The sequence below is a fragment of the Colius striatus genome, chromosome 22 (genome assembly GCF_028858725.1).
Source record: "Colius striatus isolate bColStr4 chromosome 22, bColStr4.1.hap1, whole genome shotgun sequence".
NCBI classification, from domain to species: Eukaryota; Metazoa; Chordata; class Aves; order Coliiformes; family Coliidae; genus Colius; species Colius striatus.
The window spans coordinates 8,688,471-8,825,894 of NC_084780.1; the positions used below are offsets into that span (position 1 = coordinate 8,688,471).

Below are 137,424 nucleotides of genomic sequence, written 5' to 3' on the forward strand. Positions count from 1 at the left end.
CAGACCTGCATGAGGAGCAGTGCAGCCACCACCTCACTGATGGGGGTTGGGGGTGGGTTTTTTTGCAGTTTCATGCACTGGGATGTGCACATGGACAACACCAGAGGTGGGACCAAAGGTTCAGCTGTGACAAACAAGGTGTCACTACCATGGGGTGATGGGAACTCTGCAAGATAACTCAAGTTGCCATGGCTACAGATGGAAAAAAAAAAAAAAGGGCTAGGGGTTAACTGGGGCCAGTGTCACATGAAGCACAACATCCCACCTCATTTACTGCACACCTGAGACAGTGAAAGGCGAGTGGCAGCTGCCACAAATCTCTCCTGAGTCCCCACCCAGCCCCAACGTTGTGGGTTAAACATCCCAAACAGAAGTTGTGCACTGGCCTGAAGGGTGGAGCTTGTCTCAGAAGGAGCCTGTCAGCCCTGTCACCTGCTATTTATTACTTATTGGTGCACCCCAAATTTTGAGGCTCTCTATAAGCTCTTTCTGAGCTTTCATGCTTTGACTATTGCAGAGGGGTTCTGAGTCAGGCACGTCTCAATTTGACTGTGTTTGCATCTGGGAGGCCAAGCAGGTTGCTTCAGCTGGACCAGAGGGCTGGAGCTGATCCAGACTCTGAGGGACTAACCAGTGATGCAGCATATCTGGCAGTTCAAGAGTCCCCAGAACATGATCACATTCAGGACTTGGTAAAAAAAAAAGGGAGAAATGAAGCCTGGAATGAAAAAAAAAACCAACAGAAAAAGGTTCTTCTCCAAGGAGAGCTGTGAAGAACAGATTTGGGAGCTCCATGGAGCTGCTTTGGGATGCTGCTGTTTCCGTCACCTGCAGTGCTGGACGGCAGGGAGCACATCCTGCCCGTCTGTGACTGTGCCTGGGCTGGTCCTGTCTCCTGAGAGAAACAGCACAGGATCAATAAGAGGAGTTGGAGAGGGCTGCTGGGCAGATACTCTCGGCTTTCAAAGTATTCTGTCCCTCTTTTTGACAGTCCAGACCCGAGGAATGCAAAGGGGTCATGTGGGAAGGGATGTAAGGGGCAGAGGCTCCTGTCCCGTGCAGTCACTGGGCAAAGAAATGGCATTTAACTATTAATCTCTTCATAATACATCTGTTCAAAGTCTGTATTTAAAGAAGTCTTAAAAGTTTGTACCTTATTTACAATATATTCTTACTGCCTTGGTTTTTCTGAGGGGGAGGAACAGTATTAGAAGTTGTCTTAGAGGCTTAGAAACCAGTCCCTGTCATTTCTTAGGAGAGCTGATCCTCAGCACTCCTTTCCCCTTTAAAGGAGTAAAAGGAGGCAGAGCAGGAGCTGCTGGGTGGTTTTTGGTTTTTTTTTAAGAAGAAAATAGTTGGCAGGAACATGAGCAAAGCTGAAAGCACTTCATGGGCTTTGTTTTGTAACGTTAAATGGTTTGTTTTCTATATTATACAAAGAAATCACTCAAAACCAAGGTCTCCCATTCTGGAGGGGGGAAAAAAAAGGCTACAGTGAGACTAATGTGACTAATCAGAATTGGCAAAGTAATATAATCCCCACCATATCCTGAAAAATGACAATATTGATGCTTCTCTTTGGAAAAAAATAAATACAAAAGCTCAACAACTACTTGAGATTTGCTTGGGAAATCATTCCAGGCTGGGAAGAGAAATCAGCTCCTGCATAAACACACTTCTGCAGACTAATTGTGATTTTGTTAATCACTTGGACTTCAGAGCTAACAGTGCTTCTCCAAGGACTGCTGCTACAGAAGTGCAAAATACTTATCTGAACTGTTAAACTGTTGTCTCCTGTTAAACTGTTGTCTCCTGGGTTGTCTCTGTCTGCAGGAAACAACTGACCAAAAGTTAGAAAAAAATGCATCTTGGCTGTTTTGAGGAGAACCCAGCTGGGGCAGGAACCTCCTCTTGTCCTTCTTTTGTATGAGTACTTTTAAAAGATAATAGCTTAAAACTACTTATTCTTAGAACCATCTGGAAGCCTCAGCTGAGACCCAGTGCTGTATGAGCAAAGACAGTTTATCCCTGGCCAAAATAACTTAGAGTCCCAGTTTGAAGGCTGGGAGGGGGCAGAGCTACAGCTGAGGCCGGTCCTGCCCCCGCTCCCCAGCAGCACCTCACACCAGGGTCGGTTTGTTCCTGTGACCTGATGAAACTTCTCTCAATTCCATCATTTTTCTGCAATAAAAATAAAAAAGCAGTCCAGGAATTTTTTCAGATAAGAACAAATAATTTGTGGCACCGAGTTCTGAACAGGCTGGGAGCGTGTTGGCAGCTGGGGCTGGAGGAGGAGCTGCAGGCAGGCGTGGGGCTGGCGCTGTGCGTGTCTGGCAGCTCCCGGGCGCCCGTGGGTGCTGCGCCGGGCTGGGAGGGGGACTGATCCGTATGAATCACAGCACATTTCCCAATCTCTCGCTGTGCTTATGAAAGCAGCCACTCCAGGCAGGGGCTGGCAGACACGGGGAGGTGGATCCAGAGGTGTTTCTAAGGGCCGAGGCTCCCTGCACACAGGCAGCAGCGTCACCGTTCTGCATCCTGTAAAGCAGAGGGCAAAGGGAGGAGGAGGTGTCTGTTCTCTGCCCAGTGGCACAGGAATGCTAAGCAAGCTGTTGAGGAAAGTGAGGGGCCCAACACTGAACACAGCACTCGAGTGCAGCCTCCCCAGGGCCCAGCACAGAGCGACAATCTGCTCCTGCTGCCACCCCACTGCTGATCCAAGCCAGGATGCCCTTGGTCTTCTTGGCCACCTGGGCACACTGCAGGCCCATGTTCAGCTGCTGTTGACCAACCTCCCAGGTCCTTTTCCTCTGAGCAGCTTTCCAGCCCCTCTGCCCCAGCCTGTAGCATTGCCTAGAAATGGTGTCAAAGGCTTTGCTAAAGTTCAGACACACACACACAGCTTTCCCCTCATCCACAAAGCAGGTCACACATCATAGAAGGAGGTCAGGTTGGTCAGGCAGGACCTGCCCTTCATAAACCATGCTGGCTGGGCATGATCACCTGCTTGTCCTGTATGTGCTGTGTGATGGCACTCAGGAAGAGCTGCTCCATGACCTTCCTGGTACTGAGGTCAGGCTGACAGGGTTGTAGTTCCACAAATCCTCCTTCCAGCCCTTCTTTGTAGATGGTCATGTTCCAATCCACTGGGATGTCCCTGGTGCACTGGGACTGCTGATAAATGATGGAAAGTGGCTTAGTGAGGACCTCCCTGGCTCCCTCAGTACCCTCAGGTGGATCCCATCCAGCCCCACAGATCTGTGTGTCTGAGTGAGCAGCAAGTCACTAGCCATTTATTTCCCCATGGACTACAGAGGCTTCATTCTGCACCCTGTCCCCGTTTTCCAGCTCAGGGGTTGGGTACCTGGAGAACACCAGAGGCAAAGGCGGTGTTAAGTACCTCAGCCTTTTCCTCATCCTTTTTCACTGTGCTTACCCCCACATTCAATAAAGGATGGACACCTCAGCCCTCCTTTGGTTGCTAATATATTCATTAAAACATTTTTAAACTGTGTTTTACAGCAGGAGCCAGATTAAGTTCTAGTTGGGCTTTGGCCCTTCTAATTTTCTCTCTGCATAGCCTCACCACATCCTCAGAGTGCTCCCAAGTGGCCCGTCCCATCTCCCAGAGGTCACAGACGCTCCTTTTCCCAGCCAAAGCTGTGCTCAGCCAGGCTGCTCAGCTGTCCCTCGTTTTGGGCACATGGTGACGGCCGACTCCTGTGCCTTTAAGATTTCCTTCATGAAGAATGTCAGTCGCTGGCTGTTTTTCGCAGCAGCAGCAGCAGCGTGTGCAGACCGATGTGAGCAGACCGATGTGAGCAGACCGATGTGAGCAGACTGATGTGGGCAGACCGAGATCCATCTCGAGCAGAGGGGCTCTCATGTTTAACCTACTTATACTACAGAAACAGAAGGAAAACAAACCCCACAGCATTAACTCCTGGTTTGTGATAAACCAACCCTAAGCTGCTGTAGCTGAAGCAATACATTTTCTGGCTAAATATCTAAATTGGCCATTCACACACATCCTTTACCGTGGGAAAATAGTTGCTTTCCATAGTGCCACGGGCTTTACGGGAGAAATAAACTGCTGCAGTTTGGAAAGCAGAGGCTCAAATATGTTTATTTCATACTAAACATTCTGTAATTGTGCTTTATGAGACAGCGAGTCAGCTCCCTGTGTGACCCCAAACCGCTGGGATTTACAGCAGCTCCCAGCGGCCCCCGGCACCGCTCCGGCGTTTATCCGCTGGGCACGGCCCCGGCTGCCCCGCAGCTGCCAGGGGGAAGGTGGGGGTCAGATCTTTCAGCAGCAAAGCACAGGTTACCTGGAGCCGTTCGCCAGCGGCTGGGGCCAGTTGTGCTGCCGGCCAGAGCCGTCGCGGGCTGCGGGGCTGGGCCGCGGCGCTGCCGTCACCGCCGGCTCCCCCGGGACGCCGTGTTCCCGGCTTATGCAACGCGGGCACCGGGTGCCCCCGGCCCCAGCGACCCCCCTCCAGCGTCCCAGTGAAACGGGAAACCTTGAAAAAGCAGAAGGGTGGCTGTAATTAGGATTAATCTATTTTTAGCACGCTGTCTGCTGCCCTGTCCGTGCTCCAGCTGAGATGTTCAGTTCTATCTAGATGGACTCTTTATGCTGCTGCAACGCAGGACTGACACAGACGTCTCAGCTTGCAGTTTGTTGGGGGTTTGTGTTTGTGTCACTTGGGAATGGTGGGTTTTTTTCTTTCTCCCCCTCCCCAGCTGGAAAATCCAGCTCTGAGGTAACCCAAAGTATTACTAAATGCTGACGGAACACAAAGGTTTCTGCATTAAAAAACACAGTTGTACAACTTCTACTATCGTTATTATTCATTTTACTAAGTAGTTTGGGAACCCAGCCATAGGTCAGGAATGTGCTGTACCCTGGGCTGCGCAAACAGCACAGAATTGCCTCTCCCGAGCTCTCCCAACACCAGGCACTGAGACCAGTATGACCGTTGCTAAATAGCATCAGGACAGGACGTGAAAGACACCTCTGAGCGTCCAGCTGAGCACCTCACAGTGGCTGAGCCCCTCGTTATCATACCTTTAACCTTTTAGAGTGTATTTGTAAAAGGAACTTCAAGTCAGATTAGCAGTGAGTCGGGAAAACACCGTGAGACACAGTTGGAGTGGGATCAATAGATTCCTCCGTCCCACTGACCCCTCCCCCGCTCATGTTTGGCTTTGGCAAATGTTCCTGGAGGGGTGAGGGGCCGGGGAGGTGCATGGGCAGCCCCCCACAGGCTGTGCTGCCCCCGGGCAGGGGATCCATACCTTCACATCCCAGCTCTGAAGGGTTCCTCGGGACAGCCGTGCTCTGCAGTGGCGGGGCCAGGAAAAGGCTCCTCGGCAAAAGGCTGCTCTCCAGAAAACAGCAGTTGCAGGGGCAGCTTCTGCCTCACGTGCAGGGGCAGGCAGTATTCCCCTCCACACCCCCGCCAGTGTATTTTAGTGACTCATGAAGCTTCAAAGTGCTGAGCGTGGAGAACAGCTATTTCTGTGCTCCCACTGCAATCCCTGCTCCTGCCTGTGCTGCCAGTGCCCCTCAGCCCTGCACTGCACCCCCGCCGCCTCTATTCTTAGCAACTAATAGCTGAAATAATGACTTTTGTCTCCACGCTGTTGGCTCCTTCGGTTTGGAACTAAGCAGACGCTGCGGCTCAGGAGCACGGCTGCCCCCGCTCCCTCTGCCTGTGGTCTGGGCAGCTGTGCCCAGCGCTGAGGGGATGCCGAGTACCTCCAACCCACCTTCAAGACAGGGCACAAGCTCAGCTTTGAAGCAGCTGGTGTGTTTGAGTGCTGCCACTGCTTTGAAAAGGATCTCGGCTCTCCCAGCTGGGATTTTCCGAGGCTTCACAGCTCTAGGGCAGCGTGAGGTGAGGGGTTGGACTCCGGGATCTTAAAGATCTTTTCCAACCACAACGCTGCTGTGACTCACAGGGTCAATCCCAGGACTCCAGGCTTTCAAAGGGAGGGCCAGGGTGTCACCTGCCGGCTGCATTCAGGGTCTGCTTTATTGCCTGTGACTACCCAAAGCCAACACATCCCCACGGCTCCTGGGGAGGAAGCCCTCTGGCTTTGCAGCCTTTTGATCTCCACACCAGTTGTTCCACCCTGTTCCACTCAATCACCCCCAAAGAGGACTATGAAACATCCCCACCGCCAGCTTTGTGCACAGCCACATCTGCCCAAGCAGGGGCACAGAATCAACCTCACCACTGTTTCAGAAGGGTTTTTAGGGTTACTTGTGTGCCTACCTGTTCTTCCTCCTCCTGGCAGGGATCCCTGGGAGGATGACACACACAAGTGCTGCCTGTTTCCCTGGCATTCACTAACAAACCTTGTCTGGAAAACAAGAAACCTCTCAGAAAAAAAACCCCTCAACCTAAATGTTTCCAATCCTTATTTCTGCTTTCCTTTGAAAACTGACAGAAAGTGCCTCTTCCAACGAGTTCCCACCAATTTCCTCTAAAAGCCACTCCTCCTTCAGCTGGTGGATATGTCTCACTAATTGACTGGAGGCTCAGTGACTATAATTAAACAAGAGGCACAACCTGAGTAAAATCTGGGAGCAAAGAACTCCTGAGTTTCCCTGTCAGCTTCGACTCCACATACAATGTAAGTCAAACTGTTTAACCTTTATCTAATTCAGCCTTCCCATATGCAAAATTACATTAATTGTAAATAAGCAAACACTAAAAGCTTGCCAGTTCCTGTCACTGCCCTCCTCATTTGCAGTCAGTGCAGACAACAGTTTTACTATAGCCAGGAGTTAAGTGAGGGGGTTTTTTAAGGGTGATTCTCTATTACACCATGCAGAATAAAAGAATATGTTAAAAATTACCCCCCCTCTGGTTGGTGAGAGTTTGGGGAAACAGTCCTGGCAGGTGGGCTAAGAGGCAACTGTTCCTGCTGCTGTTCCTGGAGTGGAGCTGGCTGGGAATTCTGCGCCCAAAGAGGTTTCTGCTGGAACACATCATCTTGCTGAGTGTTTTGTGGGTGAGAGGGAGCTGACAGAGGACAAAGCTATCCCACATCAGCATTGGAAAAACCTAGCTTTGCATTTAAAAGCAGCTCTCAGGGCTTGGGGTTGGTAAACTGAAGGACATTGTGCTGTCTTACTTCTACATTCCCCTGCCCCTGCCTCTTTGCTCCTTCTGTCCCTTACAGAGTGATGTGTGAGACAGCAGCCTGTGGATGCTGAGGGCAGGGCTTACAGAGCTGCAGCTGCACACATTCGCTAGTCTTGGGCAGGAATTTGTTAGGCATCATGGAGGCCTTTGGATTACTTGATCTCAGCGTTTTGGTTGAACAGGAACATGCCCTGCTTTTAACAATGGCAGCTTCCTGCAGTGGGAGGAAGGTGTGGCCGGTGGCATTCCAACTGCAACAGCAGCCAGGAGCTGGCAGCGTGGGCAGTGCCAGGGATGGCCAGCCTGAGTCAGTCACCCACGACATCAACAATGATGTGCACAAGGTTTTTGTAAACCTCAGGCTATGCAGATGGTTGTAGCAGGCAGCAGAAAACAGCAGGGGAGATAGCAGAGGCCTGAGGATGCACCTATATGTACAGCCTGGCAGGTAGCAGTGCCAAAGCCACAGCACTGAACTGCTCTGAACTGATCCTGCCGTGGTGCTGAGGGATGCCAGTTCACAGCAGACTGGGGAGGGGGTCTGCTCTCCTACCCCTAACACCCAGCCCGAGCCATTCCAGCTGTGAGTCATGGTACCTCATCCAGTGTAGCACTACCAAAACTCGTTTCTCTTTCAAATCCTCACTGGATTTGAACCCTGGCACGTTGCCATTAGGTCACCCCTTGTTTTGGACTGCAGGGTGAGACCCAGCTCCCGCCTCCCCCACAGCTGGGGATTTACCAAGGCTGCTTTCCAGCACGGGACTTTGCTCCTCAGAGTTCTTAAAATGCCAAAGTTCTGCCACCTGCTTTTAGACAGAGTCTGGAGAAAATAAAACACAAAAGCAAACAACCCAAAATCCCCCAGGACCAAAACACATACCTGCGCTCCGCTTAAGCCAGAGAAGCAGCCCAGATTTCTGCCACGGCATCACGGCCTCTGTACCCTCACGCTGGCTCATGAAAATGCCAAGGCCTGCCCAACATTTAACTGCCTCAACTGGGTGGGAAGGCGACACTATTTTTTTCAGCCTCATTGAAGGGCTGAAGCTTTCCTTTGTGCCACGTTTTCTTAGCTACACACTTGAGTGTTTCCCAGTGCAGGGCAGCTTTGAGTCTTGTGAGCCCGAGAGCTACCACGAAGTAAAGGTGAAGCAAAGGTAAAATGTAAAGGTAAAAATGTTCAGGTCATTTTTAAATGAAAGTAAGCCATGAAATAAAAGCTGCCTTTCCCCCGAGAGCAACCCAAAAGATACCATCTGAAATCACTCAAAGCCCCAATCTGCTTCCCTAACACAGCAGCAGGCCCAGGAACTCGCCGTACGCTGAGAGCACCAGACAGCTGCCCCACGGCTGCAGCTCCGACCCCTCGTCTCACCCCTGTGCCACGCAGCGGGGGGCAGAGCTCTGCCAGGGCTCACAGCTGCAGGGGACCCGCTGCACCCCACGGGCACGGCACAACAGCCCCTCTGAGCCTGCGGGCTGGAGCTTCTGAGACAGCTCAGGGGTAACTGAAACCAGCACTGACAGCTTCCCATCACACACAGCACTGGCCTACTTTAGCAGCGATGGGTATCACTGCTGGGTGACTCATTCAGGTAGCCATCGCGCTCCCACAAGATTACCTTCATTAACTGAAGCAGTTAATGACTGCAGCTTTGGCCACAGAGCATCTGTGTAAGGCCTGAAGTCCCCTGGGTTTGATTGCATAAGAAACCATGTCTGGTGGCATTTAGTTGATCGAGCACTACTTCTGGTCACACGGAGATTTTATTTCCCCTTGCATCAGCTACAACAGACCTTTAACATGTTTTGTGCTGGTTTCTGACTGTTTAATTCATGGGGGTCATCCCCCGCACCCCGTGCTGAGCCTGTGCTGCTCTCCCCATCCACAGCTCGGTGCAGCTGCTTCTTTTTCGGTGGCTGGGGATTTTTTCTCTTGTAGGATTGTATCTGGGAAGCTGGGAGCTTGCAACTGAGCTTGCAATTCCTCTCATTTGTGTCTGTGCGTAGCAGGTGTCATTTTCAGTGTAGTACAGACAAATCCCAAAATAGCGCAGGCTCTTCAGACGCTGCGAGGAGAAAATATAGTGGTTACTTCAGCTTTGGTTGTAGTGAAAAACCCAAAGCTCGCAGCCAGCTCTGAAGTCCGGAGTTAAAATGGCAGATGCAGTGGTGTAGCAGTGATCCCTCTCTGGAGTCTGTGTTTTTCAGATGGACTGCTGGCTCTGTCTCTCACTCACTCCTTTGTACGTGCAGCCTGACGCATGAACTCCCTGCATAGTGCTGGCTCTCCATTAGCTTCTCTTTGATTCCCAGTTGCTCTATCTACCACTGATCCTCCTCCACATTTTCTGGGTTTGAGGCTGTAAGACGGGAAAGCACCGCTTCCCTGCCTGGGGCTGAAGGCAGCTGAGGCACCGGAGGTACTGCAAGGGACAGTCCTGGGGGGCAGAGGCAAGGAGAGAGTGCTCGTCTGCAAAATGCTTCTGGCCTGGTGAAGCCTGCTGTGCTGAGATACGTAGCTGTCTGTGGATTTGCTCTGACAGGGATTGTTGGCTTCTGGTGACTCCAGGAACGCAGTTATTAGTTCCCCTGCCCACGCTGAGCATTTCGAGCCTGTGTGCGATAACACTTATTAATACTGTTCAGATTAAGAGGAGCCTATATCTTTCTCACTCTTTCAGTACCTTATCTTACACCCTGGCTGAACCACAGGCAGATCAATGTCTTGCGGTCAGCACAGCAGGGTCGTGTGGGTCCAGCCTCATGCTTTTACAGCCAGAATACCCACGCTGGTTCACAGGAGCAGTTCCTTTTACGTTGCCTTGTGCTTCAGGGTAACTGCCAGCAGAGCATTTGCAAGACGTAGGCCTAAAATACTTTCTTTTAGGCAGTCAAGCAGTGGTTCCTGTCACCGAAACAGTTAATCAAAGTGCACTAACTCTGGACTGGAACGTGTGTGTGTTTGTTTTTTAGAGCCAAGAAGATTTGCTTTGGTTTTTTAAAGCAGAAACCACCACAAAGTTGGCTGTGGTTTCAGCTGCACTCGTTCGAGATTTGTACTGCTGACTACCAATCCTAAAAGAGTTAAACCTAGTAACTATGACTCAGAAGCAGAGAAGGAGATGCGAGGCTGAGAGCTTTAGAGGAAGCACAGAAACAGAGGTGAGGAACATAATAATTACCAAAAAAAGGTGCAGAGTCCAGGAGCGACGTTCCCCTCGGTTTGCCTGGCCCTGGCACCGCTGGCACGGGCTCCCTGGAAAGCTGCAGTTCCGCTCTTATAACACAGGGAGCAGGCTGGAGAATTTAGAGCTGCGTCACAGAGCTCAGCGAGAGAGTGAGAGAGCAAGCTCCGTCGATAGGTCTACCAGCAACAGCCCTGCTGCAGCAAGAGGGGAGAGAGGCAGCAAGAGAGGCAGAGAGGGCTCCGGAAAGAGAAGTAACACCAACATCGGGGACTGGGCTCCTGCCACCATCCAGTGTCATTTAGAGATGGTCTTTGGGCTCGGTTGGCGTAGGAGGCTTCGCCCATTGACGATGCTGGAGACCCGGCGCGCTTAATCCCGCGGGGAGGGAGAGTGGGCAGACACCGCAAGGGTTAACGGAAAGGAACATTCTGGAACCTTCTCTTCTGCGGCGTTCCACGGCGAGCGGAGGGCTGGGCACTGCGCAGATGGAGCACGGGCACGGCTCCTCCGTCCGGTTCGTCTCTCCCACGTACGTACCCTTTGATCAGGATGGGGCTCGAGCTGCATTTGCGTGTTTTGGTGATTTGCAGGGTGTCCCTTTCCCCCGGCGCCCCCGGGCTCGGATCCCAAAGCGCCTGTGTTGTTATTTGGGCTGGGCAGGATTGCTGTGTTCTGCGTCAGAGCTGTTTTCTCAATGGAGTGACGGCACAGGTTGTACTAATGTCACTCCTGCCGGCATTGCTGTGCTGCAGAGGAGGGTAGTAGTCGTGGGGGAGAGATGACAACTTTGCACAGGCTGCTGTTTTCGTGTTGTGTTTGGGCTTTTATCCTCCCTCCCCCCCCGGCTCTCTGGAGGCTGGCACGTTGGCGAGGCTTTGGCGCAGGGGTTAACAGGCGCTCTGTGCTTCAGAGCTCCGAGGTTTGTCACTGCGTAGCTGGGAAAGTGGCGAGCGGTGACGCAGTGATCATTGCAGGGCACGGCCGACAGCTTTTAAAAGCACTGGGGACAGGTAGTCGGTGCCTTCCAGACGCTTCCACACCAGCTGAAAGGGGTTAAGGATGAGTCGAGATGGGAAGCTAGCATTTAGGGATTAAATGTCATCATTTTGGCGTTGGAAAGTTGTTTACCTTGCTCTCTCCGTGTCTCCATGCTGGCAGCCGTCCAGCTCACATGTGATAGTCTTCCCTGTACTGCTGCATCATTAACTAAGTGGCAGAGCCGGCTCCCCATTGGCCGGGGAGGGCTCTCGGCCCAAAGCCGCCGCCCGATTGGTGGAGGAGGTGATGGCAGGTGAAAAGCCCTCTCGGATTGGCTGAGCGCTGGGTGTCAAATCTCAACGTTGATTTCACTCGCTGCAAAGTGCCCAAAGCTCCCTGTGCCCACAGCACCCTGTGCCCAAAGCTCCCCGTGCCCACTGCCCCCCGTGCCCACTGCCCCCTGTGCCCAAAGCTCCCCGTGCCCACTGCTCCCCGTGCCCACTGCTCCCCGTGCCCACTGCTCCCCGTGCCCAAAGCTCCCCGTGCCCACTGCCCCCCGTGCCCAAAGCTCCCCGTGCCCACTGCCCCCTGTGCCCAAAGCTCCCCGTGCCCACTGCCCCCCGTGCCCACTGCTCCCCGCTCGCTGTTTCCTGTATCCAAAGCTCCCTGTGCCCAAAGCTCACTGCTTGCTGCTCCCTGTGCCCGCTGCTCCCTGCACCCACAGCTCGCTGCTCTGTGTGCCCACTGCTCGCTGCTCACTGTGTCCCAAGCCCACTGCTCCCTGCTTGCTGCTCCCTCTGCCCACTGCTTACTGCCCACTGCTCCCCGCTGTCCGTCAGTCTGGGCCGGGCCGGTGGGCAGGCAGCAGCCAGCCCCGGTGTGCGGTGGGCGCGGGGTCCCGTGCCCCTGGGTGCCCCACGCCAGCGCCCTGCAGCTTTCGCTTCGCGGCGCCGCTGTGGCGATGACGTGTCAGAGCTGCAAACCACGGGGAAGGGGAAAGGACGGAGGTTGGGGCTTTTCTCCTCGCTTTCTTCCTTCTCTCTTATAAAGTGGGTTAAGCCTTAACAGGGCTGCAAACTGCTTGGGGCAGGGATTGCACCTGGAAATTATGCTGTGGGAATAATAAAGAAGTGAAAAATGCTCTTGCCCAAACTCAGCTTTTGTTTGCCTAAGTGTGAGTTTGCCACAGCCTCGGTTACATCAGGGAGAGCTGAAGACAGCCCTAAGTGATGGGTCTGTAAAGGTTTGCAAAAGCAATAGCGGCGTTAGAAGGCAGGGACTGGGAAGGACTGGGTAAGGATGAAGGATGAAGACCGAGGACAGAAAGCAGCTCCAGAGAGCAGATGAGGAAACGAAGGGGAGAGTGTTTTTCTCTCTTAACCACTGACTATACTATTTTTTCACCTCTCTTCTTTAAGTGACCAACTACGAAGATGGCAACTCTGCCTGCAAGTGCTGAGGACACAACCAGCTTTGAGCTTGGTCCTTCTGGCCGAGGAAGTCTCCTGATATGCAGTGGAGTGGTAACTTTGCTTTCTCATATGACAGGGAACATTATTCCATAGCCTTTCATCATATTGTCATTTAAACAAGTTTAAGGATGTGGTAGCCTAAGCATTTAATATATATTACTCACTCACTGACATCTCGAGCGGCGGGTCTGGTTGTTTAGCAACAACCGCTGGGTTCAGAGCTGGCTCAGACGTACTGTGCCCATCGTCTCCATCACTTCAGCAGTCGCCCATCCTTCTGCACGGCAGTCTGAGAGAGAGGGAGAGAGAAGGGCTGTATTTACACCCACCCCGGTCAGAGTTGGGTTGTTGGTTGCAAAGGCCGCAGGCGCTGCGGCTTTACCCCGACTGCGTTCCCCCCGCAGAGGGGAGGACGCTGCTCCCGATGGCAGTGCCGCGCTAGAACAGGGAGGGGAGAAGAAAACAGGCTCCCCATGATTTTTCCTCTTTCCCATCTCCACCTTTCTTGCCTCCCCTCCTTTTCTGCCAGATTCCATAGGGAATTTCAGACTCTTACTGCAGTCGTCACAACCCCTCCTGACTCACTGAGCCTCCGCTGGCTGTAGCTGGTTCCCTTGGAGCATCCTTGCCTCCTGCAGCGCCAGTTCCGCAGAGCAGGGGAACAACAGCAATAGCAGCAACAACAGTGGTCCCTGCAGCAAGATGGACAGGCAGAAACGCAGACATGGGAATGGTACGAGGCAGCCGTGGAGGTAATTCCGTACAGGCAGGAGCCGGACTGAGAAGCGAGTGTCGGTTGCGTGGAAGACGGGTGGGTTGAGTCTGTTCTCCTGGTGCTGTCTGAACGGACAACCCTTTGCATTTTTCCCCATCTCAGCTGTGGGGTGGAGGACCACAGTATTCTGCAAAGCCAGTGTTTGTAGTGGTGTTTCGCAGTCCTTGGGAAGGAGGTGCAAGGAGCAGCCCATTATACTCGCTTAGGCACTTGCCGACGTTTTGGGTGCCCGTGTTCAGCGTCGCGATGCGTTTGGTTTGATTCCTCTCTCGGCCATCTTTTTGCCGCAGTTTAGTTGCGACTAAACGCAGGGAGGGTAAGGAGACGGGAGATAAAAGAGGAGTTAACTCAATGTTGAACTTCGTCTGTAAATGGCACGACTCAGGAACCGAGGTTCCTGTCAGCAGGTAACTCTGTGGGACTGGCAAGAAACACGGCTGAGCGGGGGACACGGCCCATTTCCGCAGGACGGTGGCGATTTTGCGCATAGGGGTGGTGTCAGTGCCGTGTGTTCGTTGGACGTGGCTGTACCTGCTCCAGAAGGGGTTTCTGTTGGGAAAGCTGTGGTTTCTTCCTCTCTCTGACACTCCTGTGTGTGACATTGTGCCAGCTGATTCATTTTTCCGTGTTTTGGTTTCCTTCCTCGGTGAAGCGGGGCTCCCTCGCTCGCAGCCTCGGTGTGGCACCGTGACGCAGTGTTTGTTAGTGCCTTGGGTCTGGTGGCAAAACACCGGCCGTCGTGTGGGGAGTTGGGGCTGTTCAAGGGCCTCAGAAATCAGTAAAGGAGTTAAGGACAAACACTGAGGAGCTAAATGTAAAGGCGTGACCGTGCCGTGGCTCTGTGCTGTGGAAGGCAGGCTCTGCCCGGCGAGCCAGCCATGATCTCCCCCTGCACTTGCGCTGCTGACGGTCATGTTACATCTGTGACGCAGCCCAATTTGCTCTTGGTTCCTGTCGGTGCTTTAGGGAGGTGAGCTGATGAGGGCACAAGCTTGAATACGGTTAGAAGCATTAATTTAATGTTGATGTTACATTGGTGACCATACCTGACGTGGCAGGGACAGACGCATCCACCTATTTCAGCACCCGAAGGCGTGAGAACGAGGACGACAGCACCCTTGGCCATTTTGTGGCTCGCAGAGTAGGCTCTAAGCCTGCAGCACTGGTGCTGCTGCTGCTGTTAATTTCCATGTTGCACAAATAGAGTGTTGGGCTCTGTGGCAGGAGCGTTCCCGATGCTGGGAGAAGCTTCAAGTCTACGAGCAAATGTTTTTCTTCTCTTATTTGGGAAAATTCATTAACATGTCCAAATGCCAAGTGTTCTGCCCTCATTCCTCTTGCAAATCACTTCCAGACCTATGCAGAAAATTCACTACTCCCATGTATTTTTTTTCTAAAACTGGTTCACAGTGTTTTCCTTACAGTTCAATAAGGGTGTGGATGGGGAGAGGGTGAGATTTAAGTCAGTTCAGTACCTGTATCACAGATGCTATGGACAGAGATGCAGGCAAGAGATACGAGTCGCCTATACCCTCTGTCAATCTTTATATAGACAGTCCCAGGCCTAGGTTGCGAAGATGCCCTTGTTATGGAACAAGCAGGGATACTCCAGTGTGTTCTCATCCACCCAAAAGTTCTGGTGCAGAAGCAGCAGTAGGAAAGGCCAACACGGGAATCTCACAAAATGGTTTCAGCAGCAGTCAGAGATGCCAGTGCTGTTTATACTGGCACAGCTCCGAGAGAGGTACCGTGAGCTGCCTGCTGCAAGGTCATTCCCCTGACTCATTGTCAGCGACCAGTTGGTTCAGGAACTCTTAATCCTCATTTCTTGCAACTGTGGCAGTGCTGGAGTCCTAAAACTGCAGTAGCGGGCCACCGAGTCCAAAACTGTAGGTGCACGTCCTGCATCTCTGAAGCATCTTAAGCCCCACATCTACAATTTGTTTCTTGAGCTATACCCTAAAACTTTGCACTAGTTCCCTGATCCTCTTTTCCGCCCCAAGACTTCCCCTGGACTGCTGGGAGTCAGAAGTGGTACCTATGTAAGGACGGGGCATCAACTTACAGAGTGTTCCAGAACAAGACCAAAAGGGTATTTGCATTTCTGGCCCTGGAGTCGTTACCAGATGGACTCTACAGGCTGCTTCAACTTCACCAGCATCTGGCAAGCTACTGCTGCTTTCCTTTTCAAGTACCTTAGCTCAATAGCTGTCTTGTTCCCTCACAGGTTTCCACATTTTTCTCCAGTGTTTCTATCTGTCCATGTCACTATTATTTTCACTTGACTTAGGGCAACATCAGCCATGGATACATTATGGCTGGCTCTAGTCTTCTCAGCTTCAGAGGCAGCAGTGGAATAGTTAATACCTGAAGGAGCTTGAGCAAAACAACTAATTTTGCCCCCATCTTTACAATAACAAAGTTCAATTTGAGCGTGTGTTACCTGTCTCCTTTTGAACAGAGAGGAACATGGGGGCCAGTGCAGGCCCAGCACAGACAGGAGTGGAACCTTGCTTCTCACTGCGTTGCCAGCCCACCTTCCCAAGTCTCCAGCCCCGGTGGCCCCCTGGCCCTGCCTGAAGTCACCCTTAGCCCTCAGTATCGCTGTTCTCTAGTTCCCAAAGGGATAGGACCTGGCTGCTGATGCTGATGCCAATGACAACTCTTCGCCTACAGTGAGGCATATGCGATAGCTTGTCTGCTAAAAACTGAGCCAACACAGCGTGATTCAGACCTTAAGCTTTCCAAGGAAGAGAGCTATTTCTGAGTTAAGCACATCTTCTTCAGCTCCCCACACAAACACTCTTTATCCAGTGCAAATGATGCATAGTACGTGTCCAACAGCAGCCACTGGCTTTGTATTTGGACATACAGCCCAAATGCTGCTCAAACACTGACAATGGCTCTGAAGCAGAGTGAAGTTTCAGTGACAGAATGAAGGCAGTTCTAGGAATGAGTGCAAACCAAACAGCTCCCGTGCCCAAGGGGAGTTTGGTCAATGCTATGCTCCATTTTTTTTTTTGCCAGATCCTTCTGCTGCAGGTAGAGTTGAGACGTGGCAGGGTACTGAAAGCAGTACATTTACATTGTGATGCCTGGGTACAGAAGTTAGGAGCTGATAATTACTTTTCTCATTTCAGCTGCTTTGGTGGGAACTTTTCTTAGCTATGGCCAACTTTTATGAGTTTTCATTGCTGCATCTTCCTACTGTGCTTCCATGACCTAGGTCACGTACCTGCAATGCTTTTCTTCCCCTGGGTAAGTTTACCCAGTTTCACCTCATTGTCCCTTGTGAAATCTGAATCTATCGTAGGATTCAGTAATTCAGCAGTTCCTGTGCCCTCCAAACAGGCTGTGGTTTTGATTAAGAATCCTCATGAAAGCAAAAGTGAAGAAGACCGTGATTGCTGGCAAGTGTCCCAGCAATTCCTGATGAGCAGATGGCAATCGCAAGATTAAAAGCCTCAGCCCTAACAGTGGTCACTCCTAGAATGGTCACCATGCTAAAACTGCTCCCACCAGTCCAGAATAGCTTTGAGGCAAGCAATAGCAAGTGTTACATTTCACTTCACGCTCTGAAACAAAGTTCTTGGGATTTAAACAACCCAACAGGTCTTGTGGAAAGCCCCCATCATCTGAGTGATGTTGTGCTGTTATGAACCACGTCCAGGTTTCTCTGAAGCCTGTAATCTGCAAGTTAAAGGTCTCTTGCACTCCTCTTTGCTAGACCCAAGCACCACAGAAAATGTGGCTCAGTATGGCAGAACCATCAGCTGAAGGCTGCTGTGGCCCACTGTGCCCAGGTCAGTGCCAGTGCTGAACTCTCTTGCCCTCAGAAGGAGCTTTGCTCCATCTGAAGCACCAGCACCTCTTTGCTAGTGCTGGCTGCCAGAGCAGGGCTCAGCACTGTTCCAGAGGATCCTGGCTGGCATCAAACCCAAGCTGGGAACCAGCTCTATGAGAACTCACTCAAAGCAGCAGGAATTAAACACACACTGGTGTGCCTGCAGGGAGGCCACCCTGCAAGGAGGAAAGGCTCAGATGCACCTCCCAGACCTCATCACAAGCCGAATTTCAGCCACTGCAGACACCACCTAATGCCTGCTCTGCCCTAATTATACGGAAAAGCTGCTCTTTCCTGTGTTAAACAAATGAGTAAACAAAAACCTGGCCTCCTCCTCCTTCCCAAACCCTTGAACCATTGGACCATTTAAAAAACTGGGTTAGAATGACAGGCAGCTCGTTGACAGCTCAGCAGTTAGACAAATGTTAGTGAGTGCTCTGACAGATTACCCATAACAAGGACTGAAATTAGTGACTCAACTGTCAAGCAGGGCTGGCTGTCCCATTGCTCAGACAGAGACAAATGGGAGAAAGGGCTCTACAGGCCTTTACCCACAGCATGCCACAGTCCAGAGCTGAGTCTGTCTTTTAGGGTTTGGGGTACAGAGAGCACACGGGTTGCAAGGCTCAAAGTGCTTGGCTTTTAATTTCATGATTTGTACTGCAATTGTAAGGCCACAATAGTAGGACTAAAGGAACAGGCTACATCTGACTTGGGGATGCCATCTGGGGTTTTTATTCTGGTCCTAATCAAAATAAAATCTCCACACATTCACAAGAAGTACATGATTTTGCTGCCTGTAACAGCAGTAGCACCTCTAGAGCCATCTTCTAGGCACAAGCAGCAGCTTCCCTAAGCAATGCAGCTGCTACCCTGCCTTTCCTCAGCCTAGGTCAGTGCTGCTGCTACACAGAAAGCACTGCACTCTCATGGCTGGCTCAGGCTGCAAGTTAGGGCACATTTGTCCATACCTGACCCACGCAACGCCACACAGTAACAGAACTGCACAACAAACAGATGCAGTTACATGCTCCCCCGGGCTGAGGAAGCTTTTTTGAAACCTTAGAAGTTCACTCATTTCAATTCCCCTTACAGGTCATCACTTGCACTGTCACACCCCTCTGTCCTGCACCTGGCCTTGCTCTGACTCACTCCTTGACTGTGAGGATGATGCATCAGGCTCAGACTTTCTGCTTGTAAAATGGGAATACGGGCTCCTAGGCAGACGAGAGTCTGATGAACCAAGAGTTTCACTTTGTGATTTGAAAACAGAGGAAAGAAATTTATGATGCACCCAGGGTGATGCAAAGAGCTGTTCTGCTTACCAGGGAAGCCCCTGAAGTGCCTTAGTTTATAAGCTGCACATTGTGAAAAATCAGGTCTGTGAGATCCAGGCTTGCTTTGTTCCTGCAGACTAAAGGTCTCAGGCTAGGGAGGAAGCTCCCTTCCACGGGGGAGACAGGGATCACCTCCCTTTTTGCCTTTATCTTATGTAACATGTATAAAGCAGTATGAAGCCCATGGAAGGCTTTGAGATGTTCCACTGAAAGAAGCCACAGAACAGTACTGCTATGAAACACACCTGAAAAGGAAAGAAAAAAGACAAATGATGCTCTTGTACCTTTCCTACTACTACTGCTTGAAAACTCCAGAGGCTTTTGACAAAGCTGACTGAGAGCATTTGCTTGTCTCCACACTTGTGTGTGTTCCATATGTGCACATTCAACACACATCCAGCAAATGTTTGAGACAAGCACTGATTTATGGTTCTGCATGTGTGCATATTAATAACTGAGCACCTTGAACTGCTCTTTGTCTCCTCCCCTCTGCACGCTGCCTGCCCAAGCACGCCAGTAGGTTTGGAAAGAACAGCATACATTGTCCAGATGTACCCTTCATAAGAGGTGTACCTGCAGCTTGGCAGAAAGGCCTGACACCTCCTGGCTGCTTGGAGTGAAGGGGGCTTGTTAAGGCTACAGGACAGTCTTCAGGTAGCCCAGAGAAGGGGCAACAGCATCTTAATTACACTGAAGCGAAACCTAGTTTTATCAATATATGAATAATAAATGAGCCATCCAACTGCTGTGTGGTATTTCTGGAAAGGTTAGTCTCCTTTGGAGAGGGGAAGGGAAGGCATGCAGCAGCGTTCAGACCCAGTTCAGACTCTGAGTCTCACACTTCTACAGAAGCTCTTAGCAGCACAAACAGAAGTGACATTTCCACCAACTGTTATTGAAAACCCTAATAAAGATCTTTTTACTGTTAAGGGACACGTTTGCCACTGAGGCACGGAAAAAAAAAACGAAAGCAACTCTCACTTTGAGCCTGGTTCTGAAAGATGCTGCTGTGGTACTTGATCTGTGCTGCACCTGACCTCTTGTCAGCAGTAGCTCTCAGTCCAGCTTTTCAGTAGTACATCTTACACTGATAATACAGGGTGTCTCAAATAACTGTCCCAGCAAGACAGACACTGGGGAGGGAACCTGCTTTCCACTTGTCTTTCACCCTGTTGCCCCAGATAATGGATTTAGAAACTACAGTAAATACCGAGACACAGTAATCTAGTACAGCTCTTTCCCCTTCCTCCACTCCCCTTTCTTGGAAGGACATGCTCTTTTTCTCTGAGCTTCTCCTCTGTTGCCTGTGGGTGTGCATTAGGATATGTAGGCACTGAAGCAGATTCTTGGATCTGGTCACAAAACTAATGCAAAGAGTTGCCAAAAGCTCAGAGCATCAATAAGTGAGAAACTCCCAACTCCACTTCTGCTGCATTGTATTCCACTTTACATCAGCTTCTGCATCAGCATGGGTTAGACATGGTGGCCAGGGTCTGACAGTTCCTGAATTATGCATGTGTGCAGTCATTCACAGGCTCCAAGACATCCCATCTATTCCTGCTGTACTGACACATAAACTGCAGGTTAAGTACCACAGCTGCACCACACCACAGCCTTGCTCAGACCCATCCCCTTTCCAATAGCCACCAGCCACTCATTTTCACACTCTCCTACCTCCTCAGCAACTTCCTTTGAATCCTTTACAGTTCCATTTGCCAACGCTCCCTGTTTAGGCTTCATTCTGACCCAAACTCAAAGCAGTTTCCATGCAATTCATTTTCATTGTCCCTACAGAATTTAGCACTGCAAAATCTGCAACTCCTTGCTCATTAAAAGCTTGTAACTTACAGGCCGTTACTTACATGCTGACAAAGGAAGTTCCATCATGAGAGTCACATTTCCCTTCCCTGTCATAAAAAGCACCTGATCTGTCCTGTCCTCTCTGGTGATGCCGAGATCAGTAGGTGATGGAAAGGCAGAACACTCCCTACCCTTGGACAGCCTGAGGTTTACAGCCTGCTTCTGGTTCTATCCACAATGGCATGAAAAAAGCATTCCCGAACAACACAAACATCCCTCCCCCCTCAGCACCATACTCTACACTGCAAAGCACAGATCTTTTTTACTACTTACTGGTAAGAGCTTCAGTGTGTTCCACCTGGCTGAGAAAGGAAACGACAGTCACTGCCAGAGCAGTGGGTTCCTTCATCATGTATTTCATTTCTCCTACACCAGCCTCAGCTATTCACAACATGCCAAAAGAAGAGGTGTGTGAATAAAGTAACTAACCCAAAGTCAACTGTCTTACTTTCTGATAAATTTAGACCAAAAAATTTTTCTCTAGGTACAGTGGAGATGAAGGATTTTCTCCCTCAGTCTGCAGCCATGCACAAGATGTGTCTTCCTCTGGAAGCTGGTTTCACATGGTGGCTTAGATTTTCCCACTTTGTATCTAGCACCATTTGAAATCAGTGTTCTAGGAGCAAGAATTACAGCGTGGGAGGAGATCAAGCAGCTGCTAACTTCACCAATGGCCTCTGCTCCTTTCAACAGCACTTTTTCCCATGGTTATTTTTTTTTTTTGCCAGCCATCCACTTGATAACATCATCTGATTTCTAGACACTGATACAACCACTGTATATACCCTCTCAAGCTAGGGCCACAACAGGAACAGATTCCTTCAACTGTATTTCTACTTAATAAACAATGGATATTGAGTTAAAGTTGTCCAGAGTAAAGTGATCCGAAAGCTGCATGAAAACCAAAGTATTACTCCTTGCATCTTGACAGGCAGAGCACAATTCCTTTATCATACAATCACTAGGACCCTAATATTTAATTTACTAACTTAGAGCAAATGTATTTCCACTCTGGGCTTGGGGGCTCCAGCACCATAGAATGATCATTGTCCCAGAGACTTGCTCTGCAAACACAGAAATTGTCTCCAACAGCTTGCAGTTACATACCAAAGTGCCTTCAGCAATCGTGATGATGTCACACTGGTACACGCAGAATCCACTCCTGTTTCTAGAATTATTTTGTAAGTTCATTGCTGGTAACTTCTGGTCATGTTTCAGTAGACGTCTACACCCTTGCATCCAAATCACGGCAATGAAGCTGAACTATCTTTGCTTGACCTCACCATTGTCAAACATTATTATACACAGAAAAGACGATTACTGTGGATGAAGAGTTTGATCAGACCACTGAACAGCTTTCATCTACGAGAGGACTCTTCTCTGGGCCAGGAAAATGTCTCTTACACAGGCTGACCGATTTCTCTTGGTGTTCAGAGTCTCAGTTTTTGTCTAGCACCATTTGAAATCGGTTATGATGTAGGGGGAAAAGCAACAGTAATGGAAAACTTCATTCCCCCAGCCCCCCAAGTCTTTACAAATAAATACCAAAAGCATGACCTTGCTTCACAAACACGTGTGGTATGCTTTCCTGTTCTCTGACCTGAAGTTACACCTACTGGCCGAACATCCTGCACAAAAGGAGGACAGTCAGCACCAGGAGAGATGCTTAAAGAGAAAGCAAAGCATCTGTTCAAACATCTAACTAGGATTCTTCAGCTAAAGCAAGCCAGGGCCCCCGTGTCAGCGCACAGCCACCTAACCTTCTGACCATTATACTCCATGTGCTTTTTGTTTGCCTTAACCTGTTATTTACTCCATTTTTTTTCCTTTTTAAATAAAATTATGTGCTACTTGGTATCAGGCTCTGTCTCAGGTAGACAGATTACATGTTTCCCTGATGGACAGTATCTAATTGCTGCAAGTCTCTTCATTTCAGTGCCCACCTCCCCTTCAGCACAGCGTCCCAACCGTGCTGGGAAGCACTGACCTGACTCAGTGTAACCCTGAGAGGCTGACCAATCCCTTCACATTACTCAGCAGAGCATCAAACTGCACCTGTGCTGTTCCTCCCGCCGTGAGCACATCCCTTGTTTTACCAGGAGATGGCAACAATGCATTTTTATTACATGCAGCCTTTTTCCTCGGCACAAAGTTCCTGTGCTCCTGGTTCTTCATTATCAGCTGCAGATAGATTCTAAAATGAAGTCGCTTACGTGGGACTGAGCTCGAGAAAAATGGGGCAGGATTCATGACGATTAAGACAAATTAATCTGTTTAAATCAAACTGCCTAGTAGCTGCTTATCTCATCAATGCCCACTGCAGTCCCAATGCTTCATAGTCTGCACACTGTCATCATTTGCAGTCTACACTATCTGACCATCACAAACAAACTTAAAAAGACATGCCAGTTATTTTTCTACTCCACACCTGAAAGGCTTCATTCTGTAAGGCAGCCGACCCCACACATTTCCTTGCAAAGAAAATTAAGTACATTTTCAGTGTAAACCTCATACAATTAAAATAATGACATTCTACTTTGTGTGTTACTTAAACACCCAAGCTATATTCCTTAAAGATGACATCTGTCACACACTGGACAAAAGTGCCAGAGCACTCTCTGGGCTGTGCTCTTTACTTAGTGGTGCATGATAATCTACCTCTTCTCCATCGAGTTTTTGCCAAGTCTTTCAGGAGTGAACACTGTAAGGTTTTGGAGGTTCTGGGAAATACTCTACGATTGCAAAAGAAAACCAGAAGGCTGCTCAGCAAATTAAACAACATGATCTATGCTACCACTAAGTAATTCTGTGCACAAACTCCAAACTTCAGTCTCCACAGTTACCACCTAATGCAAGTTTGGCACATGAAAGATCCTCTTAAGAATGGGAAAACAGCTGCTTACCACATGATGAATGAAAGACAAACACTTAATGCTAAACAATTTAACATTTTTATTTGTGATATTACAAGGCATCTCTATTCTTTACATCGGGGAAAAAAGGTGTCAAAACAAGGCCATTTTTTACCATTATTTCACGTCAGCAGTAGGTGCATTTCAGTGTATCTTAAAACATAATCAAGCTAGCTAGTGACCAGCACACTCAATTCCCAGGATATTATCATAGTTTACAAACAATTACCAAACTAGGTATCAGCCAGGCAATGAACAGCAAGTCATTCTGTGCAGCCAAAACCCCTTTTTAATAACTAGAGACTACTATGAACTCCGACAATACAACTGCTGGGATTGTCCCCAAAAGACCTACAAAGCCCTAAATAGTTCCACGTTAGTCTGTTCCTGCCAGTGGAGAGCAGTGCCAATCTGCCTCAGACAAGCAATGCTCTAAATGCTGCCTCAGCCATCTGAAGTGAGGCAATTTGGTTTTTCTGGGAAAATTGGTTCTTAAAAGCTGTCTGTATGTTGACAGCAAACTCAGACATTCACAAAGCCAAAACCCTGTCCTAATTAAGCTTTTGGTTTAAATAAGGAATTAGAAGTAGTGCATTTAAATAACAGCTATCAATGCACCGAGACTCAATTCATGGCAAACGCTGTGATGGGAGTTCCTGGAGTCACAGTCTTGACTAAAACACTTCACAAAGCAAGCAGCTCCCTAAAGAGAGACCACATCCACCACCACTGCCAGCACAGGCATTCCTTCACTCCCCCAACTGAGCTGGTCTGGGGTTCCTTCAGCAGGAAGAGAGAAGGGAAAGGTAACAGGCATCTGACGTGAAACCCAGCATCACAGAGCTAGACTTCACACTACAGTCTGTAGACAGAGATTTGAAATGCTGTATGTGGAATATATGATTGCAAGTTACAAACAAACAAGGAAGCTAGATCCATACAGTGCCCTTTCTATCCTGAAAACCAACAAAATCATCTCCAATGCTGACAGCAAGGCTCAATAAAATTCAAGTGTCCTATGGAACATAAACTACGCTCCTGGTAGATGGCAACCACTGATTTCTCAGTAGTTCCTGTGATTAGATACCTTCTGTCAACAGGCTAGCAAATTCAAAAGGCAGGCAATACCTTTGCTATAGAAACCTTCATTTTTCCTTTCCAACAACTCTACTGTAGTCTTTCTGGGACTATATCAGAGAGACAAAAATACATATATATGGCTTTCTTCCCTCTTAAAGGCGACGGAAAAACTATAAAACTCTGATTTAAAGGCACACTTTAATTCATTAGAGATACAGAAAATTGACTTTGGCAAACAAAGAGGTAGTGCATATAAGATCTCAACTGCGACAGTTTCAAAAAGACACAGCCTTAAACAGCACCAGTCTCATGAGGAAGGTAATAATACATTTCAGAATACAAGACACAGCATCATCATTTACACTGCCTCAACTGCAGAAAGGAACACAAAGCACATTTGGGTTTTAGTGAGCAGAACTAACCTTGGACAGGCTTCTGTAACAAAAGGGGTAGCACTGAAGGCAGCAGGCAGCAGCAGCTGGTGCTATGACAGGGGTAAGTCCAGCGCTCCTGCCGACACAGACGCCCGTGTGCTACAGATACGTGTCTTTTAAGACCATTTCACATACACAGAAAAGATAACATGAGCAGCCCATGAGGAAAAGCAGATGGATGGATAGATGCTTTTTACCCTACTAGCAATCTCCTACTACACAGTTCATCAGTAGTGTAAGACATAGTACAAGGTACTCATCTACAGAAACTCAGTTCAAGTGCAGTACTTTTCCACTTCTGACAGGTATGTTCAACTGCAAATTCCCTCCCGCCCCCAAAAAAGGTCACTCATTTTTTACAGATCTTATATTCAGCAGTACATGGAGTGCTGTCGCGTTTCCTACAAACAAAAAACAAGTCAAATCAGAGATTTTGCATTTAAATAGTCTTTACATTTATTCTGAAAGCACATCCTTAGTTTTATCGTTAAATCATTCACGAAACTAAATCATTATTTGTCCTCTTCTTTCTAAGCAACTGCTAGGTAGACAGATCTTTGCTTCATTTCACCCACTAGACTGTTACAAACTGCCCAAGGAGTAGAAGAGCATTTGATCCAAATGATCAATCTCCAGTGATGAACAGAACATGCCTGAGTATTATAAAAAACTGAAAACAGAGCAGTTACAGGATTCCTAACTAATTATGAGACTACATCTGGGACACTCCTTTAAAACACATCGGGTTGCTTAGCAAATATCTTATAACCAGAAACTGAATAGCACTTTGTGAGAATTTTGATTTTGTAGTCTGCCAACAGCAAATTTACAATACTTACACATGAGGATTAAAATGCAGAATCACATCTATATGTGTGTGTTTTCAAGTTCCTTAAAAGCTCCTGTTTTGCTTTTAAGACAAAACACCCCACGCCAAACCTCTGCACTACCACTCCATGACTCTAAAGAGTTCTAGACACTGTAAGAAGAACTCAGGGGTTAATGATGTGCACACATATCACACCAATATCTCCTCTTACCATTGGTCATGTGCAAAAGGTAGGACTGGAAATAAGAACTCTATTCCTTCGTTTTTCCCCTCTCCAGAAATAAGCCCAACTAACCCAGAAAACTAATCCTATCTCAATTAGAATCATATTACTTGAGAGGTTAACGCTGATCTTCCTTAATCCATACATTATTTTGGAAGAAACTCCAAGCTTAGTTTTCATACCTGCCATCTCAAACTTATGAAACATACCCAGAAGTCATTTGTTCTTTAGAAGTAAATAAAATCCAGACTATGGATTTGAAAAGACCTTTGCATTAAGTTAGAGATAAAACATTTCAACCATTACCTTTTCAGAATTTGCACAACGGAGAGAAAGTGACACAAGTGAAGATCCTAGTTCACAAAAGACCTTGTTAAGGTAAAAATAACAAAATACTGGCAAAAAAAAGAAGGCCCAACTAAGTTGTCCTGTCTTAAAGCTGTTCTGTTGTAACAAAGTTCGAAGAATCAGTTTTTTGAAAGAGCTGACTTGACCCTACACAAATGCAGGAGCAATCACAATACCATCAAATGCATCTAGCCACTGGACTAAGCACTATAAAATACAGAAGAAATGGGTTCCAAACAAGCAACTGTATTTTGACCCTACAGAACTCAGTGTTTGAAAAAGAAATTATCTTTCCATAAAAAGGTTTAGAAAGAAGACCTTGTTTGCACTTCAATTATTTTTTCTTCTAGAAAGCTGAAAACACAGACAGATGAGTGACTGAGACACACGTAACCTGGTTTTCTCTGACGGGATGCCGACTACTTCTATAATTCCAGTGTCCATGTAATGCAGCAAAGCCAGTTTCCAGCTCCATCAGTCCCCTGTTAACACCCTACACTACTGGAATCCACCTCACATTTCTGAAACGGGTGCAAACATACTCCTGTAGTATCTGTCTTACAGGAAAACGTTCACTCCTTAAGGCTGCTTGACACTAGACACGTGATACCCGAGATGAGACACACAACCAGTGGAAGCTGTTGTTTACCACACTGCATGGTAATCCCTCCTGTAACATACCCTGTTCTCCCCAAACGAATGAATGGCTACTATAATAACCATTTGCTGAGGTTCACAGCTAGCTAGGTTCCACACTTCTCCCAAAATTCTAAGTGAAACACAACAAAGAAGAGACACTCAAGCTTCATTACAAAAGTCTAAATTAAGCAGAAAGTGTATACCTTTTTAAGATTCAATTAATTCATTTGTGCAGTTTCTTCCATCTCAGCTGGAACATTAGTTTTTAAAACACATGTTTCCTTGCAACTCTCATCAACTGTATATGAGCTGAACAGCAGAAGGGGAGAAAGGTCTAATTGAATATTCTATAAAACCGGCAGATTAAACACACAAGAAGGAGAGGACAAGAGTTTTGCTGTACAACCCAGCAGGTATGAGGCACGGGAAGCACAAGAGTTCACAAAGGCTCAGCTACATAAGGAACTCAGAAAGCTGAACAGAGACATCTAGGCTTTAATAAAAGGAGATTAGACCAGGGTTTTCCGAGAAGATAGATGTTTAATAGTCAGATGTTCACAGCGAGGAAGCTTAAGGGAAGCGCCAGGCACAGTAAGAGTTCCTGTTGTAAAAGTCTCAGGAATATAATGTTTGTTGCTTTATGATGTTGCTTTAGATGCCTCCTCCTTTCTACACCCTGACAAGCCTCTCCACAGATGAAGGCAGATAGTGTAGCTCCCATATACTCTTACTTGGACCATTCATATTATCCAAGTCAGGGATGAAAAGCAATTGCTCAGCAGCACTGAATTACATAGCAGCACACAGGTACACAGTCAGGCTGCCTACAGGGCCACTCCAGCCCTTGTAACGGTACTGTCCTGCCTGTATGGAAGATACTAAGGCTAAAGCCCCAGTGGAAGACGCTACGTTCAGGGCTCTCCCAAGTAGCAGCATGCATATTCACTACAAATATGAACTGTGGGACTATTTCCTCTGCTTTGCTGTATTTGCAGCATCCCCTGCCTCACTTCACATACCCTTGAATAAAATCTGCTGGAATCTAAGTCAGCTTTGCTGAGATGCTTATCGTAACATTTTATGGGTACCACTGAACTTGCCCTGAGTTTTCAGAATTGTGCATGTTATAAACTATTTCTCCAGCAAAACAGACTTTTGTCAAGAAGAAAAAGACATCACTGCCAGAAGCAATGCACAGAGGCATTTAAATCTCCTGCCACCCTTCCATGAGAATGCGCACAGAACAATGAGCTGTTTTGAAGGCAAAGTCCTAAAGGCCCTATCTGTCTTATTAAAAAAAAACTAAAGAACACTACTACTTATGCATCTAATATTTTACAGTTCATTTGGCATGTCTTTAACACAAGGACACCAATCATTTCTGCTGCAGGAGAAAGAACTGAAGTGGATCCACACATTAAACATTCTAGTAGCAAAGGTGACTATTTGCTTTATCAAACAGCAGAGAAGCACCAGTTCAGGCCAGATTCTATTTTGCCTTTTCCTTTTAACTAAGTCCATATTATTTTAGTCAAGGTGCTTCTCGTCCAAAACACAGTGTTTCTCCAGTTACACTCCACTACCACTGGTACATCCTAAGAAGAAAGGAAGCTCCTCAGTTCACTTCCAAGGCTTCCAGTTCACATAAACTACTCTGGCTCTGAAAGCCCGTGAGGCTTACTGATGCCAGAGGGTAACCAAGCCATAAAATAACATGAGCCCACAAAAGCCAATACTACCATTGGCTTTAAGAAGTAAACTGGCATGTTTTAGAGCAGATGCAAACAGTACTTTCCAAGGAGACTGTACCTATGCTAAACACAAGCTTAAGAAAAGAGGTTTCTCTCACTTGAAATTAGTGCAAGTGTTAATTAGCAGCTTATCTGAATAGCAGATACAAAAACAAGTCAAATACATTGTTAGGCACTTTAGCATCCTACAAGCTGCTGTGATAAGCTCACATACAATCATCAGGCATTTGAAAAAGAAAGGGCAGATAAAGCTCAAGAAACTTACACACACGTTAGCACTGCTTTTGCTCAGTCACTTAGAAATACGCAATAATGACAATAAAAAGAAAGCTTACTCACCCATTCTGTGAAAAGAATTTCTTATAGACCCAGAAGGCTGCCAGGAACACCACAATTGCCACAATCACTTCAGGGAAAATTAGAAGAAAAAGTCTCAGAATTATAAAGAATTTCTCAGCTCACAAAAAAGCCTCAAAGACTTTTAGCAAATACAGCACTATCTTCATCCCCAGTCCTCCACAACCCCTCCCTCTTCTCAAAAACCCTTAAAATTTGCATGGCTTATTTTAAAAAACCATGTATTTGATGCTTTACTCCAGACTCTTCCAGATAATTCAGCTCAAGAACTGCAGCCACCAACTGAACTTGCAAAACCCCACCCACTCAGTGACATTAAAACTGATAGGTCAACATCCCAATGTTGCTTTTAAAGTCAGGCTTATAAGAAGGTGATAGGCTTACACAAGTGGGTAAGAAATGTAAGGCCAGAAGATGGACTAAGTACTTCCTTATAAAGCACTAAGTGTTTATGAGAGTGACTAAGTTTTGGAAGACTGCCTTTGAAATCTGATGCCTCACACACACGAAAAAATCCACACTTTCAATTAATCTATAATTGCTAAATTAACTTTTCTTGAACTATGCACCTCTAGGAGCAGACAAGCACTTTCAAAATAACCAAGGCCATGGTATATTACTGCAGTCACAGGTGATGACCACAATATCAATTCCACGTAAAAACTACAGTCCACATTGCATCTTGTTCAGGTTTTATACTTACCACAGATGATGGCTGTAATATATGCACCTAAAAACAGAGCAAGTCAGTATCACAAAAGGAACACAGGTACTTCTTATTTGAACATTATTATGAAATTATTCAAAGTTATTCTAAAAAGACCAAGCCCTTCTGCCAACACAATCCCTGCAGCAGGCCAATTTATGTCCTCATATTTATTTCTCCTAAAATATTCATTTTTTTTGGAATGGATTTTACCAAAGCCTATTTTTCTTAGGCCAAAATAAAGAAGGAAGCTAACTCCTGAAAACAAAAGAATGCCCCCAAGAAGTAAAGCTTATGTTACATGCATTTGCACTGTAATTCTTGCAGCTCATACTTACTTAATTGGCAAGTTGGCACTCCAGGATTCCATTTGTTTTCTCCAATATACTGAATACGAGGTTCACCATGTAACGTGTAGCCTGAGTAACATTCAATTGTAATAAAATCCCCAACAGAATAGGAAGGCTTTTGTCCCTCAATTACTCTACCATAATTTATGTCTGGAGTGAAACCAGAACCTTTAGGCTCACCTGGAAAGAGAGAGGGAAGGGAAGGTAAGGAAATAAAGAGCTAGTATAGGATGCAGATCCAAGAATTTGCCATCACAAGGTCCCTACATTCATGTAAGTATCAGAAACTCAGTCAGTCCTTAAGGATTTTACACGCAAAATGAGGTCAGAATAAAGTCTGCTGTCATCAAAGGAACAATCTTCACACAACACTCCCAGAACAGATCTTTCACACAGACTTTTGAACTTTACCAGTTTCCATTAACAAAACTGAGACTGAACAAGGACTCTGACTCTGCCGAAAACTTTCTCCAGTTACTGGAACTCCAGCACATGGCCCTCAGACCCCTACTAACAGACCCTCTCAGCGCCCTGCTGACAGACCTCCGACTTTCAGGGTCTACATGTTACTGCATCACACATTTGGAACTTATCACTCTGCCCTTGACTTTACCAAGTAATGAGTTTTACTCACATTCACAGTCTTGCAAAGAACTCCATGTATTCAAGCCTTGACAAGTGATTGTCATCTCTCCAGCACCACCAGGAAAAGTACAGTAAGCATTGCACTTTATCTGAACAGATGCTCCTCTTTCATACACAGATTTTGCTGGAATCACCACTCCATGTGTGATCTTTGGGGCACCACATACATCTTCATTAACTAACACATGAATTTTAAAGTAGGTTTAGTGATAATAAACTTCAAATATTTCATAATTCATTAACTCCACAAATATACAATTCCTTTAGAGGAGAAAAGTAGATCAGCAAATCTGAACGGTTTAACTTCACCACAACTTTAAGTGTGACTGTTTCCTTTTAAAGACTTAAAAGAAACATCGCTGTTGGTATCCATTAAGGTAACACCTCACGATGTGGTAGCTAAGAAATTCATACTTGTTGGTTAATTATTTTAGTTAGCTCCAGAACAATTTCCAGGTGCCTTATCAGACTCACTCATTATGGAGCACCCAAACACTCTCTTTGCAGAAGTGATTCTTATTCTTGAGAGCTCATTACTAGAATATGCATATAAAAAAATCTCTCACTGTACTCTACAACAATCCCTCATCCTCTAGCACAAAGAGAAAGAAGAAAGGTCACAGAAAGACTTCCGCAATGTCCCCAGCCCTGCAATTCAGTGCTGATTTGATAACTTGTCTGATCAAAATCTAATGACATACTACATGCCTCACAAGATTATCTGGAAAGTTAAGAACCAAAGAGCTGCAGAAGAAAACAGGTAATGATTTGGATTACTTTACAGGAACACTCTAGGCTTCCTCTTTGAGTGTAAGTAGTTCTTTCTATCAGAATTCAGGAACACGTCCTCTCCTGTATTTACACATGAAATTACTAGAACAAACACCATGATGCTACTATGATGTAGTAACATCACAGTATGTCCCTGTCACAACTTCCACACGCATGTCTAACACCTCACTCTCTTCTGAAAACTCTTTGGAGCCAAGTCACTCCAAAGTCAACAGGTAAAACAGATGCCCATAGCTGAACTTCATGTCAACCTCCTCAGCTTCCCATTTCCAACCACAGTGTCACGACTTAAAATTTTAGATAAATTTTAGATATTTTAGATAAAACAGACTTACAACATTCTCAAGACACAAGGAAAGTTGGGACTCTTACTCAGGGACTTACTTTTTTCACAAGTTGGTTTTGGAGGAGACCAGGTGTCATTTTCTCCACAGGTAATTATCTCTGATCCCATCATGACATAGCCTGGATCACACTCAAACATGACTGAGTCTCTGTAGGTATAAGAAGGCCCAAATCCAGATACTTTTTTGCCATTTGCAACTTTTGGGTTATCGCATCTGACCACTGAAACAAGCAAAAGAAAAAACAGCTTGGAAATATTTGTTAATGGTATCTTTGCAACAGACACATCATCCTTTTACTACTACTAACTTTCCTTATCTAATGCCTCAAACTGTTTTGGAGGGGCTTTGTAAAAAGATTATTCTCCTGAAGGTGGAGAAGACCCGTGGTTTAAGCTACTAACAGGACATAGTTAAATAAGAAATTGTAATAACTAATATAATCATGTTCCACTGCCAAGACATGCTCCTGTACAGTGGCAGAATTTCAGACAACAGGCATACTCATTAGGGTTCAAAGGACAACATGCAAGCATCCAGTATTCCTCCCTACACCTGCAAAGCAAGACCTTGTGCTTGACGGTCTTTGCATTTATTTCTACATTTGCATTGTAGCTCTGTTTTTATCTTTTACTATTCATAATCTAGCTTCCACATTCAAGTGCTCTACACAACTTTTCTTCAGATACTCAGGCTTTTGATTCCTTCACCTTGTCCTTGTCACTTCAACCAATAGCATGCTCATACACACATTGTTAAGATTTAACTTAGATTTGAGCCATATTCTGTGACATAATCAATGTCCACAACACAGTTGATTTGATCTCCACTAAAATGATATCAAGTTTAGTACCAGAGGATCTGTTTGTTCTTCCCTATAGTGAAGTGCATTCCTGCCTCCCCACTTCTTCTAAAAAGGGACAGATATTGAAGCTCTGGAGTCACACAGGCTATAATATAAAGTAGTATATTAAAAAAATCCCAACAACCTCTACATTGTGGAGGTGGCCCACTCCAAACTCCTTCTGACTGTGTGTTGTACGTGCAGAAAATAGTAGCTGAGCCGATGAGCGAGAAGGGATCCGCGCCTTTTGGTACCTCATCACACTCGTAGGTTACTGTGCTCTGGTAAGCGTAGCTGGCTGCTTCAGTGTAGTGCCCGTTGGCTATGCTTGGAGGTGGCTCACAAGGAATTCCTACAAACCAACCACACAAATCAGTTGACAGAATTCTGCTGTTACTTTGCTCATCTCAGAAACAGCAAGCCTTGATTTTCAACAGCCAATTATTACAGTCGCTCTCAATTTCAAGGAGAAGTTGACTTTAATTAATGATTAACTGGTATTTTTCAGTGGTCATTCCTCAGGCACAACCCCAGTAGTTCCAAAAGAAATAAAAATCAGCCCTATTTTCCCATCAGTTCTCACATTGGAAAGCACAGCTGCTTTTAAAATAACTACCACCACCTGAATAAACCCAACCACAGGAGCAGTTTACTTACTTTCACAGAAAGGAAGATCTCTATTCCAGCCAACACCTTTACTCTGAATCACACAGGAAATTGTATCAGTTCCATGTAATCTGAATCTAGACAGGTGAAAGTTTTTAAAGAGGTGAAACTTGAGAAATCTCTCATTTCTCCAACAAACAGACAGGAACTGTGTTCTATGACTACGGGGACGTGACACACCAAAAGCTTTTGTTGTAGTGAGAATGGTGTCTTAGCTTTTCCTAACTTACTTTCTTAACAGTCTCAACTTTGAAAGCACAAGAGAAACAAAGAAGACCTACCTAAAGGAACTGGTGGATGCATCACCCCTTTAAGATGTGTACTCTCTAACGCTAATGCCCTGAAGTTACTAATACCAAAGAAATAAGTTGTTAAAATGAAAGGCAGGAAAAAACAGTCGTGAGAGGTTTCTGCTTTTAACCTAATTTGCTATGCACAAACATGTGGGTTATTATTAACTATAATAACAAAAGGTAATGAATATATATATTTATTCCCCCGGCCACAGGAGCATTAAAAGAAGTTGTGAGAGGTAACACACTGCAGATTAAGTTAAAAAGCTTAATCCTTGGTTGATGCAACTAGCAACTAAAACCAGAGAAACAAATCAAATTTAGCTGTAAATTCATTTGTTCTAGGCAGAATTCAGGGGTCATTTCAAGCCAGAAGGGGAATCTGCACAAGAAAATATGAGCATGGTACGAATCTGGTGTAAAAAGGACAAAAATAAGGGATTAATTAACATCACTAAAATACTCACCCTCCTTCACAAGAAAAAGTAGCACTGGAACCAACTTTAAGATCTGTCACTTTAACAAACCCATGTTGTAATTCTCCTGGATGGTTACATTTTCTCTCTATGGTGATGAGGAAAGGAAATACGAACAATGTCTACATCCTTGTAGTTAAACAGAAAGACTCTCTGGCATATACTGATCTTACTGCCAGTAGAATTTTTCAGACTTCACTGAAAATACTACAAAATACTAATTCCCACTTGAGAAAACAACTAAAACTGTTAAATACCAAAGGGAACAAGCAAAAGAACTCACACACGTTACCTGTACAGAACTGCTCTACGGGTGACCACTGTAAGTCCTCCCCACACGTACGGCTCGAGGATTTCCCAGGGATGCCGATGTATCCCGGCCGGCAGACGTACGACACCGTGGTCCCCACAGGGAAGCTCGTCATTGTGTTGAAGCTCTCCGTGAGCTCTGCATACTGCAGCCTCTCTGGAGGCATACACGTGTCTGTCAGAGTAAGAGGGGAAAAGGCAATGCACAGGCCTGTCAACACCAAGATATGAGCTGAAGAACAATGACATAGAAGCCAGACTAATTCAGTAGGTTTTAAGGAGACAGAGAGGTGACATTCTTAAGAGCAAGAGCCATCTGTATATTGAACTAGTTTTCCATTTTTAAAATCTATATTTTAATTGCCAACTGTATGCTAGCACAGGCTATTTATTCGTTTGTTTCCTCCAGTTCTTTCTTAGCACTCTGCCCAGACAATGCATTTTCTTCCAGTTCATTCTTGTGTCTGTTTGCCTTACTCTTGCAGTTAAATACACGACTGAATTCACAACATACTCACCTGCAACAAAACGCCTATTTAGCTTGCTACAGGAAAAACAAACAAACCCGCCACACTTGCACAGTAATTTCCTCTCCCAAAACAAAAGGGCCAGGCAGATCATAAAGCAGGGTTTAAAACCCGCTGCACAATCCAGCACAGACCTGGGGACATTTTGAGGTGTGGTTAATGCTGGAGATGTAAGAGTCCTCCATGCCAGTGGGCTCAGAAAAACACACATTCAAGACATCGCAGACACTGGCATCAGACAGACCCAATCTCTGCAAGACCTGGACACCAGAGAGGCTTTCACCTCTTTGAAGTTATCTATTCATTTCCAACCCATTTACAGCTTAGAGATTTAACAAATAATGAAGAAATTTCAACCCCAACCTCGGGGTCAGAGCCAGTATCCGTTACCACCAAAGCCTGTTTCTGCAACACCCCCTTTCCCTCATCCCGCGTCGCCCCAAGCCCCACCGCAGCCGCCCGCAGAGCTCCCCGTGTCCGCCACCGCCTCAAGAAACCTCCTCCTCCCTCCCCACCGCCTCCCGGAGCGGCCGGGCAGCCCCCGCCAGCCGCCCCTCAGCCCAGCAGGGCCCTCATGGACAGGGCAGGGGAGGACGAGCTCCTCCCTCCTCCCGGTTGCCCTCGGGAACGGGAGGCCGCGAGGACTCGGCGCGCCCGCCGCAGCCCCTCGGTTCGCCCCCCGGCCAGGCCACTCCTCCCCGTCACGGCGGGCCGGGAGCGCCCGTTCCTCACCCTCAGCCCGCGCTGCAGCGAGCCACGACAGCAGCAGCGGCAGGAGAAGGCGGCGGCCCGGGCCGCGGGCGGGCGGGCGGCGCGGCGGCCCCATGACTGCGGCGGCTCCGGCGACAGCAGCCGCTCCGCGCCCCTCGCTCGGGCAGCGGCGGAGACGCAGCGCAGGGCCGGAGCGCATGCGCGCCCGCCTCTTCCCCCCGCCGCCGGGCCGCGGCCCTGGGCGCTGCTCGGGAGGGGCGGAGCGGGGCGGCCGGAGCCCTGCGCGGCCCGTCACAGCGCCCGGGCCCGGCCGCCGCCCTTCCCGCCCAGCGCCCGGAGGAAGCGCGGCCGCGGGGCCTTGCCCGGGAAGCGTTCCCAGAGGGCTGCCCGCGGCCCAGGCACAGAAAACGCTTCAAAGCCAGGTGCTCTGCTTTGAACCCAACAAAGGCTGATGAAAAACAAAGACCAGGGCAGGGTGAACATCCCTTGGACAGAAAAACCGTGTTACCGAGTAAAAAAACCCAAAAGACATAACTCGAGCTGGACACAAAAGGAGAGACGAGCTAAAGCGAGTGTAGTCCCACATTCGGGTTTTATTAGGTGAAGCATTCATCGTGTTACTGGAAGAAAACAGCAGTGTGTGCAGGTGCTGCAGGTTACAGTTACTGTTAGTCTTTGGTTTCACACATGGGGACTTCCACTCGGGAATGCTGTCATGGATCTCACATAACAGGGCTGGCCAGCACAGAAAGGAAACGTTCCTCTTGAGCTGGCAGCAGTACACGGGGGTCCCTGTGAAACAGTCCATCTGTACTATATGCAGGTTTTAACTTTGTTAGATTCTCACAGCAACTGAGGGAAGCAGAAGGAGTGTAAATGTTGGTTGCACAGCAAAGTGCCCTTTTTGCCACAGAGTTTCAGTCCGAACGAGAGCAACGCTTCCCCGCAGCCATGCTCTGCGCTGAACAAAGACGGGTCAGCGGCAGCACGGATGCCCGGCCTAGGAAAAAATGACATCCTGGTGTTAAAAACTAGATGTTTCCTGTTTTCATGCTGATATCTAGAGATTACATCATAACTCTGAGAAGGGGGAGAGAACTTCTGGGAAATGCATTGTTTCAAAGAGGGAATTGCTTTCTAAAAAACAAGAAGAAAAGGCTGTTGTTTACAGCTGCCATGTCAAAGCTGTGTATGACCACACTGCCACTGAGGCAGAGATCGTTATTTGCCATAGACAGAAAGCAGATTCACCTGTAACTAAAAATAGCACTGCAGTCACAGTAAAGGCAAGCATAAAACTGCAAAGGCCCAGTTCGTTGTGCTTATGCTTGTGTTGTTAAGGTAGTTTTTTAGAGAGGAAGACCCCCCATAATCCTTACCAAACAAAAGCAAGTTTACATCAGAAGCAAGGCATAGCCTGAAAGTCTGACTCATGCACATTGTCTATTCAGATTGTGGAAAAGGAAATGCACACACTGAGGGTGGTGTCGGAAAGGAAAGTAAAAAGTTTTGTTACGTATGTTTAAACCAGTCTCTTTTATTCAGCAAAAGCCAGCATCTTACCAGCAGAGACAGGAGATACAACCATTTCTACCATATCAGAACAACTGCAGTTTGCAGTCATAAGTGATATTTTACGTTGAGGAATGTAAATCCATACCTCGTATGAAAGGCATGAACATTTCTGTTCTGTGGTCTGGTTCAGAGGGGTTTGGTAACTGTCGTTTTCATGTGTAAGATAATACCTAAGTGAAAAAGAAGAAAACAACAAACTGTGTTGGTTTGCAAAAGAACACTCAGGTTGGCTTTGTCTTAGGAAGAAAGTCCTGAAATAACACACCCACACCATTGATTCCAGGCTGCTGTGCCTTGTACAGTTCATAAGCATGAGGTGAAGACAGAGTTACAACTCCCAGGCACACTCTGGTAAATGTTCCAATAGTAAAAATGTATAAAATTTGGGACTTGGCAACAAAGAACATAAATGAACCTCCAGAAGACCACCTTACCCTTCCTTCTGCTTAGAAATAATTTTCCAGGCAATGCCTGTCACCAGGAGAATCAGGACTCCTGCAGCTGCAACTCCTGAAAGAGAGGGTGTCATTCTCCCTGTGTGTTTTAACACCCAACAGCACAAAAGATATAACAAGGGATAATCTTCAAAGCAAGCGGAGGGAAATGGTGCTACTGAGGCCACTGTGTGAAGCTAGAGAGCTAGCCACAAAAATGTTTGAAAGCTGCTTACCCAGGCCTACTGAGCCAGGCTTGTGGGACACTGAAGGGAAGAGAAAAAGAAACTTCAGCAAGGGATTCTAACAAAACATGGTGTTTCTGAGCTGTAGGGAATGGCTGTAGCAATAAGGGTTCTGCTGCTAAGGCCTGCAATACAGGATCTCATTAACAACACCTCATTTCATACTTTTTTTCTAATGCAGAAAGACATTTGCATGTTTAAAATGCATTTGCAGGTTTCTGTTTGGTCTTTGCCTCGCTCCTATTTCACTCACTCAGTTTACAGGCTGGTACAGGAGGATCCCAGCTGAAGTCTTCTTGGCACTGAATCTGTCTGATGCCTTCCAGTGTGTAACCATCGTCACATTCGAGAGTGATGTTAGTCCCAGAGCGATAGGTGTTTCCTTTTATGGCTTTCTTAACACCTTGAACTTCTGGGAATACACATCTGATCTCTGGAATTAGAAGTAATAAGAAAAAAAAAAGGGCTTTTAATGAGAAAGTACATAAAATATGAGAAATGCAACTGTGGATTATTTAAGACAACGTTCTTGAATTCTTTCTGAATGTGACCAGGAAATAATTATTGTTCTACAGGGAAATTCCTGGCTTTGTTAGAGCAAGTGTCTAACTCCCACGTGTGATTATTTGTACATGTACTCCCAACTGATATGGCAGGTGGAGAACTGTGTGCAGTAGGGGTACCTTTGGAGAAGCCTGACAGAGATTTATTCTGATGCTGGGCTAGCAAAACTTTTGGAGAAGAAAGGTATAGCAGGGCAGAATTCTGTGGGAGCTTTAGAACATTACCTAGCTATGAAATAAATGTAGTTCCCAAGCAAAATAAGGAATGGAATTCAGTGTTAGCTGCAGAAGATTCTACTGCTTAGGTTTTGGCCCGTGTGTCTCTCTGAAGATAGAGGCAAAATGTGTGTCAGAATGGCTGCACGTCTCCTCAGCCCAGTTCTGGTTCTGCCACCACAAAATCCAGACAACATGAGCAAATAAACTCAAACACACCTTTGCACAAAGGAGGCGGCTGGCTCCAGGTTCCTGACCCTGTGCAGTTGATGAAAGCATTCCCAACAAGTGAATAGCCAGGATTGCATCCATAGGATACAGATGATCCATAGGAAAAAGTGTCAGAGATATTGCCTTTGAGCTTCCCATTGTTGATGTTGGGAGGAGGGAGACACTTCACAACTAGAAAGCGAGGGAGAGACAAACAGCAGTGTTGAGATGAGGATCCTGATGGATTGACAGAGAGTAGCTAAGGCACTGTAGCCTCACAGCACTGAATCCAAAGCACAGAGCCAGCCCTGCCCAACCCTCTGCACTCACTGCACTCCAAATCATCTGTAAAGCATAAGGCATCACGTGTCATTTTTAAGACATTCCTACTGAGAAAATGGGGCACTAGATACAGCTGCCATGAGACTGGGAAGAGTTAGGATAAGCATCAGTACACATTGAAAGCATTTAGAAAGCTGAGAGAAGATTCAGTGGGAGAGCACAAACACACCTTTGCACCGAGGAAGGGGACGGCTCCACACTCCTTGTGTGGTGCAATGGACAGACTTGTTCCCAGTGAGGGAGAAGCCACGTTTGCAGCGGTAGTGCACAAGTGTTCCAACATCAAAAGTGCCTGACAAGTGACTCCTGGGTTCCCCATTAGCAATGCTTGGAGGAGTCAGGCACTTCACTACTGACAGACGAGAGGGAGAAGGTGAGAAGGTGACATTATGTTGTAAAAAAAAAAAGTGGTAACGAGAGTAAGAAGTGCAATTACCCTTCTTCCCTGGCAAAAGCAGGACAGGTTGGGAGGAGGAATTAGCGTTCAGTAAACTTTGCCTCTGCTCACAATAGACCTACCTGGCTTTGCCGTGGTACCAGGACGATGATAGTGTTCTGCCACTCCATCTAGATGCAGCATTAAGAGTTTAAAATACACATTTGGTTGAGTAAATACAAAGCACAAATTTACCTTTGTTTTCCATCACTCTGCCTCTACATTTCCAGCAAAAGTCCCACTCCTCTCTGATAGCATCCTGCCCTGAAGCCACCAAATTTCTCACTTTCAGGAAATGAAGATGATGAGGGTTATGGATCGCACCAAGCAGGGAGAGAAAAGTGCAGATCATGCTTATACTTACAGCAATACCCCAAACCTGGCTCATTTGCTGTGTGAGGAGAGGCGTAAATAAAAGGAATCATTTCTGGTTTCTCCTTAGGGTAGTTGGAGGAAACGGGAAAGTGAAGTCCAGTTTGGCTGCAGGGAGTGGGTAGGAGCAGTTGGGGAGGAATCTGCAGTGCTACCAAGTCAGAGTGCTGACACTTACCCTTCTCACAGAGCGGTACAGGCGGATCCCACCTTCTGTCAGCTTGGCACTGGGCTGTGCGATGGCCCCGCAGGGTGAAGCCTTTCTGGCACTTGAAGCTGACAGTGTCTTTGTATGTGTAGCGATTCTTGGGACGAGGTACTCTCCCATTTTTGATCTCTGGTACTGGGCACACCACCTCTGGAAAGTAAATTCATTATCTCAAAGAGGGAGCCATGCAGATGCACATACAAAGTCCATCCTTAAGGTGCCACTGCTCAGAGGGATTTCACATGTAGTCCCTGGAGACTCACACAAGAATAATTTCAAGAACTGAGGGCTTTTTAGTTCCTTTAGGTACCCCAGGGCTACCACATCACTGGATATATAAACATATACTTGTGCCTATAAACAGAATACTGCAAATGCATTCCAATAAATGTACCAAACACTATAGAAATCCATAAGTGCTGTTAGGCATTCCTCCAGCTGTTCTGCTACACCAAGATCATGTCTTCCAAAGCAATTCCACCTGAAGGAAAGACTAGTTGCAATGATCAATCCCTGCAAAACAGCCTTATGGTTTGGATAACAGCACAGTGTCTGAAAGATCCTCCAAATCTGGAAGTTTTTTAGCAGAAACCAAGCAAGGAAGCAAAATAATGCTAGAGGAATATTATGCTTTAAAAGCCTAATTGCTCAAGGCTCTGTTTATTTTGGGATAGATCAAGTGGTGACCTACTTTGACAAATGGGAACAAAACCACTCCATGCAACATCTGGTCCAAAAATCTCACATCGCCTGTGGGACTGTCCAACCAGCCGATGCCTGGAGTTACACAGAGAGAAACACCCGTCAGCACCAGCTCACTCGCCTTGGGTTTTGCACTCCCACTCGGACGCTACCCCCAGAGGTTCCCTTCGGCAGGCTCTGGATTCTGGCTGGTCACCTAGGTGGTTGTGTTGGTTTGACAAATGGGAATGAAGGACACCAAATTGCTTTTTCCCACATCCAAGAGGAACAGCAATGATCCCAAATTACTCTGGGTTGAGTCGGTCAGGTACTAAAGCAGGACTCGGAGCCTAGTGATTTCCAAGCCACTGGAACCTCCTTGCTTCTCCTGCTGGGTGGCCATCTGAGAAGGCAGACTGAAACTCAAGTTTGCAAAGTAACCTAGTGAGCAGGCAGGGAAAATGAGAGACACTTCTCTATTTCCTGAGCAGGCATTATGGCATAACAGAAACCAAAATACAGATTCTGGCTTGCAGTGGGAGAACAGCCACGCAGAGAAATGGGCTCTGAGCCTTTGCTGTAAATTGACCAACACTGAGCTCAGAAACGCAGTCAGCAAAGGCAGTGTGGGACTCACCCTTCTTCACACATGTAGCTCAGGGTTGACCCAAAAAGGAGATCTGTCAGAACAACTCTGCCATTCTTTGGTGTTTCTGGGTATTTACATTGCTTCCCTGGGAAAGAACAAGGCTGAGTTTAAACTCCTCTCTTGCAGCTTTGTAGTGCACTATGAGAAGGCATCTTAAGGATCTGTCCACATTCAGAGGCCAATAAAGATGTGATTTTCAAAAGGACCAGTAGCTGCCCAACCTATGTGACTAGTGAAGCCATGTATAAACCATTTCTTAAAACAATTGCTCTAAGAAACCCACAAATGTAACTGAGACCATTTTCCACAACCAACACCAAACAGATTGAGCTATTCACTTTTGCAGAACTCTATCACTTCAGACCACGTCTGGTTTGTGAGGCATGTCAGATTTGGGGGTACTCTGGGGTGTCTCGTGTATCCTGGCTGGCAGCGGTATCGCACAGTGGCCCCAACAGGAAACTCTGACAGGTTTCTGTATTCCTTGGTGAGCTCAGCAAAGGTTAAGTTGGGAGGTGTCCCGCAGCCACCTGTCAGGGAAGAAAGCACAGGGAGAAAGTGGGACATCAGCTACACAAAGTTGGGGATGCATAGATAAAAGTTTACAAGTAAACCCGAAAACAAAAAGGAAGGGCTGAAGGATTCAAAGCTTTGGAAAGAGTAAGAGAAAAGGATGAGTGCTGCAGGCTTGCTGTGGCAGAAGTTCCCAGACTCTCCATAACTCCCATCTTGGAAGCACAGTGTACCTGCACACCGAGGAGGAGGGAGGCTCCAGTTTCCCGAGTCCATGCAGTAAATTGATGCCTCTCCCAGGAGGCTGTAGCCAGGGTCACAGCTGTAATTTACAACCATCCCAGCAGTGAAAACTTCCAAGTGCTGGCTGCTGTGATTTCCTTTGTCAATGTTTGGAGGTGAAGGACATTGCAGCACTAAAGAGAGAGGACACAACAAAGTGAAAAAGAGAAGGTAGCGTGCAGGGAGGACGCGTGCACGGAGCCACCGGTGTGAACGCAGCTCCCACGTGAGCTGGGAGCACGGTTAGCCCGTGGGTGTCTCTGGACGTGCAGTTCCCCACACCATTCCTGCGGGCTGGCAGCTCTGCCCGCCCCGGGATGAGCCGAGCATGGGACCAGACACTCGGGCAGCGCCGAGGCACGGGAAGCCACGGGTCACACCTGCACAGCGTGGCAACGGGTGGCTCCAGCTGCCCGAGGCCGTGCACCGCACCAAGGGGTCTCCGAGCAGCGAGAAGCCGGGCTGGCAGCTGTAGCTCACGGACATGCCGCTGGTGAAGTTTGCGCCGGGCTCCGCGCTGTGCGTGGCGTGGGCGATGGCGGGAGGCGGAGGGCACGGCAGCGCTGCGGGGCAGAGCACAGAGCGGCGTCTCAGTGACTTTGCCTGGTGCAGGGGCACGCGGAGCACAGCGAGAGACTGTCGCGCCTGAAGTGACGCAAGTGAGGCAGGAGCACCACCTCAGAGCCCCTCCAGCACACGGTGGCCCTAAGCATCCTCTGGCAAGCCCCAGGTGCCTGCACTCACCTGGCTCGCAGCTGGGCACCGCGGGCACCCAGCGGCCGTCGGGCTGGCACCTGGCTCCACCGCTGCCCTGCAGCACGTAGCCCGGCCGGCACTGGAAGGTGACGTTGGCCCCGGGATGGTACACAGCGCTCTGCCCTTCAGCCACCGCTCCGTTCTGGATGTTGGGGCTCATGCAAGTGATCACTGAAAGTGAAAGTAGCAGAGCATGGGCTGGGGAAGCGTCTGCCAGAGCTGGCGGTTCCCACCTTGTTTTTCCAAGGTCAAAATTCCAGCAAGGCCGTGTGCCCACGGTGGTCTCCCTTTTCGCCAAGGACAACAGCATTCACAGCTCACCTTCACATCGGGGGTAAGGGATGCTCCAGGTTCCAGATGTCAGACAGGAAACTGTTGTTTTCCCAGTGAGGATGTAGCCGGGGTCACAGCTGTATTTCACTGACACACCAGGGATGAAAGCTTCCACATCCTTGCTCTCGTGGTGGCCATTCTTGATCTTTGGAGGAGGAGGACACTGTGGCACTACAAGGAGGGGAAAAACTCATAAGCGAAGGGCTGGTACCACAAACATGCACTGTAGGGTGAGACAGCTTTTTAACTTCTTTCCCATTATCTTTTCCCCAGAATCTAGGGCTGTCAGCATTTTAATTGTTTCCAACCTACCTTCACTTTTCTTCCAGCTTTCACATTTTTCAAGCTTTTGACATCAAGAATTATAATTTCTCTATTTAGACATTAGGAATGGTTAGTTTCCATCTGTGGCCCTAACAGCTTGCTGTGGCCTTTCTCTGGTCATGAACAAGGTCAGACACCAGCCTGTCTTGCTGTCTCTTTGTGGATTCACTTAAAGAGATGAAAGCCCTCCATAACAAGGGTCTGAATGGGGATTATGAAGGTGGGATGACAGATACCTGTGTGTTTTTCCTTTCCAGTTCTGGAGAGCAGCTCCTTTACCTCCAGGGGGAGGCAGTTACATGCTGCCAGGTGTGCTCACACGGGTTCAGAAGGAACCAGTTACCACCCACCACCTCATTTACACTTACTCTTTTCACAGACTGGGACAGGAGGGTCCCACTTGCCCCCAAACTGGCACTGAGACTCTTGAGAGCCCTTCAAGGTGTAACCAAAATCGCATTCGAAGATGACGACGTCCGTGGGTCGGTACTGGCTCTCCAGCCCTGTCATTCTTCCGTTCTCAATCTCTGGTCTCTGGCAGCCGGTCGCTGGAAGTGAAGAGCATGAGGCACTGCTGAGGATGTGAAGCGCATCTTGGGTGTGGAGGGGCACTGACCAAGGGCAGTACCTGCTGCTGAGCCCTGGCATCACTCTCATGTCAACATTATTGACTCTTATTCCTGCACAAAATACCATTATTCAGCTGCTCTAAGTCTGTCCTTACTGGGGGACAGAAAGGGAAATTCACAGCACCAGATAGAGCTCCTGCTGCCTGTGGGACCTTCGGTCTCTGCCTGTCCCTGAAGACTTGGTCTGCAGTGACTAGACCAAGAGCCAAGACGGAAGAAAGAGCCCAGAGAAAGATAGAGAAGCATCTGACACAAACTCACCCTCACAGCGCGGCCGGGGCCGGCTCCAGGTGCCCACGGCGGTGCAGGACACGGAGGCGTTGCCGACCAGGGAGTAGCCGTCCATGCAGCTGTACTGCACAGCCGAGCCTGGGCCGTGGGTGTCCGAGGGCTGTGCGCTGTGCTGCCCGTTGGCGATGCTTGGCGGGGGAGGACACGTCACCTCTGCCGAGGACAGGGAAAGGCAGGGCAAGGAAAAGCAGTGAAAAATCTCACCTTCACAAACCAAAGCAGGAACACAACTGAGTCCTAAGGATTCTGTGATTCCTATCAGTGAGTGCAGCCCCCACAGTCATTCCTTCTGCCACTCACAGCCGTCTCTGGGTGGGAGGGCCCTACCTGTGCAGCGCGGCGGCGCTCCGTTCCACGCGCCCCGCGTCCCGTCTGCTGCCGTGCAGGTGATGGAGGGCTCTCCAGCCAGCGAGTAGCCGGGCTCACAGCTGTAGGTCACCACATCCTCGTAGGAGAAGGTGTCCATGGCGTGTCCACTGTGTGTGCCGTGGGGGATGTCGGGAGGCGGGTCACAGATGATACCTGTGGGCACGTACAAGGGCCTTTAGCATTGGTGCTGCAGCAGTGCCGGGGGCTGCAGGACACACACACACTTCTCAGGAGGAGAACTGATGGGGATGAATCCATCTCAGCAGTGATGTTCTCTGGTACAATGATCCAAATTACCCAGAGACAGACTTTGTATGGAAAAAAATCACACGTGGGAAGGAAAATCTGCACCCTCCTGCGAGTTCCCTCTTTGCTGCCCATGTCTGGAGGTGATGGGACAATTCTTACCTTCCTTTTCATAACCATCGCTGACACACGTAGGGAGAGACTGACCACACCATCCCTACACATGGCAGTGAGAAATACCCCAGAAATAGGGAGTTTAAAATGTTAATGGTTTTCCCAGCTTGAATCAGGATAAATAAAAGACCTTCAGAAACATTTCCACAAGCATCCGAATCAGAGCAAAAGTAAAAGAAAAATGGAAGTTTTACACATATGGTGACCTGAGAAATCTTTTGCAATAATCTTTGTCTTGAAAGTTGTGTCATTTTCTCTTGCAAGTCATCTCCAAAGACCTTTTGGTGTGAGCTACTTACGCTGGCAGACAGGAGCTTCTCCACTCCACGAGACACGTGTGCCAGAGACCTCGCATGTTCTCTGAACGCCTCCAACCAACTTGTACCTGGAGGCACGCAGAAGGATTTGTTAATTCACAATAAGAGACTGGAGATTTCCTTACAACCCTTGTAAGTGGCAGCCAAGACTTCTGACTTGGGAACGAGGCTCCTTCACGTAAAGCTGAAAACCTGCTCCACTCTCCCTTGGCAGCTGAATTCAGGTAGTCACGAGACTCACCCTTTGTCACAAGTGTAATTAAGTTTGGACCCGAAGAGAAGGTCTGTCAGGACAACAGCTCTGCCGTTCTCCGGGTCCTCTGGGTTAGCGCATTGTTTCCCTGGAAGGGAACACCAGGAGCTGCTCACCCACATCCCAGCCCGGGATGCTCACACAGAAAGCAGACTGCATAAAGAAACCCACAACATGCCAAAAATGGGGAAATCCAGCCTGGCCTGACACTTTGGGTCTTCAGCACTTGCGGGACTTACTTCTACAGAACTCCAGTGCCTCAGACCACGTCTGGTTCCTGAGGCACGTGAGGGCTGGTGGCCTCCCCGGGTGCTGGGTGAAGCCGGGCCGGCACACGTACTGCACCCTGCTCCCCACGGGAACGGTGCTCTGGTTGCTGTACGGCTCCCTCGGCTCAGCAAACGCCAGGCTGGGAGGTGCACTGCAGCCAGCTGCCAAGAAAGATAAGCCAGCCCAGTTGTTGAAGGAGTCAAGAAAAAGCAGACTTGGGAGAGCAGGGGGAAGGTTAATGTTCAGAGAGGTATTTGAACACTTGCCCTGCTCGCAGACTGGCACGGGCGGCTCCCAGGTGTTATTTGGTTGGCATTGTACCACTCTGTGGCCACGCAGAACGTAGCCTGGCTCACACTGAAAGGCAACGGTGTCATTGTGTGTGTAGGTAGTCCTTGGAGACACTATCCTCCCGTTCTGGACCTGCGGGACAGGACATCTGGCCTCTGGAAAAGAAGAGCAGGTCTTCAAAACAGGCACAGACACAGTCTGCAGAGCTGTGCAGCTGCAAAACTGCTTGAAGTTGCCATCCCTTTTAACACACAACCCTGAGAATATTCTTCCCATAGCTGATGTACTGTCTGCATCCAGTGATGGCAAACACTGAGGGAGAGACCAAGCCGGAAGGTGAGGCTGGGGGTGCTACTGGTACTGCTGGGGGTACAGCAGGTTGGGTGGCCCTCCAGCCTCCTCCCCTCTGCCTGCCCTCAGCTATGCAAATCCTGCCCTGGCAGGTGCTGGGGGAAGGAGTGGGATCCCTCCCCTGCAGTGCCATACTGGGGGATCCCTCCCCTGCATCCCTCCCCTGCAGTGCCATACCGGGGATCCCTCCCCTGCAGTGCCGTACCGGGGATCCCTCCCCTGCAGTGCCGTGCGGGGATCCCTCCCCTGCAGTGCCGTACCTCCGCAGCGCGGCGGGGCGCCGCTCCAGACGCCGCTCAGCCCGTCGTGGCTGGTGCAGTGGATGGAGGGCTCTCCGTGCAGCGGGTACCCCACGTTGCAGCTGTACGTCACGGACGTGCCGTAGTGGAATTCATCCAGCAGCACACCCGTGTGCTTCCCATTGGGAATGTCTGGAGGGGGCTCACAAGGGATCCCTGCAGAGGCACAGGACGAGGCTTCTGAATTCAGCAGCGCCAAAATATTTGAAACTCCTCAGTCTGTGGGGCATAAACACTTGTCCTAGAGATGGAGTAACTAGGGAACTGGATTCCATCTCCCTGGCCAGCAGTTTCTGTGACAGAAAGCAAACCAGCAAGACAAGTCTCTGTGAAGGAAACACCTGCAAGCTTTATCTGTTATACTGTTAAATTAAAAAGCAAATGTTCACCTGCTGTGTAAAATCCCTGGTGTTCAGCTGCACACAGCGCAGAGGCTCGCACTAAGCTTTGTGTCACCTTAGGTCAATACATACCTGGGGAATCTGTAAAACGCTTTAAAATCCCAGATTGTACCCTTAAATGTTTCTTTCTTCATATGAACCTGTCACCTCTCTAGCAGCACCATGTAATCATCAGGGAAACACTCAGGTGCAGTGGCTGAGGTGCAGCACAGCAGCTCTTTGGGTACACAGCAGTGATCCGTGCTCAGAGTGAGACAGAGCACCTACAGTTTGGGACTTCGGGATTCCCCTTCTGGCCCTCCCACAGTGCTCTGCCTCTCCTTAGGGCTGAGCCTGGGTCCCTCTGTGTCTAACAGTAACTTAAGATGAAGACAATATTCCTCTCTTGCAAGGGGCTTGTGATAGCAGCCAGAGACAGGATACCGAAGCACTGCTGGAAAAGCTCCAGCTGAGACATTGCTTTCTACAGCCCATTAAGTTTTGAGATTTTCCACCTTTTCCCAAACATTTTCTTCTGACATTAAAACCTTCTGACATTTTTCATGCCTGCAGAGCAGAGGAATTCTCTGTGAAAGCTTTAGTTGGAAAGATTTGGCAGTCTCTGCTGGAAACTATTTACCAAACCCATGCAAAGTGTAAACTACTCACGCTGACAAACGGGAACGTTCCCACTCCATGCGACAATGCCACCAGAAATCTCACATCTTCTGCTGGCTTGTCCAATTAGCCTGTGCCTGGTGTTAAAACGATGGTGCCATCAGCCCTGCTGGCAGCAAAGCTGTGGCCCCAGAGAAGTTCCCTTCCTGGCTCTGCCTGGCCAATTCCACTGCATACAAACGTGATAGTGAACACCTTGTGTGTTCATAGGTACAGAACTCTGTGCAATGCCTTCTGTATAGAATCCATTTATTGGGAGAGAAGAAGTAGGAGATAAAAAGGGAGACTCACCTAACACAGCTCTGCTGTTTCAAGGAGTGGCCAAAACCAGGACTTACCCTTCTTCACAGCTGTAGAGCACTGTTGACCCAAACAGCAGATCTGTTAGGGAAGTAATTTTCCCATTCACAGGTTCACCAGGATGACCACATTGTTTCCCTGGGAGGGAGGAAAAAACCCTTCATTTTAGGCTTCTGTCAGTCTATACCACAGTACATCAGATGCAACTATTGCCCCAGTAACCTGTCAACCTTCCCAGTTACCCCCAAAACAGGTTTCAAATAGGATAAAATTACATGGCTTTACTAGTCACATACTATTTGAACAGCAGAGTAAGGTTTTGGCAGCATGGACAGAACCTAGCACCTATTCCTTCTGGAACAACGGACACCAAATCAAGGAGCTATTCACTTTTACAGAACTCTAGTGCTTCTGACCACACTCCACTCCCAAGGCAAGTAATAACAGGTGATAGTTCTGGGTGTCTGGCATATCCAGGTCGGCAAGTGTATTGCACAGTCTTCCCAACAGAAAAATCAATCTCATTTTTATGCTCCTCATTTAGCTCAGCAAAGTGCAACCTTGGGGGAGCACCACAACCACCTATTGAGAGAGAAAACAGACATGAGAATTAGGCAGGGCAGGCACGCTGGCTGCGAGCACAGAAAGGCCACTGTTAGAGGAAAAGTGATTGGTTTGGTGGCTGCAAAACTGTTAATTTTGATTAATACAGCATCATTAAACAACTGCAACATCTTTTCCCACAGGATTCCAGAGGATCCAGTTCTTTGTCCCAGGATACACTTAAATCTTCCACTCACAGGGTTTGACCACATTTTTCTTAACACCAGACATGAAATAGCTGTGTGCCCCAAGGCAGCTATGTCAGGATTTACCTGAAGGTCCAGAGCTGTTTGAGAGCTCCTGGGGATGGAACAGTTGTTTGCAGACAGGAACAGGAGGGTACCAGCTGCCATCCTCCTGGCAGAGGACAGTGGCACTGCCTTGCAGGCTGTAACCATCGTGACACTGAAATGTCACCATTTGCCCAGGTGCAGAGATCAGTCTTTGACCACTGACTTGCCTTCCATTCTCTACAGTTGGATTGATGCAGATGGTGCCTGGAAATGACGTTGGGCCAAAGGGATGTGCAAAAAGAGTAGGAACAGAACAAAAACACCCACAAGCTGTTAGTATTGCCACAACAAAATCAACATGACATCTGCACAAAGCTGCCCAGCCCCGCCTGCTCAACAGAGGGCTTGAAACGGATCTATACCGTGCAACACTTGATGGGGGATTACCCTTCTCCGAGGACCTGGTTGCATTGGTCTCCCCTGTGCTCAGAGCCACACTACGAGGAGTGTGGAGACAGACCCCAGACCCACCTTCACACTGAGGGCCGAAATGGCTCCAGTCCCCGGATGCTCTACAAAACACAACAGCATCTCCTACCAGGTAGTAGCCAGGGTTGCAGGTGTATGTTACAGACATGCCCATGGTAAAAAAAGCCTTGCCCTGCCCATTGTGATTCCCATTGGAGATCTCTGGGGGCATGGGGCACGGTCGCACTGCAAGAGGGAGACACAAAGTCTTCTGTCAGCAAGAGGCCAGTGTGCAGGGGAAGGGAGTGGGTGCAATGCTGCGCTGGTGGGGTGCAGCCCGTGGCAGGAACGGCTCTGCCTGCACACGCTATCCCTGCCTGGCAGCAGCAGCCGTGGGCAGGGCTGCCCTCAGGGAAGCAGCACTCACCCCTCTGGCAGAGGAGCACCAGCGGGTCCCAGGTGCCCCCAGGCTGGCACCGAGCCTCGGAGGGGCCGTCTGTGGCGTACCCAGCGTCACAGTCAAAGTGAAGGGTCTCTCCAGCCTCATAGGTGCTCTGTGGGTCATAGACCTTCCCATTGTGCACCTTGGGTGTTTTACATCCGATTGCTACAAGGAATATGGACAGCATCCTTTAATCTTCAGTGCATGGGACAGATCCTGCACACACAGCCCCCTCCCCTTGTCATCACTGCTGTAATCCCATGTGCACCGTTCCTGCAACCAGAATATCCAGAATCCCTCCTGCCAGCCCCAACCCAGGCCATGGAGCATCCACTCACCTTGGCAGCGGGGCAGGGGTCTGCTCCACAGCCCAGCCTCTGTGCAGTAGGTGGAGAGGTTCCCGCTCAGCTCGTAGCCAACCCTGCAGCTGTAGGACACGGTTGCTCCCCGGGGAAACTTGTCCAAAGCCTGCCCACTGTGCAGCCCATTGGGAATGTTTGGTGGCTGAGGACACATCACCTCTGGAGAGGGAGGGGAAAAGCCCATGAGAACATGTAGGAGAGGCAATGCCTGAGAGACAGCCCAACTGAAACCTCCTGCATGTCAGGCTTGGAGGGAAGGTGGAAGGCAGGGGTCTCCCACCCCAGGTACTGCTGGGTCTGTCCTGACAGACAGATTTGAGTGCCTCAAAAGACATTCCTGGACAAAGGCGAAGTTGATCCATAACTGTCCAGCTTGTCTTCTGCCTGAAGGCTGTGTCTCACCCCATGCCTGGTCCCCAGCAGTGCACCGGCTGGGTCTCCATGGCTGTGCTGCCTCTGGGGACCCCTTTGCATTTGGTCACACATTAGGTGATGTGCCAGCTCCTGGATGAGCACTGTGGGGTCACCAGCACTCAGACACAGCATGAGAGGTACGGCCTGTGAGGCACGGGGATAGAAATACCAACCTAGCTCCCGAGGCTCACATGTAAGCTTAGTGTTCACACAGTGTAACATTGAATAGTTCATTAGAGGGGACCTTGATTCCTCACTAAAGGTCTCGGTGGCAATGGTTGGGGTCTCCCCTGTGCTCAGAGCCACACTATGAGGGATGAGGAGACAGACCCCAGACCCACCTTCACAGCGAGGGCCAGGCTGGCTCCAGTTCCCAGACACTCTGCAAAACACAGCGCGGTTTCCAACCAGGCGGTACCCGGGGTCACAGGTGTATGTTACAGACATGCCCATGGTAAAACCTGCCTTGCCCTGCCCATTGTGATTCCCATTGGAGATCTCTGGGGGCATGGGGCACGGTCGCACTGCAAGAGGGAGACACAAAGTCTTCTGTCAGCAAGAGGCCAGTGTGCAGGGGAAGGGAGTGGGTGCAATGTTGAGCTGGTGGGGTGCAGCCCGTGGCAGGAACGGCTCTGCCTGCACACGCTGTCCCTGCCTGGCAGCAGCAGCCGTGGGCAGGGCTGCCCTCAGGGAAGCAGCACTCACCCCTCTGGCAGAGGAGCACCAGCGGGTCCCAGGTGCCCCCAGGCTGGCACCGAGCCTCGGAGGGGCCGTCTGTGGCGTACCCAGCGTCACAGTCAAAGTGAAGGGTCTCTCCAGCCTCATAGGTGCTCTGTGGGTCATAGACCTTCCCATTGTGCACCTTGGGTGTTTTACATCCGATTGCTGCAAGGAATATGGACAGCATCCTTTAATCTTCAGTGCATGGGACAGATCCTGCACACACAGCCCTTCTCTCTCTCATCACTTCTATAGGCCTGTCTGCACTGTTCCTAGCAGACATGCAGCATCCTTCCTGCCAGTCATGGAGCATCCACCCACCTCTGCAGCGGGGCAGGGGTCTGCTCCACAGCCCGGTGTCTGTGCAGTTGATGGACACGTTCCCACTCAGCTCGTAGCCATCCCTGCAGCTGTAGGACACGGTTGCTCCCCGGGGAAACTTGCCCAAGGACTGTCCACTGTGCAGCCCATTGGGAATGTTTGGTGCCTGAGGACACATCACCTCTGGAAAGGGAAAAGAAATGATGCTGTGGGTCAGCTGTGTGCGTCCCGTGTGCTGCTAGGACTGCTGGGATAATGTCAGAGGAATGTCCTGAATTCTACTCAGTCTTCGTTCTATTTGCTGGACCAAAGCAGCAGTTAACAAAAGGTACAGCAGCACTATGATAACAACTGCACTGCAGCTGGAGGAAATTGCTGTCGTTCAGAACTCCCAGGCAGAAGATGCACATGGACATGGAAGCAGCAAGAGCAGAGAGAAATTGTGGTTAATTCCCGTTCCAGAAGGAAGATGAAAACATCCCACTTCTGACCAGAAGCAGAGTCAGAGAAATCCCCGGGGTCAGCAGATGCCCTGCCATCCCCACAGCTGCCCACAGCTCCTGAGTGTGCAGGGGAGGTTACAGCCCCTGCTGCACAGCCGCTCAGCCCCAGGGTTAACTTCCCCCCATGCCCCTCAGAGCCCAGAACAGGCCAACCTGCAGCCATTCCCCTAATCCCATCCCAGCTCGCTGTTTCTGCCTGAGAGCCGAGCTGGCAGCACCGTGGCTTCAGGAGAGAAGCGAGGAGCACAGCTGCATCCTGGCTTTGCTTTCCCACCCGGTTTGAGAGGACACAAGAGGGAGCTTTCCCTTCGCACCGTGCTCTGACACTTACCCTTCTTGCACACTGGCAGAGGTGGGTGCCATCTGAAGTTGGCTTGGCAGGTGCTGCTGGGGGAGCCCTGCAGGGTGTATCCTGACTGACACACAAAGCTCACCACGCTCCCAGCCACGTAGGAATAGGGGCTGGCAAGTACGCTCTTCCCGTATCGGATGTGTGGGCGCGGGCAGTGGGCAGCTGGAAAAGGCAGAGACAGAAAACGTTGTTTAAGTACACAGCTCTCAAGCTGTTCCTGCCTCTGCTAGTTGCCATGTGGATGGCGTCCGTGCAGCCTGTTGATCCCTGAGTGATGGGACCTGGCAGAGACTGCTCCTTACAATGGATCCCAGCACACCAGAGCTGCTGGTGTGCTTCCAGTGGTACCTTGGCATCAAACCCCCAGAGACAGAGGCAGACATGCAGAGAGGCAGGCAGATGTTCAAAACCAAAACTACAGGGAAGCAGCTTTGTGTTCACTGGGCAAATATTTGTAGTAGCTGTGGGAATGGAGAAAGAAGATAAAAGAAATGCCTCTCACTGCAATTATCTTTTGGGGCACAGCTCAGCCCTTCTCAGCTGTTCAGTGATGGAGCTGAGTTTCTGCAGGTTTGGTCTGTCCTGCCTGCCAGGGCTTTCAGGCTGAACGTGCCAAACCACAGAGCCTTGTTTACCATTTTTCTCTCCTGCCTCATCCCAATGCATTTCTCTTTATCACAGCAAGTTTCAACTTGACAGAGCTCAAACAGGATTATTGGAACAAGCTCCTTGTCTCACTGCTGTATCCAAAACCAACTTTACTTCGGCAGAAGCTGGGCAGGTTGTGAAAGACTCTCCATAGCCTCCCATAGCAAGCTTATAGCTCCCTCTCCCCAGGCCACTGAAGGGCATGGCGTGGCCCTGGTGCTACCCCAGACAGTCTTTTTCATGAGCAGAGGAGCTCAGAGGCTCAGTGATGCTCAGGGTCTGGCAATGCCAAGGTCCACCCGGGACCAGCGCAGCGCTCCTATGCGCCTCTGCAGGGAAAGCAAGAGGAACAGCGAGGAGAGGAGCAGCGAGGAGGAAGATGAGGACCATTGGAGGAAGGCCCCAGAGGCACAGAGCCGATGATGCCCCTTACCTTGAGCCCCAGCTGCGGTGCCCAGGAGCAAGGCGGAGCTGCCCAGGAGGCAGAGGGCGAAGGTGAGCAGCATCCTCCGGTCCCGGCGCAGACTGCGGCTCCGGGGGGCTGCGGGGAGATAAGGACACGCCGCTTCCCCCACAGCCCCCCACATGCAGAAGGACCCGCAGCTGTGGGGCTTCCCAGGGCCACGGGACAGGAACCTGTGGGCTCCCCACCCCCGAGGAGGCTGCAGGGCCCGCACGCTGCTCCTGCTGCTGTTTTTGGCAGGGGAGGACAGGCCCCTGGGACCCACTGTGCCGTTAGCCCATCTGTGCCCTCCAGGGAGAGCATCCTTGGTTTAGGGGAAGGGGCTTGGACCCTGCCTCAGGTCCCCAGGAGGGGAGCAGCCCTTCCCAGGAACCAGCCCTCTCCAGGAGGCACAGCCATGCCAACCTCCAGCTCCTCCCCTGACCTAGTGGAGGATGCTCTCTAGGCCTAAAATAATCAGAAAGACGTTTTATTTAAGTCCTTTTATCCCTTTTATTGATAGAGAGCTTCCAATGTTTACACATCAATATTTATAGTTCAGAATTACACTTGACTGGTTACACTCAGGTTATAAGGTAAAACTATGTACAACTTGGTTAGAAACAGTAGGTAAGTCCTCTTCAGTACCCAAGAGCTATGTCACAGCTCCTTCCGTTGGGTTGGGGGGAGATTATTTCAAGCTGATCCCCAAATCAGGTGTTAAATCATTTGGAAAAAGCACTCCTGGACTACTCAGTGGGAACAATTGTGCTGGGATCAAAATAACAAAACAGATCACAGCACTAAGCCTTGAGGCTTTACATTTGCGTTTGTTCATCCAGTCACACACGTGGTTTACGGTAAGAGATACATGAAAATAACCAGCAGCCTGCAAGTGCTTGTTCTGCAAGCCTGGCTTCCGAAAACAGCATCTCGTGGTGCCCCAGAAACAGCTGAACAGGACAGTGCTGTGCTGGGGAGGGAGAACTTGGTGGCTCTGTTTGGATCAAGGCTAACGATGGCAAGGGCTGTTTGCGGCTTTCCTGGTCATTAGAGGAACGTTCCTGTTAAGGGGAAGGCACTGGCCAAAATGCAGAAACAAAAAGTATGCAGTAGACACATTTTGGATAGTTCCTGTTCCCAATTGTGCATCGTGAGAAGCTCCCAGGTGGGTGATCTACCTCTGCATCAGACAAAACCCCCAACCTCAAAACCTTGCTTTACCACCAGCTAAAGGTCCCAATGTGTCAAGCTGGATTCAAGATGAATGAGTTAAATCCCATCACAGTTTTGTTTCCCTTATAAACAGGATTCTCAATAAACTTTCCAGTCTTCATTTTACCAGGTGCTACACATCTCTTCAGCTTATAAGTGATCATCTAGTGAGGCCGAGTTGAAAGCAGGAAAGGACACCAACACCGCAACGTGGACTTTCAATCAGCCCAAGAAATCAAAGGCACCTTTGCCTGTGTCTTTGGTTTAGACAAGGTGAGTGAGATCCCTCATCTGAGCTGTCCTCGTAGCACTGCCAAAGCCTAACTGGAGTTGAGAACAGCACACTTCCTCACCCACCTCTACCCACCCCCACAAACCATCCTGAACACGACAGCAGAGCAAGAGGCCAACACTCTGCTCTTCCTCCCCAGCATCACAGCAGCCCCGAGGTGCCCTGGGTGGGAGCCAGTGTGGTTGAGGTGCACAGCACCACCTGGAAAAGTCTTTCAGTGCAAGTTCTGAGATCAATTCCCTGTATTGGAGTTGCCCCAAGAGGTAGCATTTGAGCACAAAGTGAAAAGGTTCACACACAGCAACTTTCTGATCTTTGGTGGCATCTGCCAAGACACCTGCACTGGCCCAACACCACCTGCCCCTGAGCACCCACTCAGCTCAGCTCCTTTCAGGGCTTCCAGCCCCCCAAAAGCTGTGGCCCTTGGACAGAAGCGTTGAGTCACTGCAGAGACAGGAAGGGTGTTTCCTCCTGACAGTCACAGAAAAGCCTCAGTGTGATACAAACACAGTGCCAGGGCAGAGACCTTCAGCTGAAGTTTAATTTCAGCACATGCAGGAAGACTCAGAATAGCAGTTTTTTGTAATCAGCCATTCACAGGCTCTTCTTTCCGGTAAAATCACTGACCTGTAAGGACTGCTATTTGCACAAGGGCTCAGACTCACCCTGAAGTAACAGCTACAGACATGGTTTTATATGAACACTTCCAGTGCTTTCAGTACTCACAGGTAATACCCAACTTGTGCATCCTGTTTGTATCAAACTGTTTGTAAGTAGGTGTCATCATGTGAAGACATTCACCATTAATCCTCTCAGCAGCAGCATTTTCCACCTCAGGACACTTGAGAAACCCCTGAATTCTGGTCAGGACCAGGCAGAACGTGACCTCAGTGGGGCTGAGACACCGAACATGTGGCAGTAGCCAAAGCACAGGATTCTCCTGAGCCGACTCTGTTGCAGCAGGAAGCTCTTCAGCATCATTGCAACGTAACATGGGGATAAAGGCACTTGATTGCTGAACAGCATTCTTGGCTGGGTGGCAGAGAACTTCCCATCCCATCCCATCCCATCCCATCCCATCCCATCCCATTCCATCCCATCCCATCCCATCCCACGAGCTGCTGTGCCCAAAGCACATCTGTGCTTGGACAGCAGCAAAGAGCTGCTCTTTTGGCTCTGTCACCTGAGGGCTCCGGGCTGCTGTTCAAGGCAAATTTCACAGGAGGGAAAAGCAAAGCACTTGGATCAGTGTGATCAAGTCCAACACATGTCCAGGTGTGTCTCCACTGTGCCTGTTCCCTAATCTAGACATTCATAATCAGCATGGCCAGGAGAAGGGGAAAGATTCCTAAAAGACAAATAAGAAACATATTCAACTATTGTTTCCCTCCTTGGTCCCCTTTACCTTTCATCCTCCTTTTCACAGCATGATCCTAAAGCAACAATATAAATGTGTCATCAGGCTGTGAGAGGCTTTTAAGCCTATTTCAAGCAGAACACACAGGAGAAAATAACATGAGGACAGGCAAGGGGATGGTACAGGAGACCATGGGTGTGTGTTACTTACCAACACTGGTCATGTCTGCTCCACCTGGAAGGGAAGAGACCCAAAACGTGAAACTCAGCACCAGCTCAGCTCTGTAATTCATCAGACTACACAACATACAGTATCTCAAATCAGAGCCAATGAACATGGAAGACAACTCAGGCAACACACAGACAGCCCAGCTCCACAGACATTTGTCTGTTAAAACACAGATGTGTTTACCAGGATACATTTCCACTAGCCTGAGAGTGTGTGCCACAGCCCAATCACACTCTTTTGGCACTTATTTTAACTGAAGCTGTTTCAGGAAGCATTGAAGGCTTATTCCTTAGCAGAATTGTCTGATTTGGGGATTCAACAGAGGAAGGAAGAAACATGTACTTTGAAGACAGAGAGAAGCCAGCAAGACAGACACAGGAGACAGTCACCTCTGCATTCAGGAGTAGGCTTGCTCCAGACTCCGTGGTATTGATCATTTCCTTCACAGTGAATAGAGGCTGCTGTAGCAAGGGTGAAGCCATCCTTGCACTTATAAACCACGACAGAGCCGCTGACAAATCCTGTGCCCCCTGTGCCATTGTGCATCCCATTGGCAATGCTGGGGGGCTGTGCACAGAAAACATCAGAGGGCTGTTCTGCAGGAAGGACATCAGCCAATTAACCACAACTCCAGGATCTCACTCCATGAAATAAGCTGCTGAAGTGCCTAATCAGGCCAGAAGAACCATTTCAGCCATTTCTAGCTTCATACAGCACTACACAGACTTCACAACACCCAATTTCACCATTATACCAAATTGAGTGGAGAGTTCTAACATCCAATTATCTTCAACTTCCCCTGGTAACTAGATAAAGAAAACTTTCCTCCCATGACTGCTTTCTTTCCTATCATTTCTTCTCTTCCCTCACTCCTTCCACTCTGTCAGCATAACTTCTGAATTGTACGAGAACGTTGCACCTGAGGCCTCTCAGCATCAGTTAGTACTGAAATCCTGCATTTTACAGTTGATTGAATTCAGAAGCACAAGAGCAGCCCAAGCCCAGCAACGAAGCAGCTACACCCACACAATCCCAGTTATTATCTCAATGGCTCTGTACAGATCTTCTCTGTCTTACTTTCGCAGTGTGGAGATGCAATATCCCAACCAACTCCATCTCCTGATACCACACATTTGGCAGAAGGTGACCCCTTCAGTTCATACCTAAAGAAAGAGAGGAAGTTTAGAATGTCCCCGAAGACAACCCAGAAAGGGTTCTTTCCCCAACCTCCTCACCAATGCATGGAAGCAAGTTACTAACCAGAAGCTGCCCCTGCTGTGAAATGGGATCTGGCCACATGAAAGCCACTAAATAAGGGCACTAATATGAGCTGAATTCTTGCCACATGCTCATCTCACTGAAGACAAAATATATGGTTTCACTGGAGACTTGCACTGGGAAACCAGGGACAGGGGTAGATGTTACTGCCTGCAATCTGTCGTCTGAGCCCTGAGTTGGTCCCTTTTCAGCAGTGATCCACTCACCCACGATGGCAGGTGAATGTCACATCTGTCTCGAACAGGAAATCGTCTGCGATCACGTCCCCGTTCTCTATTGTGGGAGGAGTACATTGCTGTCCTAGAGCAAAAGGATGGGCATCACTTCAAACCCAGAGATGGCCCTGACCCACACTTCACAGTAACATCTTGAGCGTGTTCAGATCACTCCCAGCATCAGCCACATCAGGAGAGGAACAGAGATACTCACGGATGCAGAAGTCTGGGTCTGCAGACCAAGTTTTATCACTCTCACAAGTGACAACAGAAGACTTTCCCCTTGCTGCACTGTAGCCTGGTTTACATTGATACTTGAGCTGGGTCCCAGCAGGTGAGCTGTCACCCACAGCCCTTGTCGGCTCAGCAAAAGGGAAGCTTGGAGCAGGACCACAGTGCACTAACAGTTGGGAGACAAAAGCAAGGCTGGTTACAGACGAGCACCCAAAAGGGCTGCAATGACAACAGTGGAGCATACAACAGTTCAACCTGTTTGATTGGCAGTGTCTTGGGTACAGTTTGCATCCAATCCATTTAGCAAACAGCAGCATTTATCACAGTCTGCTTAACTGGAGATAAGATGGAGATTGGGAAGAATCTCTGCCTCAGAGATGCTCCTTCACTGACCACCAGCCCAACCTGCAGGACCAACCCAACTCAGCCAGACATCCCCACGAGGTCTGGAAGCTGGTGAAGTGAGTCTGTCAGCTTTAGAAGGCAATTTTCTGTCACTTCAGTGCACTTTTGCATCATATCACAGATAAACAGCTTCAGGCCTAAACATATAACTGCCAGGCTGAGGACCCATCAGCACAGCTCAGCAAGGGCACAGCTACCAGTGCATGGAATATGGAAGCTGATCTGCTCAACAGCTCTTAGACCTACTTCATTGCAAGTACTCAAGGAAACAAACCTGTTTGTACTCACCTGGGTCACACGTTGGCAGAGGTGGCTTCCAGGTATTGTCTGCTTCACAAGTAACCACACTACTACCGTTCAACACATAGCCAGGATTACACTCAAACAGCACTGTGTCTTTATATGTGTGCTGAGTGCCAAACCCAGATGACCTTCTCCCATTTTTCACTACTGGATTTTCACAGCTGACCACTGAAAGTGAAGACAGACAATAAGAATGTTTATTAAGAGGAGGACAAGCCCTGCAGTAACACCAGAGGCATTATGTGAGAAGCTTACAGAGACACCTGCCATCCTTTCACTTAGAGACACAGGTCCCTTGTGGGGTGCAAGTACTCCACGAGCAGAGGGGTTATTGAGGAACTGCACATACGAGAGTCATTTTTCACTGGCAGGAAGCCCTGGACATGGGCAGAGAGAGGGAGGCTTTCTGGGGGCCAAAGAATCCATTAAACCAAGCCGTGCCTCTGGCCACAACTTGGGAGACCACTGCATTAAGCTTTCTGGGAATCCTTTTAGACAAACCAACCTTCTCATGTTTGGCAGCCTCATCAGGAAAGTACAGATTGGGAGAGAGATGAGAAACAACACCAGAAGAATAAGGAATAACGAGAGAAAGAAAGCATTTACCTTTGCATTCAGGGGCTGGGCTGCTCCACACTCCCTCGAGCTTATCGCTCATTGTACAGTGAATTGTAGTATCTCCAATAAGAGAAAATCCTCTGTTACAGCTGTAAGTTACAGCCATGCCAAAGGTGAACTGTTTGTTCCCATTGATGGGCTGCCCATTCTTGATTGCAGGAGGTGGGAGACAGCGAATAACTGCATGGGAAAGCAACAGCAAGAAAATGCAAGAACATTTCCATCAAACATGAAATTGAGGTCTAGCTATTGAAAAACCCCAACAAACAACAAACACTACAGACAAGGCCTTTTGGAGGCAAAAAGCATGGTCTCACCAAGCAGGCTGGGACCCTCACCCCAGGCTTATGGCATTTCCTTCATTGTGCTATCAAGGACAAGGCCAGAATACCTATTGGAGCAGCAAACCTTCTAAACTATCAGCAGCTGATGATACAGAGCTGCTGCCAACATCCACACATCCTCCTTCGTGTTTCATTTGCACTCCCAGCTTCCCTGAGAGTGCTTATTTGGGGGGATAAAGGAGCCAGTCTCATTAATGGCCAATATGGTTTGCATTATGTGCCAAGTAGCCACCTGTCCTTCCCCAAACTAGCAGATCTGTGATGAAAGCCTTGAGGAGGAGAGACACATAAAACATTTCAGATCTGCTTACTGTCACAGTATGGAATGTGGCTCCAAGAAACTTCATTGTTGTCTTCAAGCCGACATTGTGCAGATGCCTCCCCAATCAATCGATACCTGGGACAAGAAAAGGTTCAACCTCTTTGAGACAAGTGAGAAAAAATCCCAAACTTAGGAAGACAGAGAGTTGTACAATTTCTAATGGTGTTCTCTGGGATTCCTAAGGGAAAATCAACCAGGGCTCCTATCAAATACAATGTTCTCAATGCCTGAAAAAACCTGGTTTTGATGCAGTTACAGGACACCTAATAGTGGCAGTGGGTAGATACAAACCCACAGGCCCACGGGCACAGCAGCATCCCCAAACAGTGTGGGTTCAGCCCAGGGTAGCCAAAAGGCAACCTGCAAAGATCATCCCTCGTGTCCAGATCGTCTGGTTTGGTGGCAAGAGCAGGAGAGATCCTGACGCCATCGCTCAGAATCAGCCCTGCCATGCCTGTGCCTGCCAAGGAAACAGCCCCCAGCTGTTAACAGCCCTTTAGCCTCCCTCCCACCTCAGCTCCATCGCCCCACCAGCAGCCTGAGCTCACCCAGTGTCACACGTGTACGTTATCGTCGTCCCCAACATGAGTCCAGTGCTGTAGTTAAAGCTGCCATTGTTGAGGTCTGGGGGACTGCACGACTTTCCTGGAAGGGCAAGTGATCAGCATTAGCTCTATTTTACAGTGGAATGCAGGTGACAGTGCTGTTCAGTGTTGCAGACCAGTGCACTGTGTATCAGGCACTTCCCCTGTGAGCAAGTAGCAGCACTTCCAGAAAAGATACCAGAGCCACATTAACTTGTGAGGAACTGAAAGTTAAAGCACTAATTAAGAGTAAATAAAAGCACAAATAATGCTAATATAAAGTGCAAAGGTTTATATGGCTACTGAGAAAGAAAAGTGGTAGAGAACCCACTGGGTACAGGATCTTGGTCTTGGTGAAAGGAAATACCCTGTTTCTGTGAGGATCTATTACAGCATTTACGCTACTTCACCAGGTGGTAACGCAGTCAAGGAGGACAGAGACCATCTCCCTGAGATTATCATTTCTAAATGGAGAGGGCAACCCCAGGCAGGTGCTAAAAACAGCCACTCTGGAAGGAAGCATCCTCCTGGGCTGTGCTGAACTGTGAGTAGGGCCTGGGGTGCACCAGGGGACACAGCCCCCACCCCTGGTCCCAGGAGCCCGTGAGGGGGAAACCTACTGATGCAGAAGTCGGGATCCGCTGACCAGGTGGAGGTGGGCAGGCAGGTGACCACGGGGGACTTGTCCCTGGCCATCGTGTACCCCGGGCGGCAGCTGTACCTCAGCTCGGTCCCCACGGCGTAGGATTGCTCTGGAGACAAGGGGCCCTCTGCAAAGACAAACCTCGGCGGCTGCTGGCAGTCACCTGCAGGCAGGGGGGGATGGCAACCGGGCTGGTGAGTGAAGGTTTGCCTCAGCCCTTCCCCAACGCAGCCGCATCCTCCCACGGCCCAGGCCGCCCTTTCCCGCAGCCCCATCCCCCCGCTGCCCCTCTCCTCCTCCCGCAGCCCCATCCTCCCGCAGCCCCATCCCCCCGCAGCTCCTCTCCTCCCCCCGCAGCCCCATCCCCCCGCAGCTCCTCTCCTCCCCCCGCAGCCCCATCCCCCCGCAGCTCCTCTCCTCCCCCCGCAGCCCCATCCCCCCGCTGCCCCTCTCCTCCTCCCGCAGCCCCATCCTCCCGCAGCCCCATCCCCCCGCAGCTCCTCTCCTCCCTCTGCAGCCCCATCCCCCCGCAGCTCCGCTCACCGCAGGCGCCGGGCAGCACCAGCATCACCAGCAGCAGCAGCAGCAGCAGCCCCATCACCCAGCCCGGCCCCATGGCAGCTCCTGCGCCAGCCCCGGGGCTGCTCCGCCCCCGCCTCTCGTCACCGCCGCAGCCCGGCAGAGGCTGGTTTGGGGTTTATTCCGGCGAGTTCAGGGTAACGGCGCCTCCAGCTCCGCCGGCACCCGCCGCGACCCCCGGCGCGACATCGCGCTCCCGCGGCCGCCCCCGCGGCGATGAAACGGTGGCGCCGAAAAGCCGAGAAGCGGCGAAATACGGCGACACGGAAAAGTATTTCCCGAGAGGTGCGGCAGCAGGGGAGCGGCAGCGCTCACCGTCAGCAACGCCGTCAGCGCGGGGGAGTGTCGCCCTGGACACGCGCGTTGTTCCTGCTCCGTCCAGCCCGTGGCTCTGCCCGTGGTCCTCAACTCGGGGGCAGCCTCGGGCACTTGTGCCGCTGCCACTCCGGGCTGCACCGTGCCTACATCTGTCCATTGCACCTCTCCCTCTGCTTCAGCTGGGTGAGGTTTAGGGCACACTGGGGGGACCCCTGGCACAGCCCCCGCTGCCCCCAGCCCTGTGCTCAGGGGGACGTTCAAAGGGGGGCAGTGGGGGGATGGCAGACAGGACACAGTGCAGCTCAAGCACTCAGGTGGCTGTTGCCTCTCCCTCTCCTCAAAGCAATGTCAGGATCACGCTCCTGAGCACAAGCCCATGGGAATGTGCTGCATCTAGAGCTAGTAACAAATACAAGAGCAGTTCCTGTGTGGGCCCTTTTCTGTCCTGCCCACAGCACTGCCTGGCCCCTGCCAGAAAACCACCAGCTCGCAGCAAACACCAGTAAAGGAGACAGACCAATGCTACAGCTTCTGCATCGTCACTATTAATTTTGTCCCTATGTCAAAACAAAACAAGGAACACTAAGGCAGCGAACAGCAAGGAGGGAGGAGCCAGCTTAATCCTCTACACTCCTTGCTGGAGCTGCAGCCTGGCTTTTGGCTGCAGAATATGATTCTGAGCGATACTTGTGGTCAGTCAAGAGAAGGCTATACCTGGAGAGGAACAGATCCCTTCCTGGGGACTGCCAGGGCTGGACACGGCTCCACACCAGCAGCAGCACCTCACGTCACCGCGGTTCCAGGGAACGCTGGGCACAGGCTGCTACAGACAACAGCAGCAATTCCCATCTGAGCACCCGGCAAAGAATGAGACTGCAAAAACCATTTAAAGTGCTCTGTGGAGAGGTTTGATTAGCAAATATAACCCCCCCAGCCTAGACCCCTAAGCCAGGACACCAGTGTTTGATTATTTTATGTTCCTTTTATTTACAAAACGGTTTTACTGTAACTCCTGCAACGTTCCCACTTGTACCTGCACACTCGGAAAGGAACCTCAGTACAGAAGTACTTAAAAAATACAAGTAAATCCTGCAAGGTTGTGCAAAGAGGCTGTTTACTGTGACATTATTTTCCTAGTGGAAGGAAACATTTACTAAATTTTTAAATCCTCACAAAAATGGGTTTTTTCATGCTAAAGCAAACTCAAAAGTAGGCATGAAACCAACATGGAGCTGGATCTGAAGTGTGTTTGCCTTTCCTGCTTCTTTACAAAGGAATTCTTGACTGAGAAGTCAAACACTTGACTTCAGGTTGCCTCACTGCACTTAGAACTTCAACCCCTGACCACATCAGGAGTTGGTGTATCGACTCCTCTCTTCTCTGACAGCTTCATGCTGCTAAGGATGCTGCAGCCATCAACACCTATCCTGCAACAGGGAATAACAGCGGTTAATTGGGGTTGGTGGCTGCGTGCTGCAGCCCCTTGGCTCTGGGAGGAACGGCCTTTGCAGCCTCTGCTCTGTGGCTCCCGGCCATGGTGACCCGATGGGCGTTTCGGGTGCCCCCCGTGCAGGTCCCTACCGTTGGGGCTGGCACAGGTGCCGGTGTGTGGGGGTCACACAGATGGGGCAGAGGTGGCAGATGGGGCTGTGCTGGGGGATGAGGTGAGCCAGGGCCCCCTCTGCAGCCAGGGGGCACACGGGGCAGCTTGCCACATCGCTGTGCACCAGGGAGAGGTGCAGCCGGTCAGCACAGGGCAGGCAGACGGGGCCCTGCGGGCTGAGAGACAATAGTGAGACTCAACAGGTTCATGTCAAAAACCGCTCCTTGCTCCTCTGAGGAACTGCATCAGAGCCACCCAAGGAACCTGTACAAGCCTTGTCCAAATAAACCTCCCCCCAGCGACACTTCTCTTTGCTCCAAGCAGCCCCAGGCAGTTACCCTGACATGGAGCTATTAGCAAGCAGAACCAACTGTCACTTCTTTTAAATGCTTAAGTCCCCCTTTGAGCCGTTTCCTGCCCTGGCCACACCGCACTCACCCCTCGTCCTGCTGGTGGGTCTCCCCCAGCTGCTCCCTGGGCACAGTGGGGTGGCCTTGGTGCTGGGCAAAGTGGGCACGCAGCCAGTTCTCACAGATGGGACAGACGTGGTGGCTGCTGCGGAGGAGCGCCATTGAAGATGTGCATTGGGGGAATAAACAAGGAAATGCAGAACACTTATTTTCTGTTTGAATACATACAGTTCTACTCTGAAATGATTTTTATCCAAGCCCACTGTGGCATCTGTGTATTTTTAAGTGGAAGACAGACCTTTTGTGGTCCGTGGGCTGCTCTGCCTCGCTCTGCTCCGGAGCAGCTTCTCCTGTGCCCTCACCCCTTGGCACCTCCGCAGCTTTGGCAGAACTGAACAGAGAGAGAGAGAATATAACCGGTCTGCAATTGAACCCACAATGCTCCCAGAACAGCTACTGCCCTATGGGATCATATTTTCTAACTAGAAAATATTCTCTGCTGCTAAAGCTGGACTTAAAGGAACCAAAGGACATCAAAATGCACAAATCTGCTCTATTTGTGTGTAGCTGCTTCTCCCCCACCAGAAGTGCCCCCTTGTTCCCTGTTGTGCTTTGCAGGGACCCGTGCAGAGGCAGCAGCAGCAAGGGCCTGTGGGTCATGGTACCTGGTGCCCACCGGGTGTCCGTCGTCGCCGCTGGCGCTGGGCACGCGGTAGGAGCGCGGCGTGCCGGGGCGGGCGCGCAGGCAGCGCTGGCAGGCGGCACACGGCCCCGCCGCGGCGTGCAGCCGCTCCGTGCAGCACCCACACACGTGGCAGCTCGTCCCGTGGCTGCGGAGGAGAGAGAAGGGGGGAGTCCCTCCCGCTGTGCCCCGAGGGCTGGCGGCAAACACCAGCCCCTGGCCTGAAGCAGCCTGTGGGCGCGTTCATCGCAGGGGCGCTGGCGTTGGCGTCAGACGCTGCGTAATCAGGTGCCCTACCAATGTCATCAGGCACAGTCGTAGCTACAAATAGCACCCGTGGGATCCACAGCTACAGCTGGAAGAGTGACACAAGCTTCTGGGCAGCTGAACAAGCAAACGTACCCAAAATAGGACTGCCAGGGCACAGGCTGCTTCTTGCCATCCCTCATCACGGGGGGCATCAGCAGATCCTTCCCCTTCTTCTCGGGCTCTTGTAAGTGGGTACTGTAAGACCTGAAGAGTCAGAAAGGAGAAAACTCACGGAATAAAAAGCAACTCAGCAACATGGAGAGAGAAAATGAACCATGCCAGTGTATACTGAAGGGAAATTCTACCACTCAGCTTAAAGGGAAACAGTCACCCTCAGGGAAACTCGGGATTTATGGGGAGCAGCTTAGGCTTACTTACTGTTTTTTATGGTCTTTCCATCTCATGATGATCCCAGCTAGAAGGGCTACTGGGAAAGCTAACAAACAAAGCAGCAAAAGAAAAAGAACCAACCAAAATTAAGCAGCAAATTTGGTATGTGATTTAAAGTGAAATATTGCAGCTTGGTAACAGAGTGGCAGCAAAACTGTCAGCTCTGGGGCAGCCTGTCACCACCCAGACACTCCCTCTCAGCCAGAACCATGTGAAACCTCTCCTGCAGCTTCTGTGTGTGCTGGGATCAACTCCAGGGCGTGGCCCTCATTTATTTTGTGCTTTTATAGACAGGTTCCTGTTTCTAGTGTATTTTGAACATATTTTTAGCACTCTCTTTTGCAACCTGGATGTTCCAAGCTTCACTAATCTCTTTCAGTGTCTGCCAAGGCCTCTTAAAACAACTTTATCAATTAAAGAGCCACGGGACGTACAGGTTTGGGTTGGCTTCTTACATTTTTTGGCATCTTTCATTTCATCCTTAATTGAGGTAATGGTAACATTTTATACTAAGACACTGACAATCCATCCAGCTGCTTGCAGTGCTGCTGCATCACCTAACAGCAGAGAAACCCCTGAAGCCAGAGACACTCAGTACCAGGAGCAGTAAAACGACTCAACCAGAGCCACTGGCTTCAGGTATTTAACAGCAAATGACAGCTTTGGGGTAGGAAAGTCTATTTTCACTTTTAAACTACTTACCACTGCAGCTGGCGATGAGGATACCTGCTAGAGAGGAAATAATGAAACTGATGTTATAAAAACGAAGCCAACAATGGTGAAAACTAAACAGGGAAGTTCCTTAATCTCTGGCCACAGAATAATATTATTCCAACCCAGACAATCGTAACACTGCTGAGAAGACAAAATGCTATAAAAACAACCTGTCCTTCACAGTAGTTAACACACATCATCATGCTGCTCTTGGGCCCCTCACCCCAGCTCTGTCCACTGAGGGAGCTGAGGTCTGTAGCTCAGGGCTCCCTCCACCCCAGCAGCATCCACAGGCAGCCAAGCTCACGCCAGCGCCTTCGCTGAGATGCTCAGCTGCACAGAGGCAGATTCAAGCATCCAAACTCCTATCCTGCATCACATCAGTTACAGAGCCACTCGGAAGCAGAGAGGGAAGAGAAATAGACAAGGGAACAAGAAATGCAGAAGGCACAGTGAGTGCAGAAACCCAATAGGGTGTGGAGCCCCTGGCACTAAATGTGGGTGCAGTTACAGCAACTCAAAGGACTCTGGGGCAGAAAGCCTCTCCTGAGCTCTCACCTAACCAGTAAGGATTCTCTGCCATCGTCTCTTCTGAGGATTCAGTTTGGTTTGCTGCTGCTGTGGTGCTAACTACAGAGAGGAAAAAATAAAGGAAAAGCACTCAGAATGCTGTCTGATGTAATTCTCCATTCATACATAATATATATAACACTACAGTGAGGAGTAAATGTAGCATGGGCAGGTGACTGCCTACAACAGGGAGAGCTGTGACAAGTGCCACAGGGATCTCTGAATGATACAAACACCCTACAGAGAGAGAGGAGGCTGCTGTCCCACCTGGCTTTATTGTCAGGTGTTGTGGGACATTAGATATAAACTCATTCCCAGGTTTTCCCCACCAGCTTTGCAGTTATTCATACACTTCACACATTGTTTATTAAAAGTCTACCTGTTCCTCTTGAAGAGGAAAAGGTCACCCTGTGTCTGACAGTGCTGAAGGTGGTCTGCAGCAGAGCCTGGCACCTTGCTAAGCACAGACCTGCTGAGCACCACTGCTGTGAGCAGATGCTGCTCTCCTGGACACAAACCCTACAGGAACGCCTTCTCTTCTCCAGGCTGAACAGTCCCAGGCCTCACAGCTTTTCCACCTACAACAGAGGTTCCAGCCCCCTCAGCATCCTGGATAACCACCTCAAACAACCCAGCAATGCTCACCCCTGCATTCAGGAGGAGACCCACTCCACACACCATCTGCCCCGTTCTCTGTCGTACAATGAAGAGTTTTGTTTCCCACGAGCTGGAGCCCAGGCTCACACGTGTACACCACGGCTGAGCTGTAGGTGAACTCCTCTGTGCTGCTGCTGTTGTGCTTCCCATTAGGAATGGCTGGAGGTGGAGGACAAGAAATAGCTGGTGGAGAGAAAGAAAAGAGTTCAGGAGGTGTTCCCTGGGATGTTCTCCTCCAAGATGTGGAGAGAGGAAAACCCAAGGGCTGCTTGCACACAAGGCTCATATTGTACCAGGAGCAGGGACTGAAACAGGAGCACTGACCAGCCTCTCACTACAGAGTAATTTCAGGTGCCTCCCAGCATGCTGCCCTGCTTACATGGGCTGTGGGGGACACCAGGGCCACTGGGCTGCTTGCTTATGTCTTTCACATGCAGAAGGCCCGAGCGATGCCTCTGGTCAGTCCCTGCTCTCACCATGGCAGCTCTCTCCCTTCTAGGGGCATTTCCCTGACTTCACTTAGTAAAATCAACACATGATTCAGTATTTCTGAGCTGGAATATTTGGTATTCCCAGTTAAGCACTGGGCAACGTGACTTACCTTGACAAACTGGAAGCTGACTCCAGGCAACTTCACTGCCCCTTAGTAAGCACCTGATGAGAGATGATGCTCCCTTTAACGAGTACCTGTAGAAGTAAAAAGCACATCAACAAATCAGCTTGTTGTCACCAGCCAAGAACATGTCACCCCAGAGGGCCCGACAGGCAGACTCTGACATCCTGGTCCACATATCAGTGCCTCTGGCCAGGAGACTGGGATGCAGTGGGCAGCTGGCTTCACACTCACCCACGGTTACAAACCACTTCTGCTTTTGCAAGAAACAGATGATCCTTTGCAATAACTTTGCCATGCTCTGGATTTGCTGGAACACCACAAGATTTCCCTAAAAAAGAATAAGGTTATCTGTAGGCCACCACAAGGATAAGGGAAAAAAAAATCAGTGACATACTTTAATGAGTGTAACAACAAACATCAAACAGTAACAGCAACATCAAACCAGGCATCTGATGGCATTCCATCTGAAATGTCATTTCAAAAAGAGCAATCCCACAACACAAAGCAGAGGTGGCGCTGGGGGGAGGCTGGGGGAGGACGTTGGAGAAAAGGAAATGACACAGAGACACTCACTCTGACACAGCTCAGGGACTTGTGACCACGTTAAATTGTCGAGGCAGGTGCTGGTGGGGAGCTGGTCTGTGCTGTTCTCGTAGCCTGGGCGACACGTGTACCTCACCCTGCTGCCAACAGCAAAATAATTCTGCATCCCATCTTCTTGCGATATCCTGGCGAAGGGCAGCCGAGGGGGGCTGGGACAGCTGCCTGGGCACACACACAGCGCACCGTTACACAGGGGAAACAGCAACATTCCCTTTCAGCCGTGTACAAACATAACCCACTGACAATGCCCAGCAACGGCGGTACCAAGAACGTGATTTGTAACTTGTGTAATTAAAAAACCTCCCCAGGTTTAAATGTGAACGTTTGCCCTCTCAATCGTTGAGCAGTGCAGCCTCCCTTGCCAATTCCACCAACGTGTGTCCAGGAGGGTTTGGAAACCTCCCGAGAAGGAGCCTCCACACCCTCCCTGGGCAGCCTGGGCCAGGGCTCCCTCAGCTCAGCACCAAAGGACTTGCTCCTCGTGTTCAGGGGGAACTTCCCATATCCCACCTTATGTCCATTCCCCCCATTCCTATTCCCCTAGATCCTCATCCCTGGGCTTCCCCAAGGCAGTGAACTATTCTTACCAACACACAAGCGCCAGCACATGCCTCCCGGGCACACGGCAGAGTTAGGAAGAAAGGGCAAGAGGAGATTCTCCGAAAAGCAACTTCATCGTGTGCCACTTCGGATGAGGAAACCCCTGAAGCAGCGATTGCCTCAGCAGATGTTTTCACAACAGCGCGTGTCTCCAAGCGAGTTGCCACAGAGAAAGTGAAATACTTACGACCGCAGAACTGCGGCAGGTTGGACCACTGTGAGTTGGTGAGGCACTGCACCGTGTCCTGCAGCAACGGCCGCTTCACAAAGCCCCCCAGGCACCTGTACGTCACTTTGGAGCCGACAGTGAAGCGTTCCTGATGTTTAGCGTCTTCGGGGGGCTCCGCGTGGCTTATATTCGGCAACGGCCCGCAGTCACCTGCCGCAAAACAAACCCGCGCTTGCTGAGGTTGCCGCCGGCGCTCCCGGAGCGGGACACGGAGCACGGGGACGGAGCCGCGGCCGGCGCTCACCCCACGCCGCGGGCAGCAGCGGCAGCAGCGGCAGCAGCAGCGGCAGCAGCGAGCGCCGGCGGCCGCGGCCCATCGCGGAGCGGGGCGGGGTGCGCGGGGCCCCTCCCGCAGAGCGCGGCTGTTGCCCCAGAGCGCGCGTGGGCAGCGGGGGGCGGCGCGGGGGCGGCGCGGGGCAGCGGGCTCTGGGATGGGCGCGGGGGCGGCGCGGGGCAGCGGGCTCTGGGATGGGCGCGGGGGTGGCACGGAGGGCAGCGGGCTCTGGGATGGGCGCGGGGGCGGCACAGGGGGCAGCGGGCTCTGGGATGGGCGCGGGGGCGGCGCGGGGCAGCGGGCTCTGGGATGGGCGCGGGGGCGGCGCGGGGCAGCGGGCTCTGGGATGGGCGCGGGGGCGGCGCGGGGCAGCGGGCTCTGGGATGGGCGCGGGGGTGGCACGGAGGGCAGCGGGCTCTGGGATGGGCGCGGGGGCGGCGCGGGGCAGCGGGCTCTGGGATGGGCGCGGGGGCGGCGCGGGGGGCAGCGGGCTCTGGGATGGGCGCGGGGGCGGCGCGGGGCAGCGGGCTCTGGGATGGGCGCGGGGGCGGCGCGGGGCAGCGGGCTCTGGGATGGGCGCGGGGGCGGCGCGGGGCAGCGGGCTCTGGGATGGGCGCGGGGGCGGCACGGGGCAGCGGGCTCTGGGATGGGCGCGGGGGCGGCGCGGGGCAGCGGGCTCTGGGATGGGCGCGGGGGCGGCGCGGGGGGCAGCGGGCTCTGGGATGGGCGCGGGGGGCGGCACGGGGCAGCGGGCTCTGGGATGGGCGCGGGGGCAGCGGGCTCACCTCTGGGATGGGCGCGGGGGGCGGCACGGGGCAGCGGGCTCTGGGATGGGCGCGGGGGCGGCGCGGGGCAGCGGGCTCTGGGATGGGCGCGGGGGCGGCACGGGGCAGCGGGCTCTGGGATGGGCGCGGGGGCGGCGCGGGGGGCAGCGGGCTCTGGGATGGGCGCGGGGGCGGCGCGGGGGGCAGCGGGCTCTGGGATGGGCGCGGGGGCGGCACAGGGGGCAGCGGGCTCACCTCTGGGATGGGCGCGGGGGCGGCGCGGGGCAGCGGGCTCTGGGATGGGCGCGGGGGGCGGCACGGGGCAGCGGGCTCTGGGATGGGCGCGGGGGCGGCACAGGGGGCGGCGGGCTCACCTCTGGGATGGGCGCGGGCCGGTCTCCTCGCGTCTGCTGCAAAAGGCCGCCTCGGCTTCCAGAGGAAGGCGATGGGGCTCTCCAGACACCCGCTGTCCCTGGCTCTCCTTCAGATCGTTGCTCTGCACCTTCTAGTAAACACCTCTCCCTCCCGCCAAAGCGACCAAGTCCCAAGTGAAAAGAAATAACGCAAAAGGGCAGCATGGGGGTTCTTGCCAGCTCTGGCTGCGGACCCTGCAGCACACCCCAAAGCCGGGAGAGGTAGAGAAGGTCCCATTCACCCCCCAGCACGGGCTCTACTGCATGCAGGGACAAGAGCTGCATCCTCATCAGTGCCTCTCACCCTCTCGGCCAGCACAGCGCAACTCAGGGGCACCAGACCCCCCAATCCATCTCCAAACATCACCTGCCAGTCCCTAGGAACAGACCTCCATGAAGGTTTTTATGCAAGCACAGAGGAGAGGGCTTTCCTCCAGCCTACACACAAAACATGGCAGTGGGGACACCAACATTTCCACTACAACTCTCAGACACAAAACGTCAAACGCGACACTGTGCTGCCTGCAGAGACTCGGGGTGTACTCGAGCCTGGCAGAGAAGTTTGCTTTGGCTCAGCTTGGCACCCACGTGGGAAAGAGCTGCCCTGGGATCCCTGCTAGCAGTTATGGGAAGAGCCAATGGGAAGGTCAGGGCTGCATTTGCTGCCCTGTCCCACTCTGCTGAGCAGCTGCCGGTAAGGGGATGTCACCTCTCCTTTGGGAAGGGCAGCCAGCAGCAGCCTGCCTGCACCTTCCTGCCTCCCTCCCTCTGCCTTTGGTATCCAGGAAACTGTGATGTTTCCACTGAGAAGCTCAAAGTTATCTTTTTTCCCCTCCCTACTTTATTTCCCTTTCCAATACAATTTAATCTCCAAGTGTACATAACAAAAGCATTTACAATGGGGTCAAGAGGTGTTTTCTTAAGAGAGAAGTCCATCAGCCTGGATAATACATTGCTTCAAGATGCTTCCTTGTGAACCTGTTGACAAATTACGTGGAGATGTCTTGGCCACACTTTTACAGGTCACTGGTCCCCTGAGGTCTGAATTGAGATAGTGGCTGCGTAATACAAAAAGTTGTTGTTAACAGGATGCTTTCAGTGCTGGGGAATTCTCTTGCAATAGCTTACAATGACCTGTGTGGGACAGCCAGAAGCATTTGGCAAAGCCTTGTTGCAGTGTGGATCCTCCTCAGGGAGTGGCTCAGTTCCTGCACACGTCAGAACCACCAACTGCTGTAGCTTCAGCCCAGTGAAATCCCCTTCTTAGCGGTTCAGATGAACTCCTTGAACCCGGCTGCTTTCCTACTCAAGGCCATGCAGAGACATTTCTACCTACTGAGACCATTTGGCTCAGCCCAGCCTGATCTCTCCCTCTCTGCCACCCACCTTTGTTGTCCTATTTTGCCCCAGTAACCAACTGAGCACCAAAATCTCTCTCTCTGGAGCTGCCGCAGCAGCTGAGCCCCGCGATAGCAGCTCTGCGCCTGCTCAGCCCGAGCTGCCAAGGGCAACGTGCTTTATCTCGCTCTGGCATCCCTCCCCTGTGTTGCAGAAATCGAGCCAAGCAGATGGCAACGGCAGAAGTGAAACACATGCAGAGGGGAGCTTGGCTTGTGCTGCTCTGTGCACCTACACTGCCAGGCACACACTGGAACAACAGGAAAGTTTCCAGCAAAAACAGGCTGAGCTACCAGAGCTGCTCTTGCCTTTCCCCAGAAACCTGCCCTCAGCTCCCTGCCTGCTCCTGCCATGCCTGCACAGGGCAGCAGCCTGGGGCATTGCCCACAGCTCCCAACGCCTTTCTGGGACTGACTTGCTGGGTCAGAGTCACAGCAGACCTCGGGACTGGGATGGCAAAGTAGGATTCAGACAGGCATGCACCACCTCAGCCTTTTCCACTTACTGGAAACACTCACATTCCCAAACATTACTGTGTGGATTTCCTTCATTCTTTCCTTTCCTGTTTTTTAAAACCACCCAATTTTAAACTTGCACAGGAGGCCATAGACCCAAAAGACCCAGCTCAGAGGTTGTCAAGGGCAGCTCAACACCAGAGAAATGCTTTTCATCCAGTCTCCAGCTGGGTAGTGAGACCCTCCAGTGTGTGTTTTGGCTTTCTTACTCACAATTACATGCTCACAGTCCCCACCCAGACATGGTTTCCAACACAGCTGACACTCACCATCTTTTATGGGTAAAAGAATCCTTTGCAGCGGATGGGGAATCTGTTGTAGCAGCATTTCTGCCATGTCCAGCTTCTCCTGGCTGCCCACGACCTCGCTGGTGTGGAACAAACTCAGCATTAGGGCACTGTCTCTCGCTGCTGGAACAAGGACAGGAGTCCCAGCACTTTTAAGGCTACATGGTACAAAATTCTCTCTTGCTTTGCAATATGGAAAAAAAAGAATCTGCAATAAGGTGAGGGCATGGAAACAACTGATAAAGGAGAATACATTTCATATGAAGCAAAGCTGTTTTAAGAGGAGGTCAGTGCAGACAAATCTGAGCTTTGAACCAGATGCCCAATGAGTGAAAAAGACAATTTGTACAGAGAAAAACTTATAGAAGAAAAGAACATGATGAAAAATAAAAATAACAATCACTCACTCCCACAAAATGATGCAACTTTAGACCATTTCAAGTTTTCAAAGCAGCCGGCTTGGGGGAGGAGCCCAGAGATCCCCATGTACTTTGGAACACACAAGGATCCTTGTCTGGCCCCAGGAGAATAGTAACTCTGGGTTTTGTACAAAGGCAGGACAAATCTGAAGACTGAGGTGGCACAGCTCCCTGACACTGAAGAGAAACAAGGGAGAAAACAAAAACTCCAGGTATAAGACTGGGAGTAACCAGGGAGTCCCATTGACGAGTTCCCCTGAACTCCAAATGAGCCTCCAGGACTGACCTGGTGTCCTGGAGAAAGAAGAAGAGTGGGAGAAGGAGATGGTATTTTGGAGTGACTTTTTATAAAGGCTGAGCTTCCTTTCCCACGTGGAAGCCTTCTTAGCTGGTCGGATGCCGTTTCCACGGGAACCTGAAAGGGTGAAGATCACACTGGGAGGTTCATCAAACTGCTTTCTTGTACAAAAAGTGGTGAAGGAGCAAATTAAATTGTGAAACATGGGACTTAACATGGAATCATTTCAACTCACTCTGGGGAGGAGGCTTCTTTCCCATTTCTTTTGCTCCAAGTTTGCCAGCTGTGCTTTTCTCTGGGGCACAAAGAGAAGGATTTCTAGGAGCACTCTGCCTTCCCCACACAAAGCGTTCACTCCTCACTCATTTTAGCAGCAAGGCATTTTGTCTCTTCAGAGTTGCAGCCTGACCTACAGCTGACATGCCCTGGACTAAGCAATCACAACACTTTCAGCTGCTACATACTAAATACTGAACCCGTGTAACTGCTAAACCCAACTGAAACCACCTTTGCATCGAGGCGCAGCTCCGCTCCAGACTCCGTTTGTTTTGTCCGTACTCGTACAACGGATGCTCCTGTTTCCAAGGAGCTGGAAGCCCGAGTTGCAGCTGTAAGTCACCGTGGAGTTATACACAAAGCTTTCTACACCTTTGCCATCATGTTTTCCATTGCTAACTTGAGGAGGTGAAGAGCAGGTAATTACTGCAGGAGAGAAGGTCAACGTGAGTCTCACTAAAAACTGTAACGATAATGACAATGCAAAACGGTTCTTAAGGGTCCACCTAAGAGTCCTGAAGAGAATATCCTTTCTGGATAACTGTAGATGGGTAACTAGCACTGCCTTTGTCTAGATCATATCTCTCCTCTTTCTGAAGTGTTTCCATTGGCACATTTTTCTCCCTCTCCCTCCAAGGGTTACCAAAATAAACAGGCAACTCATCACGCTCTGGCTCATGATTCATCCCATCACCTGCACTGCTACCTTAAGTCATGAGAAAATACGTTGTTCTTGTGGGAACAAACCTGCTGAAATACAGTGTCAGCAACAAAATGGTTATTTCTCAGCTGCAGCTTTGGTGACAGATCTGCCACACAACGTCAACAAAAACAACGTGTGAAGCAGAGTTAGACTAATCATCATGAGGCAGGATCTGCTGGAGCCAAAAGTAAGGTTGCAGTGATCTTACATTCACAAGTTGGAAGTTTACTCCATTCAACATCATTTCCTTTAAGCTGACACCAGATGAAATCATTCCCATTTAATTTGTACCTAAGTGAAAACACACAAGAAAAGAAAACTTTGTGTAACCCTCCAGAAACTGAGAGAAATTTCTCTCCTCAGAACCAGTGTGATCAGGAGCACAGAAAGGGGAGTTTTAAAGCAACCAAATGTGCAGATAACAGGTGAGCTACTTCACTTTGCTTTCTGTCAGGATGCCTGTGAGTCTGCTCTCAGGCAATCCTCTCCTTTGACTCACTGCAAAGCAAATCTTTCATTGCAAGGACCAGCGGAGCTGCAGCCGGCAGCTGATGGAGCACACGGCAGGTCCCAGACAGCACCGAGCTCCGGTGAGCATTCGTGGGGGAAGTTTGCTCAATCAAGGACTATTTCTCCCTCTCTGTTCGCTGGCAGTGAGCAGTGCTGGGATTTAGGCTGCTGTCACCCAGCAGGATGAGGTGAGGAGGTCTCTCCTGAGCACACAACAGCCTCTCAGTGCCACCTCCTCCTGAGCACGCGGCTTTGGGGCTGGAAGGGTTTTGCTGCAGTTTTGCCAGAGGTGCAGATGGCAGCAGCCTGTCAGTCTGCCTTCTCAGCTGCTTCCTGCAAATAAACTCCACTACACACAGCAGGGACCAGTGAGGGGCACCGGGGAGCTACATCTCATCGAAGTGGCTTGCTGGAAACTGAAGCATCTTGTCCTGACACCTCTCATACCTTCCCCAATCTCTGAGTTACATCCTCCTGTTCAAACAAATTCATCATTTGGACATGATGCATAGTATCTGGTCCTGCTTAGATGGATAACATTATCCCTCCACCCTGATGTGTATTTCCAAGGAAATAACCGAACCCCAGAAGGGTGGGACGTGCTGTCATTTCCCCAAACTCCATCCTAAGGGACCATCTGGAGAAACAAACCATCTGCTATGTTTGAAGCAACTGCAAAGACTGGCAGAAGAGCCCAGGTGATGCCAAGGTGCCTCCTACTAGGAAGGCAGGAATATTAGCTGGAGTCTGAAGAGGTGAATTTTGCAAGTCAGTCTGCTACGTGTGTGCCCTGATTGAAAGCAGATAGAAAGCATGAGTCAGCTCACTGGCTGCTGGAAACTCTGCTTCATTGCACTTTCCTAGCTGAACATCATTCTACTTTTAAAATACAGACTATCCTATTTTGTTCACTGTCCCTCAAACACATGAAATTGAAGTATTTTAAGTAACCTGTTATGAAGGCTATAGCTATGAACTGACAATACAACCAGCCCTGTTGGGATGAATACCCTAGGGCAGTTGAATTGCCTCTGGATGATACTTGAAGGAAAAGGCAGCCTTAAATTCAGTCCCAGTTCCTCCCTTCCCTCCAGCTGTCTTATTCCCTCACAGCCCAAAGCTGTAATTCCAGCAGGAAAAGCAGCCCTATGCTCTGCATTCGGAGCCACGCTGCAGCAGCGATTGTGAAATAGCCCAGTCTGTGCCCACGGGGTCACTGCATTGACTCAGAGCTGTGTCCCAGCTTTGGCACCAGTGGACTGGGTGGGAGCATCACCCCACAACTCACCCCTCTTCGCAGAACATATTTGCTCTTGCACCAAACTGCAGGTCTGTCAGAGGAACCACTCTGCCCCTGGGCAGCCTCCCTGGCTCACCACAGGACCTCCCTGCAGAGAACGAGGCCAGGGTTAGTGGCAGCAGAGGGATGGACAGATAAACAAAGTGAAACAGAGGACAGGCAGAGAGGTATATACAAAGGTACCAAAGTTCCCCTGTGTCACAGCCAAGAGGGCAGGAGGCAGACTGAGCTGCAGGTGTATCAATCAGGTAGCTGTCAGGATGACAATGACCTGGCTGCATTTCAGGACGTGGGTTCAGAGCAGGCCAGCAGCTGCTCCCAACTTCGAGCTGTTTTTCAGCAAGTGGAGTGGAACAGAGCAGAGATACTCACTCCTGCACAGCTCAGCAGCTTCTGACCACACCAGGTTTTCAAGGCAAGTGCTGGTTGGGGAGCTTTCTGAGGTGTTCTCGTAGCCAGGGCGGCAGACGTAGCTCACATTGGTCCCAACAGGGAAGAAATTAATCCTCTCGTCCGCCTTGGACAGAGCAGCAAACCGCAGCCTTGTCGGGGCACCACAGCTCCCTGGCAGCCAAGGGAAGGAGGTGTGAGCAAAATGAACCTTGGGATCAAAGAAATGCTCTGACTACGGTGCCTTTGGGAAGCTCCTCAGGCTCACCGCAGGGCACGTGTGTTCCCTTAGCGGGCTGCTGGGAGGTGTGAGGGATGTCTGGGCCCCGTGCAGGTGAGAAGGGGCAGCTCAGGGGCTCGGGGACACACGGACATCCCGAGCAACAGGCAGTGCCTGGCTGCCCCGCTGGCAGCACACACAGCTCTGGGAAGCAGGCTGGGACCTCGCAGCGGGGATGGTGCCGGTGCAGAGCGGCCACTATTCGGGGCAGAGGTAGTGAGCAAAGCGAGAGCCAGGGCAGAGCTGGTTCAGGGCAGGAGGTACTCACGGCCACAGGGCTCGGGCAGCTTCGACCAGCGCGCGCCGGGCAGACACTCCACTGTGTCCGACCTGCCGGGGATTTTGAAGGCCCCTTCAATGCACGAGTACGTCACCCTGGAGCCTACGGGGAAGCTGCTGAGGGGCTCGGTGCTGGAGGGTCTGGAGTGGTTCATGTGAGGTGGGGGCCCACAGACACCTGCAACAGGAGAAGACCTCCTTGAGTGAGGAGCCCAGTTCCCCGACAAGCGTCCAAGGAGGGCAGCTGGACTGGCACAGGCCAGGGCAGAGCTGCATCCATCAGAGCATCAAGCAGTGGGTCCCTGAGATTGGTGGTATCACCCACCCCAGCCCCTGAGCAGCAGGGTGGGATCTGGGCAGTTGTCACTGGTCCTCCCCATGCATTGCATGCCCTCATACTCACTGTGAGCCAGAGGCACGCCTAGGAGACCCAGCAAGGCCAGGAGCAGCGTGGGGTGCCCAGAGCCCCATGCCCTGGCAGATGCCCTGCAGCTCAGGGTGCCTGGATGCTTCCCCTGTCCCGGTTCTCCAGACTTCATTTTGCAGCAGTTCCTGTGCTCCTCTGTCGAGCACCGCTGGCTCCAAGGAGCAGTTTCGGAGGCTGGGATGCAGCAGAGACTCCTCAGCCAAGCCTCCCTCAGCCAAGCCTCTGGAGCAGTGTAAACCTTTCCAGAACACCCATGGAGCTAAACCCTTAGGCATGGACACTGAGAGCTGCCAGGAGTGGGGGACAACCGCCATCCTCCTGCCCCACCATAAGGGATGGGGGAATAACTCAAGCCTTTAATTTCACCTGAGAGTGGCAGCGAGTGCTGGCTAGCACAGCTTTCCCAAACACAAACACTACCAGAGCAGACAAGAGCCCCTGCCCCAGCCCCCAGCTGTATCCAGGGTAGGAACATGCCCACTTAGTCATTTGCTGGCAGGTAGCACAGCACAGATCTTACATAGCCAGAATTAGTGAAACAAAAAAGAAAAGCATTTTCCCTGTCATTGGTTAATTATTGGTTAATTATTGCTCTTCCTGATTGTCTGACTCATTGGTAATTAGGAATGGGTGTGAGCAAACATATCTGTGTACTGACTAACACCCTGAAACATCTCCTCTGACCTCAGTCAAGACTACTCAAACACAGACACGTGCAGGATGTAACACCCAGTTGTTATTCATGCTTATGGATTTCGAACCATGCACAGGGAGATAAAACACTTTCTGTTTCTGCAGTGCCAGGTGAGGGGATGGGCTAGTGGGCAAACACCCACCCTGTGCTGCCCTCGGGGAAGCACAGCCCTCCAGAACCAGCCAAGCAATGATTCTTGCAGCTCCTCTTTCCTTTCCAACAGATAGGATGGAATTATCAAAAGGCAGACACAGCTGTCATTGCAATTGCAGCTTTATTACAGTCCCATGGTACAGGGACACCGCTCTGGTCCTGGATGCTCCCTGCCCACACGCTTCCCTGCTGCTGGGCCTCGCAGAAACAATCCAGCTGCTTCCTCCTCTACGGTCTTATTTCCACAAAGATGCAGCGAGTGGCACTGCTGTGGCCTCAGACACACCTGCCCCACTTGAGAAGAAAATCTGGCTTGTTTTGCTAGAAAACAGGCTTTGAAGTTTTCTTCATTGTACCCACTCTGAAGGGCACAATTAGGCAAAGTGCTGGCTCACAACAGCACGTGAGCAGAGTGGCAATGGGCTGCAGCAGCTGTGGGTGAGTGTGGGCTGGGGGCTCCTACCACACATGTGTCTGTCCACAGTCTCTGCTTGGTGCTGGCAAACACTCCCTGTCCCCTCAGTTCCCTTCCACCCGCTCACATGTCAGTGCAACATCTAAATACAAAGCTCTAAAGTGTATGAAGTGATGTAGAAACCTAACCCAGGGAGCTCAGAGAGAGACAGAAGTTGTCAGTTTCTGACTCCCCACATGGCCAAATCTGTTCCTTGGCTGATTGATAGATTTGGTTCTGGCTACGTAACTATTAGAATGAATTATGAATGCATAAAAGATCCTCAGGCAGCACAATTCTACCACACAAAGAGCACGGGTCCCATGACACCAGTGGTGACAGTCAGCCATATGCTGTGGGTCTCAGCTCCTTTTCAAGCTTCTGGATCTCCAGGTGCAGTTTCTGGATTTCCAGCAGAGTTTTCAGTTCTGCCAGAGGAATTCCACACTGGAAAGTTTCCCTGTTTCGAAGAATCTTCTCACATGTATCACGCTTTTTCTTTAAAGAACAAAAGAAAAAAAGAGACAGAAGGGATGAGACTCTTTTGCAGGGACCAACGTGCTGAGCATCCCCCTTGTGCTGCAGCCCTGCACAATCCCTGCTCCTGCTGCCACACCAGTGCTGGTGCAAGCCAGGACGCCCTTGGCTTCTTGGCCACGCTGCTGGCTGGTGGTACTTACACACGTGGGTGCTGGTATCCAACTGCCTTTAGCTGAGCAGGTACTTTCTGAACTAACTCCTCGCCGGCCATCGCGTTTGCAGTAGAAGGACAGAGTTTCATTCACCTCGTACCACAGCTTAGGAGAGTAAATCCCCAAGTCATCCTGTCCAGAGGGTTTGGGACACCGAACTGCCAGGAAAACATAAGGTAATGGGAGGAGATGGGGAAGAAAACACCCTGCAGATTGCCCCCTGGTGATTCAAAGGAGCAGCACCCCTGGCCTGTGCAAAGCTGGGTCTGGCACTCACCTGGCTGGCAGGAGGGCAGGGCAGGGTGCCAGGCGCCGTCAGCTAGGCACCGGCTCTCGGCAGCGCCATGCAGCACGAAGCCTTCGTCACAGGAGAACTGCACAGTCGCCCCGTAGGGAAACGTGAACCTCTGCACAGTCATCCTGCCCCTCTCCACCGTGGGCTTGGGGCAGCGAACCACTGCGAGAGAGCAGAGAGGGGAGGGCTGGGTTTGGCTGCTACACCCTCCCCCAGGGGCAATGGGGAGCCAGGTCGGGTGAGGCAGAGCTGCTCTTCCTGATGCTCTCTGCATCAGTTTTATATTTAAATGAAAGGATTGTCCCTCAGATGCCTGGAACAGCCCCAGAGAGACTCCCCCAGTCCCTGGTGTCAACAAACAGCTCGTGGTGCTGAGACCTTTGCACGGGAGCAGAGGAACCACGCGGTCATTAAACCACTCTGGGTCTGGAGCTCCCAGATCAGGGCAGGTAACGGGCTGAGGCTTAGTCCCAGCATTGCACCCAGTCCCAGTGTCACTCCAGGAGCAGTGACTCACCCCTGCACTCCGGGGCAGGTCCGCTCCACGTCAGGTTCAGCCCGTCGTCGGAGGTGCAGTGCAGGGAGCGCTCCCCGATGAGGGACAGGCCCTCGGCACAGCTGTAGGTCACCTCTGCGCCGTAGGGGAACTGCTGCCGGCCCGAGCCAGAGTGCTGTCCGTTGGGGATTTGGGGAGGGGGAGCACAGACTGGAGGACAAAGGGAATTGGTAAGAGAAGGAACGGACACTCATTGTACTCAGGTGATAATCCAAACCACTTCTGGGAAATCAGTGCAAGAGTTACCCTCATGCTGGTAAAGAGGCAAATTCACAGAAGTTGCCACTTGGCATCTTCCCTCTTACAGCAGCTGAAGGCTCCCACTTCTCCCTCAAGCTCGCACCTAGGTCAAGTCTCTGGGGAGAGGACACCTGAGTGCCTTTAGCCCTCTGAGCTGGTGATCATCACCCGTTTCCCAGACACAGATGCTGAAGGCACGTCACCTCTTGACTGCTGTTCCCGAATCCCAGGGCATGAGGTTTCCCCTCAGCGCGGTGTGACACGTACCTTTATCACAAAAGGGCAGCGGGGGAGCCCAGCTGGCATCGGCCTGACACTCAGTCACCTCCTGGCCCCTGAGGATGTAGCCTGGATCACACGCCAGCCTCAGCCGGGTCCCAGCTCTGTAGTCATGTCTGGATTTATAAACCTCTCTTCCATGAGCAGCATCTGGCTTTGGGCAATGAGGTTCTAGAAACAACGAAAAGTTCCTGCAGTCAGAAATCAGTGTTTGTCCAGCCAAAGTGTCTCAGCAACTGTCACCCACCTGGAGAGCACTCGGGAACCGCCGGGTCCCAGCTGCCATCGCTCGTACACTGCAGCACGAGGCTGCTGCTGTGGCCTCTGAAGGCATAACCATCCTCACACGTCACTTCCAGCCTGTCTCCGAACACGTAACTCTCTTTGGCTTCCCATTCATGCGAGAGCCTCACATTGCTGATGTCTGCACTGGGGCAGCGAATTCCTGAGAAATCCCAAACACCAGCAAGTGTGAAATCACAGCAAAGCTTTTGTAAGACAATAACACACCACAGCCAGTGACAAGACAAGAGGAAACAGCCTTGAGCTGCACCACAGGAGGCTGAGATTGGAGCTGAGGAAGAACTTTTTCCCTGAGAGGGTTGTCAAGAGTCACAGCAAAGCCCAGAGATGTGCCAAGCTGGGCACCCAGAAATCTCCCTCTCCCCCCGACCCTGTGATGTGCACAACAACAGACCATGTACAGCAATAATCAGCAATGATTTTGCCAAATCAGAAGGGCCAGGAAGGCGAAGGAACACACACTTACTCTCACAAGGCTGGGGGGTTTCACTCCATGTAAAATCTGGCAGACACTTAACGTGCTGCGTGGTTTCTCCCGTGCTGAACTTGTGGCCCTCCCTGCACTCGTAGGTAACGACAGTGTCCACAGGAAACAAGTCGCCAGCAAGTTTTGCTTTAACAGCATTCTGTACATCTGGAGGATCATCACAGCTACCTGCGGATGAAACACCCATTTAGGGATGTTGCCACACAGCAAGGCCCATAGCAGTTTGCATCACGAGAGCATCTGGGTACAAAACGTGGGTTCCTGGTGTTCTTTCCGCGATGCGCCTCATCGCCTGAGTTCAGGGGTGCTGACAAGGGAGTGCAAAGGAGACAAATGAAAACACAAGGAACGATTTTGGACCGTGTGGTACTTCCCACTATCATAACAAGATGTAATTTCTAACCAGTTTATACTCTCTGAGGCTCTACCAACAAAGCTTTAAGAATGTTAACTCTAGAGAGGTAAAATCAGCCCCCCTGAATCCCAGCGGGGAATGGGACAGGGCCCTGGGCCATAAACTCCTGAAGCCACCTTAGCACTACGGAGAGATGAGAAGCTCAACGCTGGAGCCACCACCTTCGACGCTTTCTTAGATGGGTGTGAGCTCCAGTGAGGCAAAGCTGCCGCAGCAGGCAGAGCAGTGCCGCCCCCCTGCCCCACGTACTGCGCTGGCAGAGCGGCAGCGGCGGGGCCCAGCGCCCGTCCTGGCCGCAGGTCGACACGTCGCTGCCGCTCAGGCTGTGGCGGAAGTCGCAGTCCAACAGGACCGTGTCCCTGTAGTTGTACCGAAGCTGGTAGCGGCTCAGCAGCTTCCCGTTCTGCAGGCTCGGGGGCTCACAGGTGACCACTGTGACAGGGAAATGCCACCACTTAGGAACCAGCCTTTGTGCTGGAGACGGGGGAGGAGAAACCATTCTCACAGCATAAGGCACTGAAAGGGCTGCAAGTGGACATGACAAGGCAGCAGGCTGGTAGGATGAGCTTTCTATCAAGGCAAAGAGTAAAAAGAACACAGGACAGGCAGCAGGTCTCACAGCAGGCTGTGGGATGGTTTCAGGCATTGTGTTTTACACAGCTGGCAGGCACCATGCGCTGCCTGGGCTGCAGACACTCATAAATCCCATGGCCACCCCGCTGCTGCACGGTGACTGTGAGCAGTCACAGCCCCTGTGAGGGGACAGCCTAACTCCTGCTACTGCCGCCAGACTCAGAGGGGCTCATCTGCAACAGGCAATCCAGCAAGATAAAGGAGAGATGGCTCTGAGGAGGAAAACAGCTTTATCAGAGCAGACAGTGGGCAGCAGGGAAGGGGCTGTGGCAGGTCCTGCTGCCGTGCCCCTGGGAGGAACACACCTCACCCTGTGCAAGGGAGATGCTCACCTTTGCACTCTGGGGCTGGTTTGCTCCAGACACCATTTACGTTATCTGTGGTTGTACAGAAAATAGAGGCATCTCCCACCAGCGAGAAGAGTCTCTCTCCCCGTTTGTCAGTGTGGCACCAGTAAGTGACAGATGCGCCGTAATGGAAGAGCTCTTTGCCAGCTCCACTGTGCTCACCGTTGGCTATTTCTGGAGGGGGTGCACACGGTATTGCTGGGGAGAGGGAGGGGAGAACAAGAGGGAAAACTTGATTTGTTTTGAGCCAAAGGTGTGGTAAGAAAAAGATTAAAACACGAGGTGCCAAACGTGTCAGAAATTAAGGGCAGGTCTCACAGGAGCTGCACAGCAGCCCAGAGGCAGAGCTCTGCCCTGGGCACCGAGGGGCTTTGGGATACATTGGTCTCACATGTAGCTGCCTAAAAAAGTCCTTCCAGACTCCACTGTGCATCAAGCAGCTGAGATCCTCAGTAGGGCGACACAAGGGCTCCTTTCTGCACCCCCCGTGACATTCACGCAGTAGATTGATCCAGGAGCTCTACTTACGCTCACAGAAGGGAATATCTCTGTCCCATGTAACACCCCCACCCTGAATCACACATCGAATCTGGGAATTTCCAATCAGCCTGTACCTGTGTGAAACAGAGGAGAGAGACTGATTCAGACTCAGTTTTGATGCCTCACCTATAACTTCTCCATCTGGACGGACTTTGGCTTCCTTGTCATAGCTACAGCTGGTCACAAATTTGCCATCAGTGCCATTTGTTCAACGACACACTGGCTTTGGACAAAGGCACTTATACAATAAAAACAATTTACATGGTTTCTAGGGAAAAACATCTGCTCTGTCAGCCAGCTGCTGCAGAGCTGCAGCTCTGAGTTCAGCATTGGAAGTGGTTTAATTGGAAGTGGTTTAGAAAGGGTCAGGGGAGTGAACTTGAGTTCAAGAAGAACTGCCTCAAAGTATGAGAAAACTCAGCCAGTCTTAAAGCTCTCAAAGGAAATCTTAAAAGATATTTCAGTCCTGCAATTACCTGCACTGGTAAGGCTTCTGACAGCACAGGCTTTAATCTAAAGGGAAAAGAGCTCAGAGAAGTTGCTGGGGAAGAAGAGGAGCCACGGCCCGAGTCCTCCTGGCTTACCCAGTGTTGCAGGTGAAGTTCACTGCTGAACCAAAACTGAAGTTTTCTGTTAGGATGAGTCTGCCATTGGCTGGCTCTCCAGGGTAGGTACACAGCTTTGCTGGGGAAAAACAGGACTGGAGTTAGGTCTTATTTCAGTTTCTTGAAGGACTGGGAAAATGCAGCAGCAAATCAGAAGATTCCTCCAATACTGAGCAAGGGGAAGAGTCAGAGACCTCCAGCTATCCCCTCCAACTCTAAATTATTCCATGACTCATGATGCTGTTAAGACTCACATCACGACCTGCAGCCACCCTCTGCAGTCCAAGTGGGGATTTGCAATAACCCTGGCAAGGACAACAGCATTTCTGCACAGTGAAAGGCTTCTCCTACTGCAAATTGGAAATACTTGTTTTGAAACAAGAGTTGCAAGATGCCTGAGCAGAAGAACATCCTTTGAGTCAACAATCAAACACAGCCAGAACTGGACACATGGCTCAGACGAGGCCTCACCAGGGCAGAGTAGAGGAGGAGGAGAATCTCCTTCGCCCTGCTGCTCACACTCTTCCTAATGCTCCCCCGGGATGCCACTGGCATTTGCCACGAGGGCACTTTGCTGCTCATGTTTTCTGCTGCCCACCAGCACTCCCAGGCCCGTCTCTGCAGAGCTGCTCTCAGCTTTTGCCATCAGAACACCACCAGTGCTGACAGCACCAGCAAACAAAAACCAAGCAACCAAAACCACGAGCGACCCCCAACCAGACTCACGCGTGCAGATGTCCCTGGAGCCGTGCCACGTGCCGTCTGACCCGCAAAGCAGCGTGTTCCGGGCTTGAACGTTCCTGGTGTAACCCGGCCGACAGACGTATCCCACCACGGACTCGGAAGGGAAGGTGGCCGTGGCCTGGTACTGCGGCTTGAGCTCGGCAGATGTCAGCCGTGGCGGAGCGTCGCAGGTGCCTGCAGACAGAACCTCCCTCAGAAAGATGCCAGGAGGAAAACGGGGGTTGTTCAGGCCTGATCTACTCTGAAAGTCCAGGTGAGGAGACTTCAGTGGCCTTAAACCACTGAAATAAAGAGCAGCAGCAAAGCCTGTGACTGGGGATGGCTGAGGCTGGCAGGAACAGGAGAGGAGCATCACCCCAGCCGGTCCTGTGCTCCTCATATCTCAGCAGCTTCAAGGGCTGTCACAACATCCAGGTAAACCATTTCCTCTCCCCAGTTAGTCAACTCATTGCATCTTTTTCTCAGCTGGAATAGTTTAACATCTGCTTTACAGAGAAAGGAAAAAGGGCAAAGGAAGATGGATTCTGATCCCAAAGATTTACAGTGCTCTGCAAAGGCAACAAGCAAAAGAGAAGGATCTAAGTCTTGTGAACTCCAGGAGAAGGTTTTCCTTTGAGGAATCTTAGTTTTTCCTGAGTCCCTCTCTCCATGTTTACTTACTCTGGACAGCCACAACAAGAGCAGCAGCAAGGAATAACCCAAGGACAGTGCCACAATCACTCTGCCTCCCCATCTCCAAAGCTGGCATCTCTCTTTACTCCCTGCCTGCAAGACCCCACTGAAGTTACCACATTCTTTTTCCAGGCCAGATATCTGTAAAAAACAGCAGGGAGATACTTACACTCAGAAAAACCATAGCATGTAGGGACAGTCTCATTTCTCCATCCCCAAGCAGACCTTACAGCCGTGGCTGGGGAGCAGAAGCTCCAGGAGCTATTGCAATACTCAGAGCAGAGTGGCCCCTCTCCAGCCCCAGACCCAAAGAGATGTGAGTTTTGTGCAAGTAACACTAACTGGAGTAAGGCTGTAAAGCATACACATAACTCAGGAGACCAAATTGCTTGACAAAATGGAATCTAGGTGCAATTTGGACTCATCTGACACCCCTAGAGATCAGCATTTATGTTCCAGCTGCATACCTTCCTCCTGGAAACAAGAGTCTTTCTTGATGCTTTCTGCCCTGCACCTAACACTTCTCGTGGCTGTTTCATTCCTCTGCCTTTCTTCCAATTCTTCTTACAGCTCTTGGTTTAATTTCATTTACTTTACTAATCTTTGTGCCTGCTAGAGTTGCAAGAAAGCACCAATCCATTTCCTAAAAGAACACTGCCTAAAGCTGTATGGGCCAAGTGATCTTACCTGAAGGTCTGGCAGAAGGAGATGGAGAGACCCGGTGTGTTTGGCTCTTGCAAGACAAACTGATGACTGTCCTCACTCTGTCCCCCAGCTCCAGGCACCACAGTGCTAGAGGAGGAGTTCTGATATGCCTACAAGAACAGATATGGCTCCCTGCAGAAAAGCTGGAACTCTGCAGATTGGGCCAGTTGACCCATAAATCATTAACTCCTCCTCTGGGCAAGAAGGAAGCAGCTCGTTCAACCCACAAATCAAAACACTAGAAAACTAAATGCAACCCAAGCAGATGTTGAAATTGTTTGTTTTCTGTGTGGAGCTGCCAACTCTTTGTTGAAATGCTCCTTCCAGAGCAGGACACTGCCCATTCCACCCTCCAGCAATGGCACCTGGCCAGTGCTTGGCTCCAGACAATGCCCAGAGACACTGTGGTGGTCTCCTCAAGGAGATTGCTCCACCTTAGGACATGGCAACCATAGGCTCATTTCTTCTGACCTCAAAAGCCTATGGTTACCATTTAAAATTTGGTTTCTTCAACCAGTTTCTTCTTAATCCCATTAAAACAACACCAGCTGGAACTCAGCAGCACACGAGGTCCCAAGGAGCACAGCTCAGAGCTCAGCATCCAGGTCCCCGATGGGAAACCCAGTTGCCCTTTATCCATGGAAAGCTGTTCCCGAATCTGGCTGTCACTGGGGGAATCATTTCCCAGTAACAAGAGTTTTGGCAGAAGATCTGTTTGCTCCTTTGACACTTTGACTGCACGCCTTCATCCAGATTTGAATTATCAAGAACTCAACAATGGCCTTTTCACCCTGGGTTTTGTTTCCCACAGGTATTGGTTTCTTCTGCCAAATCTGAGGGGGTTTTTGCAAGACATATTTACCACATCCCTACATCAAGTGGGATAAATTACCTTCCTGAAGCTGACCTGAGCCCATGCCAAAATGCAGTGAACCACAATTAGCTCTTGCTCTGTAGAACACAGCAAAAGGCTGCCTGCCCTTGCCCCACGAGCAAGGGCACACTCACTGCAAGCCCTCCTCAACCCATGAGCTTGCAGTGGGATAAAAAGGGGTTTTCCTTGACCACATCCAAGGTCACTTCTCTTCAGGCTGTAGCTGGTGAGTCCCTTTGGGACCAGCTGCTTTCCAGCTGCAGATGCTGAAAACACCACAGTTTGGGTCAGAGAGGTTGGACTTGACTTCTTCTTCCTAGGAAGAGATGTGCTTAAAAAAAAAACCCAACAAACCAATTGATCCTACTCCAGCAGCTCCACTGAAACTCTCAATTCCAATGGCTCCAATAAAAACCCCAAACTTAAAACTAATGAGGGAAGGGAAGGGCAGCAGTAGCTCCATGGTGCAGGATTCACCATTCCCAGCCCAACTCCCAAAAGCCAGGGATGCCTGTCCTCCCCTGCAGAACCTCTTCTTCCAAACACTTCCCAGAGATTCACTGGATCCACTGTTATCTCACAAACCCAGCACACAGTAGATAGTTACAGCAAACAATGGAAAATAACAGAGGAAATCAGATCTATTTTTTTTAAGTTCTCTTTATTGTAAATAGCTGCTGATGGGATATTTCTGCTCAAGTGCACAGAGCACACAGGGGACAGCACAAGTTCACACATATCACAAGCTTTAAACCTAAACCCCTCAATGATTAAAAAGCAATAACAGAGCCAGATTGCAAGCAGACATGGAACATCCCTCTTGCTAAACACTAAATCCAGAGATGCAGTTTGTAAACAGTGTTCAGAGACAGAGGAGCAGCAGGAGGAGGTGGAGGTGGCACTGGCAGCGCTCACACAGTGCCCTTCAGAGGAGCACAGGGTGAGGGTTTGGGACATATTCTGGGGCAGGCAGTTCCTGGAAGTGCTGGCAGTGATGCCTCTCCTCCCAGGGCTGCTCCTTGCCCCCAAGCTGCTTGTCACCCACTGGCAAGGGGCTGGGAAGGAGATGCCTTACAAAGCTCTAACGTCACGGCCAGTGCACACCACCTCAAGCTGCCTGTGCTGGTTTTAAGCTTTCACCCCTCACTTTCTAATTGTCCCCATTGCTGGCTGCAGAGATGGGGCAGATTTTGCCTGAGTGACCATTTTTCTCTCGAGTGACTCACAACTGATGGGACAGGCAGCCCCTGGAGTGTAGCTCAGGGACAGCTCTGCTGCTGCTCACTGCAGGTGACAGCAGCCTCCACCACCTCTGCTGCTAGAAACAGAGAGAAAGCCAGGGAAATACAGAACCCTCCCCCACACACTTGTGGAGCAATGCTCACAAAGGCACCAAGCTCACTTCCACACCTCCATCTCACCACCTCCACCTGCCCAGCACGACTGAGAGGAGCCTCTGCTAATCCCCAGCTCAGGAACATTGTGCAACAGTTGTTTATTCTGGAGTGTTTGCATGCACAGTGCCAAGGAAATCAGGTGATTTAAAGGAAATATCTGGCACAAGGGCCCACAGGCCTGTTTGGGGCCAGGGAGATGTGAGGGCTCACTGGCATCACTCCAGCCTTGCCACTCGAGCTCGGGGCTCAGCAGGACCCAGGGACCTGGCACCTCAGGTGGGATGCACCCACACAGCAACAATGACGATCACAAATCTGCTGCTCTGCTCTGGACACGTGGATTTACACATTTTGAAAGATAAAATGCGGGAGGAAAACGCTACAGTTATGCTTTAATTAAAGCACTGAAGCACAAAGGCTGCCATCTGCAGGGGGCTGAGAGGCTCCATCCCACAGCCCAGCAGACCTCAGCCAAGGCAAAGACCCACTCGATAGGGATCAGAGCCCCACAGTGACCCAGAACTGCAGACCTGCTTCATTCACCACAGTAACCAAGACAAGTTATACCTGCCAACACACCAGCAGCTACATTCAGGAATCTTGGCAGGTAAAAACAGCTATTTTGTCTCTAACTAACTACTTGATACAAATATAATTAGCTCCTTAGCAAGTTATTACAGCAGATTGTGCGTAAACATGCTGCAGCACGTCTCCACTCCTGCTCCCCTGCAGACCAAGGGGCTCCCCAGCAGCAGCAGCCTGAAGTGGTGCCTGTTTGTGCGTCCAGAGCGTCACTGACAGCGACACTGAGTGATTACCATGCAACAGGCTGCAAAGCTCTGCCTTCAACATTTTTTCTCCTTTTTTGTTGGGTTTGTCTGGGTTATTTCTAAGCACTGAAACATTTACAGGGAGGAACAGCCGGTGCTGCTTCTGCAGAAGGCTGCCAGAAGCCTGCACCCTGCTGGGAACAGCCTGAGGAACAGAACTAATGAAACTCAGTTTCTCTCCTGCTGAATTTCCTCCCTCCCTGGCACAATTGCTCCAGATCAACACATGCTTCTGCTCTGTGTAAGTCTTAAAGGTTTAGGATTAGAGCCTGGGCCTTTGTCATGGCCCTCTCCATCTCAGCTTTGTCAGATTAAAGCTCTGGGAGTGTTTAAAACAACCTGGTTTGAGCTCAAAATCCCCAGGTAAACCTCAGGCTTCTGGGCTGCTGATCTCTGCAGCCAGGACACCAACGTTTCTCACACTCAGATCCCGACTGTGGGTATGGCCAACATTCATTTATACATTTATTTATACATTTACCTGGGCCCTAGAAGCTGCTCATATAAATCAAGGAGCCAGCTGGAAGCAGCAGGTTCAGAACAGCCTCCTGCTTCATACCCAAGTGTGCCTTTCGTCAGCCATCCTGAGGATTTTGCCCTTAGTACAAGAACAGGAGTGGGATAAAATGGAATTTGGCAAAACACAAGTTAAGACTTGTGGGAGAAAAGTGTAAATTTGGGATTTGGGTGGGGATGTAGAGTGAACCAGAGCCATCCCACCAGCTGCACCGCAGGGGAGTCTCACCATCTATGCACTAAAGCAGCTTAAACTCTATTAAAGGCAGCATTATACATCAGTAACATTCACAGCTTATTCATAGGCAAGTTTAAAAACACCTGTTGTGGGCCTAAAATTTGGTACATTAAAAAGACAACTGGTAAAAATCATGTGCTTCTTGCAAATCCTGGACACGCAGCCCTGCTGTTCCCAGGCACCGAGCAAAGGGATGCTCTGATTTGCTGTGGTTATAGATTAAAAGCATCCAAAAAAGCCAGGAAAAATGAGTGAAAGGATGAGGCTTAGATCAAGGTCAAAGCTAAAGCAGACTTGAGTTCAGATTCAACAGTGCTGGTAGCTATGCTGTTTCCAGAGAGTGACAGGAGCTTTTATTCCCTTCTGTCCCTTGCAGGACACTTCCCACAGGATCTGCTGACCTGACCAGTGCCTTGTGTTGTGCACAAAGTTCCCCCAAAGCAAAGGAACAGGCTCAGACCCAGGGATTCAAACCAGCACTCATGAAAGCAAAGTCACCGGAGCTCTCTGCAGGTGAGACACCACAGCAACAGCATTTGAATTGGAAACAGCAACAGTTAAAACACACACTGGGGATTTGGTCTGGTGACACCTTCCAAAGAAAAGCTGCTGCAGCGAGTTTGGATACAACCATTCTGTCCTCACACACACTGGGGTTAGTTTTGCCATCTAAGCAGGAGCAAAGACGTGGGACTCTGACACCCCAGAGATCCCAGGGACACATTCACTCACAGCAATTAAAAGCCGACTGAAAAATCTGTGATGCATTTTCCCATTGACAGACATCTCAGCACTCAGAAAGACAAGACACAGGCTCTAAAAGCACATTTCAGAGGAGAGAGTACTGGCCAAAGCGTCGCGGGGCTCACGGTGCTCCGGAGATGCTCCAGTCCCATCCGCAGGGCTCTTCCCAGCCGAACCCGACGGGAAAGCACGAAGCTCTACATCATTAAACTGGCCATCCTCTACAAATGAGAGAGAAACAGCACAGGTTATGCCAAGGGTAAGCCAGGGGATGGTAAAAAGGGGACAGCAGAGCTCAGCTCAGCACCAGGGACACACAGACACTTCACAGCACTCAGATCCAACCAGCTCTACACAGCTGCTCTCCGTGACAGTGATCATCTCAGGATTTCCTTATTCCCTTCTATCCAAGTAAATAACGAGCTGCTTCACGCTTTGCATCGTACCTTAACCTCTTACCAAGCTCTGCACAAAGGGTTTCCCAGCCTCAGCCCGAGACTGTGCAAGCTCAGCCTTTCTGGACTATCTCGTAGGACAGCAGGCTCTAAAGCAGGCTGCTCACTCACTTTCCTTCACCTCCTCCACAGGAAAGTACACTTCCAGCACCACAAACATAATTGTGACAGAAATCATTTTGCATATTAACCCCAAGAAATACTTCTATATCTAGTACCCCTTCCACTGCCTCACCATGGGTCCAACAGACCACAGGAACACACTCAGGGTCAGCACAAGTGAATCCCATCTGTCCAAAAGCACAGTCAGGGAAATTAAAACCCCACAGCCAGGATTTCCTACAGCTGCTGTCCCTGTGAGGCCTCAGAGCACAAGAAACGCTCAGATGGGCTGCAGTTGCAGGTGCTGCTCAGCCACAGCACTCAAAGAGGCTGCGATACATAGGTCAGTACCTGCAGAGTGACCTAACCAGAACTCCCCTGCAATAAAACAATGGCACAGCTATGGAGCCAGTTTGCTGACGACTAACAGTATACACAGTACATACAGGCAGCTTTCAGTGGTACTCACAGGCAAGCATTTCCCCCTTGAGGCTGCAAAGGAAAAAGAAACAGCACAGGATAGCTCATAGTGCATCTTAAAGGAGATTTAAAAGTAAAAGCAGCAAAGCAAATGAGGGAAAGAAGTGAAGCAGCCCTCCAAAAACTTCATGTAAGGGAGCTCAGGGTTCAATTTGAACAATATTAAACAAGCAAAGAAAACAACAGGCCTTTGCATCCAACACTGCTGAGGATCTACATGGTTTTAAGCCAGAAGAAACACCAAGCACCAAAACCCAAGCTGCCTCAATTGAGGCATCCAAAGAGCCCAAACTTTGTTGGACAAGCTGCTGATGTTGGGATCTGCAGGGAAAGGGGCACTGACAAAGTCACAGACACAAAGATTTCCTACCAAGCTCCTCTGGGGCTACAGCAACACTTGTCTGAAACGTCACATGAGGACAAAGAGGGTATTTGTAACTCTTCCAATCAAGCTTTTGCCAGAAAGCAAGATATTACCCAGAATTAACCACCCTGCCAAAACTCAACTGCACTGACGGGAACTCGCCTGCACGAGCCCAGCTTTGAAGGCCTCTGGCACACAAATTTCTAAGGGAGCCTAATCCAGAATGATTTTCATGCAGGAACAGAGCTGGTGCTCCAGAGCCTGGGAAGGGTCCACACTTCAGAGCACCAGCCGCGGGCGACGGCGGGGAGGGAGAGCGTAGGGAAGGAACCACCTGCACACTGACTTGCAGCTGCGGCTGGTCGGCCCCATCTCGAGCTTCCAGGGATGGAAGAGGCCCCAGCAGGTCGAGAGGTTTGCTCCCAAGGCTGTAATGTCGTGGGCGCTTTACCGTGTCCGCGCTGGCCCGCGGCGTAAAGCTGTTTCTTCTCATCCTTACAGGGGTTTGGCTGCTCTGATCCCGGACGGAGGGAATCGCAAGGAATGAAAAGGGGAACCAGAGTTTAAAACGACGTTGCACAGCAGCAGACAGCTCAGCACCCAGCTCAGCACCCAGCTCAGCACCCCCACCCGCCGGCACCCCGAGGCTCCGGCGTCCATCTGCGCCCCCTCCAGCTGAGCAGCAGCAGTGGGACACGACCTGCTCTGACAGCTCATCTGGCCCAGAGTCCACTGAAAGGTCTGCATTTTTAGCAGTTGTGCTTCCTTTGGGATCTCTGTGCTTAGGTGGCTTTCTTTGGAGGGTGCTTTACGGTTTTTCTTTGGCTTTTGTTTCTCCCCACAATCGATACAGGGGAAAGAGAAAAAAAGGCAAAGAGAAAACTTCCCTTCTTTGTGTTTCTTTCAGCTACGTTGCCTAAGCAAAGCAAAGACCAGGAGCAACAGCCTCCCACTTCTCTGGAAAAGCAGCAACAATTTCATCGCTGGAATCACTCAGAAGTTGCAGAGCGATAAATGCTCAACTGGAAGCTCATCCAGCATGGGAACAGCCACAAAAGTCTTGCCAAATATCCTCAGTTTGGCAATTTGCAGCCAGATGGATTTAGCTCCACAAACTCTCCAGCCACTGACACAGGTTCCTAGTTTCTCCAGCCCTTGTTTATGGTCCTTTGGTACAGGAAACTTCTTTATACTGGGATCAAAACCCAACCACACCATAAGCAATCAGCCAACTGCTCTCTACAAACACAGCAACAGGGGTAGCTAAAAGCCTAAATTTACCAAAAGAACTTAAAATGTGATGTGATTTCCAACGAGTTTGCACAGGAGAGAGTTCTGCCATTCCCTGAGATCAGTCCCTCTGCAAAACAGCATTTGTGAAAGCAAGCACCTATAACAGCAGCAGCTTCCACAGATTTAGCACATAGTTCTGTGCTTTGCTGAGGAAGGTGTTTGGCCAAAGTAATGGGAGAGAGAGGATTTCAAGAATAAACTTAGTCAGAGCCTGAAGCTTTTCCACTGCTCCTGTAAGAAGATTCCCCGTGCAAGGAAGGTAAATTGGACCCATGTCCTTCTGCTCTGGTATATGCAACGTTTAGGAACGCCACAGCCTTGCCTTGAACCAAACACTTATTTCTGCAGACTTCTTGTGTATTTTACAAGGGAAAACCTCCACTCTTACAATCCTCTCAGCCACCAGCACAGGGCAGCCAGCCCCCAGAAGCCATCCCGGAGCCCGGCCTCACCCCATCTGCAGCTTTACAAGGAGAAAGCTCAGAAAGACAACAGGAAAAAGTCACTTTAAGCATTTTGTCGTCAAGTTTTTCTGAAGTTATCACAACTAATGCAAACAAGCATCAAGAACAAACACCTCACTGCAAACTGAGAACTGGAATTCAACATCTATGTCCTAAATTTGCCCATTCTGCTTCCTACAAAAGCTCTGCAACATCTCTTGCCCTGGCCTGGGAAACAAACTCATTCAGCCCACAATTAACTCTGCTTTCAGGGATTATTTCTGTAGTAAGTCTTTCAGATCACTGGAAGCAACTGGCCATTTCTAGCATGTGTTTAAGACTGGTTCAGCTGAGCCCCTTTACTTTTGAAAAGGGAGAAAGCCAGAGGGGTGCAGCAAGACTTACTGAGTTCAGAGAGGGTCTGTCCCTGTGTGTGTTCACTGCTTCCACGTTCAGGGAAATCGTCTCCACTTTACAACCTTTATCAAAGGAATGGGAAGTTTACATGACAAAGGGTAATTTACTCAATGACTTTTTAAAGATATTGAAAACAGTATGGAAAGTGATCAGGAATAGGTTTTTTTTAAAAGATCAAGGGCACGAACAGGCTCAGAATCATACAACTGTTTTGGCTGGAAAAGTGCTTGAAGCTGCTGGAGTCCCAGCTCTCCCCTCACCCTGCCACGACCACCACTAAGCACCTCAGCTCCATGGCTTTGGGATCCCTCCAGGGCTGGGGACTCCTCCAGCTCCCTGGGCAGCCTGGGACAGGCTTCTTCATCATCAGGTGAAATCCACAATCATCACTCATTTAAGAGAGGCCATGGGAGAACACCCCCACACCCTTCCCACTCTCCAGTACTGCATTTTCATATACATGAGCATTATTTACAGCAAGTTCAGTTGCTGCCACACAGACAGACACATCAGACTCACACACATCATGAGAAAAAGAAAACAGTATTTACCATAGGCCACAGGAGTGAGCTTGAGAATGGTGTGGAGGGGGCAGCGCAGGTAGGGCAGCTCATCTAGGACAGAGACAGGCGTTAGCAAACACTGGGTGCCAGCGACACAAGGATCTTACATCTAAAGAGGAAACATGCCCCAAGGACCCCTTGACCACCCTCCCCAGCTCTGCAGCAGCAGGATGGGATTGTCCCCACCAATTCCCACACACGGAGACAGCCAGAGGAAACCCCTCCGGCACCACACGGGTGGGACAGCACCACAGCAACAGCCACCAGGGACCTGTCAAGTTTTATATAAAACTTTATTAAAAGTTTAATTAAATGCCAGTGCCACTCACTGGAGTTTCATAAGAGCTTGTAGCAACTGGAACTACCTTCCAGGCAAGGATGCCATGCAAGTGACCAGCATTTCTCAGAGCTGTAGCACTACTGTCAACCCTTCACAGGCTGCTGCTGCACCAGAAATCCTTGTTTACATTAAAAACTAATCCTCTGGAGATTATATAAATGTGATGGGTGGAAACAGCTCCAGAAACACCAGCTGAGCAGAAAGCCAACAGCACACACATCTGCACGTCTGCTGGCATGGGCCCATGCACTGCTGCAGTGCAAGGGTTAAAGCTCTGCAGAAATGGTTGCTTTCTTTCTTTTTTAAGCAGCTCTTCCGTCACGAAAAATCAAAACAGCAATTACAAGCCACCCTCCTAAAAGCCCTGTACAGGAAGCAGTGAGAGAAGCCAGCCCCTAACATCATGCGTTTATTTTTGTACCTGCACTCTTGTCAAGAAAATAAGCCAACAGGCACCTCATAACTGCCTGGTGGGAGATAACGAGGACGTTGCCTTGCCGTTCCAGCTCCATAATTACTGGCTCCAGGCGCTGGACCAGGTCCTGGTAGGACTGAGAAACAAAACAGGAATCTTTCAAGGGGTTGTGTAAACAGAGGCTTAAAGCAGAAGTAGCAATTAACAGCGCTTCACGTCCAGGAATGTATCAGTTAAAATATCAAAATGCAGAAGTTATGGATAATCTGGTAAATACAGGGAAAAAAGCAAACAGAAGGTGAAATTTCATCAGCAACCCTCAGATTACAGGAGGATTCGGATTACTGGTAACTCTGAACAAGTGCAGAGAGGAAAAACAAATAAAATGGTAAATTATAGATTTCAACAAGGCTGTGAAGCAAAAGCAGAGATGACTCCACACCACACACACTATCATTTTCTTTCCAAGATGGTTTTTCACAGCGACAATCCAGGCCCCAGCCAAATGAATGGGATGCAGAAACCCCTCAGTGTCTGAGGTGAGCATCACCAGACTCTGCATGTGGCCCAATAATTTGAAAGGCATCACCTGCACACCACAATAAAGGAAATCAATGAGCTTTTCCTCTGTCCCATTGAGGATCCCAATGTTTTCAATTTTTCATAGAAATATTGGCAGAAACAGTTAAAATTACACAAAACCCTTCAATTCTACACCCATGTGTTTGTTTTACATGTACTGAATCTTATGTTAATTCTTAAAGGTCTTCACCTCGCCTCCAGGGTAGCGATAAAGGTACTTGTCTTGATCCCTCAAAGCAAACTCATCTGGATACTTGGCTTCAATTTCTGCATAGGTCATTTCTTCACATACTCCCTGAGGGAAGAAGAACTTGTTACAGCACTCTGCTTCAGAGGTACAAGAATGCAGCAGGATGAAAAGAAAAAGCCAGTGGCTGAGGTCAGTAATCCCTTTGTGCTATCTGCCAGAGCCATACACTCAAGCATTTGTGTACCACAGGTCCAGGGTGGTTTGAAGAGGATGGCCTTTCAGGTCTATTTCAGGTCTATTTCTAACCCCTCATTTGTAAGGGATGAAAACAAGTATTCATTTCCACAGCAACAACCCTGCAGTTTCTTTTGCCTGAAAGAGTTAGGCTGAGGGCAGCAACCTTTGTCTACCTGGGGTGACAAATGCCAGGAATGCTCAATGTCATTTTCTTTCTCCACACCAGCTGTATCTGTCCACAGCAAGGTCTGGCAGCTCCAGGCATTGCCAGCCCTGTACCAAGCCATCCTAATTCCCCTGATGATGGCTGGATGGACGTGGTTATAAACGGTCAGGAAACAGCCCATTTCATTGTAATTAATCTGTTTTCAAACATGATTTTCCATCTGGAAAAGCTAAAGCTAAATCCATCACCATTTCACTCACGGCATCGATCTCGTTGAGAATCTTCCACTGCTCGTACGTCACCCCCAGGGACTCGGCCGTCTGGATGGTCCTTTTCAGCTGGCTCGTCCACACCTTCAGATCCACAATTTCCTGCTCTTCAATGAACTTCTTCAGTGCCTGAGAGAACTGGGAAAACAGCCGGGGGGGTCAGGAGGGAGCAGGAGCTGCTGCCACCGTCAAACGCGTCATTTCGAGGGCTGTGGCAGCAGGATCCAGCTGCGGGGCTGCCCCTCGCGGGAGGCGGATGCAGAGCCTGGCTCTGGCCCTGGTCACACACCACGTTACAAACAGCACCCCGGGTGCTGCCCAGCACGTACCTGCTTCCCGCGCGGTGACAGACCAGAATCCCCACCAATCTTGCCAACAAGATTATATTCACTCTCACCATGTCGGCAAAGGTAGATGGTACGTGGCTGGACATGAATGTTCATTAGGTAATAGACGATTTTACTCTGGATGTAATCTTGGACTCTGTTTACTAGGAACCGCTGTCCCACATTGATCACTTTAATGAAGGAAAGATCTCTGGAGTCAACATAAAATAAGAACACCCACACGACTGGTTTTAAAAACGAAGCACGTGCATCTGCGGGTGTAATCTACGTATTTACCCTCTAGTAACGGCAGCAGCACTACTGCTGGGTCGCTCCCGCGGACAGGAGAGACACTGACCCGCCGGCGCTCAAACAAGGCCTGCGGTACACTTGAGAGAAATGCTTTCAAATCACTGGGGAGCCAGGGACACCACCTGCACACAAGCAGTCGTGCTCTGGGAGAGCAGCCCCCCCAGCAGCTGCGTTACAGCATCCTGAGCCAGAGGAGAGCAGCAACAGAGCAAAGCAGCTCATGTGTGCGAGGACAAAACGTACCCCAGGGCTTTGCTTACTTGTCATAGGCGTCGGGATCGAGAGGCTGGTAAGTGACCTTGTAGCACTCTATCCTCTTCAGGAAATCGTCCATCACGTTCTCCCTGTTTCTCTCTGGGTAGTCGGGGCTGGAAACTTTCACCTCCTGATCAACAGACAGCGCCGCTTTGTGAGTCAAACAAACTCCAGAGTGGGAAGAGAGCAACGCTGAATAACATTATTCTTCCCTTCAGAAACAAACACACTTTGTTTAAGGCTGCCCTGTGGAAAAACCTGCTGCTGCAGAGGAAACAAAGGGCAACTCTGAAGGCACTGTAGTGCTTGGCCCCAGGACAGATACAGCTGGCTTGCTGTTAGCTGTCGCTGCTTGCCCTCCCTTGACAAGAAATCGCACTTCAAGGTCAAACACTTCTCAGCTTCATTTCATTTCCACATTCTCACATAACTAACTGCATCCCGAGCTTCTATAAACCTGCAGAACTCAGCTGCTCACTTCAAAGGCGAAACATAAGAGCAAGGCACTTGCAGATATTTCCTGTAAGCTCTCATAGCTGATGACCTTGCACTTAGCACCCGAGCTCCCATGGTAGGCACTGCCAGCTGGGCCTGGAAAATGTGGCACGCACCAGGATATTGGCAGCAATGACCTCTGGATCGTCACAGACAGACTCCACAAAAAACACCTACAAAGAAGGCAGGGAGGATATTTGAGAGAGCCAAGAACTCTACCCCCAAAGCAAAACTTGAGAGCTGCTGCCCCGGGGAGCAGTAACATCCCTCTGTGCAGGAACTACAACCACAACCTAAACACAAGCACTACCTTGAAAGCATTTTCTTTAGCAAAATTTAAGATCAGGTCCCGTCTTTCTCGAGTTGTGTTGGTCGCATCGAACACCTACCACGACATGGATAAACAGCAATGAGCAGGTTTATCTAAGGCTTTTAAACCAGCCCCAAATAATTTCTGACATTACAAACAACTGCCCTGGGCAGCTTTGAGCTACCCAGACATAAAACCACGTTTAGCTCAGAAAAGCCTTACAGCTATCTGCCCACACTCCTCCAGGAGATAAGCCTTCACGTCTTCCAGAGCCACTAAGGCACACCGTCTGCAGGGCAGAAATGGGTCTGGTGAGAGCTGGGCTGAGTGTTCACACAGCAACCATCAGCGACAGGTTTCAATATCTCTGTCTCTGCCCACAGAGCACACACCCCCGAGTCTTTCCAGGAGCCCCAGAGGCCCTGCAGAGATCATCAGGCACCGGCAAGCTGCTTCATCGCCAGGCATCCGCAGCCTTTGTGCCAGCTCAAAGACAGCGACAACTCCTCCACGCAGGCTCTCTGGCAGGATCCCTGCTCGGGCTGCGCTGCCTCCTCCCCCACTTCCACAGGCACTAAACGTTATTTCGTGCTCCTCAAAGACGGCGCCTGCCAGGAGCCGAGACTACCCAGAGCGCCGCGGAGCGCTTCGGCCCCCCAGCACCGACTCACTTGCGGATTTCCATGGCCTCCTTGTTATCGTGACGGAAGAAGTCGTAGGACTTGTAAGACTTGACGGCTTCCCGGCGATACACCCCCAGGTTGAACACTGGCGCAGACACGAGACGAGCGCGTGAGGCTGGCGGCCCGTGGCAGGCAGATGCCACAGAGCCAGCCCCGCGCCGGGGCAGCCCCCCACGCACCTTTGGTGGGCACCCCGATCCAGTTGAGGTAGCGGGTGAGCTTCTTGGACACGTAGGTCTTGCCACGCGCGGGGAGCCCGATCATCACGATCAGCGTCGGGGAGTTGGTCATGTAGGAAGCCCACGCTGCAGGAGACCCCCCAGAGCATCAGCAGCGCTGCAGAGCAGCTGGGAGCAAAACCTGAACCCAGAGACATCCCCTGCCCTGCATCTCCCGCGCACACAGAGCCATCTCACATCTGCTAATGGGCTTGCTGCTAATTAATCGCTGCACTCAGCAGCTGGACCCTCGGTGGTCTCCCGGGCGTTGGCTAATGAGGCGGATTAGCAGCAGCCTGGCGGCTGCGCCTAATGGGGCTAATAAATGTCTTCTAGCGTTATAACTATTTACCGGTTGTGCGGTCAAGGGCATACGAAAGATGCTTTTAACAAAACGGTCACGTTCTTTCGGAAAACAGCCGAAGCGAGCTCAGAAAATGCCCGGCAGAGGCTGGTCCGGGGGAAAAAACGGAGCGCGACAACAACTGGAGGGTGCAGAAGTCAGAAAAACGAGCGACCGGGGACGAGCAGCAGCGGGCAGCCGCCGCAGGGGAAAGCCCCGGCGCTCCCGGGCGCGCACGGCCCCGCGGGCAGGGGCAGCGGCACGACGCGGGGACGGGGCTCCGGGTTCCGGACGGCGCGTCCCGCAGCGTCCCCAGCGCGGCCCCGCCGTCATTTCCCTCTCGCCAGCACACGGGAGGCACGTCCCGCGCCCCGCCCCGCCATGCCGGCACTCACAGCACTTCTTCTCGCCGCCGCTCCTGCCCCGCGGGGCCGCGCCGTGCCGCGCCGCCGCCATGGCTCCGCGCCGCCGCGCCACATGCAAATCGCATCCAAATGACATGCAAATCGTATGCAAATCACACGCAAATCGCGCCGCCGTGACGTCACGGCCGCGCCGGCCCCGCCCCTCCGCCGCGATTGGGCGCGGCCGGGTCTCGCGAGAGCCGCGGGCCGGAAGCGGCGGCGGGCGGTCGGAGCGGCGGCCGCGGCGGCGCCGAGGATGCTGCGGCTGCGCTGCAAGGCCCGGAGCGGCAGCCGCCCGCTGCCCGGGCTCAGCGCGCACTCGCGGCTCCGCGACATGCAGGCCGCGCTGGCCGCCCTCACCGGCGTGCCCGTGCCGGCCCAGCGCCTCCTGCTCGGCTTCCCGCCGCGGAGCCTGGACCTCAGCGATGGCGAGCGGCGGCTGGGCGACCTCGGCATCCACTCGGGTGAGGGCCAAGCGGGGCCCGGGGCCTGCGCGGGGCGGGGACGGGGCGGGTGCGGGCACCGGCGTTGTGTGGCCTCCGCTGCCCCGCCGGATGCAATTAGGCTAATTAGAAGAGGCTGCGGCCCTGCACGCCCCTCGGCAGCCGTCGGGCCGGTTCCTGCGCTGCTCCCGGCTGCTCGCCCGTGACTCTGCTCGCCCGTGGCGGCTGTGCCGGGGGACGGGGACCGGGAGCACGTCGGATCGGTGAGTCGTGGCGCGACGGGCTGCTTTCCGCCAGGGAACGCGAGCGCGATCCTCGGTAACGACGCAGCCTGTGCTTGTGTTGATGGGCGGCAGCAGCAGGGCCTTTAACTCCCGTTCGCGTGTTCCGCTCAGTTCTTCCTCCCTCTGTGTTTGCCAGGCGATACCCTCATCGTTGAGGAGGACACATCCAAAGCCAAGACCGACTCGCCTGTAGTTGCGAAAAGAACCATGTCCAGCTCGGTTTGGGAGGCTGTGCCTGTGCTGGCCAGGAGGGTCGTGCCAGCGGATAACTCCTGTCTCTTCACCAGCGTGTACTACGTGGTGGAGGGAGGCGTTTACGACCCGGGCTGCGCTCCAGAGATGCGCAGCCTCATAGCCCAGATAGTGGCGAGCGATCCCGAGTCTTACTGTGAGGCAGTTCTAGGGAAAACAAACAGGGAGTATTGCGACTGGATCAGGAGAGAAGAGACTTGGGGAGGAGCCATCGAAGTGTCCATTCTGTCCAAGTTTTACCAGTGTGAAATCTGCGTGGTGGACACTCAGACAGTCAGGATCGACCGTTTCGGGGAGGACGCCGGTTACACCAAGCGGGTCCTTTTAATCTACGATGGGATTCACTACGATCCGCTGGAGCGCAAGGTCCCCGACTCGGACATTCCTCCCCAGACCATCTTCTCCACGACTGACGATATCGTCCTGGCGCAGGCGCTGGAGCTGGCGGATGAAGCCAGGAGGAAGAGGCAGTTCACCGACGTGAACCACTTCACGCTGAGGTGCATGGTGTGCCAGAAGGGACTGACGGGACAAGGGGAGGCCAGGGAGCACGCCAAGGAGACGGGACACACCAACTTTGGGGAGGTGTGATATCTGCATGAGGAGGGTTGCAGCGACTACCTCACCGGCCCAGAGCGCGAGGCTGGGTTTCCAGATAAGCTGTATGTAATCGTAGAATTCCGTTCACAAAGCTTGGGAAGCAGCGTCACACCGCGACGGGCACACAGGTTTGCTCTGGGTAGGGACTTCTCCAAGGGATTTGAAGTAGGTGTCTTCTCGCATGCTGATCTGTAGTACTTTGGCAGGTGGTACACACTGGCAGCTCAAACGTGATTCCTGAAGTAATCTTCTCCTTCTGTCTGTCCTCTGAGCAGACATACAAAGCCAGGCTCGTTCAACACTAGCCTACAATCTTGCCTCTAGTTTGTTACATTAATCTCTCTGTATTATGTTTTGGGGGTGGAGAAATTAATCCAAGGGTTTGGGAAACCCACCTTATCAGCATTACTTGTACTGAGAATTAGACTCTTGCACACAGCAGCAGTTCTTGGAGAAGAAACTGCTCCTTTGGTGTACAGGTTTTGACGGAAAGAGTCTCTCCAAAGCTACCCTATGCTATGTTACCATCAGAAGTAGACAGTATTGTTTGTGTGACGTTATGCCTTTAGAGAAAGAAATGGCCTCTAAGCTTTAAGGTAGCCTTCTTTAAATTAATGAGTAGATGGTTAAGTGTGGAATAATCTTATTAATCCTCTGTAGGTAGTTTTTAGTTGCTTGAAAAATAACTATCAACCCCCAGTGTTTACACTGCATCAGGACATAGGCATGTTTCTTGAAATACTTTGGATTCTTCTTCCTAACAGCATCTGGAATGCTGGCAAGAGGGCGATGAAATGCAGGAGTTAATTTGCATCTGTTAAATACATTTAAGCAGGCTTTACTCAAGTCTAGCCAGTCTCCTGGCCACAGCATTACTAAGCTCTACAAGACTCCAGATACTGTAAATTAGCACTTTAAGGTGAAGTTCTCACTCGTTGCCCGTAAGAAGTTTTGCCCTTTTTAAAAGGACAGAGTGCTAACCCAGAAGGGAGGTTTGAAGTTTCTTCATCTGCATTCTGCCTTAAGGTGTTTGATTTGTCACCGATGACTCTTCAGTAGCAAGACTTGAATTCTGATAATGAAGGGTGCAGTTTAATTAGTCAGAATGAAATAAGCTGCCCCACTTCTCATGCTGTTCAGAACTGGGGAAGCTGAAGTTGGTTTAATGTATCTTACCTCACAGCAGGGTTGTGGGGCTTAACAGTAAGTGCTTTTGAGGTCTTTTAAAAGGTGCTGTAAAGGTGCATATTACTGAAAGGGATGTTTTTCCTTTGAAATGCCTGCAACACTTACTTGGTGGGTTGAATTTGAAAACATTCTTAGCCTGCTGTTGTGGTTGGAGTCACCTTCCTGGCACTTCCACCCGTGGAGAGCAAGAGCGTGCATCTTCAGACGGAGGCAGAAGTAAACCCGCTTTCCAAGTGGAGCCTAAGATCTGGTTTTAAAAGCTTCCATTTGCTCAGGCACCTGGATGAAGTGCTGTGGCAGCAAAAACTTCTTTCCTATAAAAAGCACGTTTCCCTGAAGTCCTCAGCAGAGGCTCCCAGTTGAAATACAGGAAGAACTTCTTGAAGAAGGAACATAATAATTACTTAAGTGCTTTGCTGAATTGAGGCATGAATAATTAAGTATGGAGAATAGAATCACCAAGAACACTATGGACCAGCTTTCTTTTTCATTCAGTATTAAAATACATACTGGCACTGTTGGGAGTTTCCTATAGAAAGCCACTTAGCTCCCAGTGTTAAACCCACTTGCTTTTAGCCTATCAGTAGGAAAAAAACCCCACCAAGCTGTCATGAAAACCGGCCCTCTAGAAGCTGATGCTTATAAACCTAAGGAAATACCTGACAGTTCAAAGGAACTTGAAGATTACACTGTGTTATAACTACTTGAGACAAAATATTGCCTAGGAATGAGACCAAGAGACTGTCCATCCTCAGTTGTATTCTCAGCTTTCCCACTGAAGTGGTGAGATGCCTTGGACAAGGAGCTGATCCTCACCCTTTGCCATCTGTACAATGGACATAATACCTACCTCAGAGAGGGGTACAAGGTGATTGTCTTTGGGTGTCTTTGAAACAGAAGTGGAAGGCTCGTATTTATTGTCTGCCATGTTTGCAACTGCATTGACTTTGGGGAGCAACGCGTAGGCTTTAGCTTTGTATGCTGGGTGGATTTCTGAAAGTGTGTCAAAGGGATTTTTACTCAGTTGCAGTATTTTTAAAACTAGCTTTATTTAATCCAGAGTGTTTAGCTTTGCTATATCATGTTTGCATTGGAAATCTGCTCACAGAGAATCAGTTCCGTTGGAGGGAGATGTGTCAATATCACTGCTTGTATGTTTTCTTTTGTTGCCTAGAAAATAAAACCTCTTTGGTTAAAGAAGATGTCAGTGGAACTGCTGTAATTCATCTTGGTCTAACGTGATATGTTACATGCTGACAAACACCTTCAAAGAACAAGTAGCCTGGGAGTCAGAAAATTCTTCTGAGCTCTCCCAAACAGAAAAGATCGATGTTATTTCAGATGTAAGGTGTGGAAACATGTAAAGTATCACTCCTTTTAAATATTGTAAATGTTGGGGAAGGACTTTGGCCAAGGCAGGAAGTGTGTTCCCATCACTGCAACAAGAGCAGCCTTTCCACAAGTCTCTGTTACCCCCAGAACTGCAGTTCAGATCACTCAGAGTAACACATTGCCCTGCATTGCTACAATCGCCTTTGCACTGATGAAGGTTGCCTGGTCAGGGCAGTCTCTGCCTCAGTTCTTGAGTTCTAGGTTTGTGCTCTGTTCCCTGTTGCTCCCCAGTGCATTTTCTAGGTCTTCAGATCTACACAATGCAGCCTTTGAGCAGTTTGCATCTCCTTTCCCTCCATCTCCTTCCCTTTTTTTCCTTGTCAGTCATGGCAAGAGAGGGACACGGCCACACAACCTGTTCAGGATGAAGCTGCTTCACTTGCAACTAACTTGCTGGGGCTTTTTTTTTAATAAATAGTAAAATATTTCCTCTGTGTAATTAGAGTCAAGAGGAACAACTGGGGAGTTTTACCCCAGGAGCTTTTACACATTTGAATATATGAATCACTAAGCAGACAGAAAGAGGAGGGTTCAGTAGCACATGCAGCTACGTCATGGATGCAACTGCCTGAAAGAACTGTCTTGGGTAAATCAGTAATATTCTGAAGCTGGTGAAGAACAAACTTCATTCCTTAGTTCTGGATAAAGTTATGTAAAAAGAGCAATTGCTGGGGAGCTGCCCAAGTGAAGGAACCTCTGGTTAGACAGTACAGAATCAGTACCTTAAATTGGCACCTTTTCAGGTGCAGAGTCACAGCAGAGGCCGCTTGGAACAGCCTGTGAGCAGAGTGCTGTGCTCATCGTGCTTGTTCTACAGACCTGATCAAGAATGTGACAGTGCCACAACTGTGATCCATCCCAGGGCAGCAGAGCCCCACACAGGAACACAGCCTTCGTCTTCATGGACATTCCTGACCTAAGCAGTGTTACTTATTTGTCCTTCTCAAGGGAGCAGGAGGAGGGGACAGGCACAAAAGAAGAAAATGCATTAATTTCTCTGCTGACTGCCTTAAAGACAGAAATCCAGGTAGGGATGGAGCTGTGGAGGAATCAGAGTGACACACAGAGCTGCAGCCTCTGCATTGGGCTGCCGCAGCGCAGAGCCGCTCTGCCTCCTGCCCCATGCACCCGCCCGGGGGAAGCCCTGCAAACCTCTCCCTGCAAGGGAAACTCCTTAATAAGAAGAGCAAGGAATTTTCACCTTGGTATTTTGAAAATTACAGCTCTTTACCATACAAATTAAGCCTCTGTCTGCATTTTAAGTCAATATCTGTGGCCGGTTGTAGAACTGCCATCAGGTTTTGCTCTGCTCAGGACTGGGCAGAATAAAATCACTTCATATTGGCTGGAATGAATATTGCTTTTTCACTCCTCTGAGCACCTGACTTTTCTGTAATAAAAGAATACAGTGGGGGAGTTAAAAAGTTAGATTGTCCAAGATTGCTGTGTTGTCATCTATTATTTTTAATTGAAGCCTTGGGGAAAGTGTTGGGGAACTGCATGGTACCTTGAGAGATGACTCATTTCTGACTGAGCTATTGCTACCCAAGCTGTGGAAACAGATCACCTCTGTTCTCTACCTCTTCTGTAAAACAGGGATAATAATCAGGGTTCCCTGCTCAGTTCACAGCTGGATTAAAATATTATCTCTCTAAAGTGCTGTGTAACACTAGGCATTAACTACCTAGCATTTTTCATAACTGATTTGTCAGCATGCATACTGTACATACAATTTGGTGTAAGGAAAGTGTCCAACAGTCCCACAGAGTCAAACAGATGTCATTACGTGAACAGGCATCTTATCAGTGACGCTGTCTGGATGCGCTTCCTCCAGGGCCAGGACTGAATCATTTGTGATCTTTTGTTTGTGAACAGGGTGAGGCAGGACGGGTCTGTTAGCATGCCAAAGTCCTCTCACAGCTTTGTGTAGTTTTCTCTGCATCATTTGACTGCTTGCATATGCTTCATGCCATGTATGTGATATCACCCTTTATTTCGGATTGTAGCTATTTGTGTTCACTGGAGGAAGGGGAACATGGAAAAAAACAGGTTCTTTCCAGGCATCTGATTCAGAGGAGCTCAAGACTTCTCTTAATGGATTGTGACATTTTCCTGACCTACACAGAGCCTTGTGGGTAGTAAGCTCTGCCTATTTCATTGCACAGCTTTAAGTCCCTGTGCTACCAGCTCAGTGCTCTCAGGACACACACACCCTGTCCTGGAGTGGTTGCTGCATTTCCACCTACAATAAGAAAACAGCTCTGGGTTTGATTTACTCCCTCCCTTAAAGCCAAAACTAAACTCCCTAAAACCAAACCGGCATGACTCTGAGCCTGGTTGAGATCCTTCACCACTCAGCACCACACCAGTGAACATATCCAGAACTCCTGTGCCAAGCATCACACTCCCAGCCCCTGCAGTGCTCAGACAGCAGTTATTCACATCTCTTACCTCTGCTGCAGTTCAGTGTGGGCCAGCAGGGCTGGGCTGGGGCTGCGGGGGGCCTCTGGCCTCTTGATTTGCTCTTTAAGGCACATGTTCCCTTTCCTAACAGTGCACAGCTGAAGCTCAGCAGCCCTGGTGAGAAGCTCTGCACTTCCTGGCTCATCTGCTTTCTCTCCACCCTGCCGTGGCTTTAGATAACCGATGTACCCACTTCCCTGTTCTGTGTGCAGGGAACACTCCTTGCAACAGCACCTTTTACTAAAAAACAATTAATAAAGTCATTGAAGCATGAAAAGCTGAATGAGTCTGGGGCTGGATCAGCTCCGGGAGTGTGCTGCAGGGTCTCAGTCTGTAGTTCCTCAGGGAAAACACCTTGCACTGCAGATACAGGTCTACACTGGGGAACAATGGCCTAAGCTGTGTGTATCAGCAGGAAAAGCTGTAATTTTGGTCTAAGAGCCCAAAGTTGGGATCTTAAGGAGCTGCTGCGGTTCTTTCAGCTGCTTCTGCAGCCCCTCCTGGCTGTGTGACCTAGGCACCCTCTCCTCTAGCATGTGCATAAAACTTCATTGGTGAAGCTTCCCCTCTAAAATGGCTTTTTATTCATCTTTTAAAGAACCTCACAGTGTACAGCAGCAGGCAGCAAACTGCTGATGGCTGGGAAAGCTTTGGTGATACGCAAGTAAATACCTGTTCTAGCAACAGTCTGTGTTTTAGAGCCAAGAAGGAACCGGGTCCTATCCTGAGCTGAGGGACCTCATGTACAAAACCACCTAAAGAGCAGAAACCTGTTGTGGGGTAAGGCGTTCAGCAGCACAGGGTGCAAACGCCCAGAAAGGGAGTTAATTACTACGTGCAAAGGCGCTTTGCTTGGGTCCGGGCTGCGCGCTGGGCTCCGCCGCTTGTCAGCGAGCAGCTATGCGGCAGAACAGGATGTCGGATTAAGGACTCGCCGGCGAAACTCGGTGTTGAGGACATCAGAGGACGGCAGCCCGAGCTGGGAAGTGAGTGAGCTGGGTGGAACGGAGCAGAGCTGCCCGCAGCCTCCCGGGCACGGGGTGCCGGTGCTGCAGCTGCAGCTCTGCCTGCGCCGGCGACTCGGGCTGTGACCCCCAGCCCAGCGCAGTGGGGAAGCTGCTCCTGGGGGTGTCAGGATGGATTTCTGTGGCCCTGGTGCAGGCTGCAGGTGAGGGGCTGGGGGCTGTCCCACAGCACATTCCTGCCGAGCACCCGCAGAGCCTTTATCTCTGCCGGGGAGGGGAGTTAATGTGTAACCCAGCTCTGTTTGGTTAGCCCAGAAAAGCAAAGAAGTCCTGGGACAGGCACGGCCGGGACAAGGATTTGTGCAGCGTGGAACAACAGACATCCTGGTAAAAAAAAAGAAACAAAATTAATAATCTGTCTTCCTTCCTGTGCTTTGCTTTCTGCCCTTTTCCTGCTGAATGGGCTGTGGAGGGGCTGAGCACCTCTGCCCGGGTGGGACTGGGGGCTGTGGGTACCTGCAGGGTTACGGACCTGCTGTGCTTTGGAGGAGTGAACTGTGGTGAGCTGTCATGGGAAATGGCACCAGCAAAGGCAGACGAGGTGGTTTGAAAGTGCTAGTGGGAGGAAAGTTGAGGAGACCAGCATCTGCTGGAAAACTTGTACCCAGGATAGCAAACAGCTCAGGCAACTGCTGTGTGCACTTGATTTAGTTGTTTAGAGAGGAGGAACTACAGACCTGCCGCCATTGTCTCCTTTCACCCCACGATGGGATCTGTCCCACTGTGCTGCTGCAGAGAGGCAGCAGTTGGGATGGTACCTGCAAATGGTGCTTTGCTTTGTGTTTTGCGCTGGCCAGGATGGAGCCCTTTGCCAGCAGCTGTGAGGCAGAAGAGGCACGGCTGCTCTGCCTTAGACAGAAAAAATACCAAGGTTAAGATTGCTGGAGAGCCAGGATAGAGTACTTAGTACTGAGCTTAAAAGAAAGTAGCCTCTTCATATAGAGCAATTAGCATTAATTGCTCCCCAGCACCTCTTTGATGTTTGAGGGCTCAGCAAGCCTTGTGAAGGACAGTTATGGCAGCTGTCACAAAAGCTGTGCAAACTGGCCTTCTAGTTTCAGTAAAAAATAGCTGCTTCTGAAGGCATTTTTAGTGGGGGAAAATATACAGCCCTAAAAAGCAGCTTTTCAAGTACCTTGCCTTTTAATTGAACTGTTCAGTCATGTGGCTGAACTGCCTTGTAATTCAGCAGAAGGAAGGAAGTGTAAAATCCTCCTGAACTGTAAAAGCTGGGATTTTTCAGCACTGATTTGGGTTTGACGGATGCTTTAGAGCCATAATCGCATCAGGGAACTAGCAGGCAGGAAAATGCATTTCTTGTTTCTGTGTAGATCCTCTCCAGCATCTGACAAGCTCCGGGCTGAACTTTGCCTCCCTGCAAGCAGGGGCTTGGCGGGTGCCAAAGCCTTGGCAGCTGCTTCATGTTTCTGCCAACGTTGTTTGAATGGCAGGAAACTCTTTCTTCCAATGGGCTGATGATGGTGGGCATCCTCACAGAATAATTAGCTGTGGAGACCTTTAATTAGCTGTGGGCCATGCTGCTGCCCTCCTGCCCAGGGCTGCCCTGCCTGGCAGCCGCTGCCCCCGACGCTACTCCAGCTGCAGGCATCAAGTTCCAGCAAGAGTTTCACTTCCTCAGGAGTGTTTCGCTCTCTCAGCTTTCTGTGGCAGGATGGGAGGTGGTGACAAGCATTGCAGCAATCCCAGGCAGGCAGTAGTCTCTCACTGCTTAGATGTAGCTTCATATTTCACCTTGCAAATATTCGGGTGAGCAGTAAAAACCTGCAGCCTGCAGAAGCCTGAAAACCCCCAAGCTCCGATGGTGTCTCTGCTTCCTGAGCTAAAAGCTCTGCCTATAGAGTTATCCAAATTCAAAGAATGAAGGGTATTGCAGTTCCAAACCCACCTTGTGCTCAAATGTAACTTAAGCAGTAAATAATGCAAAGTCGAGACTGAAATATGGAGCTCCTCCTGTGAGAAATGATTGGGTCTGTCAGGGTGTGGATGTTGAAATCTGATTTCTGCAGTAAATTCCAATTACAAAGGAATTCTTTCAGGGTCTAACACTCTGAACAAGCAGCCAGTTCTGCTCACTTATCACCAGATCTAACTCCCTGATCCTGCTACAAGAAAAAAAGCAGCAGTGTGCTCCTGCGTGCCCGTGGCCAGGTCACAGCACAAAGAGCTCCTCTGTCTCCTGATGAGCAAATCCTCTTGCGTGGGTCCGTGTGTGTTGGGGGGGTGTTTGTTTTGCTGCTCTCATCGGCCTCCACAGCTCAGTTCTCTCCTGAAGAATGGGCAAAGAAAACACCTAATTGATGGTGTCAGTAAATTTTGGAAGGTTAATGCTTCAAATCCATAAGTAATTATGCCTTTTGCAGGCTGCTCAGCCTCTCCCCACAGGCAGCAGAGTGCTCTTAGCCACACAGGATCAGCCTAACTGTCCCCTCCAGCCCAGGACCCTGCCTGGGGAGGTGTTGCCGCAGGGAACCCTGACAGCAGGTTGTTTGTCAGCTACCCTGTCTGGATCCCACTGGGGCTAGGGGCACAGGCTGCATTGCTGCAGGCACAGGGGGATGTTGGGTGCTGCTTCCAACACCCCCAGGCAGCTGGAGCCTCGACACAGCCCCCAGCACTGCCCTGCTCCTGTGCAGGGTGCCAGGCGTGTGCCACACACACCCAGGCGTGCCCCAAAGGCACAGGGCACCTCCCTGCAGCCTCAACACCTCCACGGCCCCGAGGAAGGGTGGCAGGGGAACTTCTGGGCCAGGAGGAAGCTCGTGGCAGAGCGAGGCTGTGACTAAGCATCAGCATTTCAGGGCAGCATGTTCAGAAGTCTGAGAGCGCTTGGGCTGCAGGGCTGACTGGAGTGGGAGGAGGTCTCACAGGCAGAGCTAGGCTGAGGCTCACACTGGGATGGAAATGACTGCTGCCTGAGCTCCCAAACTGAGCTTTCAGCCTCTTCCTTCCCCCAGGGCCCATTTCCAAGACGATTAGATAACCACCAAAGTGAGATGGCTGTGGATAGGCAGTGCAGAGGTTACTCCATTTCCTGCTCTTTTGGGAGAAAACTTCAGTTACAAGGATGCTTTAAAAAAGCCCAGCTGCCCCTTTTCCTGGAGAGAGCAGCCTGAGATGGAGCCATCCAACAGCTCCACAGCCCACCTGCCCTCCCTGCAGCTGAGCCAATGTGCTTGCATCACCCCAGGCTTCTCACAGCTTAATGACTCTCCTTTCTCTCACTTCAGCCGGGACATTCCCGCCCTCCCCGTGCAGGACCCTGTGACATGCCTAGGAAGGAGCTGGGGATGGCTGGCTGCAACTCTGGCAGCTGTGACAGCATGGTCAGCACAGCCTCCAACCACTCACAGTGTGTAAGTAACCTGGCTGTGCCCACCCCAGGTGTTGCAGGGGCTCAACCTGCCTCTCTCAGTGGCTGAGGAACAATTTTTGTCAGATCTCTGCTCGCAACCACTCTCCATCAGTGCTTTGGAAGCACCTGAGGACCCTGACACACTAAGGGCAGGACAAGGACCAAATTAATTCCTGCCCCAAAATGCTCCCAGACCTTCAGTCCTGCCACGTGCGTGGCAGTGATCAGGAGCCTTCGCTCGTGCACCTTCTCCTTCCTCCAGGAAATGATGCCGAGAGCCTGGCAGCTCCTGTGTCGCCCAAGGATGCAGAAGCAGATAGTGCAGGCCCTGGGCAGGAGCAGCCCAGTGAGCTCCCCAGGGAGGGATTAGACCAGTTGGATAACTGGGTCAGACTGGCTCCGACAAGGGTGACTTCACCTGGAAGAGACAGCGAGCCATCCTCCTCTGGGCTGACAAGACATTAATTTCCTAGTTAAGGCAGAGATGGGTTTGGACCATGGGTGTAGATGTGTAATTTTCCACTATCTGTCCATTAGAGCTTGTTTGTCTCCAAACACTGATTCCAAGATTGATGGACTAATTACATCCTGTCTGACTTAGAGCATAATTTATATGTCTAAGTGCAATGCTCTGTCCCGAACAGGTTTTCCATTTGATGTATTGCAAACCAGAACCAAACCCTCTGAAATTTATTAGGGATGGAAAAACTGGTTGCAATATTGCATGGTAAAAGATTTGGAGAGATGTCTCTGCAAAACAACTCCACCTGACAATTTCTCCTCTCTGCTTGTTGATCCAACACACACTCCATCCTTTCCTGCACATCAGGTTTTTTCATGGTCTGTTGCATGCATCACATTGTAATTTGGCACTTCCACAGCAACTGTACCTCATGATACAGCAAAAAATAAACAGGCTCTTGCTGGGATGTGAATGGAAGGTCAAGAAGAGGGGCCACCCTCCACAGATCAGCCTTCAGCATCCATGATGTTTAGGGAAGCTTCCAAGATGCAGCATTGCTATCAGTGCAGGTGTCTGTACCCACACTACCTATCTGCTCATAGCTCAAAGAAAGCTAAAGAACTAAAAGCTAGAGACCAAGTTCCTGCTTTCAGAATAACCTTTCTTCTGATGCTCCTGGGAGGGCAGTGTAAGAATGGCTCTAGGTATCTTTTGGGTCTTTTCGAGAAGAAGCTGTCTCATTTCAAGAGCTGTCAGTACCAGCTTCCGAACAGCCACTGGCCACATCTCCTGGCCAGGAGCTGTCACAGGTCCCAGCTGCCAGGGCTGTGAATAATAATCCATCTCTGTCTCCTGCTCGTACTGTGTTTTTTTTTCAGGGTGATAATGGTTATGACTACTTGTCTGTGGAAGAGAAAGAGTGTTTGATGTTCTTAGAAGAAACTATTGGCTCACTGGATGCAGAAGCAGACAGCGGAGTCTCTACTGATGAGACCGACTATGTGGAACCCTCCAAACTGCCCAGGACACAGCCTCAGAGAGACTCCATTCCCCAGGGTGAGCTGGAAACCTGTGCTCCAGCCCTTGTTTGCAAAGAGACTGTCCCTTGGCAGGCAGGGAAGGAGCATTGCCCCAATTTGTGTGTATGGTAAGCCAAAGCCGTCTCCTTTCCATCACACCATGGTGAGGGGTGGCTGCAGGCAGCGAGACTGGTAGGGCACTGACTGAATTTCCCCGGTTCTCAAGTGCAGGAGCTGCCAGCAGCTATTGAGCAAGGTCAGCAGAAAGGCAGGGCAGAGCCACCTTGCTCATGCTTACACAGATTAACAAAGGCTCCTTGTTCACCACCTGCTTCGTCAAATCTGAAGTATCTGGCTTTCTGAGCAGTGGCAGAGTATTAGCTGGAGTTGGGGTAAACCCTCTGGGTGCAAGTGCTGTGGCTGCTCTGCCTGAGCAGGTGTGAAGTATGTTCTGCAGGCAGGAAGGTGTCCTGTGTCTACGTGCAGAATGGTGCATGACTTCACCTCTCTCTTTGTCTAGATTTGGAGAATGGGGCTCCCCCTTCAAGCACAGGTCAGCAGCATGGGGCTGAACAGAAGAGTGAGAAGAGCATCTCAAAGTCATCTCCAGCAGCAGTTCCAAGCCCTGGCTATTACAGTCTTCCGAGGAGCATGACTGTATCAAATGGAGCTTCTGACAGCAAAATGACTGTCTGCACAGCAGAGGACCCGGTGCCAGTAGATAAATATTCACAGGAGATGGCCAAAGAGGACAACCTTGACCAAGCCAGCCCAAGAAGCCACATGAAGTCTCCAGGATCCTGGATTATCCAGCCTCCAGATCCCTTCCAGGATGACCTGGTGAGCCACGAGTGGTCACGTAGCAATTGCTCAGATGCCAAGAGAGAAACAGCCAAGGAGACCAAGACTTGGATTTCATGGAGCCAGACAGAGAAACCCACGTTGGAAGAGGCTCCTCAGGACCCTGATGCTAAGCGTGGGCCTCCAACTGCCCCCAAACCACGAAAATTGCCACCAAACATTATCCTGAAGACCAGCAAAAATAGCCCCATGCCACTCACCACGGAGCCCAGCCAAAAGGTAAAAGCAGCGATTCCATCCTCAGGCTGCTCTCAGCACAGCTCTGCCACTGACCCTCCTGCTGAAAAGGCGTCTTCGGGGCACCTGGACCCCAAGGAGAGGGAGAAAGCCCATCGGGAGGCATTGGAGAAGCTTGGGCTGTCCCAGGACAGGAAGGAGCCCAGCGCCCACCTTCAGCCTGCCACACACCCCCAGCCCAGGGCCACGCTGCCCCCCGTCCCCGGGGAGGCTGAGGCCGGCTGCGGGGCCGCGGCGAGGCCGGTGCCGGGGCTCCGGCAGATGACCTTCAAGTCCAACACCCTGGAGCGCTCGGGCGTGGGGCTGAGCAGCTCCATGGCCAGCACCAAGGAGCAGAGCGTCAAGACCAGCAGCTCCCTGGGCAAGATGTCCTTCATCGAGCGGCTCGCCCCCAGCTTCCTGAGGAGCAGCCGCCCGCGGCCCGTGTCGCTGGGGGCAGGGAAGGACTTTGCTGTGCTGAGGGAGCCCGGGCAGGCGGAGCAGGAGAAGAGCAGCAAGCGCCGCTCGCACCCGCTGCAGAGCTTCCCCCGGCCGCCCCGCGCCAGCGTCAGTGTGAAGATCTCCCCCAAGGGCACGGCCGACGAGAACCGCAGAGAGGCACTGAAGAAGCTCGGGCTGCTGAAGGAATAGCCCTGCGGCTGCCAGCGCTGCTGGAAAAGGGGCTTTTCACCCCAGACCCGGGTGCCTTCGCTGCCTGTCCTCGGGCAGCACAGCCAAAAGGGTCTTCTGCTGTGATGTCCTGCCCCGGCGCCTTGGCAGAGGTACCGTGAGAGTTGGAGCTTCACACCAAATCCATGCCACGTGTACATAACATTCTGTACATAGCAAGTGTATATGAGCTATTTATATAAAGCATCACTCAGCATGTGGACGGGGCATTTTCTTCTACAAAGTCTTTAATGCATTTGGGGATTCACTGAAACAGGGAAGCCATGGAATTGGGAGTTTGGTTTCTTTTAAAAGGGGTTGCCCATTGGTAAAGCCTCTCTGGGAAGAACTGCAGGACTCTGCTGCTCCTTCAGGATTTTATGAGGGTTTTTTAAAACTTATCAAAACCTCTGAGGTCTGAGCACCCAGCTGCCCCACACAGGAGCTTTCCAACCTGGATACAGCCTCCTGACAACCTGGATATTGCACTTAGAAGACGTACAAATGTCCATGTTCATTACAAAGCCACAGTTAAGACGCGACAGACTGTGGTGGTGGCAGAGCTAGAAGTGCTGCCCAAAATCAGAGAGATGCAAATCTAAGACAATGCCATTTTGTTCCCTCTCACTCTCCTTGCATCTTTCAGACCCAGCTGATGCTGCCTACTTTTGTTATAAAAGTGGCTTATTTCTGTAATAAATGTGTATGTCATCAGAACACGACTGTGTAAGACAGATTTATCCTGCAGGCAAAGCTCTGTTAAAGCTAAATAACAAGACTTAAATTTCAGTATCTCATGAGTTGAGGACTGTGAGTGACCCAGACAGCAGCTGAGCACTGCAAACGATGGAGTCTTCCATGGCACTGCCAGACTGAGTCAGGTAACACAGGACCTGCTGCTGCACCTGTCAATCCCTTCCAACCTGCACCATCTCCTGGGTCTGGGGGGGACACAGCAACATAGAATCCTTTTGGCTGGAAAAAGCTTTTGGATCCTTGAGTCCAACCACTGACTTCACAGTGCCAAGCCCAGCACTAACCCGTGTCCCTGAACATCTCCCACAGCAGCTGTGTTAGTTGTGCTGCATTAAGAGCTGAACTTAAAAGGATCATTTTATTTCCTTCACCAAAAAGAAAATCTTCCATGCAATCCTGGCTTTCAGTGTGTGACATCTAGAGGAGTCTCTGCTAATAAAGCAAGTGCCTTAGTTGCTAACAGGCAATTTAACTTCAAAACAAATGTAGACTTTCTTTAGAGAGAAAGGCTGACCCGTGGAGGCAATTGCAATAAACAATTTACTGACGTTAATTAACTGCTTGCAGCATTAAGACAGAGTTGCATTCAATCATTTTCATCACTGACCTTGCAGTACAATCAGCTTTTCCAGACAGTGTTGTGAATACTAAACAGGCTCACACTGACAAAACCCAGAGCCAGGCTTCTAGTTCCTCTCCAAACAGCCATTGGGGGAGCTTTGGCAAGTGATGTTCAGTAAGACAGAACATGGCAAAGCATAATACTGGAATCAGTAGTGGATAAAAATTGATCACAGGAGAAGCATATTCATGAAAATGCCCCATTAAAGATGCAAGAGCTGGCTTCAGAGGCTGACCCCTTCACTCCAAGTTCATCTTGCATTTTCCTTTCCTCTTTCATTTGTAGTGTGCTCTCTCTGCCTTGAAACTCAAATCATTTGCACTTGAAAGTCTACAGCCCGAGGAACTGGGTGCTGGTGGAAGCCCTTCCTCCTGGTGCTGCACATCGCCAGGCTGGAGCCCTCAGCCTCACACCAGCAGCACCACCTCCTCCCTCTGCAAGGGGAAGCAGCATCAGCCACAGCAGCCCTGCATTACAGTCACCCAGATAATTGCTCCCCCGCCCTGGCCCACTGGAGCACTCTCTCTGCACCAGGCAACAAGGACCACAGGGAGCAAAGCTCTCCTGCTCAGATATAACCCATAATATGTAGACTCAAAGGAAGAGATTTACCTGTGCTCCAGCCCACAGCTCTCAGCAGCAGTCTCCAGACACAAGCCACTCCTCAGAAAAACACCTGTTAGATTCCACTGTCACCTTATATAGGAGCAGCCAGAACAGCCCCAATTTGCAGACTGGGTGATGAACCTCTCTTTTATAAGGGGAAAAAGCTGGTGGGCGGCCAGGTGGGTTACTGACTGCCACAGCTTCCCTGCCCCAGCTGGTGTGAGGGGCTGCAGAGGACTGCTCATCTCACAGAGAGGGGAGGGGAGGGAAAAGCTGCTCCTGCCTACTAACACCTATGAATGGCATTTGGGGTTCTGGGGTGGGGAGGGATGGGAAAAAAACAAGAACAGAAATAAAATCTACATCCAGGTTCAGCCAAACTCCATCTGAGTTCCCAGGCTCGTGTCTGGTACCTCTGAAAGCAGACTTTGTACTGTTTAATTCTAGGCATAATTTCCTTGATTTGTGCCAGGAAGGAAAAATCAGAGCAGACTCCAGCAAAAAAAACTCCAACACCACCAAAACCAGCTGTGAAGAGAGGTGATAATGTCAGTAAATAGGATAAACTTGGTAATATGCTGTTGGTGCTTTAATGCAGATTACACAGCCTGTGTTTACATGGTGCAATGATGGTAGAAAAGACCCAAAGAAAACACTCAGCTTTCCATTTTGCATGGAATATTCATCTGCTTCTTAACTATCAGTCCCAAACTGGCTCAGACATATCATTTCCATGTCTACAGGAGCCTGTCAAGACCTACTATCCCAATCAAAAGCATTCTTGTGCAGATCTTTCATTACAAAGATCAAATTCAGAAGTGGTTTGTAAAATCTGGGCCACAGTCCCTAGGAGATGTTCCTGCTCCAAAGGGCCATCTGGGGACCTTGTGCAGAGACCAAGACGAGCGTTCCTGCTCTGGATGGGCAAGGAAGCAGTGGCCAGTGCTGCTGTGGGTAAGGTTGCTCATTACCCCTTAGAATCATCTCTGTCAAGGGCAATCTGCCTCCACCTAAAATATCTTGTCACCTCATTGCTTTTCAGAGCAACCCAGGACACAGTACCCAGCCTGACTGGCTGCTCTCAGAAGAGCTCGTTTGACAGCAATCCCACTGTGCCTGTCACTGCCTTTGATCTCTCCCTGCTGAGGCAGCAGCTCCCCTCCTAAAACACAGAGCACGTGGTGTGGGCTGCCTGTTCCTCCCAATTATCCAGCTATTCTACTCCTTTCTGTAAGCACAGGCTATGGCCCTCGGTGAGGACCGCAGCAACCCCAAGCCACGTTCATCACATCTCGTAGGGAGTCTGGGGGATGCTCAGACCTTGGCAGCTCGCTGCCTGGGAGCACTGGGCTTTGTGATGTCCTCCTGCCTGGCTGGGCTTCCCTGGCACGCTTCCTTCCCTTCCAGATGTGTTCAGTATTTCCCCCTTCACTGCCAGCAACCCCATGTTCCCCGAGGGGTCTGGAATCAGCATCCAAATAAAAACCAACATAACTCTCCCGAAGAGCCTTTTTCCAGCTGTGGCCTGGGGACTGCTGCATGTTCCCCCCCAGCAGATCCACAACAAAACCAGCAGCAGGCTCGGAGCTACAGGGCAGAAGGTCCAGCCTGCTCCAGGGACAAACTGCAGCTCCAAGGAGAAGAACAGCCTCTTTACTCAGGTTTAAAAGGTAGATGTAAACAGCAGAGACGGTAGCTGAAGCTGGGCGAGCCGGCACAAGATGCACCGAGCCCTGGGGAGAGCAGAGGCCCCCCGCATGGTCCCCTCCCCTGCACAGGACCCTCACCCTTCCCCTTTCCTCTCCGTAGGTCCCTGATGAGATGTGTCACCTGCTCGGGATGCGCGGCGGGTGACCGACACGGGGTGGCACTGCGCGCCCGGAGCTGAGCCTGTGCACGTCTGGGGCTGAGCCTCTGAGCCTGTGCGCGTCTGGGGCTGAGCCTGTGCACGTCTGGGGCTGAGCCTCTGAGCCTGTGCGCGTCTGGGGCTGAGCCTGTGCACGTCTGGGGCTGAGCCTCTGAGCGCCCGCGCTGAGCCTCTGAGCCTGTGCACGTCTGGGGCTGAGCCTCTGAGCCTGTGCGCGCCCGGAGCTGAGCCTCTGAGCCTGTGCACGTCTGGGGCTGAGCCTCCGAGCCTGTGCACGTCTGGGGCTGAGCCTCCGAGCCTGTGCACGTCTGGGGCTGAGCCTCTGAGCCTGTGCGCGCCCGCGCTGAGCCTCTGAGCCTGTGCACGTTTGGGGCTGAGCCTCTGAGCCTGTGCGCGCCCGGAGCTGAGCCTGTGCACGTCTGGGGCTGAGCCTCTGAGCCTGTGCGCGTCTGGGGCTGAGCCTGTGCACGTCTGGGGCTGAGCCTCTGAGCGCCCGCGCTGAGCCTCTGAGCCTGTGCACGTCTGGGGCTGAGCCTCTGAGCCTGTGCGCGCCCGGAGCTGAGCCTCTGAGCCTGTGCACGTCTGGGGCTGAGCCTCCGAGCCTGTGCACGTCTGGGGCTGAGCCTCTGAGCCTGTGCGCGCCCGCGCTGAGCCTCTGCGCAGGGACGCGCCGGCGGGGGGCTCGGGGAGTAGAGGGGGGCACCGCTGCGAAGGATGCTGGGGGGGTGATTTCCACCCCGGGAGCCTGTAAGTGCGCGGGGGGGATGCTGTCGCTGCTCTGCCTTGGGGTGCGCTGGGTCAAACATCCCCCTATTGCCCACGAGGTGAACAACCATGCCAAGCCCTGTGCTGGGTGTCTGCATCCAGCTCTGACCCCTGGCCAGGGCTGCGGCTGGTGGGGAGGTGACAAGGCACAGCTGCCCTCACTTACCTGGCAGAGAGGACTTCACCTTTCCTAGGAGTAAGGTCATAAAACAGTTTAGGGAAAAAGAAGAGAAAGCAGGGTAGGTGGTAATTAACCCAGTACCACAGTTAAAATGAATCATTAACGTGACAGAGGAGGTAGAGAGTCTTTGCCTTATTGGAAGCAATAAAAGAATTATGAGAACAACCTTTGAGCGGATAGAACACTTCCCAGTCCCTTGGCCCTCAGAGCCTCTGATGTGTTTCCAGAGCCATGGTCTCCCAGAGTGGCTGGAAGTTCCCACTGTGATGGATCTGCTTGTCCTCACCACCCCAACACAGAGTCCTGCAGTGACAGGGCTGTGCCCTGCTCACCATCACCCAGGCAGGGACACCTGGGGTAGCCTGACTGTTGGAGACCCCTCATGCCCCAAGGATGAGCTTTTCCTGCAGGGCACCACCATCTCAGATCACCCTTGCAACTCCTTCTGCCTTGCAGAAGTGGCATCAGCTCTGCTTCTCCTTTGGACCCTTGAATGAAGGTTTGCAAAGGCAGAAGGAGATGCACCCCAAACAATCAGCTTCCCTTTCAGCATCACTCAGCAGGGTCCCACTAGAGACAGGCTTTGTCAGGGGATCCAAATTGAACATTTTAGTCACATTTGCAGCATGGAAGAATGACACGAGCAGTCTTAGAGGTTTCCCACTATCAGCTTTGTGTATCATGTTTTATTGCTAACACAAGGGCAAACCTATTACATTGCTACTAACAGGGTAATAAGGGTCCTCAGGTTAATTCTGCAGAAGCCTTAATCAATTTGAGGAAGTTTATTGTACAGGTTTATTACAAAACAACAGCAATTACTGCAATATAAGTAATCATATAATGATAAAGAAAGCAAAACTGCTTAATAGAGATTTCTCTTCAGCCAGGGAGATTCCAAAGTGCTTCAATAACTGACCTACACAAAACACAATCTCTCTTCAAACCATGCCTGTACACAAGGCAGGGAAGAGCAGGACCTTTGACACCGCCAGCACAACACTGCCTCAGATCAAAGATGTTTCTGCCACCTCTCCTATGAGCACTCTGAACCATATTCCACTTCTCACATGGTGAGAGTTGCCCTGCAAACCCTGGAGGTATGCAGAGTGCTGGCACCAGCTCAGGGTGTTCTCAGAAGTGCCACAGGTAGATCGGTTTTTTCAATCAATCATTTTTATTTGAAGGAAATCTGTACCAAAGTCCTTCACAGAACACAACTGTTACTGCGCCTACGTACTTCTGAAATAACTATCCCCAGTCTGCACTGCTCTCAACTGAGATCATTTGGTTAGAGCAAAAGAGGAATTCTCTGTGTGTGCACGAACAGACTGCCCTTGATTACATCTTCAGATCCTGTGAGGCAACAAGCAAGGCCCTTAGCACAGAGCAAACTGTAATGGCTCACAATGAACATGCCCCAAAGGTGCCCGGGGTTTGGTTGTAGGTCTGGTGATGGGTGATGGTGCTTTGCCTGCAGCACTGTAAGCCACAGGATGAGACTTTTAAAGTATGTAATAGTTAAAATATTACAAGATTAGAGATAAACTAATCACCACAAAATGGCAACTTGTTGAGTGAGCACAAAGGTACTTTGAGGTAAAACCGCTTCACCTTAGTGATACACAAGCCTGATCTCTCTGCTTTCGTCAGCTGCCTGAACTCGGGCTCACTCGGGCTGTGTGGCCACGATGCTAATGGGAGAACAAATAAGAGTTGAGCCTGCCTTCCTGGGAATTGCCACAGGAACACAGGCATGAGCTACACAAAGCATTCAGGTTCATTCAAGCTGCAGAAGTTTGAGGAAACATGCACAAAGTTCTCATGTGAAGTTCTGCCTGGAAGTGGTTCACAGCAAACTGCATTTTACTACTATTGTTTAGACACAGTTGCTTTGAGTTAAAACTTCGCAAATTATCTGAGGAACAGGGGAATTCCTCTCAAATTCTTGCAAATTCTGCTCCTGGCCTCTTCACTTCCCCCCCCCCCCCCCCCCCCATGATGTCACCCACATCACTATCAGGTGGATAAAAGTGACCAGTTTGGGTTCCATACTCAGTACGTTGGTGGCACCTCTGCTACTTCTGTACATATTTTGATCATCTCCAATTTGTTCAGGAATTCACATCTGGACTTATGAAAATGTTTAGTGCCCCTATTTTTAAACTATAAGAATCAAGAGCTGAGCAGCAACTAACTGATCCACAGGCTGCCAAAAACGCTTTGTTACACTAAATGCAAACTGGAGACGGAGCAGGAGTAAATTTCCAGCAGCAGAAGTGTCACAATCTAAGGTAGGTGATCCTTAATTTGCCCTTAAAATGTTATTGTTTGGAGGACAATGCTGTTGTAAAGCAATTTTATGAGCTACTTTGATGGATTTCACCTATGTTATTAAAAATGGTGTGGTACTAGCTCCTTGGGCATCAGACATGATCTCCTACCTGCAAACCTGAGCTCAGCACCAGCAGATGCTGTGAAGGACCCAGGAAAGGCAGTTTCAGTGATGCAGGATGAGCGAGTGGGGCTCAGCTGAAGTCACCCAAGACAACTGGACTAGTTTTTCTCCTGGAACAAGCAAGATCTCCTTGTTAGAAGCTTCATGGTGGTAGTGGCAGGCACAATGCTCTCCAAGGTTGTTTATAACATGCTGCTTACTGTTGCAGGTGGGAAAAGAAGTGAATAAGGAGGTTGTGAAATGATTGTAAGTGATCTTAAAAGACAGCAGCTGGGTGATGATGTGTGGCACCTACCTCCAATGAGGCTAAGAAAAAAGGCCTCATTCAGCTGCTAACCTGGACATCAGGGTGTGATAACATGATGACATTTTGGTATCCAGCTGGACACAGGCAACTGCTTCCTTACTTTCAGCATGCCAGAGCTTCTCCTCATGTCTCTAGCTCCAAAATGGAAAAAGAGGGACTGCACTGGCTCAGCTGTAGAGGTCTACATCAGAAAACATTAAATGAATTCAGGGGTAACATTTTTCCTGATTTCTGGATGTAAATAAGCTCTTACAGGGCATTCTTCTTAGCTCCTACTTGCTCCACGTCCTACAGATTGGTGGGCATTATGGCATTGAATAGAAATCACCACCTGTCCAGTTTCTTACCAGCTGCAGTGAGGAAATCACTAAGGCTCTGTTGAAGCCACTGCCCAGTAAGTACCAAGCTACACAGAGCTGGGGTGACTTGAACTTTTTCCCTGCTGTTTGCTGAAGCTGTTTTGTGCAGGCAAGTGTGGTCAGTCAGTCATGCACTGCTGCACACCCATCTCCAAAGCAGAGCTGCATCCATGGCCTCATACACAGTGAAAGGATGGAGGGGAATCTGCCCGAAGAGGATGCTGTGCCAGCTGCTCCACCACAGCACTTCAGCCTGGGCTGAAAGGGGAAGAGAGCATTTCTGCAGTCCCATCTAACACTTCCTATCAGAGGAACAACAGCAGTGGGGAGAGCTGGATGGCAGCTGAGCTTGCAAGTTTGCACGTGATTTGCTCCTGCTGAGGCTTTAACTGCAGTTGGGGTGAGGCAAGTCTCAAACAAATAGTTTTTAGTAGAGACTCTTTAGGATAAAACACTGCAGTAATCAGCAGCCAATTTCTAACTCAAACAAGGAAGTAATTCCTCTTTGAAACAGAGACACCCAGAGCCTGTTTCTGTTCAGATCTGAAGATGGATAACAACCATCTGTACAGAGATAAACTGCAGTGAAGGAAAACTTAAAAGGAAGAAAGATCACTGGGGCAAGGCAGGAGATGTTTGAGGATGTTGGCACTCCTGAGACCTGCAGCATTGCCTATTGTTTCTCGAGCTCAAGGGGGAAAAAAGGAAGAAAAGAACCAGCTTGGTGCCACAGGCCTGCAGACAGCTGGCTGGGTGCAGGGCAGCACCAAGTGCCCTCTCATGGCTGCTGCTGGTTTCCCAGGGCTGGGTTTGGCAACCACCAAAGCAATCCTGGGATGCCTGTGGACACACTGGCACTCGTGAGGGTTGCAGCACAGGTCCCTCATCAGCCCAACACACCCCCTGCTATCAGCTGCCTCTGCCCTGGCACCACCAGCAGTGCCTTTAGTAACCATCCAGCCCATGGCACAGAGGATTTAACTCAGGGGCCTGAGGGCTAAAGAGCACTCAGTATTTTATTTTCTGTTTGAACTCCCATTTCTTTGAGCTGGGAGCCCCCAGGGACCCAGGGGCTCTGCTCCAAATGGCCACCAAAGCAATCCAGGAGGTTTACCTTGGCAGGTCCCCACCACAACCTCTCTCTTCTCTTTAACACAGACGTCAGCAAAAGCCCACACCCAATGCCAGATTTGTGAAGCTTGCCAAGTGAACACTCCTGAAGACTGGACATGGTGGCTCTCTTTCTCATAGCAGCTTTGCTGCAAGGTGAGTTGCCAAGAAACTGCTCTGCAGCCACTTAAACTGATGAGAACAGGCCAAGCTAGAACTGGGAACACAGTCAAGTTCCTGGCTAAACCCTCCCTTGGACACTAGACACCTTCACCTGCAAAATGGAGACTAGTCAAACCTCCCTGCCCACTACAAGTCTGTAGAGAGCCTGCAGAGGCCTGGCAAGAGCTGAGAAGGAGCAGTCCACGTCTCTGAAAGTTGCCAGATCACGTAGAGTTTGCAAAAGCCAAAGGTTATTCTGAGATGTTTGCTGTCAGCTGCTGCCCCTGACACATAACTCCAGGCAGGACCATCAGGGCTGATGGGTGTTGAGGGTATTTTGTGAGGGCACTGGGGGTTCCTCACCTGTTCTGTGGCACAGGGCAGGGCCTCTGTGCTGCCAGTTATCATCACATGGATGATGTGTCACTCAAGGAAAGCAATATGCCACATCCAGAATAAACTCTGCACTTTTGGAGCCAGATGTCCCACTGGTGCCCCTCAGAATCACTCCCCTGACTCGAAGGGGCTCTGCTGATTATGCTCATTTTGGCCAGATAAGGATCCAAATAAGCAACAACTTCTGTTTCTTCCTTTCTCCAAAAGAGCCAGTTTCAAGCACCTTGTATGGATCCAGGTTTTTGACAGGTGAGGTGGGAGGATCCATCACCTATCAGTGCTTCTACTCCACCACACCAGCCAACAGACACGACAGAAAGTATTGGTGCAAGATAGCAAGAGGCGGAATTTGCTACACCATCATCTCTACAACCGGCTACACCTCGAAACAGCACGTGGGGCGGGTGTTCCTGCAGGACAGCCCCCGCAACGGCACCATCACCGTGACCATGACACAGCTGAAGAGCAACGACACGGGGACCTACCGGTGCGGCATCGGCACCACCAACAGAGACCTGTACGTCAGCCTGGACCTGAGCGTGCAGGCAGGTAGGAGGCTGCAGGGAGCGGGGGGGATGGAGCATCAGCATTCAGCAGGGACACCAACCTTTCTACCCCGGGCTACTAACCAGACATTGAAAATGATGGGGTATAAAAGTACCCAGATCTAGCCAAATAAGCTGTTTAGCACAGAATCGTTTTGGTTGGAAAAGCCCTTGAAGCTGCTGGAGTCCCAGCCCTCCCCTCACCCTGCCCAGCCCACCACTGACCCATGGCCCTCAGCACCTCAGCTCTGCAGTAGCTCCAGGGATGGGGACCTATTGCCCTCAGCCCATCCTGGCCAAGGCCCTCTGAAGAGCCTTCCTGCCCTCAGTCAGATCTACAAACCCACCCAGCTTTTTACCATCCACAAACTGACTGAGCGTGCGCTGGATCCCCTCATCCAGATCACTGATAAAGATATTAAACAGAACAAGCCCCGACACCGAGCCCTGGGGAACACACTGGTGACCAGCCACCAACTGGACTAAACTCCATTCCCCACCACTCTCTGTGCCTGGCCATCCAGGCAGTTCTCCATCCCAAATGTCAAAAATGTCATAAATATCAAAGGAAACTCTCTCCTGCCTGGCAAAGGGCTGGACAGTGCCTGCTGTGCTCTCTCCCTACAGATGCCAGTGCCTTGGGGCAGACTGAGCTCATCCAGGGCGAGCTCCGTGGCTCTGTCACGGTCCTGTGCCCAGCCGGGGACACCCAGGGTGGCGAGAAGAGGTTCTGGTGCAAGCTGGGGAGAAGCAGCTGCGCTCTCGTAGCCGACACCGATGGCTATGTGGGAAGGAGTTACCAAGGCCGGATCTTTATCACTCCTCGGGAGAGCTCTGGAGCTTTCAAAATCTTGATAAATGACTTAAGGAAGGAGGACTCGGGGCTGTACAGGTGCGGGACGGGACAACCGAGCAGCTGGGGCAGCCCACGGGCCGTGGTTCTGCAGGTGACCGCAGGTAGGATGGGCGCAGGGGCTGCATGAGTTCCTCACAGCCCTGGATGAGGAGCAGAAATGCTGACACTGTCCTCTCCCACCTGCAGCCTCCACCCTTCCCAAGAGACTAAAATTTCTCAGCGGCACAGTCGGAGGTTCTCTGTCCATCAGGTGCCACCATGACCCCAAGGGCAGCTACGAGAAGAAGTATTTGTGCAGGTGGAAGGCAGCAAGCTGCGAGCTGCTCGTGGATGCAGATGGGTTTGTGCACGAGTCCTATGAAGGGCGAATACAAATAGTCACCAGTGACCAGGAAAATGGGACTTACACGGTGGTGATGAGGCAGCTGAGGGAGGAGGACGCAGGATGGTACTGGTGCGGGGCTAAGGACGGGCACACAGAGCACACATCCTCTGTGAAGCTGCGCATCCAGAACGGTACGTGGTGGGATGGCTCGGAATAACAAGAAATCCTTTTTCTTTTCTTAATCCACTCTTTCCTCAATCCCTTCATGAGCGTGAGAAAAGACTCTCCTTTGTACTATGCACAAATAGAACAGCACTACGAGAAACCACAGCGCAGTTTTGCCTTACAGATATTGAGTAACTGAGGTGATGACAAAGGTTTTCAGAGGCAGGGATGTGACCTGAGCTCTCCGAGGAGATTTAGTTTGTTTGAATGATATTATTGATTATCTATGATGCAAACCCCTAGTATATGACATCCTGATCCTAGCAAGTGCAGCACAGGGGCTGCACTGTGCTTTGCTCTGAAGATAAGCTGGAGGTTATCTTGCCGCTTTAGGAACCACAGCGTGTAAATACAGAGGTCCGTGTAACTGTTCAGCTGGCAAAGACAGAAACAGTGGGGTTAAAGTAGGAACGTTTGCCAGGTGTTCAAGGGGTTTCATTAGTACTCCCAAGCTGTTTTCTGTAAGGCAAAGGGAAATCCTCAGTTTTGGTCATATCATGCTCATGTTTTTTCATGCCAGGATGCAAGGTGAAATGAATAAATCTTTGGTGAATCTAACACATTGCTTTTGCAAAAAGGTGGATATTCAACCCTCAAAACAACGTTCTCTGCACAAATCCACTCTTCACAAGACCCAGAAACATCCACTTTTGTGACACCCACTTTATCAAGCCTGGTTGCCTCCAGCACGCCCACACAGAGTTGCATCACGGGCCTGACGTATGCAATGGGCCACGGCACCGACAGCACCAGCACCCTGCTGCCCACTGCCCCCCCGGCCACCTTTGTAACCTCCCCGGGCAAAATCTATCATGAGAGGTAAGTTCATGGCCACGTTTCTCACTCCCTTGGTGATTTACGATCCATCTGTGCCATTTCCCAGGGCCCTACACAGGTTGTGCACATATTGCAAGTTGAAAACACCAATAGGAGATGTTAGTAATCAGGCAGAAAGCAAGATTCTCTCATGTGCATCTGTAGCATATATCTTTGAACTCACCTCTGCTGGTGCTGGCCACTCCTGCAGGTCAGATGCCAGAGTCAATAGATGTGCTCCCGTCTGTTTTCCTTTGCTCAGCGTGGAGACTGGGACATTAGGAAACAGGAGGCTTGAGCAATAACACTGGTGAATCAGTAGCTGTTACATTCTTGACTGCACACTTTATCCAAGTCCTTATGGGCAGCCAGCAACCAGAGGAATGTTTGAGTGCTCTGTGTCGCATAAGGAGCTATCTTTAGGCAAGGTTAATGAAGAGGCTGTGAGCTATTTTGGCCAGCAGTTATTACACGGTGCTGCTCTACAGCAAGCTCTGTGGCTCTCTCCACTGCCACTGGTTTCCCTGGTGAATTTACTTTCTGTGCTTCCTGCTACACAGGATGGCTGCGAGCAGCTCTCCATGTCTTTCAGCCCAGTTATGGCCACCATCCAGCACTGGGTGATTTGCCTAACTGGTGCAGATGCATCCAATTCTGCAGTATCAGCCACATCTGAAGACAAACCACAAAGTCCACAAATGCAGTTCCATATCCTGAGCTGTCCCTGAGCAACTGGAGCTCCTATCTGCCCCAGCAACCCCCAGCATGAAAAGCACCATCCTCTCCATCCCCAGCCTCCTTCAAGCTGTATCTCCCTACCATCCAGCCAGAAGAGGAGGGCAGAGCGTGTTACCCATCACAAATCATGCTCTTATGTTAACAGTTGGATTTTGCAGCGTTCCTGGCAAAGCACTCCCTGCCTGGGGAGCTCTGATAGCATTTACATCATTTTTGCAAGGACACAGCACACAGACATCCTCCAATAGCATAAGAATTTACAACAACTTGCAGAGAAGGAGTATGAATACTGCTTGTGAGCTTGTATGATAAAAACAGCTCATTTTCCTTTTGGAGGGGCTGCTTCAGCTGAGAGCATAAACCTCACACTGTAGAGCAGAGGTGGCTGTAGAAATTACTTCCTCATAAGCCAAGCTCCAGATCAAATGATTGCATGTATACTTGACTTTGTTGACTGTTCTCCTTTGATTTAGTCAGAGTTTATAACTCCTTTATACTCTTTGGTGTAAAACCAACAGCCTAGGTTAAGGTACTTCAGCCACCCCATAGCTGAATCAAACCCAATTTAATTCTGGTGGTCCATCTTCGCAGCTCATCAGGTGGCTCACATCTGCTCCCAGCTGTACTGACAGCTCTCACCTTACTGATTTTCATCACTGCCACTCTTCTCACCCTGACCAAAATCAAGCTTCAAAAGCAGACAGGTAAGTTGGCCAGGCAACATCTTTCGGGGTTGTGGTGGTTGTTTTGCAATGGCTTTGCTTGGGATTTTCAAGAGCTGGAGAGTCTGACCTGACCCACTGAAGATTTCCATCTCCGGGGACACGTGTTCTTTCTTCAGCCAGCACAGCCTGAAAGTGCAACTGCACTCACAGGCAGTGTCCTAGAGGAGCTGTTCTTGTTTTTAGTATGCTTAAACAAAAAGCAAGTGAAGGAAATGGAAATTCTGAAGCCCTACTGAAAGCAAGGTTGAGTTTTTGTGTACAGAAGATTTACAGCTCCATGAGTGCTGGGAAATCCTGAAGCATAAAGGGAAGAGACCTGCGCAGTGCAAGTGGCTACGTGCTGGGCAGCTTCCCAGGGCCACCGCCAGCCTGCCCAGGGCAAAGCTGACAAACACTTGCCCCCCAAATCCTTGCTAATGACTGATTTTCAAAAATAGACGCCTATCTCTTGTGCTATAACATGTTGTGTCCCTAGAGATAAATTTAGTGACAAAACCCTTCAGCCATGACAGCAGTGAGTGGAAAGACACTATTCAAAAGCACAAAACTGGGAAACAAAGGGTCTGACCTGGTGTCTGTTGTGGCATGGCGGTACATTTAGACAGGCAGTGGTATTCCCTCCATTGCAGGTGTATGGTTTTGTTTTTAAGGAGGAGGAAGCACCACAGGAAACTTGGAAGCAGCAGCAGTCGGGGCTGGTCTGAACCCTGGCAAAGAACAAATGATGGAGGAAACCCCGAGTCCAGAAAAAGCACCTGAAGGCAGGACAGACACTGGCAAATGTAGGTGGGTGTTTTCTGGAAGTGGTGCTGCAAGTGTTGGTCAAAGAGAATAGAACTTAATCTTAACCAAAGGGTTTGTGGCTTAGCACGTAAAATACTCCCACAGGACGGACATTGGTTGGCAGCCCAGGAATTACCATCCCACAGCCCAGGATTTATATCCTCATGCCAAACTACTGGCTTTAATCCTTACCAAGAGATGCTGAGCCACAGGTTTCCAAAGCCTTGGATTAAATCCTATAAATGAGGTTCATAAATGTATTGTGGGGTTGATTACAATTCTTGCTTCCGCACAGTGAACGCCTTATCGCGCTTCCCGCTCGCGTCCCAATAAACTCTGATTGCTCACGGCCTCCTGCAGCACTGCACAGAAGCAATTCCTGGTCACTGTGTTGCAATGTCATATGATTCTCTCTTTTTTTGCCCTATTTGTGCAGGATAATCTACGCTTTCCTTGGAAGACTCAGGATGACCAACTTATGCGTAAGAGTCTATATCTTCTGGTCAAACACAACAGTGGGTCTGTCTCAGAGCACCAACACTCTGTAGAGAGAAGCTCTTGTAGAAAACATCTGAGCAAGTATTTTGTAGTATATAAAATCTGTGGAAATTGCCATCAGTGAAATGTATTCTTCTCCCTCCAAAAAAAACCCAAAACCAATCCATTTTAGCAGAACAGTGGTTTGGGAAATGTGGTGATGGCATTTCTTAGCTGTTCAGACACAGAACATTTTGTGGACAGTGACACAACTTGATAAGATTCTACCAGCTCCATTGCTGTTTGATTTTTTTTTACCCTACAAAAAAAAAAGGCAGCTGTGTGAAGGTCTCTGGAGTGTAAAATATAAAGAATGGAAAGAAAACAGTACACCTCCTAAAACCTTGAAAATGAATATTAAACATCCCATGAAAAAGCCTGTACAAGGAGAACGTAAAGCAGAAGGTTTGAATTGTGCCTTTTGTTTCTAGATGTCTGGACAGCCCAGGTTAACGCTCCTCTTAGGCTGAGTAGCAGCTGGACTCCAGAAATCCCCTCTGACCCAGGCTTTTCTAGCTTTCTGTTCCCAAGACTCCTTGAAATATCAGATTCATTTAATATATCAAGTTTGGCATAAAATCAGAGAAACCCACAAAATCACTGTCAATCCCTGATCACATCTTGGGCTTTGTTGTGTTTGTTCTTTTTACAGCAACATTATAGGGGAAAAAACCACTCTTCAAGGTGACTGACAAAGACCTGAAGCAGAACTCCCTTCTGCCAAAGCCCCGTGTCCCCGAGCTCCCTCTGGAAAGCTGAGGCACAGCTATAGACTGCAAAGCACCCGGCACCACTTGCTGCTTTCTGCCCTGCTCGGAAGCCGCATGTCCCGAGCCAAGAGCCAAACCCCCGCGGGCTGCCCAAATGTCATTTGCTACGTGGCTTGTGGAAGAGAGAATAAAATAATGCACCTGTAGCCAAGCTGTTTGTGTGCAACCCTGACTGCCTCTTGCAGAGGCAGAGCACCCTGAGGGAAAGGCAAAGCCACGGAGAGGGTGTGGGATGGAAGGACCTTTGTGGCTTCAGGTTTGCTCAGCGATAGGCAAAAAAATGAGGGTTTTCTGATTTTTGTTTTTAAATACTTATCTGTTTTCTCACTTTTCAACACATAAATTGTATCTGACTTCTGTCTATCAAAGGCATCCGAATTCTCAAGTGCTATTTTTCCTCCACCTCTTCTGCAGAACTATCCACAGCTTCAAAATCAAATCATTTCAGCCCAAACACAGCCCAGACCCAAACAGTACCTTTGGTTTGTACCCTCTGATTGTATGCCATGCTGCAAACTCTGTTTTGGCCTGAAACAGAGGCAAGCTCAGGGCTGTTTGTTTTCTGGAGATGCCAAAGTGCTTTGGAACCTGTGACTTGGCAGGAGGTCGCTTCCTCCTCTGTTAAGGCAAGTAAATAGAATCGCATGAGACAACAGATCGGTTTTACCAGAAACCTTAAGGGATTGGTTAAAGAAACTGCTCACCTGCCTTGGACTAACTTTTGTTCCCCAAGATGTTGAAGCAGTTGTAGGTGTCCATGGATGGTTTCTGCCAGGACTTCCTCCACCCACAGCCCTGCTGCCTTCATCCTGCACACCCTCCCCCAGCCCAGGAGCTTCCGAGCGCATCACCACGCAGACTGCAGGATGGAGACAAGGCGAGGGGGAGGCAACATGCTGGCACCCAAAGGAGAGCTGCCTGGCAGAGCGGGAGGTGTGGGAAAGCAAACACAGCTCTGCCTATTGTGGCCAGGCAAGCACAACTCTGTGCCCAAGGATAAAAAGTAAAGCCAACAGTGGGCAGAGAAGCAGGGCTGGTGGGAAGGACACGGCTGGCAAGGGGAGCAATGTGTGCTCCCATCTAGAAAAGGCTGTGGCTCTTAGTTCAAGGTCCCCACCAGATCACCCTGGGGAAGCACAGCAACAGCCTTCCTCACCTCAAAAGCTCCTTCCTCATCACAAAAGCTGCACATTCACAGAAAAAAAGGAGCTCAGTGCCCTCAGCTAGAAGAAAGGTACTTCCAAGCTGGCTTTAAGATCTGACAGATTTGCCAAAGGTCCCAACTCCAGGATCTCACATGGCCCCCAGGCACAGCAGCAGTGCCTGGAGCTGCCATCCTGTTTGGGCTCATCAGCTTTCACTGAGAGCATACAAGAAAAGCTTCCTGAGACCCTCCAGTTAGAAGAAATTGCTGCTTTTGTACCATTAGTACAAGGTAAAGCAAGTTAATGATTCATTCCACATAATACAAATACTTTCATCTTCGTTAACTGTACTTCCATTTCTGACAGCCCCACACTTTGCAGGGAATTTGTATTTGGGCCTCTCCTGCCCACAGCAGGGGAGCAAAGAAATAAGCTTGAGGATGGCAGCAAAGCTTTTGTTTATTATTTTTCATTGCAAAGAGCTTGCAATGTTCCAGGCAAGGGGCTCCCCATCCCAGGAGATATTGCACAGCCATGGAGCTGAGGCTCTGAGGGCAATGTGTTAGTGGTGGGCTTGGCAATATGGACTTGACGTTCTTAAAGGTCCTTTCCTACCAAAACAATTCCATGGTTCTGTGTCTGGGAGCCCACCCTTGGGGTGGCTGTTGTGCAATGGCAATGTGTAATCGGGAGGTATGTAACAGAGTGCACCCTCTAAGTGACAACAGCGCTGGGACGGGCATTGGCCTCCCTGCCCTCACAAGGGGTGGTGCTCACCTGGTTTTGGATGCTATTCCTTTAAGGCACAACAGGTGGAAATGCAAGGCTGGAGGTACAAGAAGTATTTAAACCAGCCTGGCACTGCCAGAGCTCCTGTCCGGCTGCAGCAGAGGGGCAGGACAGCAGCAGGAGGTCCTGGGGTCAGCCACCAAGACACCAGCACAACCAGGAGCAGTCCAGGCTGAAAAAAAAAAGTACACAATATTTTGCAGAAGTAACTTGGAGTGTAAGTAATGCTCTTCCTTGTCTTTCTGAAATGCTTTGGTACAGCTGCTTTGAGATGAGGAAGAAGAACACAGGGCTCAAGGCACTGTGAAGGACTCTTCCTCACACATGTATGAAGTGAAGCAGCAGCTCTGAAACAGCAGCACAAGTCTTGCTGGTGGGGAGGCTAATTTTTTTTGAAACAAGGTCAGAAGCATAGGATCAGGTTTATAATAGCTGTGGTTTATTCTCTGCAGTTTGTTTTTAACCTTTCTGGAAACATTGCAGTGTTTGCGTGAAGTTCTAACATAGAAAATAACAAATGCCAGTAAATGCTGCTGTAGTAATACAAACTGTTGCAACTCAGTCTGTGGTCACTACAGCCTTTGAATCACACAGAGATAATCATTGGGATACAGATTTTGGAATTTAAGAGTAGCACTGGAGCAGTTAAACAAGCTCTGAACAGCTACTGAGTTCATACAGTTAACAGACACTAAAGCATGAGGGAATGGGATGCACATGGTGTCCCGAAACTGAGACTTCTCTCAGCTTTACACCAAGAGCCAAGGGGTGGGTTTCTGCACATCTCAATTCTGACCCTACAAAGCAACCATTCATATATGGGACTTTTAATACATTTCATCTGAAGTAGAGAGCAATACCACCTCCTAACAGCAGCTGTGCTGCTGCTGACAATACACGTGCTGGCACCATCCAGCAGCTGCCACTGCACAGACTGTGGCTGTACAGCAAGTGCTGCTGGATGATAATAAGTTCCTGTTCTTTGCTATGTAGATAGTATTAAGCTACAAGATTAGTTTAATAATGCTGAGGTTGCTTTCACCTTCCAGCCTAAGAGACAAGGAATGAATGAACCATGACACTCTTATCTGAAAAGCAACAAGGTGCTGCACAGGGATATCCAACACCTTAAAGGAACATGAAATTAGGTCCCAAGGTCACGTAGAGTGTATCTAACAAAGGAACATGAATTTAGGTCACAAGTGTATGGTTTATATAACACTTTAAAGGAATGTAGAATTGGGCCAGTAGGACAATCTCAGCAGGAATTGCAGTCACTGTCGTGAGGGCTGTCTGGTTAACTCTTTTCATTTGTTTTCAGAATATATCGCTCCTACAGGAGTGTTTAACTGGCACTTACAAACAATCTTAGGTAAGAGGGTCACAGCTACTGCAGAAGTTCCTAAAAACTGCTGATTTCTTAGTAAATCCTGATAATCTTCAGTAAGATCTGCCTGGCTGTTTCTGCTCACTGGATCACAAAATTAGCACCTCCTGTTTATTCTTCCCATATTGCAAAGGAGGCAATGGGTTTGGAGCATGACATTTCTGTTTGTGTTTAGGTCAGCTTGATCTGTTTTAAAGCTGATTGCTCCTTCACAGCTCCATGAAAATGGAGTGGATTGGTGGCTTTTCCCCATCCCGCTACAGCAAATAAAAGTCCCAGTAGGGCTATCTACATGGGGAACATGATGGGCAGCATAAAGATTTAGGTAACCACACTCCTGCACAGCAAAGCTTGTGGGTGTGCCCTTCTTCTAGGAATAGAGATCTTCAGCACCTCCATAAATCACCCAAGCACAAGTGCCAGTGGTTCTCCTCACAGTCTAACCCCACGGTGCTGCTCAGCTCTGCCTGTCTCTACAACCGTTTGCATCTGTGCAGCTTCCTCATGGTGTTGGGGGCTTTGCTTTGGAGGGGTTTGAGGGGGAAAAAGTTCCCACCCCATTCTATATCTTATTAGTTCTCAAATATTTGAACAAGAGTCAACATCCCACAGAACAGGAGGGCTCCAAGGCTCGAACAACAAACGTGACAGCTAAATCTTCACGTCACTGATCCCCTAGCACAGCCTTGACACTGGTCATTAAGAGCAATAGTTAATAGCTAATGGATTGGACTCTGCTGATCACTGGCAAGCTGCATTAGGAGCGTACTGGTTTCTCAGATCAACTTTGCAGCCAAGTCAGGAGAATTTGGGGACTGAACTCTGGAATTTCATACCCAGTAAGAACTGCTGCTTGCCCAGGATTGCATAACTCAAGGGACAGGTCTTGACCTCTTTCAGATAGTTTTAAATCTGAAGGTATTGCTCCTCAGCACTGATAGAGTCGCTGGAGCATGTTCAGAGACAGGCAACAAAGCTGCTGAAGGGTCTGGAGCACAAGTCTGCTTGGATTGCAGAGAGAGGGGTGGGAGGGCAGCAAGGTGACCATCAACCAGAGGAACTGTTGTTACCAAGGGGCAAATATCAAGGCCCTTTTTGTGCCATATTGTTTGCTTTATTCAGAATGTTATGTTTGTCTTGCTGGGTTCTTCTGGGATATGTATGAAAGAGCATTTTTCATGCTCAATGAGTTAATTATTAGCCTTCAACAACTGGCCACTGAGCAATTAGAAATCACAATACAAGGAAGAAAGCACAACAGAGCACCTTTCATCTTAACACGGAAATAAACCTCCTCGTCTTCTGCCGGGAATTACCCTTCATAAAACCCTGCCATTTGATGCCCTAAATCAAATCCCTCCCAATGCCTAGAAAAGCTTCCCTTTGCACATATCATGTTCTCTAGAACTTGGAATAGGCAGGTAGATCAACAGCCATGCTCAGGCAATGCACGTTCTCACCCTGCACCATGCAGTGTCCAACAGCACACTCGGTTCAGGCCAAGGAAAACTACTTAGTCAAGGAAGAGTCTGGGCTTCCTCTGAGCCATTGCTCAGCCCAAAACAAGGGGAAGGTCAGAAACATTCACCTTGAAAACTCTGGGCACGTTACAAGAGATGCACAGTTTGGTTTGGCATTCCCCAACAGCCATCGTGGAGCCCTGGCCAAG

General features: G+C 50.2%; 8 protein-coding genes and 3 long non-coding RNA genes across 36 annotated transcripts in view; 4 read left to right on the plus strand and 7 right to left on the minus strand.

The window, feature by feature from the left end:
• Positions 1-701: 701 nt before the first annotated feature.
• Positions 702-8,790, minus strand: LOC133627561 (uncharacterized). Of its 2 annotated transcripts, XR_009820293.1 has the most exons (4): positions 8,044-8,790; positions 4,332-6,372; positions 3,587-3,902; positions 702-3,174 (listed from the first exon to the last, which is right to left on the minus strand). It is a non-coding gene; the product is annotated as an uncharacterized LOC133627561 (long non-coding RNA). The 2 variants fall into 2 exon arrangements; XR_009820292.1 differs by having other exon boundaries at positions 4,332-8,790.
• A 121-nt stretch (positions 8,791-8,911) lies between these two features.
• LOC104563419 (membrane cofactor protein) lies at positions 8,912-36,065 on the minus strand. 15 transcript variants are annotated; one of them, XR_009820284.1, is made up of 15 exons: positions 35,878-36,065; positions 34,602-34,793; positions 34,301-34,397; positions 33,532-33,617; positions 33,020-33,226; positions 32,071-32,253; positions 30,884-31,072; positions 30,238-30,429; positions 29,897-29,923; positions 29,176-29,242; positions 27,289-27,394; positions 12,973-13,093; positions 12,145-12,307; positions 11,483-11,674; positions 8,912-11,397 (listed from the first exon to the last, which is right to left on the minus strand). XR_009820284.1 is itself a non-coding variant. In XM_062013785.1 (12 exons), the coding sequence occupies exons 1-11, from the start codon at positions 36,053-36,055 to the stop codon at positions 27,304-27,306; spliced, it is 1,509 nt and encodes a 502-aa protein (XP_061869769.1). In that variant the 5' UTR covers positions 36,056-36,065; the 3' UTR covers positions 23,549-25,447; positions 27,289-27,303. The 15 variants fall into 15 exon arrangements, 2 of the variants coding, with proteins under 2 accessions (XP_061869769.1, XP_061869771.1); XR_009820283.1 differs by having other exon boundaries at positions 12,145-12,443; XR_009820281.1 differs by having other exon boundaries at positions 12,969-13,093.
• Positions 36,066-36,484: 419 nt separating this feature from the next.
• CR1 (complement C3b/C4b receptor 1 (Knops blood group)) lies at positions 36,485-63,837 on the minus strand. Its single transcript, XM_062013278.1, has 45 exons — positions 63,284-63,837; positions 62,367-62,552; positions 61,711-61,807; positions 61,152-61,237; positions 60,485-60,676; positions 59,864-60,046; positions 59,151-59,336; positions 58,928-59,021; positions 58,521-58,606; positions 57,833-58,039; positions 57,426-57,449; positions 54,343-54,450; positions 53,241-53,423; positions 52,407-52,589; positions 52,071-52,250; positions 51,707-51,889; positions 50,928-51,110; positions 50,575-50,754; positions 50,211-50,393; positions 49,719-49,943; positions 49,234-49,425; positions 48,882-48,981; positions 48,535-48,620; positions 47,447-47,641; positions 46,811-46,990; positions 46,514-46,705; positions 46,263-46,362; positions 46,004-46,089; positions 45,243-45,437; positions 44,886-45,068; positions 43,660-43,842; positions 43,327-43,509; positions 42,963-43,145; positions 42,534-42,716; positions 42,126-42,317; positions 41,776-41,872; positions 41,149-41,234; positions 40,428-40,607; positions 39,611-39,793; positions 39,109-39,291; positions 38,364-38,543; positions 38,102-38,131; positions 37,866-37,941; positions 37,517-37,601; positions 36,485-36,856 (listed from the first exon to the last, which is right to left on the minus strand). The coding sequence occupies exons 1-45, from the start codon at positions 63,441-63,443 to the stop codon at positions 36,833-36,835; spliced, it is 6,666 nt and encodes a 2,221-aa protein (XP_061869262.1). The 5' UTR covers positions 63,444-63,837; the 3' UTR covers positions 36,485-36,832.
• Positions 63,838-63,967: 130 nt separating this feature from the next.
• On the minus strand, positions 63,968-70,990 carry CD55 (CD55 molecule (Cromer blood group)). Of its 6 annotated transcripts, none has more exons than XM_062013780.1 (15): positions 70,914-70,990; positions 70,628-70,819; positions 69,811-70,002; positions 69,469-69,565; positions 69,223-69,308; positions 68,610-68,804; positions 67,953-68,024; positions 67,383-67,406; positions 66,669-66,726; positions 66,384-66,503; positions 65,965-66,129; positions 65,598-65,690; positions 65,328-65,444; positions 64,868-65,065; positions 64,249-64,713 (listed from the first exon to the last, which is right to left on the minus strand). In XM_062013780.1, the coding sequence occupies exons 1-15, from the start codon at positions 70,984-70,986 to the stop codon at positions 64,620-64,622; spliced, it is 1,776 nt and encodes a 591-aa protein (XP_061869764.1). In that variant the 5' UTR covers positions 70,987-70,990; the 3' UTR covers positions 64,249-64,619. The 6 variants fall into 6 exon arrangements, with proteins under 6 accessions (XP_061869768.1, XP_061869764.1, XP_061869766.1 ...); XM_062013782.1 differs by having other exon boundaries at positions 66,384-66,494; positions 67,383-67,409; XM_062013781.1 differs by having other exon boundaries at positions 65,328-65,441; positions 67,383-67,409.
• A 3,684-nt stretch (positions 70,991-74,674) lies between these two features.
• Positions 74,675-75,295, minus strand: LOC133627562 (uncharacterized). Its single transcript, XR_009820294.1, has 3 exons — positions 75,273-75,295; positions 75,026-75,154; positions 74,675-74,916 (listed from the first exon to the last, which is right to left on the minus strand). It is a non-coding gene; the product is annotated as an uncharacterized LOC133627562 (long non-coding RNA).
• Positions 75,296-80,151: 4,856 nt separating this feature from the next.
• On the minus strand, positions 80,152-88,175 carry LOC104563032 (C4b-binding protein alpha chain-like). Its single transcript, XM_062013777.1, has 14 exons — positions 87,999-88,175; positions 87,300-87,452; positions 86,622-86,813; positions 85,875-85,974; positions 85,279-85,364; positions 84,736-84,948; positions 84,020-84,202; positions 83,335-83,523; positions 82,813-83,010; positions 82,554-82,736; positions 82,008-82,196; positions 81,473-81,652; positions 81,184-81,353; positions 80,152-81,001 (listed from the first exon to the last, which is right to left on the minus strand). The coding sequence occupies exons 2-14, from the start codon at positions 87,385-87,387 to the stop codon at positions 80,846-80,848; spliced, it is 2,127 nt and encodes a 708-aa protein (XP_061869761.1). The 5' UTR covers positions 87,388-87,452; positions 87,999-88,175; the 3' UTR covers positions 80,152-80,845.
• Positions 88,176-89,553: 1,378 nt separating this feature from the next.
• PFKFB2 (6-phosphofructo-2-kinase/fructose-2,6-biphosphatase 2) lies at positions 89,554-102,338 on the minus strand. Of its 6 annotated transcripts, none has more exons than XM_062013410.1 (16): positions 102,269-102,338; positions 101,492-101,617; positions 101,301-101,397; positions 100,852-100,918; positions 100,630-100,704; positions 100,436-100,492; positions 99,830-99,954; positions 99,261-99,468; positions 98,923-99,069; positions 98,260-98,364; positions 97,494-97,623; positions 96,721-96,783; positions 96,158-96,231; positions 94,363-94,530; positions 93,642-93,664; positions 89,554-92,836 (listed from the first exon to the last, which is right to left on the minus strand). In XM_062013410.1, the coding sequence occupies exons 1-16, from the start codon at positions 102,327-102,329 to the stop codon at positions 92,821-92,823; spliced, it is 1,542 nt and encodes a 513-aa protein (XP_061869394.1). In that variant the 5' UTR covers positions 102,330-102,338; the 3' UTR covers positions 89,554-92,820. The 6 variants fall into 6 exon arrangements, with proteins under 6 accessions (XP_061869394.1, XP_061869391.1, XP_061869390.1 ...); XM_062013407.1 differs by lacking the exon at positions 102,269-102,338 and adding an exon at positions 101,883-102,123; XM_062013406.1 differs by lacking the exon at positions 93,642-93,664 and having other exon boundaries at positions 102,269-102,337.
• Positions 102,339-102,520: 182 nt separating this feature from the next.
• YOD1 (YOD1 deubiquitinase) lies at positions 102,521-106,246 on the plus strand. Its single transcript, XM_062013804.1, has 2 exons — positions 102,521-102,741; positions 103,141-106,246. Exons 1-2 carry the CDS (start codon positions 102,534-102,536, stop codon positions 103,845-103,847), a joined length of 915 nt encoding a protein of 304 aa, XP_061869788.1. The 5' UTR covers positions 102,521-102,533; the 3' UTR covers positions 103,848-106,246.
• A 3,622-nt stretch (positions 106,247-109,868) lies between these two features.
• Positions 109,869-117,752, plus strand: C22H1orf116 (chromosome 22 C1orf116 homolog). Its single transcript, XM_062013656.1, has 5 exons — positions 109,869-109,885; positions 110,175-110,251; positions 113,173-113,298; positions 114,639-114,816; positions 115,300-117,752. The coding sequence occupies exons 3-5, from the start codon at positions 113,212-113,214 to the stop codon at positions 116,505-116,507; spliced, it is 1,473 nt and encodes a 490-aa protein (XP_061869640.1). The 5' UTR covers positions 109,869-109,885; positions 110,175-110,251; positions 113,173-113,211; the 3' UTR covers positions 116,508-117,752.
• A 12,381-nt stretch (positions 117,753-130,133) lies between these two features.
• On the plus strand, positions 130,134-132,521 carry LOC133627570 (uncharacterized). Its single transcript, XR_009820305.1, has 4 exons — positions 130,134-130,323; positions 130,995-131,130; positions 131,564-131,609; positions 132,317-132,521. It is a non-coding gene; the product is annotated as an uncharacterized LOC133627570 (long non-coding RNA).
• A 1,922-nt stretch (positions 132,522-134,443) lies between these two features.
• Positions 134,444-137,424, plus strand: part of PIGR (polymeric immunoglobulin receptor) — a 9,415-nt gene continuing 6,434 nt past the window's right edge. Inside the window, exon 1 of the mRNA XM_062013534.1 lies at positions 134,444-134,585. The gene's annotated coding sequence lies outside the window, so the exon portion shown is untranslated. The remainder of the gene's footprint in view (positions 134,586-137,424) is intronic.

Coding starts and splice junctions, on each gene's coding strand:
- LOC104563419 (XM_062013785.1), bottom strand. CDS start 36,055: ATGCGCTCCGGCCCTGCGCTGCGTCTCCGCCGCTGCCCGAGCGAGGGG. Junction 34,794..35,877: donor CGCTGCAGCGCGGGCTGAGG/GTGAGGAACGGG, acceptor TTACTCTGACAG/ACACGTGTATGCCTCCAGAG. Junction 31,073..32,070: donor AAAACCAACTTGTGAAAAAA/GTAAGTCCCTGA, acceptor TTCATGTGTTAG/TTAATGAAGATGTATGTGGT.
- CR1 (XM_062013278.1), bottom strand. CDS start 63,443: ATGGACAGATGTAGGCACGGTGCAGCCCGGAGTGGCAGCGGCACAAGT. Junction 50,394..50,574: donor GGTGCTCCTCTGCCAGAGGG/GTGAGTGCTGCT, acceptor TCCCTCTTGCAG/TGCGACCGTGCCCCATGCCC. Junction 46,991..47,446: donor CGCCCCGCCGCGCTGCGGAG/GTACGGCACTGC, acceptor CTTCTTTTCCAG/AGGCCAGATGTCCTGTCCCG.
- CD55 (XM_062013779.1), bottom strand. CDS start 70,986: ATGGGCCGCGGCCGCCGGCGCTCGCTGCTGCCGCTGCTGCTGCCGCTG. Junction 67,410..67,952: donor AGAGAATCCTTACTGGTTAG/GTGAGAGCTCAG, acceptor TTTCCTCTCTAG/CAGGTATCCTCATCGCCAGC. Junction 65,445..65,597: donor CAGCCCACGGACCACAAAAG/GTCTGTCTTCCA, acceptor GCTCCTCCGCAG/CAGCCACCACGTCTGTCCCA.
- LOC104563032 (XM_062013777.1), bottom strand. CDS start 87,387: ATGCCAGCTTTGGAGATGGGGAGGCAGAGTGATTGTGGCACTGTCCTT. Junction 86,814..87,299: donor TCTTGTTGTGGCTGTCCAGA/GTAAGTAAACAT, acceptor TTCTGTCTGCAG/GCACCTGCGACGCTCCGCCA. Junction 83,524..84,019: donor GCTGCCGCTCTGCCAGCGCA/GTACGTGGGGCA, acceptor TTTCATCCGCAG/GTAGCTGTGATGATCCTCCA.
- PFKFB2 (XM_062013410.1), bottom strand. CDS start 102,329: ATGGCGGCGGCGCGGCACGGCGCGGCCCCGCGGGGCAGGAGCGGCGGC. Junction 100,705..100,851: donor AGGAGTGTGGGCAGATAGCT/GTAAGGCTTTTC, acceptor ATGTCGTGGTAG/GTGTTCGATGCGACCAACAC. Junction 99,070..99,260: donor TGTCACCGCGCGGGAAGCAG/GTACGTGCTGGG, acceptor CTGTTTTCCCAG/TTCTCTCAGGCACTGAAGAA.
- YOD1 (XM_062013804.1), top strand. CDS start 102,534: ATGCTGCGGCTGCGCTGCAAGGCCCGGAGCGGCAGCCGCCCGCTGCCC. Junction 102,742..103,140: donor CGACCTCGGCATCCACTCGG/GTGAGGGCCAAG, acceptor TGTGTTTGCCAG/GCGATACCCTCATCGTTGAG.
- C22H1orf116 (XM_062013656.1), top strand. CDS start 113,212: ATGCCTAGGAAGGAGCTGGGGATGGCTGGCTGCAACTCTGGCAGCTGT. Junction 113,299..114,638: donor CCTCCAACCACTCACAGTGT/GTAAGTAACCTG, acceptor TTTTTTTTTCAG/GGTGATAATGGTTATGACTA. Junction 114,817..115,299: donor GAGAGACTCCATTCCCCAGG/GTGAGCTGGAAA, acceptor CTCTTTGTCTAG/ATTTGGAGAATGGGGCTCCC.